Below are 144,179 nucleotides of genomic sequence, written 5' to 3'. Positions count from 1 at the left end.
TTTTTAAATGACCAGCGCTTCTTTGCAATCTTCTGGCCAAGACTTGAATACAGCTTGTGCACTCTATGAATCCTTGCAAGGATATATTCAAGCTATGCGGTCTACATTTTTAGACATTGAGCAAAAAGCCAAGAATATGACTAAGTGTGAAGATTATCAACAGCAAACCTGAAGAAAACACAAGCAAAATCGCGCTTATGATGGTTTCAGTGGTTCTAGCACTCCTGCTTCACTTGTTGAATCTCAAACGCCTTCTCAGAAGTTTAAAAGCTGAACATTTCTTGCCGTGATTGACAGCTTGTTTTCTGCCCTGTCAAAAAGGCAGAAAGCTTATCTAAAGGTGAGTGGTGTTTTTGGATTCCTTCATCAGTTGCAGTCGTTTACACCTGAAGAGATCGTAAAGAGGTTAACAAATCTTATTAAATCATATCTGGAAGATCTGGAAGAATGTCTTAATGAAGAATTTGAGCAGTTTACTGAACTGTTGAAAACTGATCTTGCTTCTCATATTGACACCAAACAAGACCTTGTAGAGTTACAGTTGTACCATTTGATAACTGACAATTCTTTGGAGTCATGTTTTCCAAATGTAGAAAATGCCTTGTGCATCTATTTGTCACTCTATGGTTACCAACTGCAGTGGAGAACGCTCATTTTCAAAACTGAAAAGGACTAAAAATAAACTAAGGAGCACCATGGGTCAAAACAGATTGAACAATCTCAGTCTAATGAGCATTGAACATGAACTTCTGCGTGAAATAGACATTTCCAGTACCATCAACAAATTTGCTCATGCTAAATCGAGAAAATCTAACTTTTAAATTGTAGTTTTGTTACTTTTGACATTTGAAATTGATACCAGCATTTTGTGTGTATTACTTTGATTTCCAGCACCTGCAGATTTTCTCTTGATTGTATTCTATCTGCCACTGCTTTGCTCTTATCTACTTGTATTGCCACTTTCTGAGAACTATGGACTTGCATCTCAAGATTCTTCTGTACATCAGAGCTTTGAATGGTGCTGAACCATTTATTGAACACAGACAAAGAAATCTACAGCACGTTACAGGCCCTTCAGCCCACAATGCTGTGCCAACCATGTAACCTACTCTAGAAACTGCCTAGAATTTCCCTACCGCATAACCCTCTATTTTTCTTAGCTCCATGTATCTACCTAAGCGTCTCTTAAAAGACCCTATTGTATCCGTCTCCACCACCATTGCCAGATGGGCATTCCACGCACTCACCACTCTCTGTGTGAAATACTTACCTCTGACATCCCCTCGGTACCTATTTCCAAGCACCTTAAAACGATGCCCCATCATGTTAGCCATTTCAGCCCTGGGAAAAAGCCTCAGACTATCCACACGATCAATGCCTCTCATCATCTTATACATCTTTATTAGGTCACCTCTCATCCTCTGTCGTTCCAAAGAGAAAAGGCCAAGTTCACTCAGCTTTCTCATAAAGCATGCTCTCCAATCCAGGCAACATCCTTGTAAATCTCCTCTGCTCTCTTTCTATAGCATCCACATCTTTCCATTAGTGAGGTGACCAGCACTGAACACAATACCCCAAGTGGTGTCTGACCAAGGTTTTATAGAGCTGTAAAATTACCTCACAGCTCCTGAAATCAATCCCATGGATGATGAATGCCAGCACACCATATGCCTTTTTAACAAAACTGTCAACCTGCACAGCAGCTTCAAGTGTCCTATGGACATGCACCCCAAGATCTCTTTGATCCTCCAGACTGCCAAGAGTATTGACATTAATACTATATTCTGTCTTCAAATTTGACCTACCGAAATGAACCACTTCACACTTATCCGGATTGAACTCCATCTGCCACTTCTCAGCCCAGTTCTGCATCCTATCGATGTCCTGTTGTAACCTTTGACAACCCTCCCGACTATCCACAACACTCCCAAATTTTGTGTCATCAACAAACTTACTAACCCACCCTTCTACTTCTTCACAACACACATCAAAGTTGCTGGTGAACGCAGCAGGCCAGGCAGCATCTCTAGGAAGAGGTACAGTCGATGTTTCAGGCCGAGACCCTTCATCAGGACTAACTGAAGGAAGAGTTAGTAAGAGATTTGAAAGTGGGAGGGGGAGGGGGAGATCCAAAATGATAGGAGAAGACAGGAGGGGGAGGGATGGAGCCAAGAGCTGGACAGGTGATTGGCAAAAGGGATATGAGAGGATCATGGGACAGGAGGCCCAGGGGGAAGGAAAAGGGGGAGGAGGGGAAAAACCCAGAGGAGGGGCAAGGAGTATAGTGTCCCATGATCCTCTCATATCCCTTTTGCCAATCACCTGTCCAGCTCTTGGCTCCATCCCTCCCCCTCCTGTCTTCTCCTATCATTTTGGATCTCCCCCTCCCCCTCCCACTTTCAAATCTCTTACTAACTCTTCCTTCAGTTAGTCCTGACGAAGGGTCTGGGACTGAAACGTCGACTGTACCTCTTCCTAGAGATGCTGCCTGGCCTGCTGCGTTCACCAGCAAATTTGATGTGTGTTGCTTGAATTCCCAGCATCTGCAGAATTCCTCTTGTTTATGCTTCTACTTCCTCATCCAGGTTACTTATAAAAATCACAGAGAGGGAGAGGGGGGTCCCAGAACAGATCACTGCAGAACACACTGGTCACTGACCTCCACGCAGAATATGAATCACCCTCTGCCTTCTGTGGGCAGGCCAATTCTGGATTCACGAAGCAAGGTCTCTTTGGATCCCATGCTTCCTTACTTTCTGAATGAGCCTTGCAAGGGGAACATTATCAAATGCCTTACTGAAATCTATATACACTACATCCACTGCTCTACCTTCAGCAATGTGTTTCATTACAGGCTCAAATAATTCAATCAGGTTTGTTAGGTACAACCTGCCCTTGACAAAGCTATGCTGACTATCCCTGATCAGATATGTCTCTCCAAACGCTCATAAATCATGCCTCTCATGATCTTCTCCAGCAAGAAGTAAGGCTCACAGGTCTATATTTTCCTGGGTTATCTCTACTCCCTTTCTTGAACAAGGGAACAACATCTTCAACCCTCCAATCCTTTGGTTCTTCACCTGTCTCTATTGATGATGCAAAGGTCAGCGCCAGAGGCTTAGCAATCTCATCCCTTGCTTCCCACAGTGGTCTGAAGTATATCTCGTCCGGTCCTGATGACTTATCTAACTTAATGCTTTTCAACAGCTCCAGCACATCCACTTTCTTAATATCTATATGTTCTAACATTTCAGTTCACTGTAAGTTATCCCCACAACTGGCAAGGCCCTTTTCCCTGGTGAATACTGAAGCAAAGTATTCATTAAGTACCTCCGCTACCTAATCGGACTCCATACACACGTTTCCACTATCGCACCTGATTGGTCCTATTCTCACACGGCTCATCCTCTTGCTCTTCACAGACATGTATATGAAGTTTGGGAGGAGTGCACAGATGGAAACATACTGTTTACTTTTCTTTTATGTTTGACCTCCCTGTCAGAGGAACGCATTTCCACCCCCATCCAATTTTGAATCCATTGCATAGACTCCATATGCTTTAATCTGGTTTAGCCTACCATGAGTAACCTTGCTGAATGCTTTACAAAACTCCATAAGTGCAACATCCATTGTCCTATCCTTATCAATTATCATCTGCAAAAAAACAAGATTAAGTTGTAAGACTTGGCCTCCCACCCACAAAGCCATACCGATTTTTTCTAGCGAGTCAATGTTTTTTTTCAGATGTGAGAAAATCCTATCTCTATGAATCTTCTCAATTAATTTCTCTCCTATGGCTGTAAGTTTCACCAGTCTGTAGTTTGTTCCTGTAACCCTTGTTAAACAGAGCAACAACATTGGCTATTTTCCAGTCATCTCGGACCTTCCCTGTGACTACTGAGGATCTGTGCCAAGGCAGAACAATCTTCGCTCCTGTCTCTCTCAATAACCTGAGATATGTCCCATTAGGCCCTGGAAATTAATCTACTTTATTGTTCTTCAGTTGAAGCAATACCTCCTCCTTCTTGATACCAACATGACTAGAATATTAGCATAGCCCTTCCCTGCACTCATTATCCTCTAAGTTCTTTTCCATAATAAATAATGACGCAAAGTACTTATTTAGTACCTTGCCCACTTGCCCTGGCTCCCTCCTTTGTCATTAGTAGCCCTGTCCTCTCCCTAGAATGGTTTTTTCCAGTCTTGATGAAGGTTCTCAGCCTGAAACGTCAACTGTTCACACTTTTCTATTGATTCTGCCTGGTCTGCTGAGTTCCTCCAGCATTTTGTGTGTTGTGCTTGGATTTCCAGCATCTGCAGATGTTCTCATCTCCCTCATTACCATTTTCTTTAAATGCATGCATGAAATACCTTGTGACACTCAGAGCATTTAATGGATCCTTTTAACTCCTCTGAATGTGGCTTATGTAATTTCCTGCTTCCTTTATGATCTTCAAAAGCCCTGTCCATTTTCAGTTTTTTGAACTTAGAAAAGCTTCCCTTTCCTTTTTGACTACATTTGCAACATCTTTTGTCACTCAATATTTCCAAGCTTTGCCATCCCTCTTTTTCTTCTTTATGGGAACATGTTCTATCATCTGCAGACTTTGAAAGTATGTCCTGGTATCTGGATCCAGGACATTAATAGCTAAGAAAATCCTGCTGCTCAGTAAAGATTGGGTACAAATTCTCCTTCCTCACATCTAGTCATTGTGGGAAACCACAACAGTGGCTTTAGTCGTGTAGTCCTGATGACCTGTCCTCAATGCTCCTCAGCAACCTTTGATATAAAGAAAAGCAGACAGCACAGGCCCACTCAAATCAAACCTGGAAGATTTTTAATATATTTTAACATTGAAGCAAATAAATAAATAAATAAATAAATAATAAAAATACAAGCGAATAAAGTAACAAAAAATGCATGAAGCTTGTAGCATGCAGTCTGAAGGACGAAGCTTGATGGCCGCTGTGAGTCTGTGGGGGAGGTTGGAGGTCCGATGTCTGTGAGTCCAGTGGAGGCTGAAAACCTAGAGATGGCCTGTCCTGGGTTTGGAAAACAGTCTGTGTGTGTGATTGGGTGGGTGGGAGGAAGGAAAGGGGATTGTTTTGCTGTTGTTCTTTCGTTGCTGTTATTTTGCTAATGTCGGTGCCTAAATGTGTGGCAACACTTGCCGGCTGACCCCAGAACATCCTTTGGTTCCACTGGATGTTAATGCAAGGCTGACCCCAGAACATCCTTTGGTTCCACTGGATGTTAATGCAAGCAGCACGTTTCACTCTATGCTTCGATGTACATGTGATAAATGGATCTGAATAAAAAAAATTAAATACATTTTTTTTTCAATAAGGCTTCCAATCCCCAAGATGAAGAACCTTATTGAAGTTTATTGGTCTGAGTTGGCTTGGAATCAGAGGCCCACGTTCCCCAGCAGAATTCTGAGATGCCTAGCTCACCCTATATCCACCAGTAGATTCCATATGGAGCCTGGTGACAGATGCATTAGCATCAGCTACTCAAACATGAGCCCAACGTATAGCAGGTCTACAAAGGTCATAACTCCCTTCTCTGGAAATGGCTGATTGCTGGCCACATTCTGCTCAGTTTGGCCCAATTACATGGATCTCATCAAATGCCTTCATATCTCTGGTTTATAAAACTTCACTGAACAGCAGAAACCATGATGTTGATGATTATAAAGAAAGGAGATGCAGATGGCTTGCAGTGAATGATCTGACATCAACTTTTTGGAGCGGAACACTGTGACTGGTTGTGGGTCAGAGGGGTTAGTACTATTTAACATTTATATAAACGAGGGTGAAAATGTAAAAGACATGGTTGCAGAGGACACTAAACAATGTGGTATCATCAACAATCAAAAAGATTATTAAAAAATTACAGCTGAGTCTTGATCAACTAGATAGGGAAGACAGGCTAACCCCTATTGACATAAGTGGATCTGGGGTTGAGAGGGTGAACAACTTTAAGTTCTTCGGTATACACAAAACTGAGGATCTCACTTGGTTGGTACATACCAGCTGTGTGGTGAAAAAGGCACAACGGCACTTCTTTTGCCTCAGACAGCTGAAGAAATTCAGCATGAGTCCCCAAATCCTAAGGACTTTCTACAGGAGCACAATTGAGAACATCCTGACTGGCTGTATCACTGTCTGGTGGTACGAGAACTGTACTTCCCTCAATTGCAGGACTCTGCAGAGAGTGGTGTGGACAGCCCAGTGCATCTGTGGATGTGAACTTCCCACTATTCAGGATAATTACAGAGACAGGTGCGCATAAAGGGCCTGAAAGATCATTGGGGACCCAAGGCACTCCAACCACAAACTGTTCCAGCTGCTGCCATCTGGGAAATAGTACTGCAGCATTAAAGCCAGAACCAACAGGCACTGGGACAGCTTCTTCCACCAGGCCATGAGGCTGATTAATTCACACTAATACAATTGTACTTCTAAGCTATATTGACTGTTCTGTTGTATATAGAACATAGAACATAGAATAGTACAGCACAGTACAGGCCCTTCGGCCCGCAAGGTTTTGCCGACCCTCAAACCCTGCCTCCCATATAAGCCCCCACCTTAGATTCCTCCATATACCTGTCTAGTAGTCTCTTAAACTTCACTAGTGTATCTGCCTCCACCACTGACTCAGGCAGTGCATTCTATGCACCAACCATTCTCTGAGTAAAAAACCTTCCTCTAATATCCCCCTTGAATTTCCCACCCCTTACCTTAAAGCCATATCTTACCGTACATACTACTTATTACAAATTACTATAATTTGCACATTCAGACGGAGGTGTAACACAAAGATTTTTACTCCTCATGTATGTGAAGAATGTAAGAAATAAAGTCAATTCAATGGATTGAGGAATAACAATCAATCCAGACAAATGTGAGGTACTACATTTTTGGAAGTCAAACCAGGTTAAGGTATTTCCAGGGAGGATTAGGACCTGAGAGAGTTTAGTCCAAGGACATAGTTCCTTGAAAGAGGTGGCACAAGTAGACCAAGTGGTGAAGAAGGCATCTGACACATTAGCCTTCATCAGTCAAGACAATGAGTAAAGGAATTAAGACATCTTGATGGCAGTTATATTTGACATTGGTGAGGCAGGGAATTAGGAGTAATGTTAACCTTGTTAAGGGAATAAAAGATGTCATTAAGCTGGAAAGAGTGCAAAGAAGATTTACAAGAATGTTACCCAGATGAAGGATCTGAGTTATACCGAGTGGTGGGCTGGCTAGGACTTTGTTCCATAGCGCATTGGAAACTGAGCGGCGACATTATAAAGGTGCATAAAATCAAGAGGGCCATAGATGGGGTGAATCCCAGGAAAAGGGAATAAAAGTTAGATGGCAAAGGTTTAATGTGAAAGGGGAAAGATTTGAAAGGGATCTGAGGGGCAACTTCTTCACTCAGAAGGTGGTACTTATACAGAATGCTGCCAGAAGAAGAGGTGGAGCAGGTGCAATAACAACATTTTAAAGACACTTAGGGCAAGTATGGAGGCTTAGGGGCCAAGCAGGGGCAATAGGATCTAGCCTAGTTCGGAATATTGGTACACATGGATAGAACAGACCAAAGAGCCTGTTTCCATGCTGTTTGGCCCTGTGACTCCATGATTCTATCAATTACTTCATTTACTTCTACACCTTGGTATATTCAGTCTCAGGGATAAAATTATTACTACTCAAACTTATTGAAATAAAATAAATTAATGGAAGCTCTTCAAGGCAATACCTTTAAAGGGTAATTATACAGTATTTGTGCATCCATATTTCAGAAAGGTTGGCTTACTGCCCCAAGGTAAATAAAATCAACAGATTTCCATGCACTTTGTAAGTCTGCCCACATTAGCGAAGTCTTTTCTCTTAGAGCCTGGAAGGGATTTATATCTGCTACAACTTAATTTGTTAGGCTGAGTCTAACTAGCAGAGTTCAATAAGCACATCACAATTACATTTTTATCTGTCCATGAATAATTGTAATGAATTTATAGTGTAATAAGGGACCTTAAGTCAATTAAAGGACGTGGCAAACTCAGTTATCTACTTCAGTTTAATGTGCTGGAGCATCAATAATTGCCAGAAAATTCTTCAATACTTCATGTATTTATGTAGTATGTGAGTCAGAGTTGCTCAGTAAAATTAGCTTCTATGGACTTATGAGATAATGTCTCCTGTCCTCACTTGTCTGTCAAATTACCCCAGGCATTTATTGCTCACACAGCATTTTAAGATTCTGCTCGAATTTCTGTCTTGGACGGGATATGAATATTATCCAGGCTTAAGTTGGAAGGTTTAGGGAAATGGTGCTGCGACCATGATGAACAATTAACTTCTCTGCATGCAGCCACAATGGGCTGTGGAGAGTTGAGGACACAGCACAGCACATCACAGAAACCAGCTCCTCTCTATTGACTCTGTCTATATGGCTCAATGCCCCAGTAAAGCAGCCAGAATCAGCAAAGACCCCATCTATCCTGGACATTCTCATGACTCCTTTCTCCCATTCGACAGGAGATACAAAGGCCTGAAAGCACCTACCACCTGATCCAGGGGCAGTTTCTACCCACTGTAATAAAACTATTAAATGGTTCCCCAGAATGGTAAGAAGGACACTTGACCTCACAACTTACCTCGTTATAATCTTACCTTATTTTTTACCTACACTGCACTTTCTCTGTAGCAGTTACACCTTATTCTGCATTGCTATTGTTTTACTTGTTTTACCTTAGTGCCTCTGGTCCAGGTGCGTACCTGGCTAGGTACTGAAGACCTGTGCTAATTAACTGGCTGGATTGTTTACAGACATCTTTGACCTTTCGCTTCCACAATCTGAGGTACCCATCTGCTTCAAGCAGGCTTTAATCATACCAATACCCAAGAAGAACATGGTAATCTGCCTCAATGTCCTTCATTCTGTACCACTTACGTTCACTTTGATGAAGTGCTTTGAGAGTTTGGTCGTGAAACATATGCCTGAGGAGTATCTTGGATCGACTCTAATTTGCCTACCATCACAACTGGTCAGTGTTGGCGCGTGGCCAAGTGGTTAAGATGTCGGTCTAGTGATCTGAAGGTCGTTAGTTCAAGCCTTGGCTGAGGCAGCGTGTTGTGTCCTTCAGCAAGGCACTTAACCACACTTTGCTCTGCGATGACACCGGTGCCAAGCTGTATTGGCCCTAGTGCCCTACCCTTGGACAACATTGGTGCCATGAAGAGGGGAGACTTGCAGCATGGGCAACTGCCGGTCTTCCATTCAACCTTGCCCAGGCCTGCACCGTGGAAATCTTCCAAGGTGCAAATCCATGGTCTCCCGAGACTAATGGATGCCTAACAAGACAACTGGTCAATAGCTGTTGTCATATCATTGGCCCTTCACTTAGCTCTGGAACACCTGGACAATGAAGGTGCATATGTCAGTATGCTCTTCAATGACTACAACTCAGCACTTAATATTACCATCCCTTCAAATCTCATCACCAAACTCTAACACTTGGACCTCAATACCTCCACATACAACTAGGACCTCACTTTCCTCATTGACTGACTCCAGTTAGTAAGAATTTGCAACACCATCCCCTCCACACGTGCCATCAGCACAGGTGCACCCCATAAAGCTACGTGCTTAGCTCACTTTATACCTATGATTGTGTGACCAAGTACAACTCCAATGCCGTGTTTAAGTTTGAAGATAACAATACTATTGTTGGTCAAATCATAGTTGGCGATGAATCCATACATAGGAGGAAGAATGAAAATCTGGTCGAGGGGTGCCACAATAACAACCTCTCACTCAATAAGAGCAAAAGCAAAGAGATGAGTAGCTGGTTACAGGACTAATAAGATAGACATCCACTAGCCAATACCCATCAGGGGATAGGAGATGGAGGGAGCCAGTAAATTTAAATTCCTTTGTACTAAATTATCAGCAGAGCTATCCTGAGACCTGCATGTAGATACCATCACAAAGAAGGCACAACAGCACCACTACATTCTTAATAGTGTGCCTAGATCTGGCATGTCACCAAAACTTTTGACAAACTTTTATAACTGGAGAATGGAAAGTATCCTGAGTGATTGCATCATGGCGTTGTACAGAAACATCAAAACCCAATAACAGAAACTATAGAAAATGTTGGATAAAGCCCAGTCCATTTCATTGGCTCTCCACTTCAAGAAAAGGCCTCCTAACCACTGAGTACATTCACATGGAGTGCTGCTACAAGAAAGTAACACCTATGAACACAGATCCCCACCATCCAGGCCATGCTACCATCTCTCTACTACCATCGGGCAGGAGGTACAGAAGCGTTAGGTCCCACACCACCAGGCTCAGAAAGAATTATTACCCTACAACCATCATGCTTATGAACCACCGTGGATGACTTTACTGACCTCATCTCTGAACTGATTCCACAACCTATGGACTCACTTTCAAGGATTCTTTTACAACTCTTGTTCTCAGTATTATTTTTTTTTTATTTGCACAGTTTGTCTTCTATTCCACACTGGCTGTTTGTTGGTCTTTGTTTATGTCTGCTTTTTTTCATGGATTCTGTGTATTTCTTTATTTTTCCCATAAATGCCTGTAAGATAATTAATTTCAAGGTTGTATGTGGTAACATATCGGTACTCTCACTGTTGGCCAGAAACTCAGTAGGGTGAGTTACAATAATGCTCTGATTCGATCCTCACTCTAAGGCCCTTTTGCCATCAGCAGGAGAAAATTCGCGAGTGTGATGGTTTACTCTCCATTTGCTGACAGAAACAGAGCTCCACGAACATTCGCGAGAACAACACCATCCAAGACAAAGAAAGAGTGTGATTGGTAGCTCATACACCATGCAAGATATCTATCCCCTCTGCTGTTGGCACAGTGAATATTGTGTGCAACGTTTGCACTATAATTACTTGCCTGAGCTAATCCAACAGATCTTGTGAAATCTAGGCTTGCTGCCAAGAAGTACAAGGGCAGCAGATCCATGGGATCATCAGCAACTGTAGGTTTTCTTCCAAATCACACACTTTCCTAATTTGGAAATATAAAGCTTCTCTGATGGAAAGTCAATAAGTGACAAGGAAAATTATGAAGGGTCTAAGCAGGGTAATTCGAAAGAACCTATTTCCTTTCAAATCTCTTACTAGCTCTTCCTTCAGTTAGTCCTGACGAAGGGTCTCGGCCTGAAACGTTGATTGTACCTCTTCCTAGAGATGCTGCCTGGCCTGCTGTGTTCCACCAGCAACTTTGATGTGTGTTGCTATTTCCTTCAGTGGTGTGGTCAGAACTAAAGGACATAGAATTAAATTAAGTACAAGGGACTTATATGGGGATCTGAAACACACTGTCTAAATGGGCGGAGGAACCAGAAACCCTCACCACAGTTAAAAGAAGTATGGTGGCATCCGTTATTCTTGCGAGACCATGGATCTGTGCCTGGAAAGGAGTGTCCTGTCCAGGGCGCAGGCCTGGGCAAGGTTGTATGGAAGACAGGCAGTTGCCCATGCAGCAAGTCTCCCCTCTCCACGACACCGATGTTGTCCAAGGGAAGGGCAAGGGCCAATACAGCTTGGCACCAGTGTCATCGCAGGAGTTGCCAAACCGAGGTTGAAGGCAATGTCGGACCACCTTAGGGAACTCCAGCTCTGGATTTGTCCTCGGGGTTCACTCCTGAAGCCTTTCCCATGAGTGGGTATGGCCACAAGGCAGCAGAGGTTTGAGAGTTTTCCCTCTCTTAGATGTTAGCCTTCCCAGGCAGCCAAGCTCCATCTACCTGAAGCACTGGTTTTAAGGTGCCAGGACCCACCTTCGCCCTTCTCCTGTCAGTAGAAACAGTTCCGCCGGGCTTAGAGGCTAAGCCACACGAAAAGACCAGTAGTTGGACTTGGTTGTCTGAGGCTATTTGAGGCGCATGCCGTGAGGAGCACTTTTAGGTAGTGGGAGCTTGTCCCCACTACCACTCCTCGGCTTGACAACCTTAGAAGCAAAAGAGGTATGTGAGAAGCTAAACCCAGTAGGCTACTAGATAGCTTTTGACCATCATGTTGGATCTCTTTGACACTAACATCATGTTGGCTAGCTTTTGGTGTAGGTTCAATAATCCATCATTAGAGCCCTTAGGAATCTTGAGGCATTTCCAAGGCTATAGGTGCCTGATTGAATAAACCTTTGCCCTTTGTCCTGCATCTTACAGATTCTGATTTCCAGGTGCATTACTAATGAATGCTGATCTGAATATATTTTATGATATGTTAGAATAAAGTCATTAACTAACATTTGTTAAAAGTGTTTTAATTATTATTAGGATCATCAATTTTGGCAGATGACTTCGCACTATAAGTAGGATATTAATCTGAAAAGCCAAACTCAGATTTTTCTGAATGATCCCAGCTACCCAGACCCACCATTGGAATCCACAATCCCCATTCCCCCAAATTTCTCTTCTCCAGGTCTAATCATATAGGCCGCTTCCAGGGATAAGAGCAATATCAGGACTATAAAGTAGGGATATACCAGGGATATAAAGGGAAGGTACGTCGCATCCGGAGTTTCTCCAGTTAGTGGGCGATTTCCCTCCATGCCTCTCTGACGTAGTGGGGAACCGCATTCGCAAGTTACAGCAGTGGTTTGCCATTGCCTTCTGCTGGGTGAGTTTCCAAAGAGATCACCAGCTCGTAACCCTGTACGGATGGAAGGCGTGCAGGGGAGCCGGCTGGATTCGAACTCGGGACCTTTCGTCCCGAAGTCCGGCACTGATGCCACTACGCCACCAGCCGGGTCTCCAGGGATATACTGTACATAACCGGGACATGTTGGTGGTCCAGAAAAAAAAAACATTAAGCTTCCCTACAAGCCTTCAACTCTGGCAGAGACTCTTATCCCCTCACCACAGCTTTTCTGGCTCTTAAAGCCATTCATCTGTTGCTGTTTCTGACATTCAGAACCACTTGAAATCTATTCAAAACAAAATAAACATTTAAAAAAAAAATCAGGTGTAAGTGCTGAGCTATCACAGCCAGCTTCTACTTCCCAGGGCTAATGGAATTTTGCCAGTGAGTTTGAGAATTCTGTGTTCACTTAAACCTGTAAATACTTGCTTTGAGAAATGCTAAGATCATTTTTTTTTTTACGTGGAATTGTTTTCAAAATTTAATAAAATGTGGGCCAATGCAATTTCCATTTGCACGAGAAGCAGAATTATAAAATAAGATCAACTGCAATCCCCTGGAAAGCTAAGCCAAAGTTCAAAGTTCAAAGTAAATTTATTATCAAAGCACACATTCATCATCATTTACTACTGTGAGATTTATTTTCTTCCCAGCATTCACAGTAGAGCATAGAAATACAATAGAACCAATGAAAATCTACTGACACACAATGACTGACAAGCAACCAATGTGCAATTAATGTACTTTATAACTTAGTTATAAGTTTCCTCTTTCTTCTTTGCATTGTGAATTTCTAGCTTTCATTTCAGGAACTCCAAAAAATATTCAGAATTTATCTTCCATTATAATGACGATAAAAGTTTAATTCAACTTATTAAATAATACGGTGATTTCAGGTGACCCTATTGAAATCTGTGGTCATATCATGTTCCAAACCATTCATGCATAGTGCATTGGGGTTAAGGTTAGAAAGTGGAGGCAATGAGCAAGCTGAATGGTCAGGATGAAAGAAATAGCCAGAATGTCTTTCCAGCAGTTTTGCAATGGGGTTGGTGTCAGGCCATCCTGCAGAGAGGTTGAGTCATCAGGAGCCAATTCTGAGTTAGTAGAATTCAGCTGTATAATGTTTATCTTCCATCAGCAAGTTTAGTCTTTGTTGCAATTGCAGGCTGGCTCACTCATTATCACTCATCTCTTAGACGTTGAGCCAAATTAGTTGTAATGTGAAATATGACATCTAGCCCTGAGCTAAATGACTCTAAGATTGAAATTATCTAAAAGATTGAGAATAAAGCAAAGTAAATTAATGGAGGAAAGTAGCACTTAGGTAAAAGGTTTCAACCTCACAGGTGGATAGGGTAGTTAAGAAAGCTTGTGGGGTGTTAGCTTTCATAAGTCGAGGGATAGAGTTTAAGAGTCGCGAGGTAATGATGCAGCTCTATAAAACTCTGGTTAGGCCACACTTGGAGTACTGTGTCTAGTTCTGGTCGCCTCACTATAGGAAGGATGTGGAAGCATTGGAAATGGTACAGAGGAGATTTACTAGGATGCTGCCTGGTTTAGAGAGTATGCATTATGATCAGAGATTAAGGGAGCTAGGGCTTTACTCTTTGGAGAGAAGGAGGATGAGAGGAGACATGATAGAGGTGTACAAGATAATAAGAGGAATAGATAGAGTGGATAGCCAGCGCCTCTTCCCCAGGGCACCACTGCTCAATACAAGAGGACATGGCTTTAAGGTAAGGGGTGGGAAGTTCAAGGGGGATATTAGAGGAAGGTTTTTTACTCAGAGAGTGGTTGGTGCGTGGAATACACTGCCTGAGTCAGTGGTGGAGGCAGATACACTAGTGAAGTTTAAGAGACTACTAGACAGGTATATGGAGGAATTTAAGTTGGGGGCTTATATGGGAGGCAGGGTTTGAGGGCCGGCACAACATTGTGGGCTGAAGGCCCTGTACTGTGCTGTACTATTCTATGTTCTAATTGAAACCTATCGAATGTTGAAAGACCTCGATAGAGTGGATGTGGAGAGGATGTTTCCTACGGTGGGAATGTCTATGATCAGAGGGAGCAGCCTCAGAATAGAGGGGCATCCTTTTAGAGTGGAGATGAGCAGGAATTCCATTAGCCAGAACGTGGTGAATCTATGGAACTTGTTGCCGAAAGTGGCTTTGGAGGCCAAGTCTTTAGGTATATTTAAGGCAGGGTTGATAAATTCTGGATTAGTTAGAGCATGAAGGGATATGGGAAGAAGGCAGGATATTGGGGCTAAGAGTGAAAATGGATCAGCCATGATGAAATGACAGAGCAGAGTCGATGGGCCATATGGCCTAATTCTGCTCCTATATCTTATGGTCTAAAAGATCAACCGTAATCATTCAGTGCTGGGGCAGGCATAAAGTGTTGGATAGTTTCTTCCGGTTTCTATGTTTTACATCCTTATATTATTTTCTTTCTTGTCCAGGGAGATACAGATCAATTGATACAAAAATTCCAAAGGTTTGATGGCATGGTTAAGATGTTGTATACAGTTTTTATTTTAGCAATATGTTTTCCTCTTAGTTTCTGAGGTCCTTCAGCATTTTTAGGATTTCTTATTTATTTAGAATGAAGTTATTGATTTTACTTGAGATACCATTGTTTGTGGCAGCACATTCCACTGTTATGAATACATGGAAAAAAAGATTTTGATCCAGAACATTTACTATTTTGTGCTTATCTCCAGTTTTGAGCTTGTTTCTATCTATTCTGTTTAATTTGTCTCCTGGTGTTAAAAATGCACAAATTATTCATTGAATCAAATACAATGGTTTGTCCTGCGCCTCCCTTTCTTGCACTGATAACACTTCTCCTGTGTTATTTATTAGATTTAACCCAATAGGTTCCTTCCCATTTCCTCCAGCATTTAAGTAAGTGTCCATCTTTATTCACTTTTAAAATGTACGTTTATCTATTTGAGCCTACAGTTGTGTAATTCTATGTCAGTTTTAAAAATGTATTTTTCCAGCATAAATTTAAAGGTAATACATTTTCCTTCCACTTATTCTCAAATAATCTTTTGTATTCCCTTGAACTTTAAATTTCCTTTTAAAGATAAATCCTCAGTTCCCTTTCTTAGTGGCTTCTGCCCTGTGATTGCTGTCTCCAACTTGGGCTGTGACTTCCATTTTCCAAGCACTTTCTGTCGACTTTGATATTGAAGTACATCCTAGGATGCACTGGGACACATCGTCAGTGATGTAACCTGGGATCATTGGGTGCTTCAGGTCTTTCAACATCAGACACTCTCACCCAGGTGACCCAGCCAGGGAGGAAGATTAGGCCCTGGCTTGTGTCCTAGCAACATTGGTCCACTGGTCACACCTCTTGTTCCATAGCCATCTTGAGGCTGACTTAGCAGCCTCTGTGACGACCCTGATGGCTCTTTTGTTTGCAGCCCTCATAATGCCCAGGAGAGATTAGGTTCTGCATAGTGAACAGCCAGCAATACCTCTTCACCCCACCTCTATCGGCTTGCATCGTACCCTTCACTTCTGCTTCTACACTGCCCTCTCAGTTCCTTGTACTAGGCTTTCTTATATTCAAATCCCTCCTCAATCTGGTCTTCCCACGGAATTGTCAGTTCTACCATGACCACCTGCAGGTTTCTGTCAGAATGACAGGTAATTGATTAACAAACTTACTCATTCATTAATGCAATGGGAGACCAGGGGACATGATAAAGAAAAAGTACAGATTGCCTGAAGTATGTATTTATGCCAGATTCTGGAGGCCGTGCCAACATGCAGTAGCTGCAGTGGCAAGTTTACTTCCATGCTATATGAATGGAAATGTACTTGCACTAAGCAAGTCATGGTAACAAAGTTCTGAATCATTTGTGTCAATAGAAATTCTACAAGACCCATAGTGGGCTGGGTCATGCTTGCCGATCAAACAGTATTTCTAAATTGAGGTATATTGTATTGAAGAGGATATTTCAGCTGGTCTTTCAGGAATTAAATTATGAGTTTAGATTAGATTTGATTTTGAGGACATGCAGTCCTCTTTTATTGTCATTTAGTAATGCATGCATTAAGAAATGATACAATGTTCCTCCAGAATGATATCACAGAAACATAAGACAAATCAAGACAGAAAAACTGACAAAAACCACATAATTATAACATATAGTAACAACAGTGCAAAACAATACCGTAATTTGATAAAGAACAGACCATGGACACGGTTAAAAAAAAAGGTCTCAAAATCTCTCAGAAGTCTCGTCATCTCACACAGACGGTGGAAGGAAGAAAAAAAACTCTCCCTGCCATGAACCTCCAGCGCCGCAAACTTGCCGATGCAGCACCCTGGAAGCTCCTGACCACAGCCGACTCTTGAGAACGTCCAAAAACTTCGAGCCTCCGACCAGCCCTCTGGCACCTGGCACCGAGCACCGAGCACCATCTCTGCCGACCGCTTTGACCCCGGCCCCGGCAACAGGCAATAGGCAAAGCCGAGGACTTGGGGGCTTCCCCTCCAGAGATTCTTGATCGCACAGTAACAGCGGTGGTGAAGCACGCATTTCAGAAGTTTCTCCAGATGTTCCTCTGTGCTTCTCACGTCTGTCTCCATCAAATCAGGATTGTGCACGGTTTCTACTTAACAAATACAATATCATTTCGGAGCGGCTGCGCGCGCTGCGTTGTGCCGCCATCTTCTCCATGAGATACTTCTGCAAGCAGATATAGTAAAACATGGAACTTTGTCATTAATGAAACTTCATGCTGGCTCAATAGGCTGATGAAGCACAATGGTGGCTTCCTGCCTGACTGACAGCAAGCATATCTACTAACCACTAAATTATTCACACTTCTTCTGGACAACAATCATCGCAATCGATAGCCTGTAACTTCCTCTCGGAGTGGAGTTTTTGAAAAGCCTGTACGAATTGGCATTTTTTGCGGTGTGAATTGAAGTCTCAAAGATGCAGGCGTGGTGGCGGGTCCCAGCCCAAGAGCGGGCAACAAGCCATTGCTGGAGTGGAATAGGAGCCAAATCAAAGTGGCAGATCCGAGATCAATGGAGGTGAGGTAGAGTTGAGGTGGCAGGTCCTGGGTCCAAAAGTGAAGAAGAAGCCAGTGTTTGACTGATTTATGCACTGGGCCAGATTGGAAGGTTCGGGTGTGGTCTGAATCGAGGTGGTGGGGCATAGGCCCGAGGGTGTATTGAAACAGTAGGGCCTGGGTCCATGATTGAGGGTCGAACCAAAGTTTGGCCAATTTAAGCACCGGGCCAAATTGAAAACGTCAGGGTGTCGGGACCAGAGGCAGAGGTTGGGCTGGTTTTCAGCTCTCTGCTCGGTGAGATTTACTCGTCTGTGCACTGAACTGAAGCTGCAGCCTGCAATTAACAGGCTTCTGGACCTGTCTCAGTGATGACTGGCTTCGTGGCTGTGAACTTAGTTCTGAATGTTGTTTCCTTACTTTTTATTGTCCGGGTTTTACTTTGCACATTGGGTGTTTGACAGTTTTGTTTTTTTAATGGGTTTCTCTGTTTTGTAGCTGCCTGTAAAAAGACAAATCTCAAGGTTGTATATAGTATATACATATTTTGATAATAATGTACTTTTGACTTTGAAATCATTAGATCAATAGATTCTTGTAATCTGAAGGTTTTCATGGATATAAGAAAAGATTTGTACTGTATATGGATTCAGGAAACAAATCTGCCAAGTCCTGGATTGGGCTCAAAGAGCTAAATTACAACTTTTATTACTGTTCCATGATACTAATACCTCAGTTTTAGGTATAATATTAGATCAGCTTTCTCAATATCCAACTACCAGAATAACAATATTTTACTATAGGCACTGTATCAATTCGTCATCAATCCAGGTTCTACCTTTTGAACTTCCAAACTTCTCCACTCACCTAGATTCACCAGATTGTGTTCTCCCTGCCACCACCCTACCCCACCTTCTTATTATGGCTTCTGTCCTCTTTCTCTCCATCATCTGACGAAGGGTCTCAGTCTGAATTTCTGACTGTTTATTTCCCTCCACTGATGCTCCTGACCTGCTGAGTCCCTCCAGCACTTTGTGTGTGTCTCAAATTCCTCATTTTTCTCAGCTTAGGAAAATAAGACCATAAGATATAAGAGCAGAATTGGGCAACTTGGCCCATCAAGTCTGCCCCCCCCCGCCATTTCATGGCTGATCCATTTTCCTCTCAGCCCTAATCTCCTGCCTTCTCCCCATTTCCCTTCACATCCTGACTAATCAAGAATCTATCAACCTTCGCCTTAAATTTAAGCAATGATTTGGCCTCCACAGCTGCCTGTTGCTATGAACTCCACTGATTCACCACTTTCTGGCTGAAGACATTTCTCCTCATCTCCATTCTAGATGGATATCTCTCTATTCTGAGGCTGTGCCCTCAGGTCTTAGAGAAAACATCCTCTCCACATCCCCTCTATCAAACCCTTTCAACATTCAATAGGTTTTAATGAGATCTATGTCAGGATGTTGTTTATTGACTACAGCTCAGTGTTTAACACCATCATTCCTACAGTTCTAATTGAAAGGTTCTGGAACCTGGCCCTTTGTACCTCTCCCTCTGCAACTGGATCCTCAACTTTCTAACTGGAAGACCACAATCAGTGCAGATTGGAAAAAGCATCTCCAACTCGCTGACAATCAACACTGGTGCACCTCAGGGATGCGTATTTAACCTGCTGCTCTACTCTCTCTACACCCATGACTGTGTGGCTAGGTACAGCTCAAATGCCATCTATAAATTTGCTGATGTTACAGCCATTGTTGGCAGAATTTCAGAAGGTGACGAGTGGGCATGCAGAAGTGAACTATACCAGCTAGTAGAGTGGTATCGCAGCAACAGCCTTGCCTCAGTGTCAGTAAGACCAACCAACTGATTGTGGGCGTCAGAAAAGGTCAGACAAGGGAGCACATGCCAGTCCTCATAGAAGGATCAGAAGTGGAAAGAGTGAGCAATTTCAAGTTCCTGGGTGTCAATATCTCTGAGGATCTAACTTGGACCTAGCATATTGATGCAGCTACAAAGATGTCACAGCAGCAGCTATATTTCATTGGAAGTTTGGGGAGATTTGGTATGTCACCTAAAACACTCACAAATTTCCACAGATATATCATGGAGAGCATTCTAACTGGCTGCATCACTGTGTGACATGGGGATGGGCTACTGCATAGGATTGAAGTAAGCAGCAGAGAATTATAAACTTAGTCAGCTCCATCATGGGCACTAACCTTCATAGTACCCAGGTCATCTTCAAGGAGCAATATCCCAAAAGGCGGTATCCATTATTAAAGACCCACATCATCCAGGACATGTCCTCTTCTTATTGCTATCATCAGGAAGGAGGTACAGAAGCCTGAAGGCACACAGTCAACAATTCAGGAACAGCATCTTCACCTTTGCCATCTGATTTCAGAATGGATGAAAAGTACCTCACTACTTTTTAATTTCTACTTTTACACTACTTATTTAGTTTAACTATTTAATATATATGCAGTATCTACTTGCTGTAATTCACAAATTTTTTGTCTCCATTATCATGTATTGCACTGCACTGCTGCCACAAAGTTAACAGACGTCACGACATATGCTGGTGATATTATCCTTTCCATAGAACCATAGAACCATAGAAACTACAGCACAGAAACAGGCCCTTTGGCCCTTCTTGGCTGTGCCGAACCATTTTCTGCCTAGTTTCTCTGACCTGCACACGGACCATATCCCTCCATACACCTCCCATCCATGTATCTGTCCAATTTATTCTTAAATGTTAAAAAAGAACCTGCATTTACCACCTCGTCTGGCAGCTCATTCCATACTCCCACCACTCTCTGTGTGAAGAAGCCCCCCCTAATGTTCCCTTTAAACTTTTCCCCCCTCACCCTTAACCCATGTCCTCTGTTTTTTTTCTCCCCCTGCCTCAGTGGAAAAAGCCTGCTTGCATTCACTCTATCTATGCCCATCATAATTTTGTACACCTCTATCAAATCTCCCCTCATTCTTCTACGCTCCAGGGAATAAAGTTCTAACCTATTCAACCTTTCTCTGTAACTGAGTTTCTCAAGTCCCGGCAACATCCTTGTAAACCTTCTCTGCGCTCTTTCAACCTTATTTATATCCTTCCTGTAATTTGGTGACCAAAACTGAACACAATACTCCAGATTCGGCCTCACCAATGCCTTATACAACCTCATCATAACATTCCAGCTCTTATACTCAATACTTCGATTAATAAAGGCCAATGTACCAAAAGCTTTCTTTACGACCCTATCTACCTGTGACGACACTTTTAGGAAATTTTGTATCTGTATTCCCAGATCCCTCTGTTCCACTGCACTCCTCAATGCCTTACCATTAACCCTGTATGTTCTACGTTGGTTTGTCCTTCCAACGTGCAATACCTCACACTTGTCAGTATTAAACTCCACCTGCCATTTTTCAGCCCATTTTTCCAGCTGGTCCAAGTCCCTCTGCAGGCTCTGAAAACCTTCCTCACTGTCTACTACACCTCCAATCTTTGTATCATCAGCAAACTTGCTGATCCAATTTACCACATTATCATCCAGATCATTGATATAGATGACAAATAACAATGGACCCAGCACTGATCCCTGTGGCACACCACTAATCACAGGCCTCCACTCAGAGAAGCAATTCTCTACCACCACTCTCTGGCTTCTTTCATTGAGCCAATGTCTAATCCAATTTACCACCCTTCCATGTATACCTAGCGACTGAATTTTCCTAACTAACCTCCCATGCGGGACCTTGTCAAAGGCCTTACTGAAGTCCATGTAGACAATATCCACTGCCTTCCCTTCATCCACTTTCCTGGTAACCTCCTCGAAAAACTCCAACAGATTGCTCAAACATGACCCACCACGCACAAAGTCATGTTGACTCTCCCTAATAAGTCCTTGTCTATCCAAATGCTTGTAGATTCTGTCTCTTAGTACTCCCTCCAATAACTTACCTACTACTGACATTAAACTCACCGGCCTATAATTTCCCGGATTACTTTTCGATCCTTTTTTAAACAACGGAACAACATGAGCCACTCTCCAATCCTCCGGCACTTCACCCGTAGACAGCGACATTTTAAATATTTCTGCCAGGGCCCCTGCAATTTCAACACTAGTCTCCTTCAAGGTCCGAGGGAACACTCTGCCAGGTCCTGGGGATTTATCCACTTTAATTTTCCTTAAGACAGTAAGCACCTCTTCCTTTTCAATCTGTACAGTTTCCATGGTCTCACTACTTGATTCCCTCAATTCCATAGATTTCATGCCAGCTTCCTTAGTAAATACAGACGCAAAAAACCTATTTAAGATCTCCCCCATTTCCTTTGGTTCCGCACAAAGCCGACCACTCCGAACTTCAAGAGGACCAATTTTATCCCTTACAATCCTTTTGCTCTTAACATACTTGTAAAGGTTCTTTGGATTATCCTTCACTTTGACTGCCAAGACAACCTCATGTCTTCTTTTTGCCCTCCTGATTTCTTTCTTAAGTATTTTCTTGCACTTCTTATACTCCTCAAGCACCTGATTTACCCCCCCGTTTCCTATACATTTCATACAACTCCCTCTTCTTCTTTATCAGAGTTGCAATATCCCTTGAGAACCAAGGTTCCTTATTCCTATTCAATTTGCCTTTAATCCTGACAGGAACATACAAACTCTGAACTCTCAAAATTTCCCCTTTGCAGGCTTCCCACCTACCGATCACATCTTTGCCAGAGAACAACCTGTCCCAATCCACGCTTTTTAGATCCTTTCTCATTTCTTCAAATTTGGCCTTCTTCCAGTTCAGAACCTCAACCCTAGGACCAGATCTATCCTTATCCATGATCAAATTGAAACTAATGGTGTTATGATCACTGGAACCAAAGTGCTCCCCTACACAGACTTCCGTCACTTGCCCTAATTCGTTGCCTAACAGGAGATCCAATATTGCATCCCCTCTAGTTGGTCCCACTATATACTGATTTAGAAAACTTTCTTAGATAAGGAGGCCAAACTGCTGATAATATTCCAAGTAAGGCCTCACCAGTGCGTTATAAAGCCTCAACATTACATCGTTGCTTTTATATTCTAGTCCTCTCAAAATGAATGCTAACATTACATTTGCCTTCCTTATCACTGACTTATCCTGCAAATTAACCTTCAGGGAATCCTGCATAAAGACCCTCAAGTCCCTTTGCACCTCATAGTTTTAATTTTTTTCACCATTTAGAAAATAGTCTACCCTTTCATTTCTTCTACCAAAGTGCATGACCATACGCTTCCTGACACTATAATCCATTTACCACTTTTTTGTCCATTCTCCTAATCTATTCAAGTCCTTTTGTGCAGCAGGATTCACAATTTAACTATAAGAGCACAAGTATAGTCTACCCTGTACTTTAAACCCAACTGCATGTCTCAAGTCCAACATATCTGTTCTGTGGTGTTAAGCTGAAAGTTAAATGTAGTGACCCAGATTTGGTCTATTTATTTTTGACATATCCAAATCTTTCTGAAATAAAACTAACATTATTTTGATTAGTTTTTGCAGCATTGTATTAGACTCATGGATTTCAAAGCCCCATTCTTGCTTTTTCGTCTTTGGACTTGAAGCTCGGTAGATGTTTTGTGAAGAGCATCCTTTATAAAGGTTCTAGAAAGTGAATGCTTGACTTCCAATCAAGTGAGCAATAGTCCATGTGTTAGATTTATTTCTGGCTCTGTTTGTTTGAATCAATTGGATTACTGCCAGAGCAATGGTCCAAGTGTCACACAGAAACATGGAGACTTATGAAGAAGGGGCAAAAACAAAATTAGCTGCCAGTTTTGGTCTTCCCTGTCAATTATACATCCTGTCAGCTGCTAAAATACTGTGGGTGCTGATTATTCAAAGTAAACGTGGAAACTGCTGGAATGCACAGCAGGTAAGGCAGCATATGTGTAGAAAGGCACAGAATTAGCATTTAAAATTGATGGCCTTTCATCAGAACCTAAAATTATGAAGTCCTCAGGTAGTGGAAGGGATACTCAAGAATTAAAACAGGGAGAAACAATCAATTATATTTTTCCATGAGTTCAGAGTATGAAGATGTTGAAGACCTGGAAGTCTACCTAACCTGAAAATTTGAACGTAAACAGCTCTTTGCTTTATCATTAATATGCTTGCCTTTGTGTTCTGTGCCTAGTCCATTGTTATTTATTACTGTGGTGTAAAAACTCATTTCGCCGAAAAGAACAGGCTCATATGGCATTACATATGTAGGCACGATCTATTTTTTATGGCAGCAATGGCTTTCTGTAACTTGATTTATAAGCAATCAAATCAATTCAATTTAATTAAGACAATAGCTGTATGATAAATGTACACCTATTGGTCATTAGTATTCAAAACAAAATATGTTTTCCATATCACAGTAGGTGAAGTCATTCCCTCAATAAATCCTCATTGTCGTTTAAGTCTGCCTCGGTAATATTATTCTATTCTTGAGCAGTAATGAATTTTATCATAGTTCTTGCAGTAAACACCATACTTAGATAAATAGGTCTACAGAGACTGGATATTGAAGGCAATGAAAATAAGATCTGCGCCACATTTTAATTTATCTTAGAGTTTGATAAAGTTCAAGCTAGTTATTAGAAGATAGATATTATTATGATAATCATGTTAGATTCTTTTCAATGATCTGTGGGAAGAGCACAGTTGTAATAAAACATTTATTTTGCAATAAAACAGAAACTGTGTCTTATAAATAGGTCAAAGATGTATACGAGTCAAGCTTTTTTAATGCTATGCAAACACTGTCTCAATGGTTCTGTTAAATGAAATATAATGATCATGTGTGCATCCTCTGGAAAAATGGATTTGCTCTTAAAAAATAGCCCACGATCTGCCAATATTATACAACAAAACTTTTCTCAGAGTATAAAGTAAGTACAAGATTGTGCAATTAAACCTGAATGATTTATCAACCAATATAATATTTAAATCAATGAATTGGCAATATGTTGCAAATTTGTTTGGAGGGCAGGACTTTGATATGCTTGCAAGAAATGTCAGTGCACTTGAACAAGGAAAGGGATCTACAGTATCCTCTGAAGCAGTTCTTAGGTATTGGTTGGTCTCTATTGTAGTAGGCTATTGTGCAAGTCAGATATAGACAGGTGAAACTACTTTACACCATAAATATTCCTCAAAACCTTTTCAAATGTTCGGAACATCAATGACTGCAGCAGTGTGAAATTTGTCACTTCAAGACTACAATAGACCACATCACTGAATAAGCTCTTACCTCTTCTCTCTTTTCTCTTCTCTTCTATGCACTTACCTATCACCTCCACCTGGAGCACCTCCTTCTTCCTTTTTCACCATGGTCCACCCTCCCCTCCTGCAGATTCATTCTTCTCCAGCTCTTTACCTTTTCCACCTATCACCACCCAGCTTCTTATTCCATCCCCCCACCTCCCACACACACCTGACTTCAGTATCATCATCTAACTTGTCCTGCTTCCCCTCCCCCTTCTTTCCAGTCCAAATGAAAGATGTCAACCTGCAACATCGTATGTTTATTTACTTCCATGGATGCTGCCAGACCTGCTGAGATCCTCCAGCATTTTGTGTGTGTTGTCCTGGATTTCCAGCACCTGCAGAATCTCTTGTGTCACTAAATAAGCTTTCTGGTTTAGTGCCTCCTGTGAGAAGTTAGAATCAGATCTCCTGTTGGGGACCTAAATGACTGTGAGATAGATTCCAACTTCTTTGTCATATTTCACACAGTAATGCTACAATTGACAGAAAGACGCATCTTTCATACTCATTGTTACAGCTGATATTCAAAGTTGAATTTTGGATGTCAAGGCAATTTGCTCACCCAAGGGGGCTGTTAGATAGCACAGGGGAAAAAGGTACAGGGATGGCTTATGGGCTTTGCTGGTAATCTTTTAAATTGGAGCAAAGCATACTTTATGTGCTACAAATGCATTAACACAGTTCAACCATGAGCTAGCACTATTAGTATTAGTTTACTATTGTTACATATACCAAGATACAGTGAAAAGTTTGTCTTGCATAGTGTGCATATAGATCAAATTATGTCACAGTACTGTGAGGAGTTTGTACATTCTCCCTGTGGCTGTATAAGTTTTCTCCAGTCCTTGGCCTATTGTGCCCCATTTCTGCCTCCGTGGTATGGCGCCAAGTTGTCTATGGTCTCCCGCGTTTCCTCCACCCTTCAGAGGTCCAATGAAGTGCTGTCTTAATGACGGAGTTGGCCTTTTTTCTCATCACATGCCCAATCCATCTCCAATGTTTCCTCACGATGATTGTGGCCATGTCTCTTGATGACACTGAAGGAGTGTGGCTTGGTTGGAAATCTTTATTGGCCAGAAAATACAAAGTATGGTAAAACTCGTGGACTGCTCGGCCCAACCCTGGCTGATTTGCTTTAACACAGATATTGCATTTCTCTGTATGGTTTTATGTACACATGACAAATAAAGCTAATCTTTCCATGTGCTTCTCTCTCATACCATGTTCTCCTCACCTCATTCCCTTTCATTATTGTATCTTCTTCCTTATTGATCAGGTGGCAGTAACTGACCCCATGAGGTTAAAGAGGAAGGTGTCTTGTCATTAGCGATCATTAATGGGAAGATGTGGGGACGAAGCCCATTGGGTGTAAGTTTTCTTTGGAAAGCTTGCAGAAAGCATGCTCAATATCCCAAGGAGTGAAACACACAGTTTTTAAATGCAGAGCAAAGACGGCAACTATCCAATTACACAACATTAGATAGCTGATGACTTAGTGCTACTGGATATGGCAAAAATTACCTAATGTCTGAATTTAGCAAAGGAAGAGTATATTGCTGATATTGCTCTGCATAGCGGCATTCAAAGGCCTTTGAATGTTATGTGGCACTCCTCCAACAGACTGGGATGTAATGTTAAAATTGTACAAGGCACTGGTAAGGCCAAATTTGGAGTATTGTGTACAGTTCTGGTCATCGAATTATAGGAAAGACGTCAATAAAATAGAGGGAGTACAGAGAAGATTTACTAGAATGTTACCTGGATTTCAGCACCTAAGTTACAGAGAAAGGTTGAACAAGTTGGGTCTTTATTTTTTGGCTCATAGAAGGTTGAAGGGGGACTTAATAGAGGTATTTAAAATTATGAGGAGGATAGATAGAGTTGACGTGGATAGGCTTTTTCCATTGAGAGTAGGGGAGATTCAAATGAGAGGACATGAGTTGAGAGTTAGGGGGCAAAAGTTTAGGGGTAACATGAGGGGGAACTTCTTTACTCAGAGAGTGGTAGCTGTGTGGAACGAGCTTCCAGCAGAAGTGGTAGAGGCAGGTTCAATATTGTCTCTTGAAGTAAAATTGGATAGCTATATGGACAGGAAAGGAATGGAGGGTTATGGGCTGAGTGCAGGTCGGTGGGGCTAGGTGAGAGTAAGCATTCGGCATGGACTAGAAGGGCCGAGATGGCCTGTTTCCATGCTGTAATTGTTATATGGTTATATCAGAATTGTGGTGGTATTCTTGCAGAAAATGGCAATGGAGCTGTGGAGAATAACATCTGTTTTTCTCTCCCAGTGCAATAGTACTTCAGATTTTATCACTGCTACTGGGAAAGAGGTCTTGTAGTTACGTCAGTCAACTGGCATAATCCGCTCTGACTTGCAAGACAATGCATTTTAAAGGAACACCCTGCTGGGGGTAAAGGTAGGGGCTGACGTATTGGGGATATTTTAAAAAACTCTTAGATAGACACATGAATGATAGAAAACTGGAGGGTTATGTAGGAGGGAAGGGTTAGATTGATCTTGAGTAGGTTATAAGTTCAGCATGACGTTGTGAACCGAAGGACCCATACTTCGCTGTAGTATCCTATCTTCTAAAAGCCCAGAGCTGCTAGGCTATCAGAGCTGTCCCCACTACAAGTCAGTAGCCACAGATGGAAGCAATGTGATAAAGTAGTAAGACGGGTGAAACCGTGTGGAATATGGGAGCGCACAGAGATGATGCAGTTGTGTGGTGAGACAGCTCCCAGGGTTTCGTGCACTAATCATTCAGAGGACCATTTCTCTCCTTCTTTGACTGGGTTAAGAATCTGGGTGCAAACCTGAACTTTGTAACTGCATTCTCTGTGGAAACTCTGACGAGCTGATTCAGATTCAGATTTATTTATCACATGTACTTTGAAACATATACAATGAAATGTGTCATGTACATTAACAACCAACACAGCCAAGGATGTGCTGAGAACAACCCACCAGTGTTGCCACGCATTCCAGCGCCAACATAACATGTCCACCATGTTCCAGCAGAATAGCAACAAAACAGAACATACCAAGAGAAAAAGCAGCAGCAACAAGTTGAGTTTCTTCCTGTTAGCAGGACTAGACTCTGCCCAAAATGTTGACTGTACTCTTTTCCATAGATGCTGCCTGACCTGCTGAGTTCCTCCAGCATTTTGCGTGTGTTGCTTGGATTTCCAGCATCTGCAGATTTTCTCTTGTTTATCTCTAGTTTCTTCCTACCACCCACCCACCCAATTTCACCCCCACACAGTCACTAATCGCAGGACACAGCAACATCAGCCTTCACCCTCCAGTGGGCTTGTGGTTTCCCAGTCACTGGGCACTCAACTTCACCACAGTTGACTCGTAGAGATTTGCAGACTCAGGGACTGACTTCTGGACATCCTGTCGACCTTCGGGCTTCAATCAGGAGCTGTTCAAAAATTGCGGTACCATCCCATAAAAGGTACCTATGAACCAGTCACAAGCTAGCCACTTACCGATTGAAGCACATGAGAAGCACATCTTGGCGTGAGTCACCTTTCCGAGCTGAACATCAGCTCCTCTGTGAGGAGTAAATAGGTGACATTGGTCACAGTGTTGAGATTAGCAGCACTGATATCAAAATTCAATTAAATATCAGAATACTACTTAAATACGTCCTACATTTGAGAGCCGCGCCCAAGCTTTTAGCCCAATATGACAGTCACTGCAAGATGCATAAAAAATGTTTGCACTTACATCCTGCATAAATATTCAACTGCCTGTACTCATTCAGCTTATATAGAGCTCACTGCAAAGTCCAAATTCACTGCCACTCATCAACTACAAAACTGAGTGGGAAATAATATTTAATTTTCATCGGAGCGGAACTACCATTTGACCACTTATTACACCATTCACAAGTCTATAACAATACATCAACATTCGATCACTCTGTCTTGCATTGTTTACAGCAAATGTGAACTTATCATTCAAACAAGATTTTAGTTGAGGGGTCTTTTGGATCGGGGCAAGAAGACCGACATGGGAGCTGAATTCTGAAGGAAGGCAGTTTTTAAAAAAAACTTCTTCGATTGCAAGAAGGACGAGACTGCGCAGGTGCGTGATGTAGACAGGACGGCGCGGAGAGTTTAAAAAGGAAGGGTACTTCCAACGGCTGTCTTTTGGATCGGGACAAACAGAGCGGTGTGGGAGCTGAATTCTGAAGGAAGGGAGTTTTTTAAAAAACTTCTTCGAGTGCAAGAAGGACAAGACTGCGCAGGTGCGTGATGTAGACAGGACGGCGCGGAGAGTTTAAAAAGGAGACCACCCTATACAGCAGGCAACGGTCGGAGCGGGCAGCGGAGTGAGTGGTAGCAGAGTGTAGGGCTTTGGCAGTAATGGGAAGAGGTGAGAGCGAGGCACCAACTCTTTTTTTCTCCCCTTTGCGAATTGGCCCGGACAGACAGGAACAGCAGGGCTCACACAGCTAACGGTACGAGCTAACGGTTTAAAAAGTTTGTCTGTTTGGCGAGTTAAGTGGGTGAGTAGACTTATTTTTCCTATTTCATTCCTGTAGAATTAGATAACGTGCCTGCAGGGTTAGTGCTTTGTTCAGGGTGTCAGATGTGGGAATCCTGGGAGGCCTCCAGCCTCCCTGAAGGCCACATCTGTGCCAGGTGCACCGAGTTGCAGCTCCTCAGAGACCGTGTTAGGGATCTGGAGCTGCGGCTTGATGACCTACTGCTTATTAGGGAAAGTGAAGAGGCGATAGACAGGAGCTACAAGGAGGTAGTCATCCCTAGGCGACAGGGGTCAGAAAACTGGGTCACTGTCAGGAGAGGGAAGGGAAATGCCCAGATAGTGGAGAGCACCACTGTGGCTGTCCCCCTCAGCAACAAGTATTTTGTTCTGGATGCTGTTGAGGGGGATGACCTAACATGGGATGCCCGCGATGACCGGGTCTCTGGCACTGAGCCTGGCGCTGTTATGCAGGAGGGAAGGAGGGAGAAGAGGAATGCGGTAGTCATAGGGGATTCCATAGTCAGGGGAACAGACAGGAGATTCTGTGAGCCTGATAGAGATACCCGCATGGTGTGTTGCCTCCCAGGTGCCAGGGTATGGGATGTCTCGGATCGGGTCCAGAATATTCTGAAGGGAGAGGGCGAGCAGCCAGTTGTCTTAGTACATGTTGGTACCAATGACATAGATAGGAGAAAGGAGGAGGTCCTGAAGAGAGATTTCTCGGAGTTAGAAAGGAAGCTGAGAAGCAGGACCTCCAGGGTAGTAATCTCGGGATTGCTACCTGTGCCACCTGCTAGCGAGGGCAAGAATAGTAGGATCAGGCAGATGAATGTGTGGCTGAGAGACTGGTACGGGGGCAGGGCTTCAGATTCTTGGATCATTGGGATCTCTTCTGGGGGAAGTATGACCTGTTCAAAATGGACGGGTTGCACCTGAACCTGAAGGGGACCAATATCCTGGCGGGAAGGTTTAATAGAGCTGTTGGGGAGGGTTTAAACTAATTTGGCAGGGGGATGGGAACCGGAATGATAGAGCAGAGGAAGGGGAAAACAGAAATAAATCTAAGATAGTGAGCAGTAAAGATGTCAGGAAAAACAGGCAGGTGATGGAGCAAATTTGCAGCCATTGGGACGAATTGCAGTGCAATAAAGTTGCAGTGAAATCAAAGCAAAAAGTACCAAATACTGGTCTTAAGGTGTTATACTTAAATGCACGCAGCATAAGGAATAAGATGGGTGATCTTGTAGTCCAGCTACAGATTGGCAGGTATGATATTGTGGCCATCACTGAGACCTGGCTAAAGGATGCATGTCTCTGGGAGCTGAACATCCAAGGATACACGGTGTATTGGAAAGACAGGAAGGTAGGCAGGGGGGGTGGCGTGGCTTTATTGGTAATAAATGATATCAAATCATTAGAAAGAGGTGACATAGGATAGGAAGGTGCAGAAACTTTATGGGTTGAGCTAAGAAATCGCAGGGGTAAAAAGACCCTGATGGCAGTTATATACAGGCCTCCAAACAGCTGCAGTGATGTGGACTACAAATTACAACAGGAAATAGAAAAGGCTTGTCAGAAGGGCAGTGTTATGATAATTGTGGGGGATTTTAACATGCGAGTGGATTGGAAAAATCAGGTCGGCACTGGATCTGAAGAGAGAGAATTTGTAGAATGTCTGCGAGATGGCTTTTTAGAACAGCTTGTTGTTGAGCACACTAGAGGATCGGCTGTACTGGATTGGGTATTGTGTAATGAACCGCAGGTGATTGGAGAGATTGAGGTGAAGGAACCCTTAGGAGGCAGTGATCATAACATGATTGAGTACACTGTGAAATTTGAAAAAGAAAAGCCGAAATCCGATGTGTCGGTATTTCAGTGGAATAAAGGAAATTACACTGGCACGAGAGAGGAACTGGTCAAAATTGACTGGAAAGGGACACTAGTGGGAAGGACAGCAGAGCAGCAGTGGCAGGAGTTTATGCAAGAAGTGATGAAGGCACAAGACAGATATATTCCAAAAAAGAAGAAATTTTCAAATGGGAAAAGGATGCAACCATGGCTGGCAAGAGAAGTCAAAGCTAAAGTTAAAGCAAAGGAGAGGGCATTTAAGGAAGCAAAAATTAATGGGAAGACAGAGGGTTGGGAAGTTTTTAAAAGCTTACAAAAGGAAACTAAGAAGGTCATTAAGAGGGAAAAGATGAACTATGAAAGGAAGCTAGCAAATAATATCAAAGAGGATACTAAAAGCTTTATCAAGTATATAAAGAGTAAAAGACAGGTGAGAGTAGAAATAGGACTGATAGAAAATGATGCCGGAGAAATTGTAATGTGAAATAAAGAGATGGCGGAGGAACTGAACGAGTATTTTGCATCAGTCTTCACTGAGGAAGACATTAGCAGTATATCGGACACTCAAGGGTGGCAGGGAAGAGAAGTGTGCACAGTCACAATTACGATAGAGAAAGTACTCAGGAAACTGAATAGTCTAAAGGTAGATAAATCTCCTGGACCAGGTGGAATGCACCCTCGTGTTCTGAAGGAAGTAGCTGTGGAGATTGCAGAGGCCTTAGCGATGATCTTACAAAAGTCGATAGATTCTGGCATGGTTCCGGAGGACTGGAAGATTGCAAATGTCACTCCACTATTTAAGAAGGGGGAAAGGAAGCAAAAAGGAAATTATAGACCTGTTAGCTTGACATCAATGGTTGGGAAGTTGTTGGAGTCAATTGTCAAGGATGAGGTTACGGAGTACCTGGAGGTATATGACAAGATAGGCAGAACTCAGCATGGTTTCCTTAAAGGAAAATCCTGCCTGACAAACCTATTACAATTTTTTGAGGAAATTACAAGTAGGCTAGACAAAGGAGATGCAATGAATGTTATATATTTGGATTTTCAGAAGGCCTTTGACAAGGTGCCACACATGAGGCTGCTTAACAAGGTAAGAGCCCATGGAATTACAGGATAATTACATACGTGGATAGGGCATTGGCTGATTGGCAGGAAACAGAGAGTGGGAATAAAGGGATCCTATTCTGGTTGGCTGCCGGTTACCAGTGGTGTTCCACAGGGATCTGTGTTTGGGCTGCTTCTTTTTACGTTGTACATCAACGATTTGGATTATGGAATAGATTGCTTTTTGGCTAAGTTTGCTGATGATACAAAGATAGGTGGAGGGGCCGGTAGTGCTGAGGAAACAGAGAGTCTGCAGAGAGACTTGGATAGATTGGAAGAATGGGCAAAGAAGTGGCAAATGAAATACAATGTTGGAAAGTGTATGGTTCTGCAGTTGGCAGAAGAAATAAATGGGCAGACTATTATTTAAATGGAGAGAGAATTCAAAGTTCTGAGATGCAATGGGACTTGGGAGTCCTCGTGCAGGATACCCTTGAGGTTAACCTCCAGGTTGAGTCAGTGGTGCAGAAGGCGAATGCAATGTTGGCATTCATTTCCAGAGGAATAGAGTGTAAGAGCAGGGATGTGATGTTGAGGCTCTATAAGGTACTGGTAAGACCTCACTTGGAGTACTGTGGGCAGTTTTGGGCTCCTTATTTAAGAAAGGATGTGCTGACGTTGGAGAGGGTACAGAGAAGATTCACTAGAATGCTTCTGGGAATGAAAGGGTTAACATATGAGGAGTGTTTGTCCACTCTTGGACTGTATTCCTTGCAGTTTAGAAGAATGAGGGGGGACCTCATAGAAACATTTCGAATGTTGAAAGGCATGGACAGAGTGGATGTGGTAAAGTTGCTTCCCATGATGGGGGAGTCTAGTACAAGAGGGCATGACTTAAGGATTGAAGGGTGCCCATTCAGAACAGAGATGAGAAGAATTTTTTTCACCCAGAGGGTGGTGAATCTGTGGAATTTGTTGCCACGGGTGGCAGTGGAGGCCAAGTCATTGGGTGTATTTAAGGCAGAGATTGATAGGTATCTGAGTAGCCAGGGCATCAAAGGTTATGGTGAGAAGGCGGGGGAGTGGGACTAAATGGGAGAATGGATCAGCTCATGATAAAATGGCGGAGCAGACTCAATGGGCCGAATGGCCGATTTCTGCTCCTTTGTCTTATGGTCTTATGAGCATTGGTAGAAGCAAATGATCGCCTCTGGGTTAAACTAAAAGAAATAACTTTTCTATTGAGAAGGAGAATGTCTAAAAAGCATAATGATATGTTAACATGTACTTTTATATTTTTACACTTAAAACCATGATTCATTCTGTGGAGCAAATCCTATGTTACTAAATAAATAATGTGTGGCAATGTATCTTAACTATTCTTTCTAGGATTTATGGGTAATCATAGTATGGGTAACCAAGTGTGAGTTATGAAGGAGAATTTCTCTCTGTCATACAGGTGATTATGACAAGGTTAACGTTTTTCACTTCATTGACAGATTACTATTAAAAATGACTTGTTCTTTCTGTGTCTGTATCCTACAACCAGGTTATTAATTATATAGGGCATTTTTTTCCACAGTGTAATGCAATGGATAACATCTGGAACAAGAATCCAAACTCCTCAGTAAAACTGAGTATGCTTATGGTCTGAGCTGGTGATTGCCCAGTGCACAGCAGTTTTAGGAATATTCATTGAACTCCTGCTATAGGGTAAAAATCACAAATTTTTGAAGCAGTTCATCCTACAAATAAAATTTATCATAATATAGTATACCAGCTTCACAGCAAATATTCTGGATTAGAAACTCCCCTTGATATCTTTGACCAATCATGCTTGAATTTATCAGCCATCCCTACACCACACTTTCAGTATTTTTTTCAATCCGAGGCAATGTAACAAAACACCACAAGGAAGGTACAAACAATATTCTTAGACCTAGTGGCAACTGTGAATAAAGTTGAATTTTGGCTTCACTTTTTCATATGTTAATAAGTACCCAGGTGTTATTTATTTCTCACATAAATATAAAATTAAATTAAATTAAGTGGAGAAATGAATACAGTACTGTGCAAAAGTCTTAGGCACATATATATAGCTAGAGTGTCTAAGATTTTTGCACAGTACTGTATTTGTCAACGTGGAGCGGACAGCAAGTTTGTAAATCTGGCAGGAGAAAAGAATGTTGGGAATGGCGAGGGTGGAGAGTCATGGAAGGCTGGGGCGGGGGAGACGCAGCTGGCTGAGAAGGTGTGTCAGGTGGCTGGGGTGGTGCAGGTGCAGGCGCCCCCAGCCATGAGGTACCAGCCAAGGTAACTTGATTCGAAACAATTGATTTATTGATCATTACAGAATGTCTCTCTGGTGCTTCCCGTTCCCTCCCTTCTCCCTTCCCCTTTTCCCAATTATGATTCCCCTCTCCCTACCCCCTTCCCATTCCCAGTCCACAATAGAGACCTATAGCAGAATCAGGTTTATCATCACTCATATATATCATGGTATTTGTTTTTTTGCAGCAGTATAGTGTAATACATAAAATCACTACAGTACTGTGCAAAAGTCTCAGGCACCATAAATATACTTTGGCACAATACTGTATGTTATTTTGAAATTTGAAATAAAAAGGAATTTGTTATTTGAAAGAGGTACCACAGTTCTTGCTTTGCCTGATCTTATCTAAGTGACTGGGTTTGACAAATAGTCACAACTAAACAAATCATCCGTTTTTCCATATTAAAAAATCATTGTCTTAATTCTGAACATTTCTTTCTGAAAATAAGTATATGAGACCAACAAACAGAAATGTACCAAAATATTAAAAGTTTGCTATTGGTGAAAGGAACGTTGGATGAAACAATACATAGAACAAATGATGAAATATATCTAGGATTATATTACTCAGTCAGAACTAGTAAATCCACTGTGCAAAAGTCCTAGGCACATATATGTAACTAGGCTGCCTAAGATGTTTGCACAGTACTGTAGTAATTTTGTGTATTACACTGTACTGCTGCCACAAAAAAAACTTTCAAGACATATGTGAGTGATGATAAACCTGATTCTGATATGGGTCTCTATTGTGGACTGAGAGAGGGACGAGGGCAGGGAGAGGGGAATCATGGTTGTGAAAGGGGGAAGGGAGAGAGAGGAGGGAGCGGAAAGCACCAGAGAGACATTCTGTAATGATTGATAAACCAATTGTTTGGAATCAAATGACCTTGCCTGGTGTCTCAGGACTGGGGTTTGTCTGCAGCTGTGCTAACCCCTGCCCCGGCACTCTTTCTCTGCCACCTGTTCCACACCGCTCCTGCTGCGTTCCACCCTCTCCATTCCCAACAACCTTTGCTCCTGCCAGCTTTACAAGCTCACTCTCTGCTCCACGTTGACAAATGCAGTACAGTGCAAAAGTCTTAGGCACCCTAACTATACATACGGGATGTGCCTCAAACTTTAGCACAGTACTGTATATGAAACATGTGTACAAGTCAAGAATATCTCCAGAAGCAAAAATTTGAAATGCTGGAATCAGATAACAGTGCTGCAGGAGCTGTGGAGTTAGGGTTGAGATTAATAGTGCCAGTTGATAACTAAATCTACCCCCATGATATTAGTGGTCTTGACAATGGCTTTCCTTTGACCATTTCAGTTAACCAGCTTCACATTGCAGTAGGGGCAGAATTCGGTCACACAATTCTGTTAAATTAACTCCTGGGAGAAGATACAGAATGTCAGAGTGGTGCAGATTTGTTGCAATTTACTAATATGCTAGAGGGGAATTAATACCCTCTTCACCAAAGGAACTTTACTGCATCTTTAGAAAAATAACTAAGGAAAATGTTTATAGAACATAGAACAGTACAGCACAATACAGGCCCTTCGGCCCACAATGTTGTGCCGACCCTTAAACCCTACCTCCCATATAACCCTCCAACATATTATCGCAAATCTCTTTCCTCAGATTATGCAAGATGCAGTCTCTCTGGCCCTATATAGCGGAGGATGGATCTGCTGCATTTTAGGCATGAGATAAGAACGTTTTAATACAAACAGATTCTTAAATGCACAGTAGTTATAGTACAGGTGCTCTAATACTCAATTATATAGTATGTCAGATAGACTCCTCAAACCACAAACCTTCCAAAACATGGAACTTGTTGGTCTGCTATGAAAGAATTCTGTTGTATCAGAAAGGTAGAATATTTTTCCTCCATCATTGGAAATGAAAACATGTTGTTTGCTGCTGCAGACTCACAAGAGGCCCCTTAGTTGGAGCCTGTATCATTTAGGCAGTGTAACTGACAGAGCTTACTTAGCCTTGCGACCTGCGGGGCTACCCATGTATCCTCTGTACATACGTTTTATAGAACGTATGTGCTCTGTGGATTGCATGCCCATGAATGACAATTCTCCCTGAAGAATCTGGTGGAAATCTGTAAGGTCTATGAAAGGGTTAAGAGGGAAGTTGACCTGCCACCTGACACATGCAGGTTGCTTGATGAGTGAACCTGAAAGAATTTCATCTTGCAGCTGATATCACATGAGCTCCATATGACAAATTGCAATAGCTCCAGCGTTATCACAGTACCTGCAAAGGGACTCATTGCTTTATATTCATTCCACAGACACAGAGATTGGGTTGGTAAAAGCCCACAATGAAAAAATTTAGATCTAAACTTTTAATTTAATTTCAGAAATAGAGTTTGTTTATTTTTTTCTCTTGTAGTTATTGTACATTCTGGTAAAAGTTGCAACGGAAAGCTGGGATTTTGTCATTCCTGACATGTAGAGCCTTGATTTTGATTTGCCATTTTCAGAGTTTTCCTTTCTTTTAAGCTTCAAAGTAGATTTGTAGATGTTAACATGCCTTAAAGGAAGTTTGGTATGGTTTAGTTTGAAGGAATGGATTTATAATTCTTAAATAAACTAGCAGCAAAAAAGCAAATCTTATTGTCATTTTACCAGATAATTGTTAAAGAAGCATGGATATTGAAAGGTTAATCAAAATCTGGTGCCACATGTTTCAATAATTAATGAACCATGAGAAATATTAAATTACTACTGTAATCAATTAATGAACAAAGGCAGCACACACAATCACTGCAAACATTTGCAGAATGCTCCGTACCTTTTGAGCTATCTTATTTTTGAGCAATGCAGTCACCTCCATGATGAATGTATCTTTCTGATACTTCCCTCTGTTTCTGGTTCCAACACATGGAAGACTCGGAGAATATCTTGTCAGCACCGAGGTACATGTCTTCATCTGCTATTTTGAATTATTTTTGCAAATTACATTAATGTATTAATAATTTATGAATAAGATGAAAGCAGAAACAAATGAACACCTCTTCACAAATTATTGAAGCAACATTGTTAAATGATTGGAATATATAAATTAAGTAGTTTATGGGAAAAGAACAAAAAGATCATCCACAACTGTTATCCAACAGCAGTTTCCATGGAAACACCTTCAGAATGAAAGTATACAGGGAGCAGTCTCTCCAAATGTAGGAATCAAAACTCTTGGCCATTATAATGAAGACAAGAATATCCTGCTGGCAATGAAACTAAATCAAGGTAATCTTTTCTAAGACTGCCATTTTCTTGAATTTTTGTTTGTGCTTGCTTGTATTACTCTGGCTGCTACTCGCTTTGTGTCTGCGAGCTTTCTGACGATTTGCCCCGCAGTAGGATGAACTGAGACCGAGACTATTGGCCTACTCTGGCTGCTCTGGGATTTGGTCTACGGACTCATTTTGGCTCGGAATGCTGTGACTTGCTTTTTATTGTTTGCATGATTTATGTTTTTGTTTCCTCTTTCTCTATTCATTGGGTGCTGGTCTTTTTTTTAAATTGGGTTCTTTGGGGTTTCTTGCTTTGTAGCTGCCTGTAAGTAGACAAATCGTAAGGTTGTATAACTTATACATACTTTGATAATAAATGTATCTTGAATCCTTTGTATTCATTGGTGATGTCCTGTATACATATAACGATACAAATAAATTGGTGGGCACGGGATAGAGTGAAATTACCATTAAGTAAGAAGTGGGCATCAAATCTTTGTTCCAATCACATACCTGTATGTCAGTGGTGATTGGAGCAAAGTCACCACTTTGCTCTAACAACACAGAGTGAAGGATCAGAAAGGTACATTCAACATGGAAATGACTGCAGCACTCAAAAATAAGTTAGTGCAAACAAAAATAAGTTAGTTCAAAATGTACAGAGCATTCTGCAAATGTATGCAGTGATTATCTGTGCTACCCATGCTCAGTAATTGATTATAGTAGTCATTTAATAATTTTTATGGTTCATTAATAGAGTATTTTGTTTTCTCACATTACCAGGCAATAGAGTAGCCAATTGGAAAACATCTATGGTATAACGTTATGAATCCAGTTACATATTAATTTCACTATTAGTGCATAGTCAGCCAGATTTGTAAGAAATTGAGGGACAAAAACATATTTGTAAAAAATAAATCCAGATCAAGATCAACAGATCATCCCGAGAGCAATATTGGTGCCTGAATGTGTGTTGACACTTGCGGACTGTCCCTGGTATACCCTTAGGTTGTGTTGGCTGTTAACACAAATGACACATTTCACTGTGTGCTTCAATGGGCATGTAATAAATAAATGAATCTGGATCTGAATCTGATTTCTGAGATCAGCAAAATAATAACACATAAGAGATGGAACTGGTGAGCAAGGAAATCACTTAGGAGATTAACAGGGAGTTTTAAAACCAGCAAAGTTCAGCAAACTCTTTTGAAGAAGATGCTAGATAGTTGAACAGGTGTTAAATAAATAAGAATGAACATGAATAATTTTGGCTTATCACGTAAGAAAGTTGCTGCCATGCTTGCAGACAGCCACTCATAGAAACAAAGCAACTTACTCATTCCATTTTAGTATGTTTGCATTGATCCAGAAATTCGATCAAAAAACACTGCAAATACTAGAACGAGCACAGCAGGGACAAAGAAAGAAGCTAGAATGATGCAATGTGATTGGTCGAAGACTGGTTACAATTATTCATTCATACTGTGAGAATTACAGTGCAATCAGCTAGATCTCAAATATTCTCAAAGACAACCTGAAGGCAAAATACTTAAGATTCAAGTAAGGTTACGCAGTGACGGTAAAGATTTGCAGCTGCTAAATGCACAGCACAAAATATTCATTAATTCAGTGCCTATTGATTTTCTTGGTTCAAATATTTTCTTTTCAGTAGGTAAAAAAGTGGTAAAATTGTGGAGCAGCCATTTTAGGACCTGTCCAATTTAATACCAAGATAAACCATCATTATATAAATACAGTAAATCACGTCTAGAATGTGGTGCACAGATGTTAGGAAGGAAGATTAGGTGACAGTGAAGATGCTGAAGAGCAAGAGATGAGAGACTTCAATTATATGGGTTAGACCAGAGAAGCTGAAATTGTTCTCCTTAGCATGGAATGTTAAGAGGAGTTTTAACAGAAGTGTTCAATATTATGAAATGGTTTGATTAATTAGATCCAGAAAAACTGTTTCCACTTGTAAGACTTCAGTAATCAGAAAAGATAGGTATCATATAATTGACAGTAAACCTAAGTGAGAGATTAGAAATACTATTTTACTCAGTGGATTGTTATCATCTAGGCTGCCTTACTGGGAAGGTGGATGGGATACATCTGAAACTTCATATAATTCACAATGAATTTTGAAACACCGTCTCTACTTCTGCATCATACTTTGGTCGCAATGTGCTCTCTCTACAGAATATACTGAATTAGTTCATTAAAGGCTTCATAGACAGAGTCACATAATGTTTACTAATTCCGCTTTCTAGATGTACAATGCAATAAGTAATTGAGAACGCTATCAAGTTCAACTCCAAGCTACGTGCCATCCTGTCTTTCCTTGGAAGCAATCACAATTCCTTCATGGTCTCCTTCGTGGTTAATATCCTGGCCCTCACGGCTAAGGAACGGGAGCTGAAGTAGCCTTCCGTTAACTCAAGTCTTCTTCCCAGTACAATCCTCAAATCCTTTCAATGTGTCCTAAAATGAAGAGATCTGAGGATATTCAGCTCTGTGGCAGGGAATTCCAAAGAATTCCAAACTCCTAGGAAACATTGTTCTTTGGATCACTATCTAATAGCTAGCCCTAAATCACAAGACTCTGCCCCCTAATTCAAATCCCTGCAGAATGAGGAAACAGCCGATTGATATGCATATGATTAATCTTCTTATAATCTCTCATAGAATCATCTCTTCCTTTTCTGGGCTTCATTAAGTATGGATTCCTTCCTCAATGTCTTCCAGTATATCTCCCTCACCCCAGGAAGCAATCTTTATTACACACACTCCAAGGCAAATAGAAAGAGTAATGTAAAATATAATATTCTGGGTGAATTCTCATCAAAACACCACAGTAGTATAGTAACCAGTGTAATGCTTTCCAGCGACAGCAATGAGCTCAATGCCTGCTGCTATCTCTAAGGAGTTTGAATATTCTCCCCATGACAGCGTAGATTTCCTCCAGGTGATCTGGTTTCCTCCTAGGTTCCAAAGACCTGTGGGTTCGTAAGTTGCAGGCATGCTATGTCGATGCACATACGGCAACACTTGTGGACTGCCCCCAGCACATTCTCAGACAGTGTTGGTTGTTGACGCAATGCACTTCACTGTATGTTTCGATGTCTTGATGTTCATGTGACAAATAAAGCTAATCTTTAAACATGTGGAAAGATTTTCTTGTGTACTCTGAATCACATTTATAGCTGCTAATATCAGTTTCACTTTCCCAACTGCTGGTTATAAACTCTTGATCATTTTTGTACCTTTAGAACCAACACGACAAGATTTCTCTGAACATGACATTTATTAGTTTCTTCATAATACCTAACACCTTCACCACACTTACTACAGATGTTGAAGAAATAGGCTCAGCAACGTCTTCTAAGAGATTACTGAAAATAAGCAACAAATGCTGGCTTTATCTCTATAATTAACTAAAATTAAAATTAATTAAATTTCCTATTAATATTAAAAATAACTTACATAGTTGGCATGTAAGCTATTACCAATTCCTTGTCAAAGTGTTGAGTTCTACTACAGGTATATACTTTACTGAATATGTAACTTTCATAGTTTTTCTAAAATTATTATTTTGAAGAGGTTGCAAGTGAAATAAATAAAACTATGCAAATTCCTAAATAATAATAAAGGCAAGGGTAGCTTATTAAATGGACAATTAGTCTTAAGTATTTCTTTTTCAAACTATCTGTGTATTGAGGAATATAAATTTAAAATATAGTATGGTCTAAGCATTAAAGCAGACAATTGAAAATCATTGAGATGGCTCAGCACGTCAGGCAGCATCTATAGAAATGAATAAACCGTTGATAATTTGGGCTCAGATCCTTCATCAGGACTGATACGTTGACTGTTCATTCATTTCTATAGATGCTGCCTGATCTGCTGAGTTCCGCCACCATTTTGTGTGCGTTATTCTGGATTTCCAGCATCTGCAGAATCACTTGTGTTCATGAAATGGCTGATTGCTAAGTTTATTTTCCTTTTCACAAATCAAAATACTATCAAGGGCAATCTGTGGTGATAGCTGGAATTTATTTTTTTGATTTTTTTTCTAGAATATACTTTCCACTATCCATAAGCAACCTATGAAAAATGTGTGTAAGATATCGGTCTTTTAGTGTTAATCTGTAACTAGGTTTAAATACTTGTATCTTCCCTATTAGGATAAGGAAGATGCATAGGTGAATTGACAGAGATGTACAAGATGATAAGAGGCATATATCGAGTGGACAGACATAGCCTAATCTAGTGGGCATAATTTTAAGGAGTTAGGAGAAATTATAAGAGGGGTGGCTTTTTTACACAGAGTGTGGTAGGCACATGACATATGCTGCCAGGAGTGGTGGTAGAGGTAGATGTATTAGGGACATTTAAGAGACTCTTAGATAGGTACATGGATGAAAGAAAAATGAAGGAAGAAAAAGAACCAGGTTGTATATTGTATACATTTCTTTGACATTAAAGGTGCCCACTGAACCCCATTGAGGTCTATGTGGAAGGGAAGGGTTAAATCAGGAGTTCCCAATCTGGAGTCCACAAACCCCTTGCTTAATGGTACTGATCCATGACATCAAAAAGGTTGAGAACCCCTGGGTTAGATTGACCTTGGAGTAGATTCGAGGATCAGCACATTATCGTGGCCAAAGGGCCTGTACTGTTTGATGTTCTAGGATGATATTGTAAAATTCTTAAATAGTACCAGAGGCCATATTATTAACTAATAAACCCATTGAATAAATATAAGAGGGTTTGATGGGAGATGAGGTAAATGGAGAAGGAGTGATAGTCCCCTTCCAGTGCAGCAGAGCTTACAGTTTCAATAATGGGTTTCACTGCTGCCTTTGTGATCTCAGAACTGTCTGATGGCAAAGCAAACGACGAAATATGAGAAGTGAAAGAGAATAGGTGGACACAGTGAAAGAGATGACAGGGCAGAAAACATGAAACCACTTGTTTTCCCTTTCTCCTGTTACTTCTCATCAAATGTCTCCTCTCATCATCGTATCCTAAGTGTTTACATTCTTTGCTGAGGCATGATTACACTACCACCGATCGTTCAAAGGACCGTTGTGCATATGTAACCTTCGACAGTGATTGTTGGCACTCCACTCCCATTTGAAATGCTTCATAATCAGATCAGATTCAGATTTATTTATCCAGTGTATATTGAAATATACAATGAAATGTGCCATTCCCCTTAATAACCAACACACCCAAGAATGTGCTGGGGGTTAGCCCACAAGTGTCACTGTACATTCCAGTGCCAACATAGCAGGCACACCATACTCAGCAGAATTATATAGACCACAACAAAACACAGCACATATGAATAAGAATCAAGCTTACCCATTTGTTATCTAAAAATATATCTATTTAAAGTAAAGATACAATGGACGGCAATGAGGAGCCATGCAGGAGAAAAAATTTCAGCCAGTCAAGTGATGTCACAATAACACCCTTGCACCCAATGTTAGCAAGACCAAAGAACTGATTACTTTACTTTATACTTTATTGTCGCCAAACAATTGATACTAGAGCGTACAATGATCACAGCGATATTTGATTCTGCTCTTCGTGCTCCCTGGAGTACAAATCGATAGTAAATATTAAAAAATTAAATTATAAATCATAAGTAGAAAATAGAAAAGGGAAAGTAAGGTAGTGCAAAAAAAGCGAGAGGCAGGTCCGGATATTTGGAGGGTACGGCCCAGATCTGGGTCAGGACCCGTTCAGCAGTCTTATCACAGTTGGAAAGAAGCTGTTCCCAGATCTGGCCGTACGAGTCTTCAAGCTCCTGAGCCTTCTCCCAGAGGGAAGAGGGACGCAAAGTGTGTTGGCTGGGTGGGTCGTGTCCTTGATTATCCTGGCAGCACTGCTCCGACAACATGCGGTGTAAAGTGAGTCCAAGGATGGAAGATTGGTTTGTATGATGTGCTGGGCTGTGACAGGACAACTTCCATACCAGGTTGTGATGCACCCCAGAAGAATGCTTTCTACAGTGCATCTATAAATGTAGTGAGGGTTTTAGGAGACAGGCCAAATTTCCTTAGCTTTCTCAGGAAGTAAAGGCGCTGGTGGGCCTTCTTATAGACTTTAGGAAGGAGAAGTCAGGAGAAAACACCTCGATCGTCATTGAGGGATCAGCGGTGGAAAAGATAAGCAGTTTCAAGTTCTTGGGCATCAACATCTGAGAGGATCTCTCCTGGGGCACCATATTGATGAGGGCTCATCGGAGGTTGCACTTCATCAGAAGTTTGAGGAGATTTGGTAAGTCACCAAAGACACTAGCAAAGTTCTGCAGATGTACTGTGGAGTGCACTCTATCTGGTACGGAGGTGCCAGTGGACAGGATCGTAAGAGGTTTCAGACGGTTGTAGACTCAACCAGCTTCATCATAGGAACAAGCCTCCCCACCATTGAACACATCTTCAAGAAGGCAGCATCCATCATTAAGGACCCTCAACACCTAAGGTATACCCTTTTCCCATTACTGCCATCAGGGAGGAGGTACAGGAACCTGAAGACCCATAAATCAACAACTCATGAACAGTTTCCTTCTGTATGCCATCAGATTTCTGGACAGTCCATGAGCTCATGAACACTGTGTTAATGTTCTTTTTCACGTCATATTCTCTTATTTATTTTTTATTATTGCAATTTAAAAGTAATTTGTTATGTCTGTACTCTACTGCTGCCACAAATTTAAAAAAAATCAAAACTTACATATGTCAGTGACAATAAACTTAATTCTGATTCTGGAGTCAGTGGATATAATCATGACTAATTTTTTCCTCTTATTAATCAAATGCCATTGAGTCAACTTGTAGTATGACAGCTATTTTCTTAAATAAATGTCTCCATTTTTAACCATATTATTTTTCTTGTCACAAAGTAACATTTTGGGAATATCGATTTTAAAGGAAAACTTCATGTCTGGATTTGCTTCAGTGTAAAAAGATACTGAAATATATAATTTTTGAAAAACGAGGTTACCAAGAATAAAATACTTAAACTGCAAACTAATGCTTTTCAAAGGACTATTTTGTTGCAAAATTAACAGTGCATTTTAGTCCTGACAATGGGAAATACTTATCCTCAGTAGTGACCTACTCTTTGACCTTCCTGGCTTCTTGAGTGTGTTTCCTATGACCTAACTTCCTTATCTCCCTCTTGCTGAGTTGCTGTGGTGAAGACAGAGTGGCAGTACTGTGAACTCTCACTCATCATACGAAGTGGCTGAATGGGGCTATTCTATATCTCATTGATAATAATTGGAATGGGTTCTCAGGCCAGCAATAGACGTGGCAAGTCTGAGGATTTGAACTATAATTAGTTAAAAATTCAACATAATTTTCAGGCATGATATTCTCATTTAAATTCAATCGAAGCATTTTAAACTAGGGTGCATAATGCTGCAGTTAAGCATTTGTGGTAATCGCACCTCTGCTCTGTAAACAGTAAGCCACCATTAGTAAAAGTCAAATAACTCAATTAAAAAGACGTTTTGGGGAAGAAATTCATCAAGAGCCGTAGCAAAATGCATAGAATGACTCAGGCTACCTATTAGTCAGTTCCGTATCGGCAAAGCTCACAGGAGTCGACTAATGCAATTCCATCCATTTCATGCGGTCCCTCTTAGTGAATTAGTATGTTTGTTAATCCATGTTTTATTAAGTTTGTGAGGATAATTTACAACCTTAGTTGAGACATAAAACAAATGATATTTTAATCTGTTAGCCATATATTTATTCCAATATGTCTATTTATGGCCTCCCCTACAGTCGTGATGAGGCCACACTCAGGCTGGAGGAACAACACCTTATATTCCGTCTGGGTAGCCTCCAACCTGATGGCATGAACATCGATTTCTCAAACTTCTGGTAATGCCCTTCCCACCCTCTCCTTCACCAGTCCCCATTCCCTTTTCCCTCTCTCACATTATCTCCGTGCCTGCCCATCGCCTCCCTCTAGTGCTTCTCCCCTCTTTTCTTTCTTCCATGGCCTCTGTTCACTTCTGTCAGACTCCCCCTTCTCCAGCCCTGTATCTCTTTCACCAATCAACTTCCCAGCTTTTTACTTCATCCTTCTCCCTCCCGGTTTCACTTATCACCTTGTGTTACTCTCTCTCCTCCCCCACCTTTTAAATCTACTCCTCATGTTTTTTTCCTCAGTCCTGCCAAAAGGCCTCGGCCCGAAATGTCACCTGTGCTTTTTCCATAGATGCTGCCTGGCCTGCTGAGTTCCTCCAGAATTGTGAATGTTGCTTGGATTTCCAGTATCTGCAGGTTTTCTCTTGTTTACTTATTTACTTGTTTATTTACCACACGAAACAGGCCCTTCAGGCCCAATAAACCACATCACCCAGACGCTCAGCTGTTTAACACTAGCCTTTAATCACAGGACAATTTACAATGACCAAATAACCTGATAATCAATATGTATTGATCTGTGGTGGGAAGCTAGAGCATTCAGAGGAAACCCATGCGGTTCAGAGGAAGAATGTGCAAGCACCTTACTGACGGTGCAGGAATTGAAGTTCGAACTCCAGCACACCCTGAGCTTTAAAGCATCATGCTAACTGCTATGCTACTGAAGTGGCCCATTTCTAGTCCACCAGCTTTTCCTTAAGCTTCTCATTACAGTCAGCATTATGAGGGGTGATTGATAAGTTCGTGGCCTAAGGTAGAAGGAGTCAATTTTAGAAAACCTAGCACACTTATTTTTCAATATAGTCCCCTCCTACATGTACACACTTAGCCCAGCAGTCGTGGAGCATATGGATCCCTTCTTTGTAGAAGTGGTCCACAGCAGGGATGATTGATAAGTTTGTGGCCTAAGGTAGGAGATATTAACTTCAAACTTTCTGCATTGTCACTCAAAGAGTTGAACTGCACGTGCATGTCACAAGAGTGTCTTGGACCTCCAGGTGGTCCACAGCAGGGGTGATTAATAAGCCTATGGTAGAAGGCGATGAGTTGTACAGCTCTCATTACATGCACGTGCAGTTCAACTCTTTGAGTGAAAATGCAGGAAGTTTGAAGTTTCTCCTCATCTCCTTCTACTTTAGGCCACGAACTTATCAATCACCCCTGCTGTGGACCACTTCTGGAGGTCCAAGACACCGACTTCTACAAAGAAAGGATCCGTATGCTCCACGATTGCTGGACTAAGTGTGTAAGTGTAGGAAAAATAAATGTGCTAGGTTTTCTAAAATTGACTCCTTCTACCTTAGGCCATGAACTTATCAATCACCCCTTGCACATTTACTACCAAACAGCACATCCAATCAGTCTCAAGCCCTTTGACCTGAAAATTAATTAAGCTTTCATTCGGTGAGACTACACACGATGAAAATTAGCCTCCAATTAGAGATGTTTTAATGACCCTTTGACAATCAATACTGACCCAGCGAAAGGAGAAAGCATTGTTGAAGGCCAGCCAGTTACAGAAATTTCTGTGGGTGAGAAGAGAGTGTTGGTGTTTAAAGTATGTTAAACATTGCATCTGGAGTTGGGCAGGACGCCAAGTGTTAGAGAAGATGCGAATACAACTGTGAGTCAATGAAGCTAAGCAAATTCATGGGGGGTGATACCCACACATTCAAGCAAGAAATATTGACGTGCCTTATAACAGAGATTCACGAAAGAACTTTTTCCAAGTAAAAAAATATATGTACTGTGAGAGCAAAACCAAACAACTGGAAGTCAGGTGGAAGCAGTTTGCTAGTGATAAAGATAACAACAATATTCTGAGCGATGTGACCCAAATGAGAGTCAAGGGTAAATCTAGTTCTGCTAAGCTAGACAGTCCAGAATAAGTCATTATTTGACAGTGCTTTAATTAGCTAAAATTCCCAGGTAATTCAATTAAATTTTATCCTTTTGTTCAATTTTATGATATGATCAGTCAATAAAAGAAGATTCAATTAACCTGTTGATTTTTATTATGCAACTCAGTTGCATTGTCAATATGCATGGATTACTCAGTCTTCACTCTGATTGTAATGCAAGTGGGCACAACTGTATTGTGACAAACTTTGCTTGTGTATTTAGGAGAATTTAATCTATCTGCACATCTCAAAAAGAGGAGCAAGAAACAACTGTAGCAGGTGGAAAAGTACTTAGAAGACAATCAGCTGTATCAATGAATTGTAAAGTACTCCAATGTTACATATTCCCTATATTGAAGCGTTCATGGGGTGTTAGAAGAGTGATCTTGGCTGCATCATTGATGTCTTGGATCTGGGGAGTATTTCATTGTGACTGAGGTTTAAAAGGCCACCAAAGTTGCAAATTGTTCAAATGCATTTTATCTTCACCAGTTTATGCAGTGAAATCACGCCTCTGATTTATGCTGGGCCCCTTCTGTTTTTCCAAACTCTTAGATTTGAGGTGTATTCTTCTTTTGAATATCATCGACCTACACAATATTTAGATTTGGTAATAAAACTAATCTGGTCTCAAAGAGCGTAACTCTTCTAAACCCAGAGTTTATTTCCCAGTCCTTGGTTAGTGATCACAGCATAGCTTGGTTAAATCAACCAGTCCTAAGATATTTAACTAGTTCTAATAAACTGAATCAAGGGGAATGATATCCTCTCATTTATAGTAGTGCCTGCTGTTTTTCCTGGCTGAAACTGAAGGAAGCACATTCTGCTCTTGTAGATGGTGTAGTTAGCTAGACAACACTACATAACACCATCAAATAGAAGGAATATGTTATTGTCCTGAGGGAATATGAAGGTAGAAAACCTGTAAATCCAAACGTCTTTTATTCTCTTTGTGATAGAGTGTTCTGGGCAGACAGTGTATTGTTTGAAAGCTTAAAATGTTTTTTTTCCTTTATTTATTCCTTAAAAAATATAACTCGGAATTGATGTTTGTTAGCACAAACAACAAGAGTTGAGTTTTATGTACAGTTGGGGCTTATAGATAATTAGCTTCCACAAATAAGAACTAGAACTCATCTATAAAATTAATCTGAAGTAAATGAGTTCATCTTCAAAAAATTTTGTCCATATTTAATACTTTCAAGATTTAAAACATTAAGCACATAATCGATTACACATGCACAGCAAAATAAAATAAATTTGGTATTTTATTTTTGTACAATCTGGTTCAGGTTTATTTTTTATTAACCATTCCAAATACAGAAAGTTGATTGTTTTCATCCCAGTAATAATTGCGCAAGCTGTGTGATCTGGAACTGCTTTTCAAAGGATCTTCGTAGTGTACAATATTGCTGTGTGCTTGCAATTTTTAAACAGCTTTCTCCGGGTTTATTCACTGCTGCACATTCCAGACACATTGGGTTGGCTGTCATTTACTGCTGAAAAGCACACAAGGGAAAAATGGAGAGAAAGAGCGAACACGATCTACTTCCTGAAGTGAATGTGAATTTTAGGTGGCGTCAGTGTGGCGACAGGTACACAATGACCTTCGCTAATCAGCATGGCAGGTCACAATGTGGAAATTATTACCAAATATTACCAAATATAATACTGCTGAATGCAGGGTGGGCAGAAACATTCACAAAACGAATCTTGGTATGCTTTTTAGCAAACATTCACAATGACAGACAAATTATTATGTGGAAAAGACACTGGCAAGTTTAATAGAAAGGATAACAAGTTAATTTTTCTTTTTTTTAAGTAATATCATGGTTTGTAAAAGATTGCTGCCTGAGTCAGGGGTCACCTTAGACACAATTGCAGTAATTCAGATCATGACCAGCCAGTGAAATCACATGTAACTGAATCTTCCATTTTCAATGGACAGGACTGCCTGTCAGCTCCCTCATCTGTCACCACCTGTTCAGGCAGCTTAATAGAAATGGCAGCACAGGCTAACAATATCCACTTGCTGCAGGATATGCAGTAGGCAACATGAGGCTTCAGGTGAGGGCCGCGATCAATCAGTCATTCTTTTTAAATGATACCGAAAATCCTCAGTAAAAGAGAGGGGGAAGAAAGAAGTAGACATTTCGTACTCCAGGTATTGTCTTTTGCATACAGTAACCAATTAAAAAATGTTTAATCAGCAATTGTGTAGCTAATTTAGACAATTATAGTCATATTTTCATTATGCATTTGTACTTGTTTTGACTCAAGTGAGTGAGTAATACTGCTAGATCGCATAACAAAGGTGCCATTCATTTCATTTCTTTGATGAATTACATTGTCCTTTTTCAATCATAAGTTTAATTCTATCATGTAAAAAATCCCAGTGCATTATATAATTATACAATGTTATTTGTATAACCAGTTAAACCAAAATACTTTCCATTCGTCTGATGTCTCAGGCGACTTTTCTTTTGTGGAAAAAAATGTCTGTCTGTTCTTCAAACACAAGAAGCATTAACATTACTTTAAGATATCAGTAATTCCCTCACTATTCTCAGTCTGATGGACGACTCAACTTATTTAGCTGGAAATAATACATTAATTTGAAAAAGTAGCCAACATGAACATAATAGATGACAGTGAAAGGCACGGTTTTGGGATTCTAGTGATGTCCAATAGGTATTCCAGGTTCCAATCCAAATGTTCTTGACATTGTCAGCACCTTCACATTGGAATATAGTCTTCAGCTTCTCTGCCAAATTGCTTTATTTTGCAGATAGCTTTATTGCTGTGAAATGAGTAGTTCCTATAAAGAAGAGCAAATAAATGTGACAGAGGGAAGCTTGATTTATGAGGTTCTTGTGATAAGTTTGAAGTAAATGAGAAAAAAAGTTCAGTTTTTTTAGCATTAAAATCTAACCCTGGTACCATAGAATCATAGAATACCTCAGCACAGAAAAAGACCCGCTACTTAGTCTGTTCTGAACTATTATTCTGCCCAATTACATCACCCAGCACCCAGACCATAACCCACCATACCCCTCCCATCTATGTATATATGCAAATTTTATTTAAATGTTGAAATTATCCATCACTAGCACTGCCAGCTCATTCTACACTCTCACCAACTTCTGAGAGAAGAATTTCGCCTCATGTTGTCCTTAAGCATTTCACTTTTCACCCTTAATCCAAGACCTTTAGTTCTCATCTCACCCAGCCTCAGTGGAAAAAGCCTGCTTGCATGTACTTGTATGTACTTACCAAATTTTAAAAACTATTAAATGTGTCCAGGACAAAGGGAGCAGGCAGGAAAAATTACACACACTACCCACCCAGCAAACTGCCTTTTCCAATAGTTCCTCACTGAAAAATGGTATAGGGCTTTTAAAACAAAACCTACAGCCCATTTTAAAAGTTTACGTTGTAAATATTTATTTATTTATGCATATTTTAATCCATATCCATCCTTCTAACTTTATTAGTTTATATATATATGTACAAATGCTTGTATATTTTCTTTATAATTAATGAATGTTGTACTTATTTTGTTGCATGTCATAACCTGACCAACATACTACAGCAAATTCCTATGGTAAATGTAAATTTAAATGCATTTGGTGAATAAAATTAATTCTTGATCCTTAAAGATACATGTTCCTTAATTTAATTTCCATGGTTTATGCATGATGAAAGGAACAATTGCAAAGAAGAATTTAGTCATTTCACAGATGTCCAATTTCACTGAGCAGTGCTAGCAATTGTTAGGAACAGAATCATTGATTATGACTGGTGTATGACATGAAATGTGTTGTTTTGCGGCAGCAGAACAGTGCAAGACATGAAATACATAGTGCAAAGTAAGGAATAATGAGGTGGTGGCCATGGGTTCATGGACCATTCAGAAAGCTAATGGTGGAGGAGAAGATGCTGTTCCTAAATCATTGAGTGTGGGTCTTCAGGCTCCTGTACCCCTTCCCTGAAGATATAAGGCATGCCCCTCATGGTGATCATCCTTAATGATGATGGATACCACTTTCTTGTGGACAATGTCTCCTGAGGGTGTCCTCGATGGGGAGGAGAGCTGTGCCTATGATGGAGCTGGCTGAATCTGTAACCTCTGCAACATCTTTCATTCCAGTACATTGCAGAGTCCATAACAGATTATGCTGCAACCAGTCAGAATGCTCTCCACCATACATCTACAGAAATCTGTTTGGTAACTTAGCAAATTTCCTCAAACTCCTAAACCCCATTTGAACATTGTTTTACATTCATTTCTGTCATGCCTATTTAACACTATGATTCTATGAATGAACATTGGGAAGTTTAATTTTAGTAGTCCTAACATCATCATCTTTACCCATTAGTCTTGCAAGTCTTCACTCTCCAGGGCGCAGGCCTGGGCAAGGTTGTATGGAAGACCAGCAGTTGCCCATGCTGCAAGTTTCCCCTCTCCACGACGGCATTAGAACCCATACAGCTTGGCACCAGAGTCGTTGCAGAGCAATGTGTGATTAAGTGCCTTGCTCAAGGACTGGGGGTTGCCTCGGCTGGGGCTCGAACTCACGACCTTCAGGTCGCTAGTCCAATGCCTTAACCACTTGGCCATGTGCCCACTCACCCATAGTATGTGTTGTGATATTTACATTATTGCCATTCCAGATTCAAATTCCTTAGGGAAAAAATTCCTTTCTATGACATTCGTAAGTGAAAATCATATCATTCTATGGCATTAAGTCTTCTCTGTGCATCTACAGTGAGGGCTTCCCATCAAATTTTAACATGTCATTTTTTTATGATACAGTGATGTATTGTTAAATGCTTCTTCATTCCATATGTTAATCTTTTTGATATGTTCTTGTGACATTTGAGCATGTTAGAAGTATTGATGCAGAATTTACTGTGAATGATGAGTTGCATTCAAAGTCCATGGTAAGTAGAAATTGTTGCATTGATGACAGCCAATATCAATGTGATCCTAATTGGGAGCCCTTGGCTTTGCAGACTGTCAACCATATCAGAATCAGAATCAGGTTTATTATCACTGGTATATGTCGTGAAATTTCTATTTGCTGCACCAGTACAATGCAATACATAATAATGGAATAACAGTAAGCACATACAATAGTTAAATAAGTCGTACGAAAATAAAAATTACAAAAAAGTCGTGAGATTGTGTTCATGGGTTCAATGCCCATTCAGAAATCAGATGGCAGAAGGGAAGAAGCTGTTCCTCGGTCATTGAGTGTGTGCCTTCAGGCTCCTATACCTGCAATCGTAGCAATGAAAACATCATGTCCTCGGTGATGGGGGTCCTTAATAATGGATGTTGCCTTTTTGAGGAATCGCTTTTTGAAGGTATCCTGGATACTATGGAGGCTAGTGCCCATGATGGTGTTGACTAAGCTTATAACTCTCTGCAGTTTATTTTGAAACCAGTGCAGTAACCCCACCATACCAGATGATGATGTAGCTAGTTATAATGCTCCCTATGGTACATCTGTAGAAATTTGCAAATATCTTTGGTGACAAACCAAATCTCCTCAAACCCCTAATGAAATATAGCCACGGTTATGCCTCCTTTGTAGCTGCATTAGTATGTTGGGCCCAGGATAGAAACTCAAAGATGTTGACACCCAGGAACTAGAAGTTGCTCACTCGTTCATCAAACTTCATCAACGTTTCAAAAGTTTTAAAATATCTCCAACACTCAGAAATATTCAAGAAAATAAAGATCAAAAATAAAATATCCAATGTTAATGTAAATACAAACTAAAACACTTTAAAATAGATTATATATTTTAAAACATTTAAAAGCATTTAAATAAACTTAATTTAAATAAATGAGACACCATTTCTGCAACACGTACGACCTGCCACATATTTCTGCAACATGCCTATAGAAAGATTCCCCATTTTAAATACTTGGGAATTCTTGCAACTCGGCTTTTTTCTGCTAATCTTTATGGATCCAAAGGATGAAAAGTCTGGCCACAGGCTTGATGGTTTCATGTTCTTACATGCAGCTCTTGCAAAACTTACATTAGGGGTCCTTATGCAAGGAAATGTTGGTGGAGCTGTCAGCATGTCCTGGCAAAATCTGAGCATTGATCAAAAAGTAGCACTCAGTGCAAATTACCAACCACTAAAACCAAAAAAGTATCAGATTTTGATCTGGCAATAGAAAAATAAACACCATGAATTGTGTTTAAACTTTGAACATCGATCACTATTTTAAAACATAGAATTTCATTGCAAAATGCCAGATCGACATGATTCTCAAATGCAATAGGGAGCTGCATAAGAAGTGGTTTGATGTTATCCTTTATGTCTGAAAACATAATTATGGTCTCAGAGAATGGCTGTCATATCATATACCAAAAATTCATGATCTCCAGGGAGAAAAAAAAGCTTTGTCTCTGCTATAACTGGGCAACTCATATTGCAAGCAATGCCACCCAATTCTAGATACACTAACAAGAGGAAATATCCTCTCTGCTTCCAGTCTGTTAAGAGCTCTCCAGATCTTAGTAAATTATTTCCCATTTTTGAGCAGAAAAATATAACATTGACATATTGGCCCTAACTGTGCTTCTCTTCAGTCCACAGTGCTAGAAAGAACAGACAAACACTGTGTATGTCACTGTGTTCCCCACTTATTCATGTGCCTATTACGTTAGAGGGGTACAAAATATGCTGGAGATCAGGTGCTCATGCATCTCCACCTCGGGGTATGGCACTGAAAACAGAGACACACCTGAGTGGTGCTGAGCAATGCTAGGGTAGAGTTTGCAAACTCTCCAAAGCACAAGAAAATCTGCAGGCGCAACACACGCTGAAATGCAGGAGGAACTCAGCAGGTCTGGCAGCATCTATGGAGAAGAGCAAACGGTTGGCGTTTTGGGCCGAGACCCTTCTTCGGGACTGGATAATGAAGAGGGACAGAATCAGAGTAAGAAGGTGGGGGGGGGAGAGGAGGGAGAATACGAAGCTGTAGGTGATAGGTGAAACCAGGAGCGGGGGAGAGGTGAAGAAAAGAGCTGGGAAATTGGTTGGTGAAAGAGATAAAGGGCTTTTGACCTCGCCCCTCCCCCCTCCTGGTTTCACCTATCGCCCGCCACCTTGCGCTATTTCTTCTCCTTCCCCCACCCTCTTAGTCAGACTTCTTCGAACTTCCTTTCCAGTCCTGATGAAGGGTCTCAGCCCAAAATGTTCATTCATTTCCATAGATGCTGCCTGACCTGCTGAGTTCCTCCAGCGTTTTGTGTGTGTCACACACTCTCCTACAGTTTATGCCACCCGTGGGTGGTGCCTCTGACATGCCTCCATTCAAAGCCACACATTTAAATGGGAGCATCAACCTGGAAATAAAAAAGGTAAGTCAGGTTGAGTTTGTGCTTAAATTTGTATTAATGTTAATGCTTTTAATTAATATTATTTAATTTATTTTTCAACAGTTTCAATATTTTCAATTTATTTTGACAGTCTGTTATCTATTTCTATTGGCTTTGCATGTCACAGTTTATCAAAGATATTTACAATCAATTGAAAGAGCCTGAATTGTCAAAAGGCCATCAGGAAAATCTGTGGACAGGTTCTCAGGGGCTGCCTCCTGAGGCCTGGTCACTATTCACAAACCACTCTACTTCTCAGGTCAGCTACACAGGGAGTTCCCCTGGCTTAATTAAATTTGCAAAAGGTTAGTGCAGCTGTAGCCTGGAGAGTGCAAGATGCAGGGCAGGCGAAGCATAAGCTGGCCTCTCGTTAGCGTGAAGAATATTGCCTAATCTTTAAATGAAAAATTAAATGATACAGAGAAAAAAGACCCGCTTTCAGAATTTTCCTGCTGCAAGCATACATATGCCGCTGCATTGTTTTGATCAGATTGCTTACTGAAATGGATGGATTTCTTAATAAACTAAAATCAACTCCGTTAATAAACTCAGCAATTCAGGAACAGCTCCTTCGCTTCTGCCATCCATCCAACTCCTAAATGGACATTGAACCCCTGGATGCTACCTCACTTTATTAATATAAATTATTTCTATTTTTAACTATTTAATATACATATATATACTCACTGTAATTTATTTATATATTTATGTTTTCTTTCTATATTATCATGTATTGCCTTGTGCTGCTGCTAAATTAACAAATTTTGCAACACATGCCGGTGATAATAAACTTGATTCTGATTCTAATAATTAAAGAATCAAGGATTCCTACAAATCATATGACAGCAACAAATTATATTTCCAGAATGTTGCTGAACGGTCTTCTGAGGTATTAATCCAGCCATTATGAGATCCCTCATAGGATGTGGGGAGAGGAAATCTTTCCTATGGATACGATACAATGAGGGCTTTTTTTTAAACATGGACTAATGCAAACAGATATCAATCATAAATGGAAATAAAAGTAATGGGCAATCCCACTGTGATTTTTTTCGTATGCGTTAACAACAGCTCAGGTTCCTCACAACTGCAACACGTTAAGACGAGTTAGAGTACAGATTCGGCTTCGTACGTCATGACATTTGTCTTTATTTCGATCTTGCAGTACCTTTGTTTATATTAGCTGCTCTCCTTGTGCAATACTGAAAACTCTAACCCTGTGAACACTTCACGCATTAGATACAAAATTGCAAGCAATGTCTTTTCACTTGAGAGTTTTGACTCTGCCTAAAGATGAGTCCTTTGAGAACTCTGACTGCCCTTTAGCAATACTTGACAGTACTTTCTAGCATTTACTTTGTAACTGTCAGGGGCTAAAGGTAAACGTGTGCAATAAAGTCATAGGGGAAAAAACAGACCTTCTCTCTTGCTACAACATTATTTGCTGCTGTTTAACATTCTAACATGGTGGCGAAGAATTCCTGAAAGGTCATAATCACAAGTTCGTGGCTTTCCTGCACTCATCGTTGTGCAAAAGCCGCAAGTATGAAGTTGTTCCGTTTTCCTGGATCTATAAGCAACATGTGTCACAACACGCAAACCAGCTTTTGACATTAAAATCTAGTAATGAAACAAAAATCAAAATGAGCAGTAATTGTGCTAGCAATGACACAGTTTACAGCACAATCTTTGAGCAAAATGGGATTTGGCTCAGTCTCATTCCAGGGAATTGAGCACAAAAGTCTAAGATAGAACACTGTGTGCTTCACACACAAAACGCTGGAGGAACTGAGCAGGCTGGGAGCATCTAGTAGTCGTGCAGTGCTAGCCCGGGAGTATGTCCGGCACATCTTTAAGAAAAAAGCTGAAATAAACAAGCTAATTAATTAGGTGCCACTCAGGGTGATTTGAGTATCTCAGAAACTGCTGACCTCCTGGGATTTTTACGCACGACAGACTCTGGAGTTTACAAAGAATGGTGCCAAAAACAAAAAAAAAGCATCCAGCGAGTGGCTGTTCTGTGAGCGAAAACATCTTATTAAATCCACTCGCTGGATTTTTTTTTGTTTTTGGCTCCATTCTTTGTAAACTCCAGAGTCTGTTGTGCGTAAAAATCCCGGGTGATCAGCAGTTTCTGAGATACTCACATCACCCTGGGCGGCACCTAATTAATTAGCTTGTTTATTTTGGCTTTTTTCTTAAGGACGTGCCGGACGCGCTCCCGTGCACTCTGGCTAGCACTGCACCACTAGTAAACAGTCGACGCTTTGAGCTGAGACCCTTCATCAGGACTGGAAAATAAAAATGTGAAGTTAGAGCAAGAAGGTGGGGAGAGGGGAGGAAGAAGTACAAGGTGGTAGGTGATAGGTGAAACCGAGGAAGGGGGAGGAGTGAAGAAAGAGTTGGGAAGTTGATGAGTGAAAGTGATAAAGGGCTGGTGAAGGAGGAATCTGATAGGAGAGGGTAGAAGACCATGGAAGAAAGAGAAGGGAAGGAGCACCAGAGGAAGGTGATGGGAAGGTAAGGAGATAAGGTGAGAAAGGGAAATGGGAATGGAGGAATAGTGAAGGAGGAGAGGGAAATTGTGGGAATTTAGAGAAATCAATGTTCATGCCATCAAGTTGGAGGCTACCCAGACAGAATATAACGTGTTGCTCCTTCAAACTGAGTGTGGCCTCATCGCAGCAGTAGAGGAGGCCATGGACTGCCATGTCAGAATGGGAATGGGAAGTGGGACTTAAACGGGTAGCCACCGGGAGATCCTGCTTTTCCTGGTGGATGAAGCGTAGGTGCTCGGTGAAGCGGTCTTCCAGTCTCTGTCAGGTCTCACTGATATACAGGATGCCACACCTGCAGCACCGGATACAATAGATGTCCACAAGAGACTCGTAGGTGGAGTGTTGCCTTACCTGGAAGGACACTTTGGGGCCCTGAATAGTAGTGAGGAAGGAGGTGTAGGGACAAGCGTGGCACTTGTTCCGCTTACAAGGGTAAGTACCAAGAGGGAGATCAGTGGGGAGGTCCGAACTGTGTGCTTCAGTGCAAGTGCTGTATGAACATAGAACATAGAACATTACAACATGGTGCAGGTCCTCCAGCCCACAATGATGTGCTCACTCTTCAACCTACTCTAAGATCAATCTAACCCTTCCGTCCCCCATTGTCCTCCACATTTTATTCATCCATGTCCTGTTAAAGAGCCTGTTAAATGTTGTCAATGTATCTGCCTCTCTCACCACCTCTGGCAGTGTGTTTCACACATCTACCGCTCTTTGCATTAAAAAAAAACTACCTCTGACATCACCCCTATACTTTCCCCAATCACCTTAAAATTATACCAACCTGGGAAAAAGTCTCTGGCTGTCCACTTTTTTATGCCACTTACCATCTACTTAACATCTATCAAGTCACCTCCATTCCTCTTTCACTCCAACAAGAATAGCCCTAGGGTGCTCAACTTCTCTTCGTAAAACAGCCTCTTTAATCCAAAATCAGAATTGGGTAAGTGTTGTGAAATTTGTTAACTTAGCAGCAGCAGTTCAATGCAATACATAATATATAAGAAAAAAAACAAAATAAAATAATAATCATAAATAAATAAGTAAATCAATTACAGTATACATATATTGAATAGATTAAAAATCATGCAAAAATCAGAAATAATATATATTAAAAAAAGTGAGGTCGTGTTCATAGGTTCAATGTCCATTTAGCAATGGGATGGCAGAGGGGAAGAAGCTGTTCCTTGATCGCTGAGTGTGTGCCTTCAGGCTCCTGTAAGTGAGAAAAGGGCATGCCCAGGGGGCTGGAGGTCCTTAATAATGGACGCTGCCTTTCTGAGACACCATTCCTTGAAGATGTACTGGGTACTTTGTAGGCTAGTACCCAAGATGGAGCTGACTAGATTTACAACCCTCTGCAGCTTCTTTTGGTCCTGTGCAGCAGTCCCCACCCCCCATACCAGAGAGTGATGCAGCCTGTCAGAATGCTCTCCACAGTATATCTATAGAAGTTTGTGAGTGTATTTGTTGACATGCCAAATCTCTTCAAACTCCTAATGGAGTATAGTCGCTGTCTTGCTTTCTTTATAACTGCATTGATTTGCTGGGACCAGGTTAGGTCCTCTAAGATCTTGACACCCAGAAAATAGAAAGTTCTCACTCTCTCCACTTCTGATCCCTCTGTGAGGATTGGTATGTGTTCCTTCATCTTACCCTTCCTGAAGTCCTCAATCAGCTTTTTCATCTTACTGACATTGAGTGCCAGGTTATTGCTGCGGCACCACTCCACTAGTTGACATATCTTGCTCCTTGTACGTCCTCCTGTCACCACCTGAGATTCTACCAACAATGGTTGTATCATCAGCAAATTTATAGATGTTATTTGAGCTATGCCTAGCCACACAGGTAGCATCCTGATAAATTTCCTCTGCAGTCTCTCTAAAGCTTCCACATCCTTCCTATCATGGGATGACCAGAATTGAACACAATACTCCTAGTGTGTCTAAACAGAGTTTTATAGAGCTGCAACATTACTCCATGGCTCTTGAATTCAATTTTATGACTAATGAAGGCTAACACTCCATATACCTGCTTAACTACTACAGTATTTCAACTTGTGTGGCAACTTTGAGGAATCTATGGACATGGCCCCAAGACCCCACTATCCTTCTATCCCTCCACACTACTAAGAATTTCTAGCATTAAACTTGTACTCAGTCTTCAAATTTGACTTCCGAAGGGTATCACTTCACTCCTTTCAGAAGTTAACTCCCCTCTGCCACTTCTCAGCACAGTTCTACATCCTATCAACATCCTGTTATAACCTATGACAACTTTCTACAATATTCTCAATACCTCCAACCTCAGAGTCATCTGGAAACCTGCTAACACATTCTTCCACTTCCTTGTCCAAATCATTTATAAAAGTCAGAAACAGTTTGCTTGAAAATTTGAGTGGCTATATTGAATATAGTGAGAAAACTCCTGTGCAGTCCAAGTTGTGTATTAAACCAAGACACATGCTTATCTTTATTCCACTACTTCAATAAAATGACTCAATGAGTACTCAGTTTTAATGCATAATTCTGTAGTTTCCAGTACCAGCTCATGGTGGCCAGTGCAAACTACATTCAGGTCTTGGGATTTAATGTGGAACATCTTTGTGGCTGCAAACTGTGGTGGGATTTGATCCACACTTGTCTGTTAAAGAGATGAAAAATTAAGAGCAAATGGTGTCACTTAGGTTCTCGACACAACTCTGCAAGCCTTGACTCTTAAGCAGCAATAGTTTCCAGCCATTCCAGATTGGAAAGACCTCCAGGTGCACAGCTCAGTACTAGTAAGGGAGGCACTGCTTGAGGCAAGAATGAGGAAAAGGGCTCCAAGGTCATGGCAATGATACGGCACGATATTTACAATTTATCCCAAGGTAGGGGTATTAGGGCATAGTTTTGAGTTCGAAAGTAGGTGTTTTAAAGCAATAAGTTTTACTCGCAAAAAATGGTTGAAATCTGGAATGTGTTATTTAAGGAGATGGAAGAATTAGCGCATGCTTGTTAGGAGATGAATCTCAAAGTTGTATATTATATAAACACTTTGATATTAAAAATGTACTTTGAACATTTGAACTTTGAACTTCTTAGATTTAAGGAGCATTTGGACAGTCATTTAAATAGTCATGTCATGTCTTTGATGGATATAGTCATAATGCAAACAAAATGTAGATGATCAAGAAGGTCAGAGATGTGAAGGGCCGAACAACCCATTTCTGTGCTATACAATGCAACCTGGGGTGAAGATACCATCAGATGCCATCCTTGGCTAATAGCGGAACTAGACTTAAGTGCAGCACTACTTGACATTGCACACACCCATCACTCACTGAATGACAACCTTTACCAGAGCTTAAATGTATCATGCAAATGCTTCTCCGACCACAACAAGAAAATCACCACTCTGTACAGCAGGAGGCAAACTAAAATGATTATAAAAGATGGTATGGTCATATCTAATCTGCCCTCATAACCTATTTCTCCCTCATCCTACACCTTCATTCGATTGACAAATGCCAATGGTAAAACCATCATTACACGCTATTTTGCCCTCTGTTCGTTGCAGTATGACTGAAAGAAGGAGCCTAACCTGCTGTGGGGAGGCAATGGATACTCGTGCAGGATGACATCAGGCAACTGAACTTAAAGCTGTACATTTCTGATGTGGAGAGCATTCTGACTGGCTACATCATAATCTGGTATGGAAATGCCAATTTATAGGATAATGAGAAGCTTCAGAGGTCTGTCGACTCAGCCAGTTCTACAATGGGCACAAGCCTCCACCACTACTGAAGACATTTTTAAATGGTGGTTCCCTCAAGAAAGCGGCATTCATCATAAAGGACCCTCACCACCTGTGACTTGCACTCTTCCATTACTACCATCAGCAAGGAGATACAGAAACCAGTAGACCCAGCTGGTTAGAAACTGCTTCTTCCCCTCTGCAATCAGTTTTCAACACAGTCCATGAACCCCTGAGCATTACCTTGCTAATCCTCTTTGGTATTACACTTTTATTACTGTAAGTTACTGTAATTTGCTATACCTGCACTGTACTGCTGCCGCAAAACAGAAAAAGAGCAAAGGTACTTATGAAATGCCTCGTGGGTGATAAGATAATACTCCTTTTGTTTTATTGACATTTTCATGAGTAAACATGATAAATGTTGGCATGTCAACACCTTTTAGTCTGTCCTTATCATCAACCAGATGCTGAGATGATCAGTAACGAAGATGAAGTAAATGGAATCAAATTTCTGAAGCAGATTACATTGCACCAATCCGTTATTCAGGACAGATGCAAGGTCTTGGCCTGATACGTCAACTGTATACTGCTCTCCATGGACACTGCCTGACTTGATGAATTTCTCCAACATTTTTTACGCATAGGTCAGGATTTTTAGCATCTGCAAAACCTCTTGTGTTTTAATGATGATGCACAGTTGCTGCCTTTTTGCTCATTGTGAATAGTGTTTGAGGTTCAGAATGGTATTTCTACCTTATTTTCAGGTGGAGGCTTGATGTGCAATAATGGTTTCCTACATTTCCAAAAGAGATTACACTTCAAAAGCTCTAAACATTCTTGGTGGCATTTGATGAATGGAAGAATTTTCCCTTTTATTTAGTGTGAAATGTCTATTTAACAGAAATAAAATTGCAGTAAATAAATTGGTTTCCTCACTCACACATGTACCTGGCCCACTGTTCACTCCCCATCTATCAGTAGGATGTTAGCGCAGTTTATATTTTTTTCTGTCTCTTTCTGCTTAGGAGTAAAAGATATCAGATACAGTGTTGTTGGGACTGCAGTATTTTTAATGTCCTGGAAAATTTTATAAACTCTTGTATGGCCCACAATTCTATTAGAGCCATCAGCTGTGTGATTTTATTAAGATTATGTTAGGCCTTCTCTAAGCCTCTTCCCAGGTAACACATTTAAAGTCAAGTGCTCAGATTATGAGAAAATAAAACATTCCCAAGAGGTGCCCTTGAGCAAGATGTTGTTTGGGATTGTGATTCTCCATGTAAAGTTAGTAAATAACAAGCTATACAAAAAAAAAACACACTTGGGAACATGTTCCAAGGCAGCAACTTAGCTTGGGGTTGATAAACCACTCTGACATCATCTCACTTTCTTGATGGGTTACTGCCTTGCAGCACATTGCAGCTTGCATGTTATCTAGATCTATTTGGCTTGGACAACTCATTTGACCATTACATTTTATAAACTGACACTATAATAAGGATTTTGTTCCACATGGATAACTGCATTAAATATACGTTAGATTTCTATTAAAGTACTGTACAATGGCATAAATCTTGTTCTGTTCCAATTGAAAATACACTCGAATTCACAGATGGATTTTGCACTTTATCCTGAATTATCATGAAATAAGTCTCACTGCTGAATAAATAAAACTGTGATTCAACATAACTAACGTTTTCTCAAGATGTATTGATAACTTAGGCTGTCTGTTCTCATAACCTGGAAGTGCATGGTGTTAATAAACTCAGAGCAACCTGCACTGTTCCATTAAGAAGGTAATGGTTGCATATTGAAGAGGTAGGTAAGATATTTTGGTTTATCAAAGGTACATAACTCTTGACGCGCATTTGTTTATGTCAAAATCACGTAGAATTTTTTAAATGCCAAAGTTATAGCTTTATATTTTTGAGTTACAGATGAATAGACCCTCTTGTCTCTTTTCTGTTGGATTGATTAATTGGCAGAGGTGAAGCCTCTTCAAGTGTATTAGGTTATTGAGCAGTGCACTGCCACAAATATTTCTCAGCTCTCAAACGCAGCTGTTATAGGTAGAGAAATGTATAACGGCAGAAAAAGTTCAAATTCACGTTTACTGCCATTCAGCCTTATACATTTGTACCTCCAAAATGAATCAACATTCCACTGAACCAAGGTGCACAACACTGTGCATGTAACTCACACACAGCACATAAGGTAATACTTCCACGAACGAATTAACAAGTAGTAAGGTGCAGTTATGACACAAGTCAAAAAATGAACAGTATACACTACTGGCACTTCATACGTGACCTAGGTAGTAGCAGCAAGAAAAAAGAGAAATACAAACACTTTCATAACCTATTAATAATGAATCAAAGGGAAGGTGCTAAATGGATAAATAATATAACACAAATCTGAAAATATAAAGGATGATATTACTTATGTTGAATTAATTAAAGTTAGGATTAGTCCTAAACAAATTACTTATGTTTGCAAAATTCAGTGCCAAAATGTACATTTGCTATACTTTGTACTTGTGTTTCATCCTCTTTATGGAGCTTTATTATTATCTTGAATAATTAACAGATCATAAACTTCAAGTGTCATTCAAAGAGTGGAGATTCCTGGAATTTATTTTAAATATTCATTTAAACTTATTTGCAGAATCCTAAGTATTGTGCCTTCTATGAAAACAGTAGAACATATTTTTTTCATAAAAGTTCGTTCCCAATGTACTTAGAATTATAAAATCTGAGCAGTTTTAATGGGATAGATTTTGCCAATAAATACTGCTAGTTTAACTTGCAACTGACAGCAAAACCCAGATAAGTGTGAGTAAACTTGGAATTTGTACGCACATATGCAAGAATGGAAGAATCTTAAACTTTCTTAGAGCTGTCTGCAGCATGGTTCACTGCAGACCTTTGCCTTTGGACTATTCACAAAGCCCCACAGTTGACTACAAATTTGCAACTATTCTTAAGCTTAGGAAGTATGCTTGGTCAATTCGTGCTACGTTAGACTCTGTGGAGTCTAATAGTTGAGAGAAGTTATCAAGAGGTTCTGTACTCTTTGGTAGCCTCTGAGCTGACAGCATGAACATCGATTTCCCTAACATCTGGTAACCACTCCCTTCTATCCCCATTTTTACGCCTTACCACACCAGCCTCACCGCTTCTCCTTTCCCCACATTATTATCGACTCCGTCTGCCATCGCCCACTCATTCCTCTCTTAATTTCTCCTCCTCATTTCCTTCCCTTTGTTCCATGGTCCATTGTCCTCTCATATCTGATTCCATCTTCTGCAGAACTTGCTTAACCCCACCAATCACTGCACAGCCTCTTATATCATTCCCACTCTCCCCCTCTCCTACCTGCCTAACTTCCCTCATCACATGCATTCATCTATCACCCCTTGGCTCTTCCTTCCCACCCCCTTCCTCCCCACCCTTTACTACTGATATACTCCCTCCTTTCCAGCCATAAGGAAGGATGTTGAGCTGAAATGTCAATGGACCATTTTCCTCCACAGATGCTGCCTGACACACTTTCTTAAATAATTTTGTGTGTTCTCCAGATTTCGAGCCTCTGCAGTCTTTCTTCTACTTCCATTTTTATACTTCTATGTATTTTTTTATGTTGAGTTTATTGTTAAATGCTTGTTTTTATTATATTCTTAGGGAAATACTTTTCATCATTTTATTGGTTTGATTCATTTTCAGAATGTCTTTGTGTCTGTCAAAGACAAGTTGATAATAATAAGAGTGGAGGACTTAGTTACCCCGTCAAAAGTTTCTCATCTGCTTTCTTGCACATGGCTTGCTTATCCTCAGCACCCAGCATAAGTGATGGAATGTAGGCTTAAAATGTGTCAGCAAATAAGAAAATTATTCTAGGGGGTCAGTGAAATTTTCAGGCTTCTCATCATTGATGTCAAAATACAGATCTGAAAACAATTTTAGACATCAGAGAAGAACTATTAACAAATTTCACAGTTGAAACATGTTTTTTCTAACTACTTTTTAACATGATCTGTTAGTGCTTTTACACTTAATAAAGTTGTTAATTGTAAAATCCTTCAAAGGAAAATTGGCATAATCTCACCACAGCTTCTAAAGCCATCTGTTAACATATTTTGTGCAATATTTTAAAGATCGTTGTAAAATTTGCAGATTAAAGTTCGAAGTAATTTTAGTATCAAAGTACATATATGTCACCACATAAAACCCTGAGATTAATTTTCCAGTGGGTATTCACAGTAAATACAAGAAACACAATAAAATTAGTGAAGACCGCACCAACCAATGCACAATAGACACCAAACTGCAAATACACAAAGAAAAAAATGAAGAAATAATAATAATAGTAAATAAACAAGCAATAAATATCAAGAACATCAGATGAAAAGTCCTTGAAAGTGTGGGTACATTTCAGTGATGGGGTGAGTGAAGTTATCCCCATTGACTAGGCCCTCACCAGATTGCAGATCTAATGGCTCATCCAGGGCTTCTAGTTGGGGAAGACTCTGAATAATTTTGTGTGAACACACAAGTCTATGACTGTTTTTATAAAGTCCATGATAACTGTGGTGTCTTCGTTCAGATCCTCTGATGTGTCCTTGAACATGGCCCAGCCCACCAATCCAAAGCAATCCTGTAGCCACTCCTCTGCCTCCCGTGAACTCCTCTGTATTGTCCTTATCCCTATCGCCTTGCTCTTTAGCCTCTGTCTGTATGTAGGTAGGAGGAAGACAGCTAAGTGATCAAATTTCCTGAAATGTGGTCTAGGCGTGGAATAGTAGGCATTTTTAAACATAGTATAGTAGTGCTCAAATGTGTTGAGCCCCTAGTGTTACAGGTAATATGTTGATGATAATTTGGCAGAGATTTCTACAAAGAATCTGAGAGAAGTCTCTGATGATGATTTGACAGTCGTCAGGGTAGGCTGGTTCTTGTTTGCTGATGATGGCACTCAGTACCTTGAGTGCCTTCTTAACTTCGGCAAAAATGCTGATATGGAAGCTACAGTCAGGATCAGGGAGGAGAACTCTCTTGGTAAGTAGAATGGTCAGGACTAAGTCATTATATGTTCCAGGTCGGAGGAACAAGATTACGACAAGATGACTGTGTCCGAACACCACAAAGAGTTTATCATGAGACACAGACCCCGATTTTTTGCCTTCTCCGAATCAGCAGGCCAATCCATCTTGTGTTTCAAGAAGCTCTTGGGTCTTGCCAACATATCTGGCATATCCAGAGTAAGCTATGTCTCTATGAAACACAGAACATTGCAATTCCTCATTCCCTTTCCACACAATAATCTTTCCTTTAGGTCTCCAGCAACTGTACATTGGCTAACAAAAGCAGAGGAGAAGATGGTGACACGATGCAGCATGCAGTGGCCACTCCAGTGATGAATATCTGTTATCTGTCAAGTAGGGTGCTGTGCACAATCCTAATTTGATGGAGGCAGAGGTGAGAGCACGGAGGAACATCTGGTGAAACTTCTGAAATGCCTGTTTCGCTGCCGCTGCTACTGTGCGATCTAGAATCTCTGGAAGGGAAGGCCCCGAGTCCTCGGCTTTGCTTATTGCCAGGCGGCCAGGGTAGGGTCGAAGCGCTCAGCAGAGATAGTGCTCGGTGCTAGAGGCTCGAAGTTTTCGGACAGACTCAGAGTTAGCTGTGGTCGGGTGCTTCCAGGGTGCTGCATCGGCAAGTTTGCGGCACTGGAGGTTCATGGCAAGGAGAGTTTCTCCCTTCTACTGTCTGCATGAGATGATGAGCTATCGGGACTTTGAGACTTTTTTTTTTACCGTGCCCATGGGCTGCTCTTTATCAAATTACGGTATTGCTTTGCACTGTTGTAACTATATGTTATAATTATGTGGTTTTTGTCAGTTTTAGTCTTGGTCTGTCCTGTGTTTCTGTGATATCATACTGGAGGAACATTGTATCATTTTTTAATGCATGTATTTCTAAATGACAATAAACGAGGACAGAGTGTCCTCATAATCTAAAAAAGATGCTTGAAAGAGGAAGGTTCACACCCTGGCATCTTAACCTTGCTCGCTCGGAGTCATACCCTCCTTCTTCTCTTTTGGCCATAGCAATGTACCTTCATCTACTCAAAGATGCTGTACCTGCATGCTTAAGTCTATTGAATCCTTCAGGAGATCGTGAAATTGTTAGTTCATTAAGGTGGTTCAAAAGTACATTCCTTAAAGGGAAATTACAAGCTGCAGGTTGTAGCAAGAGTAGTTCAGACGAAGTTTCTTTAGAAGTTTTGTAAGCTGCCCGTAACACATCATTGTGGTTCATCAGCACCATCTCTCAAGGTCAGTTTGTGCTGAAAGTCAGTTCCATGAAATTCCTCAATCATTTACATGGGTTTTAACCATTTTAAACAAATTGCATTGGCAAATTAACACACTAGTTTGTCTATTAAATAACTCTGAAGCTGTTAATATTTTCAATGTCTCAGTACTTTGTATTATTCCATGCTATAATTATATGGAAATTTAAAAGCTCTATGCAATTTTAGAAACAAAACTGTGTTGAAATGAAATTCCTGATGATATTATTGGTTAAGTTTGTTAAAGAAACAAAGGGATTTATCTTTCCATTGCCTCAAAACTATTGGCGTCACTCCATCCTTGATAAGCTTCTCCAATTACCACTAAATCAACAACAATAACAGTATTTGGTTTCAAATAAATTCACAGAAAAATATCATACAAAAGAAGCAGTTTAATCATTTTGTCATCAGTGCTTTCCAGCCTAATTCTGCATTCCAGGACTTGGTCTATATAAGTAATAATAAATAAATAAGCAACAAATATCAAGGATGTGTGACGAGTAGCACTGGAAAGTGAGTCCATAGATTGTGGGAACGGTTCAGTGACTGGGCAAGTGAAGTTGAGTGACATTATCCCCTCTGCTTCAAGAGCCTGATGGTTGAGGGGTAATAACTATTCCTGAACCAGGTGGTGTGAGTCCTAAGGCTCCTGCATCTTCTTCCTGATAGCAACAGCGTGAAGAGAGCCTGGTGTGATGGATGCTACTTTTCTGCGACTGCACTCTGTATGGATGTGCTCAATGGTGGGCGGACTTTACCCATGATGCGGCCTATCCACAAAGGCATTGGTGTTTCCATACCAGGTCATGATGTAACCAGTCAATATACTCTCCACCATGCTCTGATAGAAGTTTGTCAAAGTTTTAGATGTCATGCCAAATCTTCGCAGATTTCTAAGGAAGTAGAGGTGCCATTATGCCTTCTATGTAAAGGCACTTGCATGCTGGGTCCAGGATAAGTACTCTGAAATGATAACACCGAGGACTTTAATGTAGCTGACTCTCTCTACCTCAGATTTCCTGATGAGGACTGGCTCATAGGCCTCTAGTTTCCTTCTCCTGAAGTCAATAATCAGCTCCCTGTTCTTGCTGATATTGAGTGAGAGGTTGCTATGCCACCACTCAGCCAGATTTTGAATTTCCCTTCTACATCCTGATTTGTCACCAGCTATGATCCGGCCAACAACAGTGGTGTCATCAGCAAGCTTACATATGGTATTGGAGCTGTGCTTAGCCACACAGTTATATGTATAAAGTGATTAGAGCAGGGGCCTAAGCACACAGCCTTGTGGTGCACCAATGCTGATGAAGACTGTGAAGGAGATGTTGTTGCCAATCTGAACTGACTGGGTCTGTGAGGAAATTGAGGATCCAGTTGCACAAAGAGTTATTGAGGCCAGGGTCTTGAAGCTTATTGATTAGATTTGGGGTGGATGATGGTACTGAATGCTGAGCTGTAGTCAATAAAGATCATCTTGATATACGCATCTTTGCTGCCCAGGTGTTCCAGGGTTGAGTCAAAAGCCAATGAAGTGTCTTGGTCTGAACTCTGTCAGGTACCCATTCACTGCAAAAGGTACGGTCTCCTGATGGCTACCCATTTCAATTCAATTTTCCCTGCTTATTCTATTGTGTCTGTTCATGGCCTCCTCATATTCCATATGTGTACCCTCCAACTTCATCACTTGAACATTAATTTCTCTAACATTTGGTAATTCCACTTCCTTCCTACTTCTCTTTATCTTCCTTTCTCTATTCTGGTACCCTCTCACCCCTCCTCTTCTCCACACTTGCCCGTCTGTTCCCTCTAGTGTCCCTCCTTCTTCCTTTTCTTCCATGGCCCACTGTCCTCTCCTATAAGATTTCTTTTTCTTTACCTCTTCCACCTATCAGTTTCCAGCTTCTTATTCCTCCTCTTCCCCAATCTACCCACCTTTGCCCTCACCTGGCTTCACCTATCACCTGCCAGCTTGTACTCCTTCCCCTCCCCACCTTCTCATTCTGGCTTCTACCCTGTTCCTTTCCAGCCCTAATGAAGGGTCTCAGTCTGAAATATCGACTGTTTATTCCTCTCCATAGGTGTTGCCCGACCTGTCGTGTTTCTCTAGCTTGTGCATTTTCACCTCATAACAAGTACCCTTCTTGCTCTCCAACCTCTCCTCATTCTCTGTAATGTAAACCATACTTGATTTCTAACTATTTCTAGAATTATAGTTTCAAGTCATTGACTTGAAACTTTAATTCTGTATCTCTCTCCATTGATGCTGCTATACCCAATGAGTATTTCCAACACTTCTCATTTATTATAGCAAATGCAGACTTTATTTCAATATGTGAGATTCTTGAGTGATATTTGATATAGTATGTCATTATACTCTTAAGGGTCAATTTGAAAACTTCAATTAAATCAGAGCTCTTGCATTTCCTTTGTAATAGTCTGTACATTGGATACAAATATATGAGGGACTGCCAACCCAGAGAGGGATAGACATCAGTTATATTGGTCTGCAAACAGACAATTCCAGAAGTAATTTAGAATCTAGAAATGTACAGAATGTAAACAGGTTCTCACAGCTCACCTTCTCCATGCTGATTATGATGCCTACCTACGCTATTGGATTTGGCCTATACCTGTTCACTCTTTTCCTATCCAAGTAGCTATCTGAGTTCCTTCTAAACATCGCAGTGCCTCCACGAACCCCATTGGCCAATCATTTTGAATGCCCACCACCATCTGGGTTAAAAAGTTACCCCTCAGATTGCCTTTAAATGCTTTCCCTTTCACCTTTAACCTGTGCCCCCTAGTTGTAGTTTCCCCTGTACTGGGACAAAAATAGAAACTGACTATCACAGCATGTCAATTTCTATAAGGTCACTCCTTAGCCCGTTATGTTCCAGTGAGAATAAACCAGGAGATAATCTCTCCTTCAAAGTAAAGTCCTCCATTGCAGATGACATCCTGGTTAATCTCTTCCTCCAGGCAAAGACATCTAGTTCTTAGAAGGATGCACAGACACATGATTAATCTAGTACATTCATTATCTGCTACATGTGTACCCATTGCATTTTATCCTGCTATTTCAGGTAAGTCGCATGTTGTATTTACAGGTTAGTAGATGAAGGAGGTTTCGAATTTATCATGGTCAAAAACTCTACCACTGTCAGTATATCTGTTTACCTACCAGTTTATCGTCGATTAAGTACAGTGCACATGAAGAATGCCCTGCTTTCCTGAATTAAGTAGGAGTTGTTAATAATAGATCAATTTCAGTTGTAGTATGTTATTCTTGATTATCTAATGATTGATCAAATCCAATTTAAATGAACACATAAAATTAAGGAAAGTAGTGATACTCCTTTACAAGTCTTGGACTTTCATATTACATCAGTTCATTAGGTTAGAAGCTAATGATAAAGATTATCTTTAATTGTCATGTGAACATCAAAACATCAAAGCATACAGTGATATGCATTGTTTGCGTCAATGACCAGAACAGTCTGAGATGTGCTGTGGGTAGCCTGCAAGTGTCGCCATGCTTCTGACACCGATATAGCATGCCCACAACTTGCACGTGCTTGGAATATGGGGGAACGCTTTGCTCCTTGAGCAATTGTCGGTCTCATATTCTACTATCATACTGTGGAAGTTCTGCATTGCTGACAGTGCTGCTCTACAAGCTCCACGTAGTCTGTTTCATTATATTAACAGGGTGTTGCTTGGAGGACCAACAAAAATACTGTTTGGGGGCCCTCTATTGGAAAATTCTGGAATACACAAGGGCCAAGTCATTGAGCGCGGCTGAATATCCTATAAATTGTGAAAGAAATTTTGTTTGCATACGTTGACATTACAGAAAGCTTGAAGAAGATATAGCAACTTGGCACGTAGGATGAGGGTGGGTGGCTATGGGAGAGAAATCTGTGGAAGGGGAAAGCTCATTGTGCGCCATTCAGGAGGATTTCGACACGGGGGATCAAGTGTAGCTCTGTGAGAGGACTGGTGACAGGACTTATGGTTAGTAACAGTTCGATCAAAACACGCAGAATTCTGGAAGAAATCAGCAAGTCAGGCAGCATCTATGTAGAGGAATAAACAGTTGACTATTTGGGGCTGAGATGCATCATCAGGATAGTTTGAGGAAGATGTCGGCTTCCCAGTGTTAGACTTCATTTGCTAGGCCCTACTCATATAGCTACCCTTTAACATATACTACTAATGTGGTCCAAGATAAACAGCACACTTTGGATATCATGGTGGATATTGCAGCCTCTTAAGTATTTAGTATCTCAAGAAAATTATGGAACTTTTTGGATATTTTACTGATTGTATGCTCCTTTATAATTTCTGTTTCACTGAGAATAAATTTCATGGCGAACAAGAAAGATGGCACATAAAACTATGCAGTTATCTTGTCAATGAGGTTTTAAATGAAGACCTTATATGTCATGTTGGTATGAAAAAGACGTAAGATATATTTTTACGAATCCTGGCACCTCAACATGGTCAAATACATTGACAAAATGATGGTAAATTAAGCTATGCTAACATTAGTGTTTGTAAAGGAATTATAATGATAAACATAGCGTACAAATGTATTGAATGCTGGTGGAATTTAAAACAATATACTGTATGTGTACTGTGTGGTAATTTAGATCTGTATGTTTTATCTGGAACTGCAACAAAGTGGTACTAAGGTTAATTATATGCTTACATCATTGACAATCAAGAAAGGGTAAAGCGAATGTGGTGCTTAGTGGGTTCTGACAATAATAAAATTGGTAGCGCAGTACAGTAGATCATGCGAAAAGAAGTCTTATGCTGCAAAAAAAATCAATAGATTAGGTAAGTGTCTCAAAAATGGAATTCAAGCAAGAAAATTACATTTGGGGAGGGCAAACACGTTAAAAGAATGTACAATCAGTGATAAGATATCACAAGGACTATTGTAAGGAGAGCGTTCTTGTAGTTCATGCCTATAAATCCCAGAAGGTAGCAGGACAAGTAGACAAGGTGGTTAAAAGACCTTTGAGATCATTGCCTTTGTTGGATAAATCATAGAATACAAGAGCGGAGAGATCACACTAAAACTGTATAAAATATTAAATAAGCTACAGTTTGAGTACTGCATACAATTTTGGCCACTATTTCACAGGAAAGTAGATAGCACTAAAGACTTGGCCAAGGATATTTACAAGATGTTGGTTCCTTCCAATTTTATGTTATATAAATGTGATTTGGCGGTTATTGTTTTCTTTTTCTTCTTTTATATATATAAATGATTGTAAGACGTATTGCTCCAGGAGTTGGTTCCTAATTGTTTTTTTCTCTTTTTTTTGTTTTGTAGTTAGTGGAGTTTTTTTTAGTTAGTTGGGGTTCTCGTTTTTCCTTCTTTTTCTTTTATAATTTTTTTTTTCATTAACAAATATAAGTTTTTTTCTTTAGCTTTATTAATTATATATATACTAATTTGTTGAACTTCTGTATTTTATAGCTGTAGAAGATTATATATCAATAAAAAGATTTTTAAAATGAAATGAAGATGTTGGTGGGTGGTAGACTCTGGTTGTTTTCTATGAGACTGCAAAAATGGAAATAAAGTAAAGACATGCAGATGTTAGAATTCTGAAATAAAAACAGAAAATGCTGGATATCTAAGCAGCACACACAAAATGATGAAGGTACTCACCAAGTAAAAAAGCAAGTAAAAAAGAATATGTAGGAAGAGATATAGACTGAAGGAAAATTTAATTGCATACAAGATTATAAGAAGCACAGACAGGTTAAGCTCGGTGTCAGAGGGCTGGTCGGAGGCTCAAAGTTTTCGGACGGATTCAAGAATCGGCTGTAGTCGGGTGATTCCAGGGTGCTGCATCGGCAAGTCTGCGGCGCTGGAGGTTCATGGCAGGGAGAGTTTTTCTTCCTTCTACCGTCTGCGTGAGATGATGGGACTTCTGAGAGACTGAGACTTTTTTTTTTACCGTGCCCATGGCCTGTTCTTTATCAAGTTACAGTATTGCTTTGCACTGTTGTAACTATATGTTATAATTATGTGGTTTTTGTCAGTTTTTCAGTCTTGGTTTGTCTTGTGTTTCTGTGATATCATACTGGAGGAACATGAATTACTAAATGACAATAAAAGAGGACTGTGTGTCCTCATAATCTAATCTAATCTATATTGCAGCTGTACAAAACATGGCTAGACTGCTATTGAAGCATCGACTATAACTTGGGTCACCACAATAGAGGAAGGAAGTGGTGGTGATGGAGAGATTGCAGAGAGACTCACCAGGATATTGTCTGGAATAGAGGGATTTAGTTACAAGGAGAGATTGGATAAGTGTGTTTTGTTTTCACTAGAATGTCATGAGAGGCTGAGGGGTACATTATAGAGATTTATAAGACTATACAGAAAATAGTCACTTTTCTTGCCAAGATGAGAGTCTAAAACTCAAGTTCAAGTTGAGAGGGGAAATATGTAGAAGAGATTTAAAGGGCAAATTTCTCACATAGAAGGTGGCAGTCATATGGAATGAGCTGCCAGAGGAGGAGGTAGAGTCAGAAATACCTATCATGTTTAAATATTTCTGTGCGATACAGCTCTCTCACTCAATGACTCCAGGACAGAATTGGCAAGTATTTCTATTCTAACATGCCATGAATTAGATTTGGGTTCTTAACTATTTTATGCCAAAGTTACAGGTACTGTTAATACTACAGTGGTTTGTTGTCTACATTTATAATTGAAGGAAATGCTAAATTTCAGTTAGAGGTTAGTGAGTATAAAGATATAAGTTTTGTTACCATCCGAAATCACAGATCCCTGATTTCTATCCACTGGACCCCAAAGGTTAAGAATCCTTGATTCAGATCATCAATGTTTTTAAGTATTCAAAAGATTCAAAGTACATTCCTTATCGAAGTATGTATACAGTATACAACCCTGAGATTTGTCTTCCCACAGACAGCCACGAAACAAAGAAGAACCATGGAATCCATTCAAAGAAAAATATCAATCCGCCCACACATGCCGAAAAAGCAAATCATGCAAATGGCAACAAAAAAAATTAAGAAAATCACAGAGTATAAAACAAAAATTCGAAGGCATATTTCAGGTCAGGTCAGTCCGCATTATCTGCAGGCTGCCCAGTTGAAAAAATGCCCAAAATTAGCAACAGAAAAAAGGAGCGACCAGAAAATAGAACACACCATAATGTCAAGAAATCCAATCCACAAACCACGTCGATTAATCCTTTCTCTGGCATCATCCTCCGAAAGCATCGAGGGAGAGAAAGAGAGCTTTCCTCGGGAGCAGCGAGCAGGAGGGAGAGACCTCCATATGCAAACACCTTCCTCCAGCAGCATCTTGTGAGAGGCTGATTGAGGGCGCTGAACACTTGCCTTCCTCACGATCGGTGAAGGATGGAGTTGATCACGTGCTCACGCCCAGTCTCCAGGCTTCCTAACCTCCCTGCCGCACATTTTGCTCACAGCCTCGTGGAAACCCCTTGGAGACAGCAAAGCTCCAGATTGCCCAATCAGCCTGCAAACACACCACCAGAATGTAGATTATAAGCCCCAACAGTTACAGAACCACATCTGAAGTAAAGTATTCTGATTCCTGAAGCAATGCGAACAGCAAGTTCATCTCAACTGACAAGATTACTCAAGAAAGCAAAGATTTGATCTCAAGGCACTTTGAAAGAATAGCAGAAAGTAAATTTTAATTCAGTGAGCTACTACGTCAGCATTGTGATAATTCAACATCACATGATTGAAAGCAGAAAATAAAAAAAAGGAGCAATTCATTAAGGCTGGTAGTTACTGAAACTTCCATCATCTAATCAGATAATGGAAGTTTCCATTATCAGATTCCATCAGATGTAATTTCCAACACCTACAGAATCTCTTGTGTTTACTCTCTGTTAAATTCTAAAAAAAAGAAGAAACTTGGTTCTCTGCTAATCGTCATTCATGTGTCCGTCATGTGTTTATATGCAAGTATGCAGTGTTAATTAGAATACAAACTTTAAACAGATTTTGAAACCTGAATATTGACTTCTGTTTTTAAATCATCTAGGTGCTAGTTTACAAGTCAACTGTCCCTGTGGTTTTCCAAACTTCCAATGGCAATGAAGAGCTGAAAATTAAAATCAAGAAAGTGGTGAAAATAAATCATGCTGGGTTCACCACATAGTTTATATTCACCAGCAGGTTAATTAGCCATCAGGTTCAATGTTCAAAGTAAATTTATTATCGAAGTACTTCTATGTCACATATTCAACCCTGAGATTCATTTTCAGGGTTAGTTCACTATGACTTTACTTGCACCCATTTAACTTCATAAAGAAGTGTGTAGTGTCCATTTAGTTCTTTCTGTGATGCTTATTCCGTCATTGTTGATAGGCAAGAGTGGATGAACTTTTTAACCATAGAAACCATAGAAACTACAGCACAGAAACAGGCCTTTTGGCCCTTCTTGGCTGTGCCGAACCATTTTCTGCCTAGTCCCACTGACCTGCACACGGACCATATCCCGCCATACACCTCCCATCCATGTTTCTGTCCAATTTATTCTTAAATGTTAAAAAAGAACCCACATTTACCACCTCATCTGGCAGCTCATTCCATACTCCCACCACTCTCTGTGTGAAGAAGCCCCCCCTAATGTTCCCTTTAAACTTCCCCCCCCCCTCACTCTTAACCCATGTCCTCTGGTTTTTTTCTCCCCTTGCCTCAGTGGAAAAAGCCTGCTTGCATTCACTCTATCCGTACCCATGATAATTTTATATACCTCTATCAAATCACCGCCCATTCTTCTACGCTCAAGGGAATAAAGTTCTAACCTCTTCAACCTTCCTCTGTAACTCAAGTCCTGGCAACATGTCATACGACATGATACATAATGCATGACCAAGATCTTTCTCATCCCATTAAGGCCCGCTCTTCCAGTCAAGGCCACCATGGAACCTGAAGTGCCTATGCCCACTTAGGTATTGCTGCAACAGTACCAAACATGCTTTCAAAGCTGACTGAGGTCTCTGTTACACATCCAGCTGCCTTTATACAAAGATTCATCACAGGCAGGGTGGACTGTAACATACTTTCCTACTGTGTCCCACTGAAATGCCAACTGTAATTGCAATTGTTCTCAAATGCATTTAAGCTTCAAATTTAATATGCAGTGTAGTTCAAATGAATTTTTAGCCCACGGACTATTGCCAGCATAATTAGCTACTGAGACAAAAATGAATACAGTCGTAACATCCATTTCGAGAAGACAAATATAAAAGCAAGGATGTAATGCTGAGGTGTTATAAGGTATTGGTCAGATTACCTTTGGAGCACTTTGAGCTGATCTAGTCACCTTATCTAAGAAAGGATGTGTTGACATTGGAGAGGGTCCAGAGGAGGTTCACAAGCATGATGCCAGGAACGAAAGGGTTAACATTTGAGGAGCGTTTGATGACTCTGGGCCTGTACTCTTTGGAGTATAGAAGAATGAGAGGGGATCTCATTGAAACCAACTGAATATTGAAAGGACTAGATAGAGTAGATGTGGAGAGGATATTTCCTATAGTGAGAGATTCTTGGACCAGTAGGCACAGCCTCAGAATCGAAGGACGTTCCTTTGGAACAAAGATGAGGAGGCATTTATTTAGTGAGAGGGTAGTGAATCTATGGAATTTATTGCTATAGCTGGCTGTGGAAACCAAATCATTGGGTATATTTAAAGCAGAGGCTGAAAGGTTCTTAATTAGTAAGGGAATCAAAGGTTACGGGGAGGGGGCAGGAGAATGGGTTTGAGAGGGATAATAAATTAACCATGATGGAATGGCAGAGCAGACTCAATGGGCTGAATGGCCTAATTGTCCCCCTGTCTTATGGTCACATCGTAGGAGGATAACATGATCATTGGGAAAAAATGGGAAGCATATCTTTCTGATACGGAAAACAGATGCATGTGTTGTGAAGCTAAGCAACAAATTCTAATGTACTTATGACAGCAGTTTGAACTTGCACTGTAGAATTAAGAATTTGATGGAAGCAGCCCTTACGATGCAGTGGATGGTGTAACATCGAGTGTCAGAAGTCATACCCTGATGAGACATAAATGTGGGCGAATTGAATTCCCATCAATTCTACAGTGCAACAATTGAGTTCCAAACTCTGAAAACAAAAATTCCCTTGCCAAGCCTGATCATGCAAGGTAGTAAAGGTTGTAAGCTTAGCTAGCTTCATCATGGACACTAGCCTCTGCCCCATCGAGGATATCTTCAAATGTGATGCCTTAAGAAGGTGGCAGTCGTCATTAAGGACCCTCACCACTCAGGCATGCACTCTTCTCATTACTGCCATCAGGGAGGAGGTACAGAAGCCTGAAGACATACACCCAAATTTCAGTCACAGCTTCTTCCCATTTGCCATCAGATTTCTCTCTATATATTTCTTATTGTAACGTTTAGGTTTTTTTAAAGTATTGCACGCTACTGCTGCCCCAAAGCAACAAATTTCACAATATATGACAGTAATTATAAGCCTGATTCTAATTTTGAAGGTAAGCACAATTAAATGTAGTTAGGCGAATGCCAGCCTACCAACGCTTCAATTAGACATGAGGAATTCCACTCTTTAACAAAGGCGTTCAAAATAATATTATTATCATTCAAACCTTGTTGCAGCACTAATACAAGAAAGAAAATAATTGCAAGTTACAATTTGCAGCAGGTTATAGATTTTTATATTATGAAATTAAAGGAAATGTATAAGTGTATATCATTCACATAATCAGTACAGTTCAGAATTGGCATGGCTGGGCACCTTTTTTCTGAATTATGGAGGCAGTATGAGTAGGTATTAAATGATCTAGCAGCTTGACTAAATTAGTAAGGCAGTAAATGATAATATTCATGATATTCTCTAAATTAAGAATGTATTACCATTGCCTAAAGTGTACAGAAGGAAATGAAATTTTCTTTAAGGTCAAATTGAAGTAAAAATTAGTTTTTCTTTCTTTAGAAGTTAAATTAACCAATTACATATTTGAGTCTAAATGTTTTTTTTACATTTTTGAATGTTATAAGAGATGTATATACACAGTCTGTTCCTTGATCCATTAAGTGGAGCAATTGGCAATCTCCTTTACTCCATTTCAAAGGTTAAAGATGAACAGGAGACTGCCATTAGCTGAAATTGAGAACTAATCAGAATTCCAACCAAAATGTTTGTGGGTTTCATTTTAAATTGCTACCCAAACGGTAGTTAATTTATATTAATGTCTAGAGATAAGAGGTCAACTATTTTGGACCTCTGAAGAAAAATTACAAGAACGTCAGGAGGATGAATTATTATCAAATGAATTGGGGTTAATTCAAAATTTAGAAAAGTATGAATAAGTATAGATGTTTCATTCCCTGAGGCTTGTTCTGCCATTCAGTGAGTCCATGTTCTACTTGCGTCATAATTTCATTTCATCTCTACTGCCCCATAGTCCCTTAATAGATTTCTGCAAGTTAAGTTTACAAACCTTTGAATTTATATTATGAATTGAATTGACCTCCAATGCGTTCTGTGAGTTCTAACCATGCTCCTTACCATACAACTATTTTCTAACTTTTCTTAAACAGCCCGGCTCAGACTTTGAGTTTTATGTCTCCCTTTCCTTAATTTCTGCACAACCACTTATCATATTTTTTAAATCCTAGAAATACAATTCAAATAATCTTTAAACCTATCATTCAGAAAATATAAGCCTCATATTAAAAACAATAAAGAGCCAGCAATATACTGATGAACCAGTATATTAATAGAATATACAGTACTTGAATTAGGACAAAATCAAGTATGTATAGTGAGTTAGAGTATTAAACAGAATCAAAAAACAAATCTATACTTAATGATTGCCATCTTGCATTGTACTAAAGTTCCACAAGCATCAACAATTTAAAGTGATTCATACGTTGATAACACTTTCCAAGTGAATGAAACCTTGTGTCTGCACACCACTTTTCAAGATGATTAATAATAATAACAGTGGCAATAAACACATTTAAATTGAAGGCTTTTTGCCAGCACAGTTTGTAACAACTATTCAGGTATTTCTTTCACAAAATGAGCAGACAACCATTAACCTTTGGGTTGTGTGTTGTTATCACAAAGAAATAGTGCTTAATGTGAGTGTATCAGATATTTCAGGAAGAGTTTTTCTATTAGGCCACAACAGACAATAGCCACACATCGATTTTACGAACACACAAACACAGTCAGTTGTCAGCAGGATGAAAAGACTATTATTTCTTCTGCGCTGCTTGATAAACCCTGCCCTAGTTTTAGCTATTCCCAACCAACTTGTTTTGTGTAACATCAGCATTTTTTTCCAGATTGCTGTGACCACTTCTTGAACAAAAGAAACACATATAATAGGACAGGGCTACAGTTCAAGCTGGTGGAGGAGAAAGAGAAGCCCACAACAGTAACCCAAAAGAATCATGTCTAGGTCAAAGGTCAATTCTGTGATCTTATTGTCATCTCTCTGCCTTCACAAAGCTCTGTCTTCCATTAGCCTATTCTGGACTCTTGCCAGTTGAGACAAAAAAGACTTCTCAGTAGGAAATTTGAAAGCTGATGGTGAAGTATGGATGACGTGACCAAACATAATTTAGAAAGGGCAATGGCTGCGTTGGTTATTTTAACCTGATTGTGCTATTCTGTAATGAAATACAAGTGTTCAAAATGTTCACTAAAAGATCAGTTCAAGCTTGTTCTACCTCTTTACAAATGCAGATTCTCCAACCTACTGAAAGTAATATGCTCATTTGGTAAGTAAATCGCAGGGCCAGCATTTCTAAACTTTCTCTACTTTGCAAATAATTTGGACACTTTTTAAACAATAGTACATAATTACTATTGTTTCACATAAAATCGCTTTTAATTAAAGTAAGAAAAATTACATCAAAATTTGATGAAAAGTTCATTGAAAATAGTTTCTGGAAGAAAGAAAATCTTAATCTAAAATTATGTCACCCATTTATTATACTGTTCCAGATACAACATGCTATCTGTGAGGTTGAAGTGAAACAAGCTTTATTGATACAATGATCAGGCAACTTTACTTATTGCCTTCCTTGATCAATCTCCTCCAATTCATCACAATGTGACCTTCTTCACAGCCTCATCCATCATACATTAAAGTTTTACCTCTGGACTATTTTCCTCTCCCCTTACAGGAACCTTTGTTTTGAGCCTCCTATACAAAGTTCATCTGGGATTATTGGGACTGTCTTTTGCTACATTTTAACACCTCCACAGTTAAGGGCAGATGGTCACCTTCAAAGACCATCTATCAATCTTATTTTCACTTAACAATTGAAAACTTCCTTCATTTTCATGTAATGCAACGACAACACTGCTAATCCTGGACCATATCAGCACTGACCAACCCTGAAAAAAATGCCATCTCTTGTGACGAGAGGGCTTTAGAACTAAAAACAATCTAGAATCAAATACAATTTTTTAAGCAAATTGGCAGAATTCTGGAATGATATATCGTTTGATTTACATGTACGTTTTATGGTTACCTTTATAATTGTGAGAGAATGGTTATATCATTGTTCTGTACAGAACTGATTTTGTTGTTGCTACTTATTTGTGCTGAATTTTGAAGTATCCTTAAAAACCAGAGAAAAAAGAACACTCTGTGAAAAGGTGTTACACAGTTGCGTGCCTATTATTCTTCACACAATAAGCTCGTGGTCCTAGCCCTTTGGCACAGATTGAAAGCAATGTTACGATATGGATTTTCCTCCATTATTGAAGCCTCTTTCAACCTTTTCTTTAAGACCACATGGTTGCTACTTTGCCTGTTGTGTACATCCCATTTAGAGTGATAGAAGCATTTCTTATCTTAATGCAGTAACCCTGAGAGAAAATACCACTCCTAGATTCTCATTAGAGTTGAACTGAAATAATTTCTTTAAAAAGTGGATTAAGGAATAATCAACTCCTTAGACCTAGGCGACCTTTCGGAAATAAATTAAAATCATATTTGTTTGCCTGGAAAATATACTGGAACCACAGTAATGCTCAAACCAATATTTTTCACCAGACAATTAAATACAAATGAATTAAATAATGCCACTGCAATTACTCGTTTCAATTATATCTTGCAAATTTCTAAGACAAATTCATTCAAGCAATTATTTTTATGAACAAAAAGTAAGATTTTGAATGTGCGCTCATATTGAATAAAATATTAGAAAGATTTGGGTGTTTTCTGGACAATTAATTGCTCACAGGTGCTTTTGTAATTTGATCGTTTTTATGTTTTAACTTGTTTTATGGTTTATCAAGTTGTTGAACTCAGTGCTCCAGTATGTGGCTAAATTAAAATCTTTCTTCACCCACCCATGTCTGGCAAGTTCCACTTCTTGTAAGGGCGACACTCTGACCTTTGAGTGGGAGAGGTCAGAAGCAGGTCAGGCAGAATGGCCTCCCTGCCATTTCCTACACCTTTTGACAGCTGTAAGTAGACATCTCTTTAACTATTTAGTCAGCAAAACAAACCAGATCACACTCCAGAGAAGCTGAAGCCTGTACCTTTCACCACACAGCAAACACTGCAGGCCAGCCTCACATCCTTCAATTATCAGCGTTAAATTGATTCCTGGATTTGTCACAGATTTTTTTTCTACTCTTTTGTCTTTGTGCATCTTCTAAATCTGTGTAATGGTTTAAAAAAAAGTGTTAATGTCTCCATGGATTGGTCCAGCTGTTCAGGCCCTTACAATGCATTTTACTTATCAAGAATTTCTACAAACATATATTGCTTACTTTGCTCCTGGTTAGACATTTTAAACATCACAATATGTGCACTTCCTTTATATTTATATTGGATTTCTGTAAAAATGTGAAAATTGCCACAAGACCTTCATTAGGGTCTCAGCCCGAAATGTTGACTGTTTATTTTTTTCCGTAGATGCTGCCTTACTTGCTGAATTCCTCCAGAACCTGCAGATTTTCTCATGTTTGTGACAGGATTTTAATGCAGTCCTAATGAAGGTTCTCGGCTCAGGACTTTGACTGTTTATTCCCATCCATGAATGCTGCCTGGCCCGCTGAACTCCTCCAGCACATTGTGTGTATTGGTCTAGATTTCCAGCATCTTCTGTACGTACCTCTTGTGTCACAGAGCTCTAACTTACTTGTACTACACCTACCTCAGGAATAATAGTAAGCATTTTTTATATATCCATTATTTCCCCCTACAAATCTCCACATCGCCCCCCCCCCCACCAACAACCCATTCTGCTAGTTGTTCACAGATACTGCCACACTTCCTCCTTTAGGAGAGAGAAGAATTTTTTTTACCGTGTCCATTTTTAGCTCTGACTCCAGGTTGATTTACAGTCTGTCTGGCAAGGTTGGCCACATTTCACAGCACCTCTTGTCAGTTTTTTTAAATTTTTGTTTGTTATTTGCATTGTTTGTCCTCTTTTATACATTGATTGTTTGTCAGTCTTTGTGAGTAGTTTTTCATTGCTTCTATTGTATTTCTTTGTTTTACTGTGAATACCTGCAAGAAAATTAATCCCAAGGTTGTTTGTGGTGACATGTAAGTACTTCGATAATACTTTCAATTTGGGCTTTGAAGATTTGACTTTCTGTGTCTGTAACAGAGAACCAGGGCTCAGGGAAAAAAAAACCTGCAATTTAACTACTATATTACCCTAATGCCCTAAGCAAATGAAACTTGTACTATTACATGTTTTTTTAAAGAAATGTTATTTCATGTAAATGACTATCAATTTCATAATCGTAAATACTATTTAGTTTTTGCTTTCCTCACTGCCAAATCAAGGAGATAACAATCGTGTTCAAGAATAATTCTGATGGGATGAGATTTCCTTCCTGACACTGCTAAAAATGGTAACAAACAAGAAAAGTAGATAAAGTTATTCATCTGGTTTGCCAGTTGTATGTCAACTGGAATCGCGGAATCAAAATCAATTGGATTTAATGACCTCACTTGTTTTTTAGGTATAGGGTTGCATGTCAGCAGTATAGTTGGACCCAAGTCATCAGATTTTACAGAAAACAATATTAATCAAGCTGAGAAATATTAGTATGGAGATTAGAATCTGTTTCCATTTTTATAACATAGCATCAGCCTTACCAGATGGAGAAAACTCTTCCTAAATTCCTTTGCAACTTTTCTAATGATCAGTTTTATGCCCAATTTCATTCCCTAAGAACAGATTTTTTTTATGTACTCGTCCGCTGCGACAAATTATCCACAGGCTTTGTTCAATCGTCCTGCACCCACAGGAAATGGAAGGTAAAGGAATAGCTTATTAACCCACAGCGTTATTCATCTCTTGTTACGTTTCACAACGTACCCATTTGGAGAACTAATTTTTAACCAATTTGATTGAGAAAGATTGCAGGAATAATTTTCAGCCATGCCTAGTAACAGAAATTTTAATCTTAAAGTATGCAAAACAAATCATGTTAACGTGATATATCAGGCAGCAGTAATTTTGCTTCCAAACATGATGCTATTAACATTCTGCAAGAAGTAGCCTCTTCCTGATGTTGTGAATGTGTATAATAATCTGCTGTGGTGTCCTTAAAATAAATGAGAATATCAAAGGTCTTAATGTATTTTCAAATCAAAATCAAACAAGAATTTACACATTCATTACATCCATTACACAAAGGAAACCTTCCAAGCTATTTGAAACATGCAGAAGTCTTTTGATCTTTATACCTTATGCTCTATTTTTGCAATGTTTTGCATTAATTAAAAAAAGCAAACAAAGTCAAAACCTTTTGGGGAATTATATCGTGGGTAGGCTGCTGTCTTCTTTACAGACTAACATTATTATTAAAAAGAACAGTTGTTATCTCTTTCAATTTTCATCATTGCAGTTTCTATAATTCCTGGAAACTTTAAAAAAAGAATCAAGTCTTGCATCAGTTGACCATCATTCGTGTTTCCAAATAGAGAAACACAAGTGATCTTATCAGATTTTATAATTATCATTGACCCCTGCTGATAGTGGGTGTTGCAAAACACTAATTCATAAACCTTATGCATCATGAAACTCTAGTTTGCATATTAATGAGACACTTGGCCAAGCACCTTCATGAATCTGTGCAATGATGTTAAAAATGTAATTCAGAAGATCTACAGGGAAGGTACAGCTCGAACACAACTGCACCTGTGCAGAGCTGTCTTTAATAAATTGAACACAGTCTGTAAAGGAGGAATGTTTGTGAGATGGATGCTCATCTGTTAGTAAAAGACTGAAGTGTATATTAGTGTTATAGATTTTAATTTGAAGTGATGTCAGTCTTTTCTTCCCTACATTGTAGTGCAAGGGCCTGCCATCTGCTTATAATAATGAGTCTGACAATCCAAGTAAATGTGATTTGCTGCTTCTTTTGCTAACATAATGGCCAGGGTATTGATCTCAATAGTGGAACATTTGCTGTCATTATATCTTAAAAGAATGATAGGACATTGTGGAAAAGGTTTGATCACTGAACAGGAGCTCACAGATGGGACTTTGTCTGACTTTTTAAAAAATCTGCATACCGACATTGAAGGGATGTTCCAGGATTTTATTTTTCTGTAACCCAACAGTCGGTTCCAGGTTAAGTTACTTTCGATCCATTTTCTATGGTATACCTTGAGGTGGTAACAAATTCATAAATTAGTGCAGAAAAATCGAAGTGCCTGTTCAAAACCTTTCTCCCAATTACAGTACTAAATATAAAATGCAGTATAAAGTGATAATATGGAGGTTCAAATATTTTAAAATGATAATGTTTAACTCAACAATTGTGGATCATTTTATGGGATAAATGAATGGTTAGCTAAGATCAAAGAGTGACACAATGCACAAAACAAATTAAAATACTGGAATCTGTTTTCCTTATTGCAATAATTTAAGCAAAGTCATTGATATATTTATGAAAGGAAGAACGTTTTGAGGAAGACACAGCCTCAAAATAGAAAGATGTCCCTTCAGAACAGAGATGAGGAGGAGTTTCTTTGACTAGAGGGTGGTGAATTTGTAGAATTCATTTCCACTGATGGCTGCCATAAGAACATAAGAAATAGGAGCAGGAGTAGGCCATCTGTCCCGTCGAACCTGTTCCGCCATTCAATAAGATCACGGCTGATCTGGCCATGGGCCTAACTCCACCTACCTGCCTTTTCCCCATAACCCTTAATTCTCCTACTATGTAAACATCTATCCAACCTTGTCTTAAACGTAATTATGGAGGTAACCTCCACATTGGGTAGAGAATGCCACAGATAAAGTCACTGGGTATACTTCAATCAGAGATTGACAAGTTCTTGATTATTAATGGAGTCAAAGGTTATGGGGAGAAGGCAGGAGAATGCGGTTGAGGGGGATAGTAAATCAGTCATGATAGAATGGTAGATCAGTCTTGATGGACTAAATGGCCTAATTCTGTTCCTATGTCTTATGGTCTAAAACATTCAAACCTGGTGCTTTGAAAGTTATAGTCCACCAGCAGCATTGCACAACTCGACCAATCAGCAGGCCAAATTATATTTAGATTTTGAACTCATTTACATCTTTCACTCTTCTGCAAGCACTGAATAATGCTGACATCCCAAAGAAGATAACTGAATGTCTAACTAGCTGACTTTGGCAGGAGTCGAGTAGTGGGGAGTGAGGGCAAAAGTGTGTGCAGCATTTCTCAGCGAGATGTCAAGAAAATGGTCTGGAAATTCCTATGAACCCATAAAAGGACAAAAGAAAAACTGCTGGGCAATGCCTTCAGCCGGAGAGGTGGCAGTTCCTGGAGAAAACAGCCCTAACCTGCACTGGATGCTCTTTGTCTGTGAAAGCTGCCACTGGGATCCCACAGCAGGCACCGGGACCTTGGTTTATTTATGTAGGTGAAGTTTTGCCTATTTAGTGTAGCAGTACAGCTTTAGGCTCATGTAAACGTTAACCCAGGCAGACAAAATGAATGTGCAAAGCCCTCACTGTCAGCCAGCTATTTAATTGCTAGTTTCCTGTTCTCCAGCTAAACAACAGGGGTGTGAGCTGCCAGCTGAAAGTTATCCTAGTAATTTTCTTACATAAATTGTACAGAGCAAATCTTTGCTAATCAGTACTCTTCATCTATAACTTTAGCTGCTTAGCAAAACCTTGGAAAAACTGCACAGTGTGCCACTTTGACTATCTTTTTTCTATTGGCAAGCTTCTATTGATTTTATTGGATGGCACAGGGAAAGGCCCCAAAGTAATGCTTGCTGAAGTGACAGTCTTTATACAATGCTGGAAGTGACGGATGTAGAAGATACTGGTCCTGAGCTGTTTCTATTTCATTTGTGAAAAGATTGCCGTAGAGGCCAAATCATTTGGTATGTTTAAAATAGAGGTTGATAGGTTATTGATTTAAAAAGGGCGTCAAAGGTTACAGGGAGAAGGCAGGAGAATGGGATTGAGCGGGATAATAAATCAGCCATGATGGAATGGTGAAGCAAACTCTGTGGGCCAACTGTGCAAATTCTGCTCTTGTATCTTATAGTCTTACCTGCTTATGCTGGTGACAGCTTGGAAGGAGCTGGCTTCTAGCTCCTTCCTCTTTCCTCTCCAGTTCTGATGAAGGGCCTCAGCCTGAAACTCAGAAACTTTGAAACCCTCCACAGATGATGCCTGAACGGCTGTGTTCCTTCAGCATTTTGTGTGTGTTGAGCTGGGAAGCAGATTTTGCTTTCATATAAAGAACAGTTTGATAATTGTACTTCTGTCCTGTTTTTTTTGCGAAATAGTGTTGTCACTACCTTGTTTCAGAGACAGAGTGTTTCCTGGAATACTCAGCCATGCACGTCTGAGCAATGCAACATTACTTTGTGCACATGATTTGTCATGAGCTGTGTTTCTACTTCAATCCTTGCCCCTGATGGCAGCATTGTTACTGGCAGGAAACACAGGCAAATGTTCCATCACAGAGAAAGAGACCATTTTGTTACCATGCAATGACATTTTATGTATATTTTTTCTAATCTCAGTGATATAGTGAGGAATAGGCCCTTCTGGCCCTTTGAGCCACGCCACCCCAGCAGCTCCTGACAAACCCAATTAACCCTGCAATTTACCACGACCAATTACCCTACCCGGATGTCTTTTGGTCTATGGGAGGAAACTGGAGGAGAAAGCCCAGGGAGGACGTACAGAGACTCCTTACAGAGCGGCACCAAAGTTGAAAAACTCCAAACTCCAGAACGCCCTGAGCTACAATAGCATAAAATTGTGACAAGCATGTCTAGAAAGAAAGAAAGAAAGGTTAGCTTTATTTGCCACATGTGCATGGAAACATTGAAAGACACAGTGAAATGTGTCATTTACATCAATGACTAACACAGTCTGAGCCCATAATTGTCATTATGCTTCCGCTGTCAACGACTTACTAATGCTAACTAGTACATCTTCGGAACGTGAAAGAAAACTAATGCACCTGAAGGAACCCCATGTATTCATGAGAGAACTTACAAATCCTACAGAGAGCAGTGGGAATTGTACCCTGAGCTTCCATTCACTGGCACCGTAAAGCTTCAAGGTCACCGCTATACGGCCGTGCTGCCTTAAGTGGGGAAAGCCCCAGATTTAAGGCTCTGATCCAGATCTGTATCTTAGAGCCCAAGATGAGCTGGCATGCATTGTCTAAGAATTCTCTATGTACCATCGAGTGAATTCCACTTCCATAAAACAGCGTGGAAAAAATGGCCACGCTGGCCCATAATTCTGCCTGGTTTTGGCTGAGCAGGAAGTGATGAAAGGAAGTGAGAGGTGAAGCAGGGGACATGTGTTGATGCCGAATTCACATCTCCTTTCAGTGTCAATTTAATCTTCCACTTGCTCCCATTATACCATTGCCCTTCACTTTTCACTTCTGATTGTGAAATAGACTGCTCGGTAAACAGTCATCAGCTGGACTGAAAAGCCCACTGTTTAACATAGTAAAGCATGGCAAGGTCTATCAGAGTGAGGTAAACAATTCAATACTTTGTTATTTTCTTCTTAAGTGTGTCAGCCATGGGCCACTGCTATACCTGTGTTTGTCTCCATGCTATCTGTCATACTTTTCCTGGCAGGGCAAACACTCTGAGCCAAGGCCCACGATCCCACTCTGAGGGAACAATAGGAAGGAACTGGCATTCCCATTCAGAGGAGAAGGCTAACTGTCAAATAAAGTAAGACAAATGCTCTGCTCTGACTGATTATTTCCTCAAATACAAAATCAATGACCTTATTATCACTGCAATTACAGTACTAATGTAAACAGATGCTTTGTGCAGCCACGTGCTAAGCAATACTGTGACCCCAAAGCAAAGAAACTAATAGATTTAGAAATGTTTTGTGGATAATAAAGACGCAGTTACAAAATATTGTCTGTCACCTTACTGCTGGTTATTGACCTGATGCTGGAGACTCTTTTATGAGTCCTCAGCTTGTAGTTGTGGTTTTATTTTTAACTTTTTTTAAAATTTAGAAATACAGCGCAGTAACAGGGCCTTCTGGCCCAACGAGCTAGAATTACGTCCGTGCAGCTGATTAACCCACTCACTTGTACGTCTTTGAAATGTGGGCAGAAACCGGAGCACCCGGAGGAGACCCACGCAGTCTTGGGGAGAACATGCAAACTCCTTACAACGACGAAATTGAACCTAGGTCACTTATTGAAATTATTGAACTGAATTTATTTTGATCTTACATCCATCCCACAACGTGAGGGAGTAAACGTCTTTGCATTATACTCAGTCGCAACGTACAGACATGTCAATTTAAAAGTGTAATGGCTTATAGAAAGAAGCTGCCCCGTAGCCTATTGGTCCTGGCTTGTTTTGTTGGTTTCTTAATAAAAGAAATACTGTATTATTTTTTAATGCATGCATTTCTAAATGACAGTAAACGAGGACTGAGTGTCCTCATAATCTAATCTAATCTAATCTAAAAGATTGAATGTATTCCTCAACGTCAAAAATTTTGTTACTAGATGGATAGCATGTTATACTGATTCAACCCCATACCCCGCTGCTTGGTCTCTAAGCGGTTTTGGTTTTTTTGAATAACCACTACAGCAGTCATGGGGAGAACATGCAAACTCCGAACAGACATTAAACCTTGATCGCCAGTGTCATAAAGTTTTGTGCTCACCACAACCTAGCCGTGCCATCCACCATCCATGAAGGCACGCAGTCTTGGACAACATTCAGGCCAGAATTGAAAAGTGGCATGCATGCCATTGAGTGCTGGGAGATGTTTATCTTTAATAAGCAAAAGCATAATAAAAGCCTTGATAGTCACAAAACTTCTCCAAACAGGAAGAACAAGAGATGCAGTTGTATGGGAACACCAGCACATATCAGCTGCTTGATATCCTCTAAGTGGCACACCATTTTCAGTTGGAGATATGTCAGGCTTTCATTGCTGAGTCTAAATCCCTAGAAAGACTATGGTAGTTTACAAAGTTGACCCACCATCATCTTCTCAAGAGAAGATAAGATAGGGTATTAAATCCACCTTTAGCCTTTTCAGCAAAATCCTAAGACAAAAACAAAATCATGCACCTCCTCAAACCTCAACCGTCCATTCTATACTCAGTAACCTGACTCATAGTTTCAGTGACTAGAGGATCCACCTTTGCCAACTGTACTGAGCCCATTTCTGATCTGCAATTTCTGTTCACTTCTCCCCAACCACACTTCTGTTCTAGATCTGACCATAGACTCCCTAGATATCATGGAAGGTTTATTCAAGAGGAGTAAATGTCTTGGACATCTGGTACTTCTGAATTCGCTGACCAGAGTTCTTGTGGGCACGCTGTGAAGTGATCACTTATTTCACATCACTGGATTCTGAAGAAATTCAAAACATTTCTATTATTTGCAATTAATGTTATACCATGTCAGTAAGAGGTATGAAAAACAATAACAATGAGTCATAAAAAGGGACAATTTTTTTGTGTTAAGGCAATGTAACTTTCTTTGCTGATTAGACCAGTGAGGATGAAACAAGGATGCAGGATCATTTTGTTTCAATCCACTTTAATGCCAATCAAATGTAGCATTCATTAACTGTAGTTTGTGAAATGTAACATCTGAATAACTGGAAAGATGTTCAACACACTGTCAATCCAAATGAAGAGTGTTTAAATGTGCATTGTTGTATGATTTGTCAAACAATAGTTTTAAAAAATTTTATGTGATATTAATTGAAGACCGCTAACAATAATAAAAGAACACTGATTGGAAAGGGTTACTGAGGGATGCATTTAAGCAATTTTCTCTTAACTTAGATTAATGGCTAAGATGTGACTCAGTCCAATCTATATAGTTTTGTTTCAAATAACAGATTAGACTGGTATTTAGTTTGTCCAGTGACATATTACACGAGGAAAGAGCTGTTATTTCAAACATAGTTTTGAATAGCACTGAAAAAATACACACGTTCAACTTATAACTAAAATATCATCCCTTTATTCATTTCAAATAATCAAAAATGTGATTACAGCATGAAATACTTTATAGACTGTTCTTTAGACAATTTGTTTAACACGATTGTTTAAAGTTCTGACATCAGTTAAAAGGTACAGGCTGATAATCGATGTCAGCGACAGCACACCTCAGTGAATGTCAAAAGTGGTCAATGATCAGAGACGTTCAGCCATTCTTATGTCAAACAATGTCAGAAATGAACAACAATGAACTTGACTTCCCTTTTGCGAGAAGGTCTACTGATGTGGTTAAGATAGTAAGTACGACTGTGATCAACTTCAGGATTTTAGCACCATGCAATCTAATTCAAATGTCAAGATAATTAAGTGGAAGGTATTGGGCACTGAGTTTCAGGACAGCTGCTTTACGTCTGAAAGCTCATTAGAATGTAGTCTTTGTCCATAGTTAAATGAGATGCTATAATGTCATTTAAGAAAAAAATAATTAATAGAGAAACATTCTACTTTCCAACAAATGTAGCAAACAGGCTATATTACTTTCTTTTCATATTATATTGCACCCCAATCAATAATAATTATGCACTCACTGACCATTTTATTAGGTACCTCCTAAATCTAATAAAATGGCCACTATGTTTGTCGTCTGCTGTGGCCTTATCCCACCCACTTCAAGTTTCGACTTGCTGCATGTTGAGAGATGCTCTTCTGCACACTGCTGTTGTAAGGTGTGGCCATTTGAGCTACTGTCATCTTCCTGTTAGCTTGAACCAGTCTGGCAATTCTTCTCTGACCTCTGTCATTAACAAAGCATTTTTGTTCGCAGAACTGCTGCTCATTGGATTTTTTTTTTCACTTTTAGCACCATTGTCTATAAAAACCTAGAGACTGTTGTGCATGAAAATCCCAGGAGACCAGCAGTTTCTGATATAAACAAATCATCCCGTCTAACACCGACATTCATTCCATGGTCAACATCACTTAGATCACATTAGGATGTTTGGTCTGAACAACAGAACATTTTGACCATACCTGTATGCTTTTATGCATTGAGTTGCTGTCATGTGATTGGCTGATTAATGAGCAGATGTACAGGTGTACTTAACAAAGTGGTCATTGATTGCATGTTTGACAATTTCTCCACTTAAGAGCTATCAACTGAACAATATTTAGCCATTGGTAGATATGAAGAAAGCAGATTGTTTTAGAAGTTTAACTTCTTATAAATGTAATTCATTAGATAAATTTCTGTTTTTGTTTTCCAAAGTTAGAAGGAAGGCAAATTCAGCAATCATATAATAAAAAATATTGTAGGAAAATTGAGCTCAAGTGAAAGATTAGATTAGATTCAACTTTATTGTCATTGTACTAAGTACAGATACAAAGCCAATGAAATGCAGTTAGCATCTAACCAGAAATGCAAAGAATAGTGTTATTTGCAAAATAACTGCGAAAAGAAAGTAAGTGCTACAGCACACAAATATAAAAGTACTGAGGCTGTACAATATGGGTGCAATACTGCTTAGCGCTGTGATGTGAGGTTCAGCAGGGTCACAGCCTCAGGGGAGAAGCTGTTCCTGTGCCTGCTGGTGTGGGAGCGGAGACTCCTGTAGCGCCTAAAGATGAGCAGGTCTTACTGAATAACACTGCAGTTTGAGTTCTACCCAAACTATTTAATATGCATATACTGCATGCTTTAAAATATTACATTAAAAATGGCAAACTTGCAGCTTTTATAGCAGGTTTAAAGTTCTGAAAAAAACACTGATTGGAAATAGTTATTGAGGGATGCCCTTGAGTTTAGCTTGGAGAGATGTTCAATACAGTTTGTGGGATAAATGATGTGGGAGTGATGAGGATGTTCAGGCATACACTTGATAGGGAGGATGGTAGCATGGTGGTTAGCTCACTGCTCTACAGCGATCACTGATTGTGGTTTGATTCCCGTCGCTGTCTGTAAGGGGTTTGTATGTTCTCCCCATGACTATGTGGATTTCCTCAGGGTGTTCAAGAATCCTCCTACATACCAAAGACATATGGTTTGGGTTAATAAATTGTAGGCATGCTATGTTGGAGCCAGAAGCATTGCAACATTTGGGGCCTGCCCCCAGCACATTCTCGGTAATTTGATTTGACACAACCAATGCCGTTCACTGTATGTTTCGATGTACATGTGACAAATAAAGCTAATCTCTTATTTTTAAAGATATTGGAAATATTTCATCTATTTGTACTCCTAGCCTCAATCTGCATGACTCTCGAGTAAAGGCTTATTGGGTAGGAATCCTGTTTCTCAGGCTGAAGTTTACAAGATCAAGTGAATGTATTTGGGAGTTAAACAAAATCTTTGTCAGTTGGTTTTGGATAAGGGTCTCTGGATGGACCTTGACCACATGAATTGTCTGGTTAGTAGGGAATTGCCTGGGTTCCAGTTTAATACAGTGAACCTGGATCATGGGAACATCCATCTCTTAGGATGGTTTAGAATCATAGAGTCATAGAGTAATACAACCTGGAATCAGGTCCTTTGGCATATGTAGTCCGTGCTGACCACAGCATCCTTCCTGCAAGTCCCAGATACATGAATTAGATACACAATCCTCCAAACCTTCCCTCCTATGTACACACTTAGTACCTATCCAAATATCTTTATAAGACAAAGGAGCAGAAGTAGGCCATTTGGCCCACTGAGTCTGCTCTACCATGGCCGATCCTTTCTCTCTCCCTCCTCAGCCTTACTCCCTGGCCTTCTTCCCATAACCTTTGATGCCGTGGCCACTCAATAACCTATCAATCTCTGCCTTAAATGCTTTCAACCACCTGGCCTCCATAGCTGTCTGTGGTAACAAACTCCACAAGTTCACCACCCTCTGACTAAATAAATTTCTCTGCATATCTGTTTTAAATGGACTCCCCTCTATCCTAAGGCTGTGCCCTCTTGACATAAACTCTGGGAAACATCCTTTCCACATCTACTCTGTCTAGGCCTTTCAACATTCAAAAGGTTTTAATGAAATCCCCCTTCATTCTTCTAGATTCCAGCGAGTACAGGCCCAGAGCCATCAAACTTATGATAACAATTTAATTCCTGGAATTAACCTTGTGAACCTCCTCTAAACCATCTTAAAGATTGTAGTTGTACCTGTCCTAACCATTTCCTCTGGCTGCTCATTCCAGATACCCTCTACCCTCTGTGTAGGGAAGTTACCTTTCAGTTCTGTTCTAAATCTCTCCCCTCATATTGAGCATCTATACCCTTTAGGTTTGGACTGTCCTAGAGAAAAGACTATGATAGTCTACACTATCCATACCGCTCCATGATTTTATAAACCTTGATGAGATCTCCTCTCATTCTTCTTGGGCTCCAGGGAATAAAAGTTCTAACATGGCCAACTTCTCCCTACAACTGAGGCCCTCCAGTCCAAGTAGCATCCATGTCAATCTCTTTTGCACCCTCTCTAACTGGACAATGTCTTTCCTACAACAGGGTGATCAAAACCGTACACAATACTCCAAGTGTTGTCCCACCAGTGACTTATATATAGCAACATAATCCCTACTCCAAAACTCAATGTCCGGTCTAATGAAAGCCAGCATGCTAAATGGCTTCTTCACCATGCTGTGTACCTGTGCAGCTGGTTCAGAGAACTGTGCCATTGTATTTCCTGGTCCCTCTGTTCCACACAATTGTCAGTGCCCTGCTGTTCACTGTAAAAGCCTATCCTAGTTTGGATGTCCAAAATGGATCACCTCATGCTTATCTAAGTTGAAATCAATTCGCCCTTCCTTTGCTCATCTCCCTAAATGATCAAGATTTCCGTGTAGTTCATTGTAATTTTCTTCAATCTCAACAAGACCCCAAACTTAGTATCATCGGCAAGCCTCCCTACCTTCGTCTATCCCCATAGTTACCTCTTTGAAAACCTCCAAATGATTCATCAGACAGGACCTCCCATGTACAAAATCATCTTGTCCTTTCCTGATCAGAACTTGACAATTCAACTGTTGGTAGACCTCAGAATTTCCTCCAGTAACTTCCCTACAACTGAAATTAGGCTCACTGGCCTGTAGTTCCCTGACAAGTCCTTGTTACCTTTCTTGAACTATAGAACAACAGAGGGCATTTTCCAATCTTATGGAACCTCACCAATGGCTAACGATAAATATCTCAGCAAAGGCATCTGTGGTTCCTTCCCTGACTTCCCATAGTATCTGCGGTGACCTCAAAGATGTCCTGAAGATTTATTTGCCCTATTTGTTGCAGCTAAAGGGGTGGTTCTGATGTTGGCAATGGATGATCAGTTGTAGGCAGGAGGAAAGGCACATCACTATTATTGAGGTATCTGATTGGTTTATTCCTACTGGAGCAAGCATGACTGTTCCTCCTGGTCAATGCAATCCATGATTCCGAACCACTTGTCTCATAGAGTCAGCCCTCCTCCCCTTCCTTCTGTTAAAGTATGAGGCCTAGTCATTATAATATTTAACATTTCTTGTTAAATAATTTGGGTGCTTGACCCTTAACTTTCCACCATCAGAACCAACACTGGGTAGTTCAATTATTTTCAGTACTTTGCTCTCTACTAATTGATTCTTGAGGTAATCCCTAGTTATCTCTTGAACAGAATAAGTTGCTTTGCTCTTTCGGAGGGTTGTCTGGGGTCAACCATATTGATGGGTCAGGAGCCATGCCAGTAAGGATAGCAGATGACTTCCCTAAAGGACAGAGTGAACCATTTGGGTTTTTACAATAATATCTCAGCTTCGTAACTACCTCTGCTGATGCCAGCGTTGTAACTCCTGATCATTTTATTAGTTGAATTTAAGCTTCACAAGTACAGAGCTACAATTCAAAATCCTATTTACTTAGAGATACAACATGGAACAGACCCTTCCAGCATAACAAGCCACATTGTCCAGCAACCCCTGATCAACCCTAGCCTAACCACAGGACAATTTACAATGACCAATTCATCTACTAACTGGTATTAACTGGTATGTCTTTGGAGTGTGGGAGGAGACCAGAGCACCCGAAGGAAACCCAGTGTTCACGTGGAGGACATACAAACTCCCTTTAGGGGACCCCGGAATTGAACTCCAAACTCCAACACCCCGAGCTGAATAGCATCACAGGAACTGAGCTACCCTGTTTCTGGATTAATAATCCATACCTCAAAGAGCACCAGACAAATTTCTCCTCTATTCACTCTTATAAATGATTTTAGCTAACCTCTAACATCAACTCAATCCATTGTTTTAGCGAGTTGATATTCAGCACTATGCTCCCAATTTTATTGTTTCTTCTTGCAAAATCCCATTTGACACTGTCTTATATACAGTACCTTGAATAAGTATTTGACCCCCACAACTGTTTTCACATTTTGCTGTCTCATTTTCTACTTTTAAAATATACTGAAGTAGGATTTTCTGAGCTAATCTACAAAACATTGTGCATAATGTCAAATCAAAAGAATAATTTAAAACTTGTCAACAATTTATTAAAAATTTAAAACCAAAATTGTGAGACCGAAAAAATATTCACTGCATTTGTAATTACTATGCTAACTTTCCTCAGGTGCAATATATTACTTTACCAACTCACCCAATTTATGATGTTGAATATTGGAGTATAATCTGTTTTCAATGTATTCATAAGAATAAATAACCCCTCTCTCTGTGAGATTTAACATTATGGTAGATATTCAATAGACCAAGCCAAAATGAAGACGAAAGAGCATTCAAGCCATGTCAAGGAAATGAGAATAGAGAAGCACAAATGTGGGGAGAGTACAAGATCATCTCAAAGACACTCAACATACCTTGGATCTCAGTGCAGTCCATCATGAAAAAGTGAAAAAATATGAAATCACAGTCACACTGCGTAGGTCAGGCCGCTCTTCTAAACTTAGTCGACAGAGAAGAATGGCACTTGTAAGAGAGGCTACTGAGATGTCAAAAGTCACGCTGAGTGAGCTGCAGAAGTCAGTAGCTGCAACTGGAGACAAAGTTTATGGCTCCGCAATCTCCAAGGCCTTGCACAAAAAAGGTACTTATGGAAGAGTGACAAGGAAGAAGCCCTGGCTAGATAAAAAAAAAGCATATCCTTGTCCATAAAGACTTTGCAATGCATCACTTAGAAGATACTGTAAAGAGGTGGAAGGAGGTCTTGTGGTCAAGTGAGACTAAAGTGGAACTTGTTGGACTCAACACTAAGTAGTACGTGTGATGTAAAACTGATACTGCATATCAGCCAGGCAACACCATCCCTACTGCAAGATATGGCGGAGGAGGCACCATGCTCGGAGGATGTTTTCTGCAGCTAGGACTGGAAGTCTGGTTAGGACTGATGAGAAGATGAATGCTGCTACCTGCAAATACAGAGAGATCATGGATAAAAACCTGCCAGCCTCTGCCAAAAAGCTTAAACTGCGAAGGAAGTTTGTCTTTCAACAGGACAATGACACAAAGGACACTGATAGAGCAACCATGGAGTGGCTTCAAGTGAAGAAAATTGATGTCCTTGAGTGGCCCACCCTTGAGTGGCCCAGTCAGGGTCCTAATCTTAACTTGATTGAACATCTCTGGCAAGGCATCAAGATTGCTGTCTACCATCGCTCCCCAACTAACCTGGCCCAGCTTGAGCAATTTTGCAAAGAGAAATGGACAAATCTTGTTCCATCACATTGTGCAAAGCTATAGGAGACTTATCCTGAAAGACTACTAGCAAAAATAACTGCAAGACTTGTTTCAACTAAGTACAGAGCAAAAGGAGATGAATACTTCCAAACTGCTGCCATTTCAGTTTTTGAATTTTAATTTTTCATGCTTTAGAATTTTCTCTGTTTTTTTGGGCTCGACCGTGAAAAAGAAGCATGTAATTCATAAATAAAATTTCTCAGTTAAATTGATCAAATTCCATGCTTGTAATAATCATTTATGTGAACAAAGGGTTGGAGGCTGAATACTTTTACTGTATCTGCTGAGAATTTTACTGTCATGATTCCATTCGAAGCGAATGGAACATCTCCTGGATTCTGTAAGGGAATAAAAGAATGAAAGCTGACTGAAATTTGAGGCACAGCCAAGTACTTAAGAGCTTAAGGAATCTGTTTCATCAAACGATATTGCATTCATTCTCATGAGTAATACATAAATATTAACACAGGATCAAAGGTATGGTGATTAACATTGTTTCACAAATGCAGGTTTTTTATAATCTTTATGCTTCAGTCAAACTGTCACTAAATGAAATTTTATTCACTATTATGAGTTGACAATAAATTCTCAAAAATAGAAATAAGCCCCAAAATCAAGGTGGGCTAATACCTGATCCATTAAAATGTATTCACAGTTTTCCACTTCTAAGCAAAAGTAAAAGCTTCTCTTCCCAGTAAGTTCTTGACTGATCAGAGCTGACTTGTACTTGCTCTAGTTTTATGGGTTCTGGCTGTCTGATAAAGCCAATTTGGCATGCACAGGGGGTATTTTGACAGTGTGGATAGATTGGGTGATAACGGTTCTCATCCATCGTTTTTGACAAGTCTTGTGACCTCTGAATAAGGAGACTCAGGGTCTGAAATCCAAACTGAATGCTTCTCGATTTTGAGCAGAGTTATCAGGGATGTTTCATTTTTTTTTAAGGAGGCTTTGAGAAGATTCTTGCTGGTCTGTCTTCCCCAATGGAGCTAGAATAACTACCAGCAGCAGTGTCACAATTATACACCTGGTAGAGCAGCTACCACAAGTGTAACCTGGGTTCAATCCTACATCTGATGTTGGCCATATGGAGTCTGCATGCACTTACCGTGGCCGTGTGAGTTTCCTCCAGATGCACAGATTTCCTCCCACGTCTCAAAGACACGTGGGTTGGCAGCTTAATTGGCTGCCCCAACTCTCCCTTGGCACGTAAGGGAGTGGTAGAATCTGGGATGTTGTTGCTGAGAATTGGGGGGAGGATAAAAAATGGGATTAGGGTCAATGAGTCTTTGATTTTTGGCACACAGTCAGTGCGCTGATGCCATACTGTATCTTTGAGTGATAGCTTGAGATCAGTACTGATTTAGGCATCTGTTTCGTATCTCTTGATTTTCAGTTCAAATCAAGTGAGATATATCATTAGCAATGCTGTCTATTTTACATAGTCTAAATTAGCTTTAGAACTTACAACAGATGACCCATGAAACAATATCTCTGATGAAGCTTACAAATGAATAATCCTTTTTCTGTTTTACGATTCAGAAATTGAATTGGATGTTCAAAATTCAAATATAGACTCTATTCAAACCTTTGAACATTGCTGCACCATGGTAGTTTTGATTTTCCTGAGGCAGAGTTTATTTCAGTAAACTAGAGAACAAACTTACTGAAACCCTTCCAAAATTCATGGATTGGAATGAAGGTTTAGATTCTCTTCCTATTCCTAAAGGGGAGAAAGACAGAATCTGGTGTCCAAATATTGACCCAAACTTCAATCGCTTTAAGTTCCAACATTTGATTGATAGATTGGAGACTGCTAGCATTGTGGACAAAACTTTGGCTATCTTCTAGGGGCATAAAGCATGTTGTTACTGTTGTTCCATCCATTTACATACATAGCTGGTTTTACTGGTCGTTGTAATCAATGAGAGAGAAACTTGATGTACAATACAATAGACCTTCAGTCTGGTACCGCCCGTTTCCTACCCTGAACCTAAATTAAACATTGAATTCTCAGTTTTGGTTACATTTCTTCAAAGCAGAAATGAATTAAATATTTTATAAGGCATTTAGTTGGCAAAAATATGTAATATTTAAAAAAATAATTGTTGTGCCTGGTTGTTGCTATTAGCTAAGAAAAGAAACTAATTGGGAATCAAGTATTTTCCCAGGCTCTGTGATTATGAATGCCAATTATTCCCTTACATAAAAACTAACAAGTCAACCTCAAATAACTATCCCCAACAGGGGCTGCTGTAAAGTAGGTCTATTGTGCTTTCCCATACTTACATAGTTGAACATGCAAAAGATTATGAAAAGTTTTGAAACAGGAAAATCAGCCAAATTATTTTTGGTTATTTAGTAGGCTGTTGGTGGCCTTTAATAAAGCTAAACCTTTATTTAATAGCGTGTGGAAGAGGGGATAAATGCTACACTCCCTGCAGTGGGAAAAGAAAACGCTGTGTTGCAATAGTAAGAAGTAGGTGATTGCTTTATTCAGTCCAAGGAAGTTGGAGAGCACTCAAGCAGATTTTCAACATTTTGTTTTCATATCCATGACAATGTCACTGAACAAGAAACAATAATATCCTTGGCTTGCGTTAAAAGTGTTCTTTTTTGATAAAGCTGGTCTTTGCACTGCTCCCACCACCCACATTACAGACACCAATTCTGCCTGCCATCAATGGATTCTTGAAGCGTAGAGCACAGGTTTCCAGCCATAAAAATGGTCTCAGTCAGCGGCTTTCAAGGTGAGGGAAATAGTTCCACTTGAAAAGGGAAAAAAAAGCTGGCTTATTGGATCCTGACAACTGACTGTATTTGCTACTTGGTGCATTCAGAGGCAGTACCAGTCTTTTGTTTATGGCTGTGCTCCCTTTTTTCTGGGGCAGCCTCTAGCTTGCACGGATGAACAAGTGTGCTCAGAGACGTAGCAGAGCAGAAAGGCGTCCTTTTTTGTTATTTCTTACATTTCATTATTTAATTTCCCTTTCCTGTGGTCAGAAAATAGAATTACAGCATGCACTGTGTGTCTTTGAAAAGTAAGCAATTGCCTCTAATGGAGCCACTGGCTGACAACACAATGGAAGTGATTCTTGTTTCTTGTCAGATATAAAAAGTGCCAAACAAGTGTGAGTGTCCTTGGTCTGTGAGTCTTCAATAGGAGTCAATGGGTTCCAGATTCCTGCTTTGTCATTCCAGCATTTCACTTAAGAGGGAAACAAAACTTGATTTCGATTCAGCAAATTCCAGTCACAATTCTTCACTATCATCCTAAAATAACATAAGTTCTGAATCTCCAGATTCCTCTGTAACCAATTTTTTTGACATGTATTTAGTAAACAACTCAGTAATTTAATGAAATAAAAGCTAACTGCTTTTTAACTCTTAAATGTTTCACTGTCTTTACTTCTATCAGGACACTGTCTTACAGCTGAAATGGAAAATTGGATAAAAACATTAAATATGAGTCCAAAGCATGAATAAATATCTTAGGGTCACATGCAATAAAATTAGACTTTGCCTCACTGGGAGCCTGCTATAGTAAGTGGCTTATGTTGCCTAAAGTCAAAATGTTCATCCATCGTCGTCATCAATGAAGACCTCGACACCATTGATGTTGTCGAGACTAGCGTGTGATTTGGATTTAAGTGAGGGAGAGTTGCGCAGTGTCAGCCTCACTCTCTCTTCCCAATTCCCATCTGGATCCAGTGGCAAGACAGAGTCGAGATGGCTGTAGATGGGACTAGACGCAGTGGATGACCAGGACGTCTTCTGTGTCTTGTCGTGCTCTACGCGTTCCACGACACTTGCAGAGACCGCCTTCTTGACCGTTCGACCTTCCATTGGTCTCGTCCGCTCAATCCGCAGGAGTCTGTCTTCACGTTGCTGGGATAGACAACTCCCTATCTCACCGAGGGTTTGAGACCCGTTGGCTACCCTCACCTGGTTTAGCCGGCTTGTCGAAGCCGTTGCCGTCGCATGCAAACAGCTACGAGGAGCCGCAGGTGAGAGCTGAGTGCCAGGTGGGGACCAAAGGTGGACTAACCTCCTTGAAAAGGATGCGACATATTCCCCCACCAGAGGTGCTACCCCTCCCTGACACCCCATACACCCCAAAGTCAACATGCACGGCAGTTCTTAAAGACAAGATCTATAATGGCCACTGAAAGTAATGTATTGACTTTGAAGAATTTTGTTAGGCAGCTCTAACATCAAGGAAACACGCATTACAGAATTTCTGGCAATGCACCCATGTACTTAGTGCATGTTGTGGAGAGATAGAAAGCTATTCTGAATGGACATAAGGGTAGGAAGTTTTCTGTACATTGGCTGAAGAGGAAGTAATGGCTGATATTAATACAAGACTCGTTGCTACAAAAACATTTTATGCAGTGCAGGAAGAACTTTCATGAATAACATAAGCAGCCAGGTTTAGACTTCATATTCAAAAAGCATATGTTGTTATTTAGCCTATCATCTGCAGATTGGCCTTTGTCATTTATAGTATTCCATAAATTCTATTGTCTTTCTTTATTTTCCTGTAAACGTCCGCAAGGAAATGAGTTTCAAAGTAGTATAAGCTGACATATACCTACTTCTATAATAAACTTATTTTGATAAATGTACTTTAATACTTTGGTATCATCTACTTAAGAATCAGTTACTCAATGGACAGGCATTTTAACACAGATGTGTTATGGAATGGCAGGCCTTTAAGAGTGAACATCTACTCACTGATACACTCCCTTTTTTCTAGGAGAGGCAGCAAGCAACTTCACAGCAGCCAATGTGAACAAGGACAAAGGCATATTTAACTTGTAGGCAAAGAACAGTGCTGATAATCATGAGATGTGACGATACTGAGACCAGGTTTACTGGTGGGCTGCTGGGATCAGTGATGGCCAACTTCCACTTATTGCATTTCTATTTTCAGCATAGCAAAATGATCAAACAAAAAAAAAATCATACTACACCTCATATGATGATATCAGAATAGATATCAACTATTTTTGAAGATCTGATGCAGCATGAACGAGTTTGGAAAGGCATTTCACAGCTCAGAATCCTATGAATTAAAAATCTGGTTAATAAATTTTGAGCCACTAAGTTCAGGGATCAATAATCCTTATTCGCCATATGCATTCAGTAGACATTATATTAGGTACATTTGTACACAGGCTTGTTAATGCAGATATCTAATGAGCCAATCATATAGCAGCAACTCAGAGTATAAAAGCACGCAGACATGGTCAAGGGATTTAATTGTTGTTCAGACCAGACATCAGAATGGGGAAGAGATGTGATCTACGTGACTTTAGCCGTGGAGTGATTGTTGGGGCCAGACAGGGTGGTTTGAATATCTCAGAAACTGCTGATCTCCTGGGACTTTCATGCCCTACATTTTCTAGCATTTACAGGGAATGATGCAAAAGAAAACAAATAAAAAACACCCAGTGAGTGGCAGTTCCGTGGGCAAAAATGCCTTGATAATGAAAGGGGTCAGAGGAGAATGGCCAGACTGGTTTAAGTTGACAATGCATTTACGTGTTTTTTTCAGAATTTGCTGTGTTCAAGAGGCTAGTACTAGACGTATATACAAAAGGTGGCATTTATTTTAGTTTGCATTATTTCTTGGGGAAAGCACGTACTGGTGAAAATTTATTCCGCTAGAACAGAGTGATCCTACTTCTGAGCCAGTTTGGAAGACTAATGTGGTCATGTAGCATGCAACTGTTTCATTGTCCATTTTAGCAGATTTGCAGATTCTGTGTTAGTCTGATGTAGCATTCTGTGTAGGGAAATCTTGATGTTGTCAGCTGACAACGTCATGTCGTTATACAGTCATTAACGTTATTTGTCTCTAGTTTTAGTATTATATTGAAAAATAATTGAAGTTGTGTGCGGGTGCCATACATTTAGTTTAAGTCTTTTTTTATTGAGAAACAGCACGGAACAGGCCCTTCTGGCGCTTCGAGCTACGCTGCCCAGCAACCTCCCGATATAATCTGAGCCTAATCACTGGACAATTTACTGTGACCAATCAACCTATGAATCGGTGCATCTGTCGACTGTAGGAGGAAATGGGAGCACGTGGAAGAAACCCATGCGGTCACAGGGAGAACGTACAAACTTCTTACAGGCAGTGGCGGGAATCAGATGAAGAATGCATTAAGCTGGGCAGTTGAAGGTGGTATAGTCATTCAGTTTACCACTACTTTTGGACTGAGCTCACTGCAATGGTTAATCTTTGGGAATGGAATTTTTGAAGGGGAGTAGGTTTGTCTCAGGATGATTAACACTTCCAGCAGAGACAGATAGAGGAAGGAAACAGGCAAAGAAAAATTAAGGGAAAAATGGAAAATAGCATTGTAATATAAGGTATGCAATCTGGATTACTTCTATGTTTACAAGACAACAAGACCAAATGGAATATATCATGAAGCACTCAAAGAGCTAGCAGTAACATTGGAGAAAACTGTGACTCGTTAATTTTTTCCACTCATTAAATATAAAAGTAATGCCAGATGACTGAAAATGGCTAATGTTCTTCCAACTTATGTTTAAAATATATTAAAATATCAAAAGTTGCAGTCAAGTTAGATAAATATCATATGCTTGATATTTGGGAAATGTAAAAGATAATTATCGGAAAATTGTTCCTCTGGAGCCAATAGTTCAGAATTGCTTCTGTATCCAAAGAGGCACATTAATTCAGTGCTACATTCCACTAAGACAGCAATGTTTTATCTTCCTTTGTTGAAGGCATCAGGTAAATCCCCCTCCTCTACTGGCCCTGCTGTTGTGGGTGAAGTCATAGATGTATTGGTGTAGAGGCAGAAGACTGATATCTCAGACTTCACAGATATGCATCTGATGAAGGGTCTCAGAGCTGCTATATTAACTCTGTTTCTATCTCCACAGAATGTGCTTGACTTCTTGCATGTTTTTGGTATTCTCTACTTTTCTTTACATGATTAATTTGAACTTGGTAAGATCGGTCTATATTAATTACTGTGAGTGCAGTCTCCAACTCCCTTATTGGACTAGTTTGTATGAGCGTTGGTACTGGATGTGCGAATAGATTTTGCTTTAGTGACGTGTGTTGTTCAGTGTTTGACATCCAGTGGTTTCCATGTAAATGTGTATCATATACACGGGGTGAACAGAAACAAATTCTGAAAACTAAGTGACCTGTGCTCAAAGGGCTCAATCCTGTTTAATGATCAGATTTAGTTAAACATCTTTCTACAGTGCACAAAAATGTGGCACAACTGGAAAGAATTTCTAGTACAGTATGTTTCTACTGATGTTTCCCCTTTGATGCATTACTAAGAGGTGGGAGCAGACAGCACTTCTTTATTCTGTCTGTCTTTACTACCGTGTCGGAAGTGGGTAAGTGAAATAATGTCTATGCACTTATACATAGACATATGTGCAGCAGTCGAGCAGAAGATGGAACGCAATTTTCTCTTGGTTTGCATGCTAAAGAAATGCTATATGTTAGACATTTCAATAATTCCTGAAATTTGACAACCTTGACTTAATCCTCTAACTATTGTCTGGTAACGTTTTAAACCTGAGCAATAATTTGCATTGAGAAGGGCAATTCCTCCATTCCTCACAATCAGAGCTATTTAAAAATATTATCTACAGTATGGTGCAAAAGTCTTAGGCGCGCGCGCGCACACACACACACACACACACACACACACACATAGAGCTAGGGTACCTTTGACTTTGCACGGTGATGTATTTGCCATTGTGGAGCGGAGAGCATGTTTGTAACTCTGGCTGGAGCAAAGGATATTGGGAATGGTGAGGCAGTACCACGGGAGGGGTGTGGGACAGGTGGCAGAGAACAGAGAAGCGGCCGGGGGGTGGCGGTGGGGAAACGGATGCAAATACATCTGGCCCTGAGGCACCAGACAATGTCATTTGATTCTAAACAATTGGTTTATTGACCATTACAGAATTTCTCTCTGGTGCTTCCCTCTCCCTCTCACTTTTCCCAACCAACTCTCTCCCTGTCCCCTTCTCACTCTCAGTCCACAGTAAAGACATATATCAGAATCAAGTCCATCACTACTCACATATCATGAAATTTGCTTTTTTGCAGCAGCAGCAGTGCAGTGCAATACATAAAATTACTACAGTACTGTGCAGAAGTCTTATGCACACTAGCTATATATATATATATGTGCCTAAGAATTTTGCACAGTCCTATATTTTGAACAGCTTAGCTGTCGATATGTTTGTATTGTCTGTTGCTACAATTTTACATGTTGGTGCATGTTGGACCTTTAAAGTTACTGAAGTGACAGGGAGTGGTATGGAGCAACATTGACCTTATTTTTAACTAATCAGTTGTTTTCAACCACAAGCAACCAATCCCTATGATATTTAGCCTAATTAGGTGTATGTGCAGAGAGCTAATGAAACAGGCTAAGGTGTTAGAAGACAAATGATGAGGAGCCCGAGAAGGCCCTCAACATCAGTCCATTCACATACGGGATGCTGAGGAACCAATCTGCTTTCCTGGACCCCTTTAAGGAACAGTGTGTGTGGTGTCTTCTCATGTCAAAGTTTAGCACAGGACCATACAGTACCCTTCAGACCACAATGTCTGCCCCTCCCAAAAAAAAGCCAAATTAAACTAAATCTATTCTGCCTGTAGATGATCACAACCCTCCATTCCCTGCATATTCATGTCTACTCAACATCCTCTTAAACACCACTATCTGAGAGAAGAAGTTCACTTCATAACTATCTTAATTGGATTTCTTCTTACTTTTATACATTTCCTGAACAGAATCTGCCAACTAATTCAGTCACAACAAAAGAAAATCAGAGCAGGACAAGGGATGAATTGTCCATGGTTGTTGAGCTGCTCATGATCAAGGACTTTAATATATCAGACTACATCTAGGCTGGAAGTCGAAATATTTGATGCATCATTGAGTTTATTACTCAATGAGAGGCATTGATCGTGTGGATAGCCAGAGGGTTTTTCCCAGGGCTGAAATGGTTAACACGAGGGGGCATAGTTTTAAGGTGCTTGGAAGTAGGTACAAGGGGGATGTCAGAGGTAAGTTTTTCCCACACTGAGAGTGGCGGGTGTGTGGAATGCACTGCCAGCGACAGTGGTAGAGGCAGATAACAATAGGGTCTTTTATGAAGCTCTTAGATAGCTACATGGAGCTTAGAAAAATAAAAAGCTATGCGGTAGGGAAATTCTAGACAGTTTCTAGAGTAGGTTACATGGTTGGCACAACATTGTGGGCCGAAGGGCCTGTAATGTGCTGTAGATGTCTATGTTCTATGTACTCACTGTTAGGTAAAGAAGTAACTCTATTCAAAGGCAGTTGACTACAGTTATTACTCTACAACAGGAACTGGAGGACCTGAGTTATAAGGAGAGATTGAATAGGTTAGGATTTTATTCCTTGGAAGTTAGAAGATTGAGGGGTGATTTGATAGAGGTATACAAAATTATGAGGTATAATGATTGGGTAAATGCAAGCAGGCTTCTTCCACTGAGGTTGGGTGGGACTAGAACCAGAGGTCATGGGTTAAGGGTGAAAGGTGAAAAGTTTAAGGGCAACATGAGGGGAAACTTCTTCAAAGGATCATGAGGGTGTGGAATAAGCTGCCAGCACAAGTGGTGCATGCAAGATTGATCTCAACATTTAAGAGAAGCTTAGATAGGTATATCAATGGAAGGGGGTATGGAGGACTATGGTCTGGGTGCAAGTTGATGGGAGTAAGCAATTTAAATGGTTCAGCCCAAAGGGTCTGGAGTTGTGCTGTACTTTTCCATGACTCTCACCATCAGGCTTCTGAACTGGTGTGGATAACTCCACACACCTCAACTCTGAACCGATTGCACAACCTACAGACTCACTTTCAAGGACTCTGCAACCCATGTTCTCCATATTATTTACTTCTATTTTCACAATCTGTCTTCTTTTATACGCTGGTTGTTTGTCAGTCTTTGTTAATGAATTGACTTTTGCAAATACTATTTATTGTATTACATTTTTTTGCTGCAAGTGCCTTCAAGAAAATAAATCTCAGGATAGTATATGGTAACATATGTTATAGTTAATTGTCAGGAAGTAGGAGCAGGAACACAATCGCAGACCACGTACTATGCACACTATGATATTTATTGAGTAACAAATCCGGAGGGGCAACAAAGTCTGCTTCAAAGTTCAGGTAGAGATCAAAAATCCAGAGAAATCCAAAAATCAGAATCAGGAAATAGGCAGAGTCAAAAACCAGAACAATCAAGATAAACAGACAAAATCAGGGTCAGCAAACAGGCAGGGTCAATACACAGAAGGACAGAGTTCAGGCACAAACACTAGAAAGGCTCAAGAAAACTGACTAGCACAATCTGGCAAAACACAGGACTAAAATACACTGAGTAATAAACAGAGAGGCAGATGATAGGTGGAGCACAATGAGACACAGTGGCAGCAATACAGGTAATAATGGGAAACAGGTGAGGGGCGGAGTAATCAGTGATACAGGGGCTGGAGTAGAGCAGGGGCAGGGACAGGAACACATGGGGCATGAAAACAAACAAGAGCACATGGCAATACAAAACCACAGAATGACAACTAGGGGGAAACACACAAAAAGACACAGTTCAACTGGAGGTACTGACGGTTAATATTCTATATATTTGCTGAGTATGCATGCAGCAAAATAAATCTCAGGGTTGCATATGGTGACATATAACGACTTTGATAATAAAATTTACTTCGAAGTTTAATCTTGATTATACTTGGTCATCATGCTTCTGCAAAACTAGTTTCAGGTCACCTTGAGTAAGCCTCTGTCATAGTCTCCCACAGATATCTGGTCCCACTGCCTTCATACTGTCATAGAATTATACAGAATGGAAACAGGCCTTTCGGCCCAACTTTTCCATGGCAACCATGTTGTTTACCTGTGTTAGTCCCATTTGTCAGTATGTAAACTGCAAACTCTCTAAACCTTCCTTATCTACTTACATAGAGCATAGAGAACTATAGCACTTTACAGGTTGCTGTGCCAAAATCTTAACCTACTAAGATCAACCTAACCCTTCTCTCCTACATAGGTCACTATTTTTCTCTCATCCATGTGCTTATCCCAGAGATTCCTTCCTGGGGGAAAGAAATATCTCTGGCTGTCCACTTGGTCTATGCCTCTTATCACCTTGTACACCTCTATCATGTCATCTCTCATCGTTCTTCACTCCAAAGAGAAAGGCCCTAGCCTGCTCAATTTATCTTCTAAATGTCTTAAATATCTGTCTGGAGTGCAGTCCTACTCTTTGTGAAGATCTTCCCAACTGTTGTTTCACTACCTCCTCTCACCAGGCCTTTGTTGCCATGTGTGAAATGTTGAGCCTGCTGTTGCTTATTGGGTGGTGGGGTTGAGATACACCTCTACAAACGGAGGTGTAAGGTGCTCCTTCCCTCTGTCAGCCTGCACTTCACTCTTGGGCAAGGTGTAACATCGGCTGAGCCTCCCTCCCCCACAATCAGTCACATGAAGCCATGGAATCAGGTGGTGGATGGTCAGCTGGTGATTTTCACAAGTCCTGGTTATGCCACCACCGATGTCAGGCAGGCAATCTCTGAAGAATATTGATAATGGCTAGAGTCACCTGTTTTGAAAAGACACTGCCCAGAAGAAGCAACGGCAAACCACTTCTGTTGAAAATTGGCCACGAGCACTCATGGTCATTGCCCACATCATACAACATGGCACATAATGATGATGATGTGTTTTATGCTTTCTTCTCCTATCATTTCAGATCTTTCCCTCCCCCTCCCACTTTCAAATCTCTTACTAGCTCTTCTTTTGGTTAGTCCTGACGAAGGGTCTCGGCCCGAAACGTCAACTGTACCTCTTCCGATAGAAGCTGCCTGGCCTGCTGCATTCACAAACAACTTTTATGTGTGTTGCTTGGAATTCCAGCACCTGCAGATTTCCTCGTGTTTGTGTTTTATGCTATGATTCGCTGATCAAAATGAGTTTAAGAACAGGTACCCGCCCTTGACACAATTACAATCCATTTCTCCTTTCACAGGACCATGCCTGGCTTTGAGTGGTGCTTGCTACTTATTCACAGTAGTTCACCCCTGCTGAGGGCAATGGCCATTCAATGGCATTGTAAGTGATGGCTGCAAACAGCACTCATACAAGTTAGCATGTAACACAACACTGAAGTGCTGCCTGAACTGGAAGCAATGGCAGAGGGTAATCGTCCATCACAATCCCTATGGCTGCTTCAGGGGAACTCTCTAATTTCGCTCTTCCCAAGTTGGAAAGTTATACTAGAAGTGTTCAAACAAGTTTTTGTGCTTCATTTATGCACTATTTTTATACAATATCAAAAAGCCACATTTTCTCATATGTTGCACACCTGGTTTGATCATGTTTCTAAACAAAATAGTTTTTATTCATCAGTGAAATCCAGTACCATCCAACTGTTCTGAAACATACCTCAGTGGTGCATCAATTATATTGAAATGCCTGAATTATGTCCTGATATATCTAACAATTGCATATGCAAATTGACAGATATGATGATTATAAAACTTCTGAGTAATTGGAAACAGCTTATTGCTCAGTTTTGTTTTCATAAGTTAAGGATCTGCACTGAGGTACCCAGCACAGGTTCAAAGTCCAGCTTTATAAATTGTAACATAAACTATTGCTGTGTAACATTTGTCACATTTATTTTGAAACAATTGAGTCTGCACAAGGTCACATTCATTTTAACATTTGATTCCTTGGCTGCTCTGCTGTGGTTGAACTACATTCGGAAATTTTGCATTGTCCCCACTAATAAAAATGGTGATCATTAAAGAGTCAGCTGGGTTGAATTAAACAACAAACACTATTTCTGAGCCTGAGCTATGGGAATGTTACTGAATTTGAACGAATGCTGCCTGGTCATGTTTCATACGGACAGAGAGGTAACTTGGGAAATCTTCTAAAGTAGTTTATATTTGTACTTTTTGCTTGTCATACTTGTTGATAAAATGATTCTGATTTTAAAAAGAGATCTTATTCACCTGGTATTTCCTGCTCTTAGTATGCTTTACTTTAATCTTAACTCTTTATCTGAGAAATCTTCTTTAGAGAAGGACTTCATCTGTCTGAGGATTCTTGGTTTGCCACAGTACGCAAGAATCAGACGACGTATTTCCTTTGTAGCTTTCCTAATGAGGTGATTAAGTCATTAGAGGATATATGCATCTCAAAAGCTTTTTTCAGTGATCAACTGAAACAAGAGATAAAGTTTCTTATTTCTTTTGGTTGAACTGCAAAGAATGGATTTACCTCTGTATAACAATGTTGTACCTATGTTTTATACTGTGCCTGTGTGACTTATGTTATGCTGACTGAAGAGAATGATAATAATAACTGCTGGAATATAAAGGTTCTACCTTTTTATCACTTCTTAAGTGGATTTCTTCCTCCTGAACAGGTGGAGAAAATGAACATCTTACTTTGAAAGTTCTGTTTGTAGTCTTAATGAAATCAGAGCTATAGTAGATCTTTGCTTCCACCTGCCCAGATGGTGTTCCAAATGACAGCTTGTTTCGCTAGACTAGAAGATGGTGAATTAACATCAATTTATATCAAATAAAACAAGTTTTTTATTCCTTTTTCTACTTTGGTTAAAAGTCATTACTTTCAAATTGCAATGATCTCTGCATCCTACTAGCCTCTCATGGATTCAACTCAATGAAGTATGCCCATATAGTAATACAATCTAATACTTGCAGAGCAATGAAGAAATATTTCAAGCAACAACTATTGCTGTTTATTATTACATATTGTTAATAATATTTTAATTATTTATGCCGATTGACTCACTTGAATTTATAATCTGATTGATAAAGATCATACAGCAAATACAGTACTACGCAAAAGTCTTAGGCACTCTAGTAATTTTATATGGTTTCAGATTCTATGGCCTCCACACAGCCCTGATCTCAACATCATCAAGGCTGTCTGGGATTACCTGCAGAGACAAAAGTAAAAGAGACAGCCAAAGTCTGCAGAACAACTGTGGCAAGTTCTCCGAGATGCTTGGAACAATCTACCAGTTCATTTTCTTATAAAACTGCATGACAGTGTACTTAAGGGAATTGATGCAGTTTTAAAAGCAAGTGGTAGTCACACCAAATATTGATTTGCTTTAGTTTATTTTTACTGTTTACTGTTCTTTATTGTATTTTTGATAACTAGAAATATTTTATTTCACTTCATTATCTTGAAAGTATCTTCATTTATAGAATTTTTTGACATGTACCTAAGACCTCTACATAGTACTGTTTTGAGGGACATATTGTAACGGAACTGATTACATTTATGCAAGCTAATGAAGGTTAGAGAGGAGGTACAGGAGCCTGAAGACACACACTCAACATATTAGGTACAGTTTCTTACCCTCAGCCACCAGATTTCTGAAAGGAAAATGAAGAAACCCATGAACAATACGTCACTATTTTTGCTCTTTTTTGCGCTGCTTATTTAATTATATATACTATGTGCGCATGTTTATTTATTTATTTTTGTGCTTTATAGTATATTTTATGTATTGCACTATACCATTGCCGCAAAACAAAAAAATTCATGACATACAGTATGTCAGTGATATTAAACCTGATTCTGACTCTGGTCCTGTATGAAATTCCTGTGTCCATCGTTGGATCTTGTCTGATTTAACCCTGAAATCCAAACTTGTGTTTTTATCCTTTTAAAGAGTTTGGCGCAGGATTTCCACTACAAATCATTGTGTATCATAATCCTGCTGTGTTCAATTTCTGTTAAGTGCATTTTAATAATTGTTTAAAAATAGTTTTACATTGTATACTGTAATTATCCAGTGTTTTTATTTCAAAAGCAGCAATGACTCTTTGTAAGTATGTTCTCATTTAAGTAGTTAAAACAAATAAGCAAATTGTGCGCTGCCTTTTATCTTGGTCCACTTTGTTTAATGCTCACTTTGAAAACAAGGCTCAGAAAAGCATTCTGAAATGCAAAGATTTGAGATTCGATTACAAAGGAAATCCAAGAAGTAATGTAATCAGGAAGAGGAGATAAGACTCGAAAATCATCACGACAGGTATTCCTTGTGGGTTCTAGTGCATCATATAATTGTGAACAAAAGAGTTTCTGAAAAGCCAACAAGTGTACGTGAAAATTATCCCTGAGGTGATTTGGTCGGAGTGACACTACCCACTGGACATGACAGAGAAGTCAGATCTCTGCTGCTTCTGATTTTTGAATCAGCAGCTTCGGAGTGTTTGCACCATCTGCTGTAAAATGATCCGAACATAATGTTTGGATTAGGGACAACTCTTCCTCTGAAAATGAAGGTCATCGCAGCTTGTCACTTTCATACCATCACATCGGTTGAAACCACTCCTGGAGACATCTGCTAGATCCGGCAGTCTGCAGCGGGTGCACGGTGCAGCCAAGGGCAACCCTACACAATTTCTCATGTAGAAGAGCGTGCACACTGGATGGAGCGTGGCTTTTGCCAGACAGATGGGTCTTTTCAAAGGCAAAGAGTTACACTGCAAACCCATCTGGGATCAACCTCTTCATATCAGCCCCATGTCCTTCATGGAGAAAGGTTTCTACTCAATTAACATTAATTGGCATCTGGCCCCAGAACTGTCATTTCACCTGTCAGTCCCTATTAACCAAGACTTAGCAACAATTCAAGCAGTAAGCGTAAGTCTTCAATAAGCACCTTTCTGAAGGAAAAAAAGTATTATCGTGGGAGTAGTGTTAAGGGTTTTAGGAGACCAAGGCTAACTTTTGCATCTAGAGCTTCTCACCCCATAGAGAAATGCTGCCTTATGTGTCACATCTGTTACCCCCAAATGCATGCATAATATTACATGGCTTTGGCTCAGTATCAATGGTGTGCAATTAGGAAATAATATGTCCCATTGGGATGGAGGTTCCAGTTTAGGGTTTCTGTCATCCACAAGAAATGTGTTCAACAATGCACAGCACAGCAGGAACTGGGGTCTGGGCAAATGAATCAATAACTTTCCTCTGTGCAGTTTCTTTTTACTATTCTGGTCTTAAGTCACAAGCAGACCATGTGTGTATCTGGCAATGATCTCTGTCTCCACAGAAGATGAGGAAATAGTATTCTCCACAAATCTCCATTGTTTATATCCACCCCTCAAATATTTACTTTAACAGTCAAGCACAACCATTTCAGAACCAAGTTTTCTGAGCTCCAACCATGTAACTAGTAGTTAAGAGCAGAAACATATCAAATATGGAAGCAGAAATAGGCCATTGGAACCTATTCCCAAATTAATAGACTCTTGGTGTCAGGCCTGCACAGGCAGCACGTCTCATTCTCCACCCAGCTGACAGAAGTCACCTGCCACTTGTTTCCAACCCATCACCTGCTGCCTATTTAAACCCAGCTCTCATCCACAGTTCTGGTCCATCCATTGAACCAGCCAACCTCAGCCATCTGCTCCCAGCCTTTGGTTACCTTTGTGTCTTTACTATCTGGTCTCTCTTGTGTGGTGGACCATCTTGGCTTGTTTTTTTGCAATTTATTATAAAAGTTATCATTCACCACTAAATTGCCTCCGCTACTCTGTATTTGGACCAAGGCTTCCCTACATTTCTGAAAACTTGGTTACAATTCAGTTCGGTCTTGTCTATTTTCCCACCTGAACCACATTTATCTCAATTCCCTTAATGAGCAAAAATCATCAGCTATTTAGGGATGGGAATTCTTAAGATTTACATGAAGAAATTTCTCCGAACATCAGTCCTGAAAAATCAACAACTCATTTACCCCTAAAGATGCTGTTTGACCAATTGGGTTCCTCCAGCAGTTTGCTTTTATGCTCCAGATTCCAGCAGCTGAAATCTTTTGTGTATTCCTTGTTTTCTTGAAGCTATCTTCCCCCATCTGTAGTACAGTAATGAATTCAAGGGATGGAGTGCAGTAGGCAGGTTTGGCAAGAACCTGGTATAGTAATTGACAGATTTTAAACAGGATCACAACTGTGACACATTCTTGAGGAGCTACCACTGCTAGCATAATGGTTAGCACAAGAATATTGTCCCAGCAACCCAGGTTCAATTTCTACCGCTGTCTGTAAGGAGTCTATACCTTCTCCCCGTGACGATGTGAATTTCCTCCCCAGTCTGAAAATTGGCAAGCCCTAATAAATACTAGATCTAGACACATCCTTTGGCCTTGGGGCATCCACCACTACTTGAATTTTCTCAGCACACTTGTGTAAACTCTTGTGTGTCAATGGTATGAACACAGTAAGTGATATGTAGTTTAAATAATTCACACTTGTTACATAATGCTCTGAGTCCATAACCTTCAAATTTTTTAACACTGTCTTGAGATTTTGAAGATGTTCCTTGTTATACTCACCAGTAACAACAATGTCATCCAGGTAACACTGAGTGCCTAGGCAGCCTTGCAACACCTAGTCCATAGCTTTCTGCCAGGGTGTAGTTGTTAATACTACACCAGAAATAAGCCTATATAGCAATAAAGCACTTTGTGAGTACTTATGGCGAGCAACCCTTGGACTCTTCTTCTCTCTGTATCTGTAGGTAGGCCTCAGCTAAGTCCACTTCTCTGAAGTGTTTCCCTGCAGAAAGATTTGCAAAGATATCGTCTATCCTGGGCAGAGGGTATTGATCTACTTTCAGTACTGGGTTGATGATGACATTAACATCACCACAGATCCTGACAGACCCATTTTTCTTGGCTACTGGAACCACTGGCATTGCCCATGGCTTCCACTCAATTTTGGAATGTTCTCCTTTAGCCTCCATGCAATCTATCTCACTGGCTACTTTATCATGGATAGTATAAGGAACTGGGCGGGCTTTATAAAACTTGGGTGTGGCATTTTCATTTAACACAACTTTACCCTTGATATGTTTGAGTTTTCCAGTGCCATCCTTGAACACTGCTGTGACATCATCCAATACCTTTCCTGATGAACTTTTGGTTGGCTCTATCGTGAGGAAGATGCATAAATCTTCAATCAAGTTGCGGTTGTCTCAGCCAATCACAGCCCAACAATGCTGCTCCCGCCCCCCCCCCCACCTGTTTTTACCACATACAAGCCCACGAGCCCATTGTGGTGATTTGGTTGTTGTATTTTACGGTTTTGAATACCATTCTCACAGGAGTTATCTTTCCTACAGTACAAATTCTTGGTTGAATATCTGCAGGCTTCAATTCAGTATCTTTGAAATATTGTTCAAGATCATTTTGTGGGATGACTTTGAACAATAATGGAAGCCATTGAGCCAGTGTCAAATTCCATTTTGCTGTTCACTTCTGATGTAAGCCACATTGCTTGTCTGTCAGTTTTCACACTGTAAAATTCAAGGCTACTCTGTCCTGCGTCACTCTCATCATTATCAAAATTTTCATCAACAATGTGCAGATGAGTGGTCTTTTTGAAACTGCAACTTTACTTTATATCTTTTCTCTCTGTATTCTATTTAATTTTGTCTTCTTGACATGCTCATTGTATCTATCCTACTTTGTTGCATTTTCTGCAAGTTTTGCTTTTAAATCTGCATTGGTCTGGTATATGAGAGTCCCTGCCACAACAGTAACACAATTTATTCAGCTAGACAGGTTTCTGGTTAGATGTTGCAATTTTGTCCATGCTCACTTTCATTCCTGAGTTCAACTTAATTGTATCTCTGACTGCTGTTTCCATTGATACAGCAATTTCAACTGCTTTTTTAAATATGAGTTATGCTCCAGTTAGGAACCATTTTTAAATGCTCTCTTATAAGATTCCACAAACTAAACAATTTGTTAGGGCATCATTAAGCCACAGATTGGCAATGCTCAAATAAGTTCTTCAGTTCCGCGACACAAACTGAAATGGATTCACCTTCCTTTTGATTTGGCTTATGAAACCTAAAGCATTCTGTATCAACAATGGTTTTGGTTCTAAGTATTTCTGCATTACATTCATAATATCAGCAAAGCTTATTTCTGCTGTTTTAATTTTAGCAGTCAAACTTCTAAGCAGTCTGTATTCTTTTCCACCTATTACACTAAGCAAATCTGGAACTTGTTTCTCATTGGCTATTTTATTTGATTCAAAATACTGCTCAATTTGATCATTATACATGATGCCGTTATCTGTTTGCAATCAAGCAAATCTACCTTTCTTGTGTAGCCAGCCATTTCTGCTTTTGTTTATTTGTAACACCCTGGTTCACATTTTTACTACTCTGCTGTAGATATTTTATTTTAGCAGTTCTGTCAGAGCAGTCTGTTCTGCTTTCTGCCTGTTAGGGTTTTTGTTGAAGATAAGGTATGCTGAAGAATGTGTGTCATCCAATTAGGATGGTGGAACTGGGAGGTTTTGTGATAGACACTAAGGTTGGTCTCAGGTATTTTTGTTTGGCTGAAGATGAAGAGAGAAGACGCTGGAGAGAACCAGTTGTAGGGTAGGACCCGGTGGGGGACCGTGATTCGATGGAGCAGGGCACTGGGGTCTAGTGAGGATCAGTGAATATGTGTGACTTTTGGAAGAGCTGAGCTCCAATTTGTGCACATTTGACTGTTTAATTATAATGGGCCCTTTCTATGTTTTTTTTCTTTCTTTCCTTTACTCACCCTTTAGTTAAGATTCATGAATATAATTCCTTTAATTGTAGCGGTGTGCTGTCTGTTATTTCTTCGCACTGAGTTATAACCGGGTAACAAATTACACAGCATCCACACAAACTGGGGTTTCAGGTGGGAGAGCTACACAATCTCACGGGTTTGGTGGGATCCGGAATGTGTATCCCCTAGACTTACACAGTCAAGGAAAACAGCAGGGTTTCATATTTATTATTAACATTATTATTATTATTTATTATCATTTATTATTATTATTATTTTAATTTTCCATATATTGATTGGGACCCCCATACTGTTAGGGATCTAGATGGTTTAGAGTTTGTAAAATGTGCTCAGGAAAGTTTTCTAAATCAATATATAGAGGGACCAACTAGAGGGGATGCAATATTGGATCTCCTGTTAGGAAACAAATTAGGGCAAGTGACAGAAGTCTGTGTAGGGGAGCACTTTGGTTCCAGTGATCATAACACCATTAGTTTCAATTTGATCATAGATAAGGATAGATCTGGTCCTAGGGTTGAGGTTCTGAACTGGAAGAAGGCCAAATTTGAAGAAATGAGAAAGGATCTAAAAAGCGTGGATTGGGACAGGTTGTTCTCTGGCAAAGATGTGATTGGTAGGTGGGAAGCCTGCAAAGGGGAAATTTTGAGAGTGCAGAGTTTGTATGTTCCTGTCAGGATTAAAGGCAAATTGAATAGGAATAAGGAACCTTGGTTCTCAAGGGATATTGCAACTCTGATAGAGAAGAAGAGGGAGTTGTATGAAATGTATAGGAAACAGGAGGTAAATCAGGTGCTTGAGGAGTATGAGAAGTGCAAGAAAATACTTAAGAAAGAAATCAGGAGGGCTAAAAGAAGACATGAGGTTGCCTTGGCAGTCAAAGTGAAGGATAATCCAAAGAGCTTTTACAAGTATATTAAGAGCAAAAGGATTGTAAGGGATAAAATTGGTCCTCTTGAAGATCAGAATGGTCGGCTTTGTGCGGAATGAAAGGAAATGGGTGGGGATCTTAAATAGGTTTTTTGCATCTGTATTTACTAAGGAAGTTGGCATGAAATCTATGGAATTGAGGGAATCAAGTAGTGAGACCATGGAAACTGTACAGATTGAAAAGGAGGAGGTGCTTGTTGTCTTGAGGAAAATTAAAGTGGATAAATCCCCGGGACCTGACAGAGTGTTCCCTCGGACCTTGAAGGAGACTAATGTTGAAATTGCGGGGGCCCTGGCAGAAATATTTAAAATGTCGCTGTCTACGGGTGAAGTGCCGGAGGATTGGAGAGTGGCTCATGTTGTTCCGTTGTTTAAAAAAGGATCGAAAAGTAATCCGGGAAATTATAGGCTGGTGAGTTTAATGTCAGTAGTAGGTAAGTTATTGGAGGGAGTACTAAGAGACAGAATCTACAAGCATTTGGATAGACAAGGGCTTATTAGGGAGAGTCAACATGGCTTTGTGCATGGTAGGTCATGTTTGACCAATCTGTTGGAGTTTTTCGAGGAGGTTACCAGGAAAGTGGATGAAGGGAAGGCAGTGGATATTGCCTACATGGACTTCAGTAAGGCCTTTGACAAGGTCCTGCATGGGAGGTTAGTTAAGAAAACTCAGTCGCTAGGTATACATGGAGAGGTGGTAAATTGGATTAGACATTGGCTCGATGGAAGAAGCCAGAGAGTGGTGGTAGAGAATTGCTTCTCTGAGTGGAGGCCTGTGACTAGTGGTGTGCCACAGGGATCAGTGCTGGGTCCATTGTTATTTGTCATCTATATCAATGATCTGGATGATAATGTGGTAAATTGGATCAGCAAGTTTGCTGATGTTACAAAGATTGGAGGTGTAGTAGACAGTGAGGAAGGTTTTCAGAGCCTGCAGAGGGACTTGGACCAGCTGGAAAAATGGGCTGAGAAATGGCAGATGGAGTTTAATACTGACAAGTGTGAGGTATTGCACGTTGGAAGGACAAACTAACGTAGAACATACAGGGTTAATGGTAAGGCACTGAGGAGTGCAGTGAAACAGAGGGATCTGGGAATACAGATACAAAGTTCCCTAAAAGTGTTGTCACAGGTAGATAAGGTCATAAAGAGAGCTTTTGGTGCATTGGCCTTTATTAATCGAAGTATTGAGTATAAGAGCTGGAATGTTATGATGAGGTTGTATAAGGCATTGGTGAGGCCGAATCCAGAGTATTGTGTTCAGTTTTGGTCACCAAATTACAAGAAGGATATAAATAAGGTTGAAAGAGTGCAGAGAAGGTTTACAAGGATGTTGCCGGGACTTGAGAAACTCAGTTACAGAGAAAGGTTGAATAGGTTAGGACTTTATTCCCTGGAGCGTAGAAGAATGAGGGGAGATTTGATAGAGGTATATAAAATTATGATGGGTATAGATAGAGTGAATGCAAGCAGACTTTTTCCACTGAGGCAAGGGGAGAAAAAAAACCAGAGGACATGTGTTAAGGGTGAGGGGGGAAAAGTTTAAAGGGAACATTAGGAGGGGCTTCTTCACACAGAGACTGGTGGGAGTATGGAATGAGCTGCCAGACGAGGTGGTAAATGCAGGTTCTTTTTTAACATTTAAGAATAAATTGGACAGATACATGGATGGGAGGTGTATGGAGGGTTATGGTCCGTGTGCAGGTCAGTGGGACTAGGCAGAAAATGGTTCGGCACAGCCAAGAAGGGCCAAAAGGCCTGTTTCTGTGCTGTAGTTTCTATGGTTCTATGGTTCTATCACCTGGTACTCACTCTTTGTGAACCCATGAATTTCATCTATTTTCTGCCCTTTTTTGAACTCAAACATCTTTCTTTCCCCCTTCTGAAAAAAAAGTGCTGCCCTTTTTTAAACTTCAATCTAAGTTGTCATCTTAGATCTACTTTAAAACTTACTTGTCGCCACTGTTATGTCTTGTAACTCCAAAAACTAGTCATAAGAAAAAAACGGGAGCTAAGAGATACATGTCTATATTGTTTTATTTTTAGTGAGGCTTGCAAATATCACATGGTGGTATAATGATATTTGCCATTGACATACTTCTTACAAATGATCCATAATGAATTGTGTAAACAAAGAATGCTTAATCAAACAATATATTTACAGTGTCACACAAATATTATTGAAGTATTAAATACACAACAATCACCTCTAAAATCTCCATCAGCACAGGTGCACCACAAGGCTGTCAGCTCAGCCCCCTGCTCTAATCACTTTAAACTTAGGGCTGTGAGGTTAAGCACAGCTCCAAAACTATATTTAAGTTAGCTGATGACACCTCTGTTGCTGGATCAATGGTGGTGGTGAATCAGCATATAGGAGGGAGACTGAAAATCTGGCTGAGACATGCCACAACGACCTCTCAATCAATGTCAGCAAGAGCAAGGAGATGACCATTGAATTCAAGCAGAGGAAACTGGAAGTGCTTGAGCCAGTCTTCATCAGGGGATCAGAGTTTGAGAAGGTCAGCAATGTTAAATTCCTCCATGTTATCGTTTCAGAGGATCTGTCCTGAGTCCTGCGCATGTGCAATTACGAAGAAAGCATGGCTGCATCTCTACTCTCTTAGAAGTTTGTGAAGATTTGGTATGATATCTAAAATGTTAACAAACCTCTATAGGTGTATGTTGGAGAGTATATTGACTGGTTACATCACGGCCTGGTTTGGAAACACCAATGCCCTTAATGGAAAATCCCACAAAATGTAGTGGACATGACCCAGTGCATCATTGCTGAAGTCATCCCCACCACTGAGCATATCTACCTGAAGAGCTGTCGCAGGTAAGCAGCATACACCACCAAGGGACCCCCACCATCCAGGCCATGATCTCTTCTCGCTGCTGCAATCAGTAAGAAGGTACAGGGGTCTCAGGACCCACAACAACAGATTCAGGAACCGTTATTACCCTTCAACCATCAGGCTCTTGAACCAGAGGGAATAAGTCCGCTCACCCGTCACTGAACTGTTCCCACAGTCTATGGACTCATTTTCACATCATATGTTTGTCATATGTTCTCAAGATTCATTGATTATTTATTTATTATTAATTTTTTTTCATATTTTCACAATTTGTTGCCTTTTACACATTGTTTGTTTATCTGTCCTTTTGGGTGCAGTCTTTGATTGATTCTATTTTGCTTCTTCCATTGACCTTGCATGTCCACCAGAAAATTAATCTCTGGGTTGTATATGGTGACATATATGTACGTTGATAATAAATTTACTTTGAACTTTGAACTCCAGATAGGTTTTTCTGCTGCCCGAGTCATGTCCAACTGTGCCAGAGTTGATGACTATCAGCAGCAAAGCATTCTCTTGAGAATGTGGGCCTGCACAGCTGACGCGTGCAGATCTACAAGAGATTCTCTCCAGGAATAAGATGGTACTAAAATCTTAAGCGTTCTTTTGAGAATGTGGGCCTGCACAGCTGACGCGTGCAGAACTACAAGAGATTCTCTCCAGGAATAAGATGGTACTAAAATCTTAAGCGTTCTTTTGAGAATGTGGGCCTGCACAGCTGACGCGTGCAGAGCTACAAGAGATTCTCTCCAAGAATAAGACGGTACTAAAATCTTAAGCGTTCTTTTGAGAATGTGGGCCTGCACAGCTGATGCGTGCAGAACTACAAGAGATTCTCTCCAGGAATAAGACGGTACTAAAATCTTAGGCGTTCTCTTGAGAATGTGGGCCTGCACAGCTGACGCGTGCAGAACTACAAGAGATTCTCTCCAGGAATAAAATGGCACTAAAATCTTAGGCATTCCTTTGCAGCTTTCTCTGATGAAATTTGACAGCATACATCATCTCTCCAAGTCTAGTCTAAGAACATATCAAGCACCAGTGATGCTGAAGAGCCTCAGTGTGTCCCAGTTGACTCCACCTGACTCACTCTGTCTTTCCTGTATCCCTCCAACTAAATTGATGTGCTACTCAACATGTTGAACTAAATGTTCACCAGTTCTTTTTCAAAATTATGTGGAGATGCATACAAGATCATAAATTGTTGAATAGTCTGAATTGCCTGTTGTGAGCAATAACCTTGAACATCTAAAATCCAGAGAAGTATATCCAGAATGAAGAAACTTCTCATGTGGAGTGGAGTCTGTCTTCATAGCAGCAAATAAACACATGACTGCTTTAATAAACATTGATTGTATTTAGAACAGTTCATTGTCTTCAGCTATTTACATCATTTACCTCCAATGAAGTCCATAGTTTATATTGCTCTGTACTTTTTATACAAACATATTCAGTTACCTCTTGTGCTTCTGGCTTTTCTATCACTGAATATGTGCAAAATAGATTTAAGAACACTAACTTTTGGTTCAATGTCTAAATGTTTAGTCTTCACATCAATGGTGTCCTTTTAACTTACAAGGCTAGGAACCTGGATTCCATTCTGGAGTCACAGTGAACAGGAGCCTTCCTATGATTGACATGTTCTGCATCCAATCAGGAATAAGCAAAACAGTAGATATAAAATAGTCAGTGAAACCAAATACAATATTTCAAACAATACTCTCCAATTTTAGCCTGAGGGTCCCAACACAAGAACAGGACTCTTGAATAATGGCATTGGTGTGCAAAAAGGAAAATTAAACATAGTTTCATTTCTTATATTGCAACCATTATATTTTGATACAGTTTTGGTTGACAGAAAAATTAATAACACAAACATAATCTAATATAAAACATTGCCTCTGAGACATGTTATTGTCTGATATTCTTCTTTCACAGTTGCTAAATTTTCCTCCATCCTCACATATGGTTATATTTCTATTTAAATATTCCGATGTTATTTGCTGTTATTTAAAAAATATTTAAGCCATTGTGTTGTAACAAACTTTCAATATTAATATCTAAATTGTAATGCCACAGGTTTGGCAGAGGAAAATAATGGACAAAATATGCGCACTCGCATTTACTTTATAAATGTGAACTGAACAGTCTGGAACTCAGAATTTATTGAAAAATGATCTAGTGCTTACCTGGCATATATGATGAATAAACTCTTCTTGGGCTTCTGGTCGGGTACAGGAATCAATTTTAATGGATGTTTTGAAGGCAAACTCTGCCATCTTCATCAGGGATGATGCCTGGGCGTGTCAAGTCCGGCGGTATTTATACCCCGGTAGTCCATCTCTCCTGATTGGTTAGCCCTCATTTAGTCAGGTTTCCATTGTCCCACCTTGATTACATAGAAACACAGAAAACCTACAGCACAATATAGGCCCTTCAGCCCACAATGCTGTGCCAAACATGTACTTACTTTAGAAATTATCTAGAGTTACCCGTACTCCTCTATTTTTCTAAGCTCCATCTACCTATCCAAATGTCTCTAAAAAGACCCTATTGTATCCGCCTCCACAACCATCGCTGGCAGCCCATTCCATGCACTCACCACTCTCTGCATAAAAAAGTGCCCCTGACATCTCCTCTGTACCTACTTCCAAGCACCTTAAAACTATGTCCTCTTGTGTCAGCCACTTCAGCCCTGGGAAAAAGCCTCTGACTATCCACACGATCAATGCCTCTTATCATTTTATACACCTCCATCAGGTCACCTCTTATCCTCCGTCACTCCAAGGAGAAAAGGCAGAGTTCACTCAACCTATTCTCAGAGGGCATGCTCCCCAATCCAGACAACATCCTTGTAAATCTCCTCTGCACCCTTTCTATAGTTTCCACATCCTTCCTTTAGTGAGGTGACCAGAACTGAGCACAGTACTTCAAGTGGGGTCTGACCAGGGTTCTATATAGCTGCAACATTACCTCTCGGCTCAACTCAATCCCATGGTTGATGAAGGCCAATACACCGTATGCTTTCTTAAGCGCACAGTCAACCTGCGCAGCAGCATTGAGTATCCTATGGACTCGGACCCCAAAATCCCTCTGATCCTCCACACTGCCAAGAGTCTTACCACTAATACTATATTCTGCGATCATATTTGACCTACCAAAATGAACCACCTCACACTTATTTAGGTTGAGTTCCATCTGCCACTTCTCAGCCCAGTTTTGATTCCTATTGATGCCCTGCTGTAACCCCTGACAGCCCTCTACACTATCCACAACACCCCGAACCTTTGTGTCATCGGCAAGTTTACTAACCCATCCCTCCACTTCCTCATCCAGGTCATTTATAAAAATCACGAAGAGAAGATGTTCTCAGAACAGATCCCTGAGGCACACCACTGGCCACTGGCCTCCATGTAGAATATGACCCATCCACAACCACTCTTTGCCTTCTGTGGGCAAGCCAATTCTGGATCCACAAAGCAATGTCCCCTTAGATTCCTTGTCTCCTTACTTCCTCAATAAGCCTTGTATGGGGTGCCTTATCAAATGCCTTGCTGAAATCCATATACACTACCTCTACTGCTCTACCTTCATCAATGTGTTTAGTCACATCCTCAGAACATTCAATCAGGCTCATAAGGCACTTCCTGCCTTTGACAAAGCCATGCTGACTATTCCTGATCATATTATGCCTCTCCAAATGTTCATAAGTTCTGCCTTTCAGCATCTTCCCCATCAACATACAAACCACTGAAATAAGACTCACTGGTCTATAATTTCCTGGGCATCTCTATTCCCTTTCTTGAATAAGGGAACAACATCTGCAACCCTCCAATCCTCCAGAACCTCTCCCATCCCCATTGATGCAAAGATTATTGCTGGAGGCACAGCAATCTCCTCCCTCACCTCCCACAGTAGCTTCGGGTATATCTTGTCTGGTCCCGGTGACTTATCCAACTTGATACTTTCCAAAAACTCCAGCACATCCTCCTTCTTAATGTCTATATGCTCAAGCTTTTTGGTCCACTGTAAGTCATCCTTACAGTTGTCAAGGTCCTTTTCCTTAGTGGATACTGAAGCAAAGTACTCAATAAGTACCTCCGCTACCTCCTCTGGTTCCATACAGACTTTTCCACTGTCATACTTGATTTGTCCTATTTTCTCAAATCTTATCCTCTTGCTTTTCACATAATTGTAGAATGCCTTGGGGTTTTCCTTAATCCTGTTTGCCAAGGCCTTCTCAAGGCTCCTTCTGGCTCTCCTAATTTCATTCTTAAGCTCCTTCCTGCTAGCCTTATAACTTTCTAGATTTCTATCTTTACCGAGTTTTTTGAACCTTTTGTAAGTTTTTTTTCTTCTTGGCAAGAGATTCAACAGGCTTTATATACCATGGATCCCGTATCCTACCATCCTCTCCCTGTCTCATTGGAATGTACCTATGCAGAACACCACGCAAATATCCCATGAACATTTGCCACATTTCTGCCATACATTTCCCTAAGAACATCTGTTCCCAATTTATGCTTCCAAGTTCCTGCCTGATAGCTTCATATTTCCCCTTACTCCAATTAAACATTTTCCTAACATGTCTGCTCCTATCCCTCTCCAATGCTATGGTGAAGGAGATAGAATTGTGATTACTATCTCCAAAATGCTCTCCCACTGAGAGACCTGACACCTGACCAGGTTCATTTCCCAATACCAGATCAAGTACAGCCTCTCCTCTTGCAGGCTTATCTACATATTGTGTCAGGAAAACTTCTTGAACACACCTAACAAGCTCCACCCCATCTAAACCCCTTGCTCTAGGGAGATGCCAATCAATATTGTGGAAAGTAAAATCTCCCACAACGACAACCCTGTTATTATTGCACTGTTCCAGAATCTGTCTCCCTATCTGCTCCTCAATGTCCCTGTTACTATTGGGTAGTCTATAAAGAGCACCCAGTAGTGTTATTGACCCCTTCCTGTTTTTAACTTCCACCCATAGAGACTCAGTAGCCAATTCCTCCATGACTTCCTCCTTTTCTGCAGCGATGACACTATCTCTGATCAGCAGTGCCACAATTGCAATTGAATTCCACATCTTACTTAGAGAAAGACCTCCACATTTGTTAAAATTGTTTTCTTCTAGTTTTGTTTCAATGGCTTCCTTCATCGGGTGATCCCAAAAGCCATTGGCGTGGCACAGTAGTTTTGTGCCGTCAAAGTCAATCCAATGGCCATGGCAAATGCAATGATTTGCAATCACCAATTTCTCCAGGTAACCCAATTGTGTACACCTATGCTCCTTCATGCAGGTTTCCACCGTGTGCCCCGTCTGGCTGATATACACTGCGCTACATTCACAGGGAATCCTGTAAATGCCAACCATCCTGAGTTCCAGGTCATATAGGACCTGCATAAGCTGTGATTTCAGCTTCCCGATGGGCTTGTGGATGGTATTAATCTGGTATTTCTTCAGGATCCTAGTGACCCTTCCAGAAACTGTGGAAATATAGGGAAGACAGGCAGTAGTGATGGGTTTCTCCTCGTTGTTACTTTTCCTGGATTTCTGTCAGCCCTTTTAAGGGCCCAGTTGATTTCCTTCACCTTGTAGCCCTTCTGTAGGAAAGTCATGCATAATCATCGTAATTCTTCATGGAGGCTCACACAATAAATCAAAGTTGAAAAAAAATGCTCTTCATTCATGGGTGTAAAGGTAGCTGTTATTGATGAGGTATACATCTGTGTGAGTGAATTTCCGATAGACGCCATTATGCCCTTACACCCCAAATGTTTCTTCAGATACATCAATGACACCTTCGTAGTGTGGCCTCATGGATTCCAGGCACTCCAACAGTTCCACGAGCATCTCATCAACATGCATCCACACATTCAATTTAAGGTGGAGATAGAGAGCAATGGTTGCCTCCCATTCCTGGACATTCTGACATGACGGAAATTGGACAGTAGTCTGAGACATGGCGTCTATTGGAAACCCACTCACATGGACTTAAATCTCAACAATAACAGCCACCATCACACCTCCCAATGTAGGGCAGATCCTTCTACTTTGATTAACCATGCAAAAACTATTTCAGACCTGGAGAATCTCCACAAGGAAATAAGATGATAATGCAAGACGTTCCTACAGAATGGCTACAAGGTGAAGGAAATCAATTGGACCTTTAAAAGGCCTTACAGAAAATCCAGGAAACCTTACAATGAGAGGGAACCTGTTGCTACTGCCTGTCTTCCCTATTTTTCCATGGTTTCTGGAAGGTTCACCAGAATCCTGAAGAAATGCTGGATTAACAGCATCCACAAATCCGTAAGGAAGCTGAAATTACAGCTCATGTGGTCAAACATGATTTGGGACTCAGGACAGCTGGTGTTTATAGGATTCCCTGTGAAGGCAGAACAGTGTATATTGGTCAGATGGGACGCACGGTCAGCTAGGAGTACAGGAGGAGTATCCATTTGAGTTACCCAGAGAAATCAGCAATAGTAGAACATTGCATTCGCAATGGCCACAGGATTGGCTTCAACAGCAGAAACCAACTATGCCATGCCAATGGCTTTTGGGACCACCTGATGAAGGAAGCCATTGAAATAAAACTAGAGGATAAGAATTTTAACAAAGGAAGAACTGGAATTCGACAAGATGGGACAGCAGATTGGATGAGGACTAACCAATCAGGAGGAAAGGACTAGGGGTATAAATACCACTGGACTAGACATACAGGCATCATTCCTGAAGTTGGCAGAGTTGGTCATCAAAGCATCGGTTAAAATCAACATCTGTACCCAGCTGAAAGCCCGAGAAGAGTTTATTCATCAGACTTTATTCTCCTGCATTTTACAGGGAAATGTCAGTGCAATATCGTTATTCATTTGAGTAGAGAAAACAGGGTGTGAGAAACCATGGTAACTATTAGTTAATATGAATTAATTCTTACAATTAATTGGATTTACTTAAATTGTTAATTTATTTTTATATTTTCCTCATGTAATTTAAGTATTTAAAATTTTGCTTTTGTTTGCAATCTAAAAATGTTTTAATTGACAGTGAATTACTTTGAATATTTCTAAATGCTGTGACTGGATTTTAGATATCAGCACAATACTACACTTCACCAACTGATGTACCATCCAATCACATTCGACCGTGACCTTAACTGCTGAGCCTCCTCAACCTGCCCAATTCACCAGATTTGACCTTGGTCTCAAAGGGTGATTAAGATGGCATCAATAAGTGGTGGCTCTTTGCATTCAACTCCAATGGGAATCATCGAATATTCCCATTCATGACTATTACAGCTGAAATCCACAGTCATCACCATTGATACTTTAATAAGCAGCATCATTTTAAGATGATAAAAAAACTCTATTGATACTCAAAATCAACAGATCCCAGAGTGCAAGCTGAGGTTGTGAGTGCAGTTCCCCTTTCAGAAAATGGAAGGTGGGATGGTGTGCTGGATTATAGGTTCAATTGTAATGCCCCCCACTCCCTCCTATCTTGCTGGTGAATGTATAGTCCCTGGAAAGTAAAATTGAAAACCTCAGAGCAAGATTACTGTGCCAGAGGGAAATCAGGGACTGCTGCACAGAAACATGGCTTCCCTCTGCCATTTTGGACATATCACTACAACCCAAAGCCCTCACCATTCTCCAGAGAAACATTCTCTTAAAGGTAGAGTAGGTAGTATGGTTTATGATTAACTCGTAACGGTGCACAGACACAGTGGTTCTATTTCATTTCTGCTTATTCTGACCTGGAGCGTCTATAGACAATAGACAATAGGTGCAGGAGTAGGCCATTCAGCTCTTCGATCAAGCACTGCCATTCACTGTGATCATGGCTGATCATCCACAATCAGTACCCAGTTCCTGCCTTATCCCCATAACCTTTGATTCTGCTATCTTTAAGAGCTCTATCTATCTCTTTCTTGAAAGCATTCAGAGACTTGGCCTCCACAGCCTTCTGGGGCACAGCATTCCATATACCCACCACTCTTTGGGTGAAAAAGTTTTTCCTCAACTCCGTTCTAAATGGCCTACCCCTTATTCTTAAATAAGTCTAGTGCAGGGATTCCCAAACTCTTTTATGTCATGGAGTCTTATCAAAAACCGAAGGATCTGTGGACTCTAGGTTGGGAACCCCAGGTTCAGCGGTCAAATGTTATTGCCACAAAACAGCAAATTTCACAACAAGCTGGTGATATTACACCTGATTCTGATTCTGAAATGCCATATTTTCCTTTCCAGGCTGCAGGGCCACACAAAAAAAAAATCCTTTCAGGACTTATGAAAGCCCAAGGCCCATGGTCTTTCAAGAGCCATGTACACCTCTCTCTATCTCTATTGTAGGGTACCTTGGCCACATTTGTTATTTCCTTCACTGGATATCCATAAATGTACACTTTTCAAAGTATATGAAAGTGAGTTCACAGCCACAAAACCAGCCATCACTGCAGCTGGCCCATTACTTTCAGCCTCAGTTCACTACAGAGAGGAGTAAACCTTGCTGAGCAGCGAGCTGAACACCAGCCTGTCCGTTGCCTCCGGTCCCAAGGACCTGACCTTTCCAATCTTGCTTGACGCTTAAGTCAGCCAAACATCAGCTTTTCCCTTGCTCTCGGACCCTGGCCCTGGCCCTGTCACCTGAACTTGGACCTGTTGCTTCAAATGGGCTCCAGTCTGCTCCAGCAATGGCAAAACATTGGCTTGGTTTTCACTCTTTGGGCCCTGCTGCATCGATTCAGCCTGAATACGCCATACTGCAATTGTTCTGCACTTCCAGACTTTAAAAATGCCAGGTCATACAGGTGGATTAACACCTCAACTCCAAAAGGGAAGTTACAGACTACTGTAAATGGATCTAGTGCTTTTTTGGCATATATGATGAAAAAACACCTCTCGGGCTTCCAACCGGATACAAGAATCGGTCATAACTGATATCTCAATGACAAGCTCTGCCATCTTCTTCAGGGATGATCCCTGCGTATGTCTAGACCGGTGGTATTTATGCCCCCAGAGGCTGTCCCACCTGATTGGTTAGTCCTCATCCAATCAGGTTTCTACTCTCACACCTTGATTACAATTGGATTCCAGTTCTTACTTAGAGCAAGATTTTTGTCTTAGTTAAAATACTTCTCATCTAGTTTTATTTCAGTGGCTTCCTTTACCAGGCGTAAGTATAGCCATTGTGAAAGCAGTGTTTTGTTATCACCAATCTTTCTGGGGAACCAAAATGGATACACTTCCTGTGCTCCTTGATGTGGGTTTCCACCGTGTGTCCTGATACACACTGCTCTGCATTCACAGGAAATCCTGTAAACACCAGCCGACCTGAGTCCCAGGTCATCTTTGACCCACATAAGCTGTGATCTGAGCTTCCTTACGAGTTTGAGGGTGGTATTAATCTAGTATTTCTTCAGGATGCTGGCAATCCTTCCAGAAATCATGGAAATATAGTGAAGACAGGTGGGAGCACAACACTGCTTTCACAATAGCCGTATGATTGACTTTAATGGCACAAAGCTATTGTGCCATGCCAATGGCTTTTGGGATGGCCTGGTAAAGAAAGCCATTGAAATAAAAATAAGGAAAAGAATTTTAACAAAGACAAAAGTCTCACTCTTAAGTAAGAACTGGAATTCGATTGTAAACAAGGTGGGAGAGCAGAAACTTGATTGGATGAGGGCTAATCAATCAGGTGAGATGGACTATGGGGGGTATAACTACCACTGGACTAGACATACCCGGGATCATTACTTAAGAAGATGGCAGTGTTTGTCATCAAAACGTCAGCTATGATTGATACTTGTACCTGGCTGGAAGCCCAAGTAGAGTTTATTTGTTACAGACTATTGATTGCCGTGACCATTGTCCTGAAAAAGTGTGATTGATTGAGTAGCTAGTAGATTTGTACGCTGCTGATAAGGCATCGCAGTGTTTCACCTGCCACATCTTAAATCAGAATAAGTTTAAATTTGAACAATCTCGGCTAGATTATGTTCTTAAGAAAGAACAAGTACTTTGGTGTTGCCCAAACCTAAATAGGCAAGGTCTTTGTTATTGATTTGACTGGCACCACTTGGAAAGTAACCTATATCAATTAACTCAGCATATATCAAAAATCCCGTGGTCCAGCATCTCAATAGATAAAGACTGGATCAGAAGATATACTGTATCTTCACCAAATAATTGATGTTACTTCTGTCCTTCTCAGTGGACAAGTACTTGTGTGCACTCATAGGTAATACCTGTCTGTGAGTCAGTTGGGTATGGATTCTCATTCCGTACCATAGACTTTGTACAAAAGTCAGGGTGGTACTCTGGAGCCATTGATTAATTGTATTGGTCTATGGCATAAAAAAGTTGGGAACCCCTGTGCTACTGCAATGTCAAGGGAGTCTTTCACTTAACAATTGGGGCCCTCTGCATTTGAGTTTGTTCTAATACCCCCTCATCTAAATATAAAAGAATTTGTGATGTTGCCTTGAAGAGGAGCAGAACTTTTTCCAGTGGTCCATCCCGTCTTTATTTCTTAACCAATATAACGGAACACAGTTAATTAAAGCAATTGCTACACTATTGTTTACAAAATGTATTGGCTGAATTGTATTTCATGAATTGGCTGCTTATTTCAAATATTTCAGAAGTGCTTTGAGACAAGCTGAAAACACTTTAGAAATGCTCGCTTTTATTTATAATTTCAGGCATTTATGCTTTCAGCAGGCAAAATTGTGTGGAATGCTTAAATCAAAGGAAAAAGATCAATGTAAGCAGAACAATCCAGAAACAGTACAAAAGGTTAGAAAGCAAGAGCCTAAATCTATACTGTATTTAGTTATATTAACTAAATATCATTCCTTTAACAATCTGTACATCTTTTATTTTTCCCTTTCTTTGCCATGCAAAATATTTGTTTGTTTGTATTTTGCTTTTATTCCTGTTTATTTGGTTTGCACCAACTAGCTGGTGCCATAAACTAACCCCGTTGTGTAAGTATCTATCTTTTCAAAGACCAATCTTTTCTATAAAAGGAAAGAAAACAAAGGTTGATGAGTCTCTTAAATCCTGCTGTTGATTCGTTGACTCTCACATTGTGTAAAGACTGTTCTCATTGCTCACTGTCTACAGGTTTACAATTTATAACACAATGGGAAGAAATACGGGCTGAAGGAATAGACAGACAAACTAAAAAGTTCTTCCTTTCTCTTTTTATTATTTGACAGCTGGTCATATTTAATAATTCCAAGGAGGATTGTCTGCAGTGTTGGCATACTGAAGCAAAGGACTGTAATGTTATAGAAACAGCAGAACATAGGAACACCGATTGGTTGAGTACCAATAAATACCAATTATTTTTCAAGAGCTAGCTATTGAAACTGGATGATATGCAGCAAGGCATGTTTGTGGAGGCCAAGTGGACTAAGAAGTATGCAAGATTGTACATACTTAAAGGTGAGATCTGGTAATGGACCAAAGGACCCTTCCCTATTATTTAAATTCCATTGGTTCCTTAATTTCTCACTAAGCATTGTTACTTACAGGATAAAGGCGAAAACTTACATTATGGCTTGACCCAACTTCACTGAAACCTGAAAAAAATTACAACATGACTTAACTGGTTTTTACTGACGTGTGGAAGACTTAACAGATCTCTACTGAAAAGTGATTGATCCCAGGGACGAATAGCCATATCTTACTGCTCTGTGCAGGTTCCAAGCATGTCAGCATCATATATCATGGATTGGATTTGCTCTCTTTTGGTCTCAATCAGGTAATTGTTCTCAAATTCTCCCGGCATTTTCACTACTTGGGTTAAATTTCCTGTTACAATTAAAAAATTGATTTGTACAATCATAAATTCAAAAACTTTCCTAGGCCAAAAGTCAGCTTTCCAGCAACTCAGTGTTAGAAATATGTATGTTAATCTTCTAAATGAACTTTGAAAACACATTATTTTTTTCTATTTTGACAAAGATGCTCTTCTCTGCAAAGAGAAGCAGTTTGAAAGTCACATGCATACTGCAAGGGCTATCAAAGGCTATGCATAATTTACTTGTATAAGTAGCTGAAAATACCCAAATGATGTTTAGAAATACTTGTCACTGTTCTGTTTCATTAAAATTCATGGAAAGTTCATTAGTTTTGATAATGTTATTCTTTCCGAGTATTTGCTGCCTCTGGTGTTTCTGTTAAAAAGTCAAAGACAAGTTTACTGTGAGATGCACAAGTACATGTATCTACAGATACAATGGAAAATATATTTGCAGCAGCATCATTTTGAGAAACATTCGCAAAAAATATTATAAATTGAACATACTAAATTTTACACAACTTTTACAAAGAAAAAGCACAATTTGAACAAAAATCAAATCCATTTTTATGCAGTGTCAAGTGGCTTTTACATTCAAGTTCGACAAATCATCAATTAGCTCGCAGCAACAAACACAAAATGCTGGTGGAACGCAGCAAGTCAGGCAGCGTCTGTGGAAATCAATAAATAGTCAATGCCTCGAGCCGAGATCTTCACCAGCGCCAGAAAGGAAGGGGGAAGATAGCAGAATAAAAAAGTGGGAGGAGGGAAGGAGGACAAGCTGGCAGATGATAAGTGAAGCCAGATGGGTTCACAAGCTCAAGTTCAAGTGCTTCCTAGTGCTCATCTGTAAACGAAGAGCACAAATTTGTGGAAGTGTAAACTGTCTCTATTTATTGAGACCACAAAAACAGTGAGCAATTTGAGGGTTCATATTAAATTAAGCAACTAAATATAATGGGTGAAATTTAATTCATTGTGAGTTCAAACAAGAAGGAGTTCAAATAAGTTGTTAGGCAAGCTCTTTAGTACTCTGAAGGTCTCCCTCCTTTATCACAGCCTGTTGCAGCTAATGCCTGTGATATGGACTGTATCACTTCCGTGTGAATTAAAATGTCCTTCGGTGTTCCTAACTTTGTTAATTGTGTGAAGGTAAGTTTAATGTATTCAATATTTTTGTTATATTTGAGTAATATTTTAAATATATTATTTTATTAAACAGTATTTATTTGTTCTATCATCCTCATCATCATATATGCTATGTCATATGATGTACGCAATTATAGTCTTGTGACCATGATTGTTCCAGGCAATTTTTTTCTACAGAAGTGCGATACCGTTGCCTTCTTCTGGGCAGTGTCTTTACAATACTGGTGACCCCAGCCATTATCAATACTTCTCAGAGACTGCCTGTCTGATGTTAATAGTTGCATAACCAGGACTTGTGATATGCACCAGCTACTCATACAACCATCCATCCCTTGCTCCCGCGGCTTCACGTGACCCTGATTAGAGGGAGGGGGTGGGTCTTAGCAGGGGCCACATTTTGCCCAAGGGTGACCTGCAGGTTAGAGGAGGGAAGAAGTGGCTTAAACTTCCTTTGGAGGAGACGTATCTCCACCGTGTCATCAAATTGTTTACATAGTTCATGGTCATATGTAAGAGATATGTGAATGGCATATGTCATTACACTATCACGTCATATGTGAGCAACTCACTAAGAAAAAACTAAGCAGACAATTTATCCTGGGCTCCTGAGTTTTTCTTTCAATTAGTTTCTAGCGTTACAATACATAACAGAAAATAGGAAAGTAAGTTGTGAAAGTGAAATAAGTAGGCTACAAAGGAATATGCAGATACCGCAAATAATTAAGAAAGCTAACAGAATGCTTTAATCTTTTTAATGCATATCCTGGAAATCTGAAATTGGTGTAGGAAATGCTGGAAATATTTAACAGGTCAGGGAGCATCTGTAGATCAAGAAATGTGTTACCATAGGTAGACGAACAATGCAAGGTTGAAGTTACAAACTGATATGCCTCAAAATATTAAGTGGCAGAATAGGTTTGAAGGGTCAAACTCCTGCTTTTTGTGTTGTATGCTTTAGAATTAATATGGTCATTTGATTACCCCTTCCGGATCAGGAGACAGCAAGGAAATAGATTACTATTGAATTATTAGCCTACCACTCCTAAATTAATTCAATTAATGTAAAACTTCATTAATTCTCAGTACTTTGATAATGCTAGACTAGCAGATCTTCCAGACTATTCAATGTCATTCATTGCTCTCAAACACTTTAATTCACTTTTTTATGTATACAGGGTAGATTGATAAGTGTTCCAGTGAACTGCTTAACGGCATCTTGGGAAACAGAACTAGATGAGTTTCAAGGGAGCAAAACCCCACTGAGCTGAAAGAAAACATGGAAACTTGGGATCTTGGTGAATCAGATGGGATAGCAGGAAGCAGGGCGACAGGGAGCTGGGAGTGCAGTACTCGTAAATATCAACTGATGAGTCTGATACCAAGTCAATGGGATTTTGAAACAGCTGGATGGCCGATATTAGCATTTTATTAACAGATGCTTCTTTGAATGGATAAACTTAACTTGGATTATTTTCATGTAGCTGTGTATCTTTGTGTCATGTTTGATTTGAAGTGTCAGTCCTTTGATCAGTGGAAACAAATAGCTTGGTTCAGATTTAAGACTGTGAAACCAAATTGCAGGTATTTGCAGTGGTCAAATTTATATGCATTTCCAATCAACGCATGATCACTACCTTACTATTTTCATCTCTTTTTGCACTACTCATTTATTTTGTAAACATGAGAGATTCTGCAGGTGCTGGAAATCCAAAGCAGCACACACAAAATGCTGGAGGAGCACAGCAGGTCAGGCAGCATCTATGGAAATGAATAGATAGTCGACGTTTCAGGCTGTGACCCTCTGGTGCCAAGATGAGGCCACCCTCAAGATGGAGGAACAACACCTTATATCCTCCATCCTGATGGCATGAATATCGATTTCTCCTTCCAGTGAACAAATTTCACCTCACCCCACCCCACCCACCTTCCTCTAGTCCCCACTCTGACCTTTTGCTTCTTTACAACTGCCTATTACTTCCCCCGGGTCACCCCCTCCTTCCATTTCTCCTATTGTCCACTTTCCTCTCCTATCAAATTCTTTCTTTTCCAGCCCTTGACCATTCTCTCCTGACTACACTTATCATCTTCCAGCTAGTCTCTTTCTCCTTACCCCCACCTTTTTATTATGGCATCATCCCCCTTCCTTTTCAGTCCTGAAGAGACTGTTTACTCTTTTCCATAGATCCTGCTGAGTTTCTCCAGCTTTCTGTATAGGTTATTTAGCTTTATTATATTCTTAATTGTAATTTATATTATTTTAATGCACTCCTGCTGCAACAACACATTTCACAACAAACTTCGTTAAGTAGATTAAAGGCTCAGCACAACATCATGGGTCAAAGGGCCGATACTGTGCTGTACTCTTCTATGTTCTCTGTTCTCTGTATATGTCACTGATAGAAAACCTGTTCCTGGTCCAGGAACTGGATAGAAATTAACACTGTTTTGTAAAACTATCAATCCTGCCCTTTTTTCTGTCACTTTTTCTTTCAGTTTCGTGCATACCTGGTTTGCTTTCTGATTTTTTTTCCAGTCTGTGCTTCTCTTTTAGGTTTACTTTTGTGAAAGCAATTTACAGTTTACTGGAATTGGGAGCAAGATGAATCCACAGCAGCCGCATAAAACCCAAAGATGTGAACATTGATTTTACTGTGCCGATCATTCCGATGGCCGGTCCCATTATTGTGAACCTTAAAATGCAATAAATCTATCTGCTTCAATGTTACAAACCACACCATTACAAATAATTATCAAATTTTTATTTTTCATTTTATACTGATTGATCATTAATCATAGACTTATGTCAAATTACATTGGACAATAAGAAACTGCCATCAAACTGTAACTAGGTGAATCTGAGAGAAAATCAGACAACATAACATTAAATTCCTGAAGTTGCGCATTGCCCTGTTTTGGACAGAATCATTATTTGAGGAAATAAAGATTATTAAAGATCAAATAACACAAATTCTATCAACCAACAAAGCATAGCTCAGCAAAGCAGGATTGTACATAGCCCTCAGAACATCGTGATTCACCAGCACCATCTCTAATGTTGCTGATTTATTTATTGTTACCATTTCTTTCTTTTTTTATTTGCACAGTTTGTGTCTTTTGCACACTGGTTGAATGCCCAAGTGGGTGCAGTCTTTCATTGATTCTATTATGGTTATTATTCTAATGAGTATGCCCACAAAAATGTATCTCAGGGTTGGAAACAGTGACATATATGTACTTTGATAATAAGTTTAGTTTGAACTTTGATTGTACGGCATCCTTGAAAATGTCATGTAATGGTAAAAGACAGAGGTGTCCAAGTTTTTGTGATTGTGTGTGTGTGTGTGTGTGTGACATAATGGACAGAGACAACAGTGGATTTTACAAACTTGCCTTTCTAATGCAGACTACTAGCTCATTTTCAGAATTCAGCTGAGCAGTTGTTAAATCCTATGGGAGTACTGAACTTCATCTCTGAATTCCCAATGTGTTTTCCTGCCAGGTGTCCTCCTGGATTGCAAGTTTGCCTTGTAAATTTATATGGAACCCTCACTAAATTTATCTGTTTTGAGTTTTGCCACTAGCTAATGATGGTTTTCTAATTTATATCAACAAATTGCTAAATATCTCTTCTAGATCCATGACAGGAAAACTGCATTGACAGGAAAGTGTGTATTGCACACAATGTGATGGACGAGCTTTGCAGGTCAGACAGCATCTATGAATAGGAATAAACAGTTGACATTTTGGGTTGACACCCTTCATCAGGACTGGGCCCAAAATGTCTGCTGCTTATTCTTACTAATAGATGCTACCTGACCTGCTGAGCTCCTCTGGCACATTGTGTGCTTTGCTCTGGATTTCCAGCATCAGCAATACCTCTTTGTGTCTGTAAACAGAATTGTGTGTTGTACTGAGGTATTTAGACTGCAGGAGCTTGATTTGCAAGGCAAAGAGGCTGCCTGTAACTCACAGGGTGTTTTCTGTAAACTCTGATGTGAACCTTTAAGTATAATGCCAAGGCCAACAAGTTCCCTCTGGCGCCTGGAATGACTTCTGATGTTACTCTGGTGCTGCTCAGAGATTATAAATTACAACAATACCCAGGTCTTGCATTAAAGCTACTGGAGATGAGAGGTGAGTGTTTGTACAATTTGCAACCCACACTTCATTCCCCAAAATCACACTGGTCTATGCCTGGAGAGTTCCATGAATCCCTGGTAATTATCACTGGCATGTACTTTAAAGACTTCAGCTTAAAATTGGCATTAACCTTTGAGGTTGAAGAACTCATGATTGTTGCTAGCATAAATTATAGATGCTAAATCACCTATCCTCATGCTTTCTAGTCTTTTCTTGGCTTCTTACCATTGTTCTAGCAACCTGCTCCCCTTTGGACCTCCATAACAATGTAATGTTCTTGCCTTCATAAGATGGAGGTTAGGTCTTCTCACTTATGAGTGCATTCATGGCCACCACACTATCATGTGTTAATGAAACTGCCCTACTGAGATTTAAGCATCAGGACTCTAGTAAGACTGACTTCAATATGCAGGGCGACAAATACCTGATAACACACTTATTAGAGCTAATGGGCAGAATGTCCTTTTTCCATACCTCAGATATCACTTCATTGGAATACTGATCTAGGTAGGCCAAGAGCAACTTAATCAGTGGTTCTGATCATTCATTGTAAAGACACCCTTTCCACGTGGCCCAGCCTCTACTCCACAAACACACCGACACATACAATTTCTGTTATGTTCCACTGACAACTAGATCAGAAAGCTTAGTAGAATAATGCATGTTTACCAATATTGTTTCTTAGCTCTCCATGTTATATTTGACCACTTTAAAGCTATCAAAATACATAACTGGTATTCTTTTAACTGGTTTTCTATGCAACATACCTTTCAAATATATATTTTGCATGAATTGTCGGAAATGCCAAAGGTAACCTTACTTAATTTCTGACTTGGGCCAAAGGGCCTCTTCCCATGTTGTAAGACAATGACTAAGTGCACAGGTAAAACATTAGTATGTATGTAAGTCTAAAAAAAATTAGCTGATTTAACTCAAATCACGAACAAGAGAAAGTCTGCAGATGCTGGAAATCCAAGCAATATTTTCTCTTGTTTGCAGATTTTCTCTTGTTTGTGATTTGATTACTACACTGCCAAGTGTCTTCCAGGGATGCCTATCCTGAAGAAGTTTAAATCTTCCCTTCGACGGGAGTTCAGTAAATCCTTCTTCTCACTGCCTCCGCTCTGCGATCCTGGGTCCTGCTGAAGGGTTATGGCAGGAAACGTCGACTCTACTTGTTTTTTCCATAGATATTGCCTGGCCTGCTGAGTTCCTTGTGTGTGTTGCTTAGATTTAATTCAAAAATGGATTTCTCGTAGATTGTTCAGCACATTAAAACTGCACTACAAATTTTATTTCAGGTGTCTTTTAATATGTATAGGCCCAGAATGGGATCAAGCAGAAATTCAGCGAGCTGTGTTAAATTTAAATTCAAATTAAATTGGTGAAGTTGAACTTCAGTCATATCTGCAATAAAGGGTGGATTTCCCTTAATCTTCTCAACTAGGTACATTCAAATTGGTGCATAAATCAGAACACTATATCACCGAAATTACATAAGTCCATTGTTTGAACTGAGGTAAACATACCTCTCACAACACCCAAAGCATTGTCCTTTGCTTAAGTTAAGTTTATTGTCATTATTTTTTGCTAAACATTTCCTAATACTGTTATCATCCAATTGTGTATTCTTAAAAAGGTTATTCCTGATTAGTAAGGAGGCATGGGATCCAAGGGGACATTGTTTTGTGGATCCAGAACTGGCTTGCCCACAGAAGTCAAAGGGTGGTTGTAGACTGGTCATATTCTGCATGGAGGTCGGTGACCAGTGGTGTGCCTCAGGGATCTGTTCTGAGACCCTTACTCTTTAATAAATAACCTGGATGAGGAAATGGAGGGATGGGTTAGTAAGTTTGCTGATGATACAAAGGTTGGATGTATTGTGAATAGTGAGGAGGGCTGTCAGAAGTTACAACGGGACATTGATAGGATGCAAAACTGGGCTGAGAAGTGGCAGATGGAGTCCAACCCAGATTAGTGCGAAGTGATTCATTTTGGTAGGTCAAATATGATGGCAGAATATAGTATTAATGGTAAGACTCTTGGCAGTGTAGAGGATCAGAGGGATCTTGGGTACGAGTCCATAGGACATTCAAAGCAGCTGCGCAGGTTGACTCTATGATTAAGAAGGCGTACGGTGTATTGGCCTTCATCAATCGTGGAATTGAATTTAGGAGCCGAGAGGTAATGTTGCAGCTATATAGGACCCTGGTCAGACCCCACTTGAAGTACTGTGCTCAGTTCTGGTCACCTCACTACAGGAAGGATGTGGAAGCTACAGAGAGTGTGCAGAGGAGATTTACAAGGATGTTGCCTGGATTGGGGAGCATGCCTTATGAGAATAGGTTGAGTGAACTCAGCCTTTTCTCCTTGGAGCAACTGAGGATGATGGGTAATCAGATAGAGGTGTATAAGATGATGAAAGGTATTGATTGTGTGGATAGTCAGAGTCTTTTTCTCAGGGCTGAAATGGTTGCCACAAGAGGACACGAGTTTAAGGTGCTGGGGAGTAGGTACAGAGATGTCAGGGGTAAGTTTTTTTTACTCAGAGAGCGGTGAGTGCGTGGAATGGGCTGCCGGCAACGGTGATAGAGGCAGCTACAGAAGGGTCTTTTAATAGACTTTTGGATAGGTACATGGAGCTTAGAAAAATAGAGGGCTATAGGTAAGCGTAGTAATTTTTTTATGGTAGGGACATGTTCGGTACAACTTTGTGGGCCGAAGGGCCTGTATTGTACTGTAGGTTTTCTATATTTCTATTTAGGGAGAGAGAGGAAAGAAAGAGGTAGAGAGAGTGAGAAAGAGAGAGAGAGAAAGACCAAGGCGAAATAGTGTGTGTGTGTAGGGTAACTTTCATTGCCAATGAAAGGCAAGCAGTAAAATGGTCCCAAAACCTATTAGATCAGTAACAGCAGGAGATTCCATTATCTCTACAACCTGATAATAATTAGAATTAGTAGCAGAGCCCCAGGGTGACAATTTCAAGCTTTACAACTCCACCAAAGGATAAAGGTGCTTTTTTTCTCTAATCAGCTGATGGTAAACTTGACTCGTTGACATGTAAATCAGCAGCCCAACCCTTTAATCTGTAGGTAATTGGAATACTCAATAGTCAACTAAGAAGGATTCATGGCCTAATCATTCTAACATTGATTGCCAGCTATTATACAAAATGTAAAGTAGTGGAAATTGCAACCTCTTAAATTGTATACACAACTAAACTTATTTAAATTGCTTTATACTGCAATCTCTCTGAAGTTCAGGCTGTGGAAAGGATTTTAATTGCTACCAGTATTCACGTTTATGCACAAGAAGTGCCTCCACTCTCTGTAGAAGGGCTGCAATCTGAATCTGCTTTATGTTGATCTTAGTGGGGAGCCCCTGTTACTTATATCTGCAGTCTTTCATGTAACTGCTGACAACTCTATTTCAAACTTCCCAGTTACAGCATTTGCAGTCCTTTCCTTTGTAATCTCCCAGTTAAACTGCCTGCTGTATCATTTCTCAGGACATCGTTTGATGCATGTGATGTGGTTTTCTCTGTACAAGGGCCCAGTAGTGGAGTAGCTCTCTCTGTCCACAACTATCATCTTGAGCTTCCAGATGCATGTTATTTTAAGCAGGTTAGAAGAGGTGCAGGTGAAACCTGGAAGGGGTAATTCAGATGCCTGGATAGTTGTGAGGAAGGAAGAGAAGGGACAGGAATTACACCTACTGCTTTTGCAAACAGCAAGGGATGAGAATAGGGTGGTGGAAAGGATGAGTACCATTAAGTTATGAAGAGAGTGGTCCCTATGTGAAAATCACTTGACTCTGTTCTTTCTGAAGAGCACATGATTCCTCTTGCACCTTTGTCAGAAACTTGGTCTACACCTTTGTCAGGTCAATGCTGGACATTTCCAGAGACCCTCTTAATCATTCTCTGTCCTTTAAAAAAACACTCTTATTCAGATACACCAATGGCATACCCACCAATGGACTCATGTAAACTCCACTCTTTACCAGAACAACTCACTTAGGTCAACTGACATAAAGCTATTTTCACCTCATGATAGAAATCCCTTCTCAGCACGCTGGAGGAATTCAGCAGATCGGGCAGCATCCGTGCAAACGGTCAGTCAACGATTCGGGCCAGAACCCTTCGTCAGGACTGAAGAGGGAAGGGACAGAGGCCCTATAAAGAAGGTGGTAGGAGGGTGGGAAGGAGAAGGCTTCATTGCCTCTGCCCCTTCCCTCTTCAGTCCTGATGAAGGGTTCCGGCCCGAAACGTTGACTGATTGTTTCCATGGATGCTGCCCGAACTGCTGAGTTCCTCCAGCGTGTTGTGAGTATTGCTTTGACCCCAGCATCTGCAGAGTACTTTGTGTTTAGAAATCCCTTGTCAGCATTTCCTAACCTGCTTTAATTATTTCTGCTGTCCACTGTCTCCTCTCATACCTTCTGTTCATGCAACACAGTTTTGCACCTCAATTTCTCATGGTATCTGGTGGAGCCACGCAAACTTTCCACACTTCCACAGTGGTTAGGCAGGGGAATCTGCCCACACAAACTATGAAAAACTTGAAATGAAAGAGGAACAATGCTCCAAAGCTTTTCAAAGGAATGAATTACTTTCAATTAAATGTTCTTCATTTTGGTTAAGTATTTTATTATTTGTTTAAATTCTACATACATTTGCAATAATAATTATGATTAATTTTAACTTAACTTTTAAAATGTTTTTAACATTTTATTATGTCATGCATTCAGATTTTTGATTGTTTTGAGTTACTATTTATTGAGATACAGCATGCAATAGGCTCTTATCAACCTTTGAGCTACTCCACCCAGCAATCTCCTGATTTGATCCTAGTCTAATCATGGGGCAACTTACAATGATCATTTAACCTACCTATATGTCTTTGGAATGTGGGAGGAAACTGCTGCACACAGAGAAAACCCACGTGGTCATGGGGAGAACCAAACTCCTTACTCTCAGCAGAGGGAATTGAACCTGGATTGGCTGTACTATAAATCATTGTGCTAATCACTGTGCTGCTGTGGTGCTATCTTGCCGACAGGCGGAGGGCTTAGCCAGGTATCAATCGCTTTTCAACTACTTTGTGAATTGGTCATGCACCCCTTTCTCCCCAGCCCTACTCACAACAGGCTCACGGCATAGAAGGCCCTGTTACCATGCTGAATCCTCACTGTTATGGACAGATCAGCCTGCGAGGGCAAACTGAGCATGGCAAGCTTGCAAGCAGAAAGCTTGAAGTGAGCAGTGCAGGAAGGTGTTCAGAGCTTGGAACAGGCTCTGGGACAATGAATTTGTAATGAATGAATATTACTTTCATAAAAGTTACTTGTAGTTTGAAAATAGTATTTCAATATTGAAGAGGTATGTCAATGAATTCATCAAGGAATTAAAAGTACCTAGCTTAACACATAAAAAGGCTGCTCCAAAAAGATCGTAACGGTATCCAATCCAGTCCAATTTCTATATTTATTATTTTCAGTTTTAT

General features: G+C 40.2%; 1 long non-coding RNA gene across 1 annotated transcript; it reads left to right on the top strand.

The window, feature by feature from the left end:
* The first annotated feature begins 49,880 nt into the window (after positions 1 to 49,880).
* LOC140212317 (uncharacterized) lies at positions 49,881 to 133,697 on the top strand. Its single transcript, XR_011889692.1, has 3 exons — positions 49,881 to 50,003; positions 132,800 to 133,028; positions 133,118 to 133,697. It is a non-coding gene; the product is annotated as an uncharacterized lncRNA (long non-coding RNA).
* Positions 133,698 to 144,179: the final 10,482 nt, after the last annotated feature.

This window comes from Mobula birostris, chromosome 19, assembly GCF_030028105.1.
Source record: "Mobula birostris isolate sMobBir1 chromosome 19, sMobBir1.hap1, whole genome shotgun sequence".
Taxonomy (NCBI): domain Eukaryota; kingdom Metazoa; phylum Chordata; class Chondrichthyes; order Myliobatiformes; family Myliobatidae; genus Mobula; species Mobula birostris.
The sequence above is the reverse complement of the archived record's forward strand: the minus strand, read 5'-3'. Positions and strand labels throughout refer to the sequence as shown.